This window comes from Agelaius tricolor, unplaced genomic scaffold (genome assembly GCF_023055355.1).
Source record: "Agelaius tricolor isolate 1412-34295 unplaced genomic scaffold, bAgeTri1.0.p SCAF_9, whole genome shotgun sequence".
Lineage (NCBI taxonomy): Eukaryota > Metazoa > Chordata > Aves > Passeriformes > Icteridae > Agelaius > Agelaius tricolor.
Window position 1 is genome coordinate 22717844 of NW_027269269.1, and position 106682 is coordinate 22824525.

The following is a 106682-nucleotide window of genomic DNA, read 5'->3' on the forward strand; positions in this document are numbered from 1 at the left end:
TGAAAAACCACACAGCAGAAAGCATCACGAAGAACTTCTCTCTCAGTTTGTGCCCCTCTGCACTCCATTTCCCTCTCAGAGGATGCTGCCTCCAGTCTGTTGTGTAAAGCATGCACAGAAATGGGTCAGGGGGATAAAATACAGAAGTATTTTAAGTACTTTAAAATATACTTCAAAACACAAGTATATGTGTGATGCTTCAGTAGTTTTTCTGAGGCATGCATCTATTCCCCAACTTATTTAATCAACCCTGCCAATAAATAGGCCTAATGAGGTCACCATTCCTATATTTTATTTATTTGAGGAACAGGCATCAGTAAAGAATGTGGTTTTAGTTTGGAAGTGTCTCTCTGTTCTTCTCAGTTTCAGTTGTTTAACAGTAGAAACCTGGCATGGATTGCATTTCACCTAACTCATATAACACAGCTACCTCCACATGGGCTGGTTGCCATCAACTCTGGTGCTGTTCGTGACTTATTTTGGATAATTTTTTTCTTGCTTAGACTACAAAGGGAGCCCAAACTATCAGGGCTGAAGAAATCTGAGTTCTTCACTCCTCGGCCTAGTGTGTGACAGACTCCACACCTTCAGCCTGGAGCTCAAGTCGTGATTTTTGCTGCCCAGGGCAAAAGAATTTGGCAGGAACAGAAACAGGCCATGGTTTTTTGAGTCAGCATCTTCACATACTGGACAAACCCTTCTTCTAATACTGGCACTCAATTCTTTTGTTTGGGCACAAAGACATTTTCTTCTCCTGGGTAGTCTCTCCCTTTGCAACTGCTGATACATAACACTGCAATAATCTCTTCTGTTTCCTTTTCACTGTCTCATTCCCAGATGCTTATATCATGCATTAAACCTCTGTTTTTAAAGACCATTTCATGTGCTACCATTTATTTACACTCCTTAAGTTCTCTTGTAGAATAGGTTTGTGTGTTTTGCACTGTTTTTGGTACTTTTCTTACTCCTCTTTTCAGTAAAAACCTCTTGAAAGTTTTGCTTGTCCAACAGCTTTGCTGATAACTCTGGGATTTTATAAATCGAACTCCCATACCCTCAGTAAAGACTCACATATCATGTCTAGAGCTGCGTGTCTGTGGCATATTCTTTAATGCTTTCCTGCACCTGTTAGATTCTCATGAGAAAAATGAATTTTTCATATGATGCATTCTTCTGGTGGATACAATAGGTTTCAGTTTGTGCAATGATCCTATCAATTTCTGTGCAGCTGTGAGCAAGATCAAGATGTAACTGAAGATATACAGGACATTTGCAACAACGACAATAAAAATAAGAATGATTTTTCAATTAAGATTTTTCAATTAAGAATATTTGCAAGCAAAAAATTCTTGGCACTGTTCAGCACCTCTGTTGTTCTTCCAAATATACAATGGAAAAAAATCCTATTGAAAATGGTACAAGGATCCCACAAAACAAAAAGCTCAATTCAGGATTCAATTTCATGCTGTCTGGCCTCATTAGCTGTGCTCCGTATGTTGTCCTCATCAGATACTGGGCAGGTACATTTCATGGGAAAACAAAAGTCCCTTGTATCTGCACTTTAAATGATTTTTATTTTTAGACGGCTTTAAGGAACAGAAATGAGACTCTACTGTTAAAATGTGCAATCCAGATCTCTGTCCGAGACCTTCTGGCATTTCTGTGCTCTAGCAGGTAAAGGTGCAGCCACCAAGCTGATGGAAGCTGCAGAGGTTCTTCTCCAAGACTCCTGACTGCCTGAGAAGATGCAGAGGGAGAGGAGAAGGGGGCAGAGTTTTTATTTATTGCATCCCAGTATACTTTCTGCATCACTGCTTGCTCCCAAAGCAGTGAGTTCAGCTGCATGTGGCAAGTCTGGATTTGGAGTCCCACAGAATGGAGATTTCTGTTCATCCAGAGTGCAGGAATATCTGCCAAGGTTTCTCCAATGCTCTGCAAACCAGACTTGCTTCTGGCTGACAGAAACCCCCCTCCTCCTCTCTCATGAGGACATCTCACAGAAAGCCCCTCCAGTCAGACAGTGCAGCAGCAGCACAGGAGCATTTTGCCATCTGTTGTGCTTTGCCAGCTGAGCTGCTCAGACTGTTTCTGGGAACAGGTGCCTTTTGCCAGCCCTATCTGCTGCTTCCATCCTCAGCTTGCCTTGGCAGGATGATGAGCAGAGAGGTACAGACCTGCTGAGACCTCTTCTTCTCCCCTCGAGGACCACAAGTGCGTGCACTCCTGACACCCTCCAGGTGTGGACCACATGGTCCCAGCCCACGCGTTTCATCTTCGGTGGCCCCAGTCTCATCTTCCTGAAGAAATACAGCTATTTTCAAAAGAGAGGGGACTCCTCCTATGGAACTGGCCCAATATTCATCAGTCAGAAGATGGGGATTTTCAAAATAGGTATATAGACAAGCTAACCTCACCATTTTGCCCCATTCAGGGATGTGAATCCTCTTTGCTCCTTTCTGTCACCTTCTGTTTACTTCTGTTCCATCTCCTTGGTCCCTTAAATTTATGCAAGGATGATTTAAAATCATGCCAGAGGGCCATGAAATGAATTTTCTCATGCAGCAGATTTCAGGATTTTTAGCAATGACATCAGAGGCCATCTGGAAAGGCCAGCAGCAGCCACATATCATCCCAGAACACACACATACCCAACACCTCCTTCCCATGTGGAAAAACGCAATCAAGTCCTCCTGGCTCAATGGAGCTGTAAATGTCCTTTAAATCTGTCACTTTAATGTCCTCCTTGGAAGATGCAGAATGAGGACGTAGGGTTTTTTTTCCTTATGGCTCTTTATATTATAAACCAGAGGAATTCAAAGTACTCCATGGGTTTTTACAGGAGTTCTTTGAAATTATTGTGTTCTGGCAGGAGTAGCAATAAAGTTTTGAACTGTGTTTCCTTCTGACATTCAGGAGAGTCAGAAGTCAACCTGGCTGTGAGCAGCTGAGACAAGATAAATCTTTCGTGGCAGTAGACTAGCAAAGCCAGGCATGCTCTGTAGGGAAGGCTTTATTCTCTCAAAGCACGTGTAGGAAAGGTGTAAAAATCAGATTTTCCATCCCAGGGCAGAACTTCATGCTGGGAGGACAGGACTACAGTGCCCGCTGCCTGTGGAATATTGTCAAATCTGTAAAAAAACTAACTGCACAATTGTAGAGTGGTTAGCCATCCTCACAATCACATAATACCTCCAAAAGTGTGTCAGCAAAACCAGGGGTAGTCAAACACAGCATTGCTGTACCCCAGGGCACCAGCATTTTAAGCACCTTTCCTGACCACTGGAACTACAATGGTTTACTATACTGAGTTGAACAGAAAACTGCATGGAATGAGGAGAACAGCACAATGGAACAAATAGCAAACATAACACATGGAACAACCATGGAAAGCAAGCACAACATGGAAATCATCAAATCAGAAAGGTGCTGTAATGGGAAAACCAGGTATTTTGATGTTGACAACTTCAGACAAGCATTCTTTTCAGTTCAATTATTGCCTCCATACATAAGGAAGTTACACAACATTCATTTTTGTATTTTTTGCACTTTAATACTTTTTCCTCCATTGGATATTTATTTTTCAGTCCAGATTTTTCTTTCTTTTTCCTTTAATTTCTTTTTCCTCTACAGTTCATTTTAGCATAATGGCATGCTTGACTGGTGTACCTGGCAGACATGAAACATTCCAGGTCTGTATTTATGAAAGCAATAGATGAACTGGTTTTCCTGCTCAATAGTTTCCTTGCATTTTATTTAATTCCTGAGAATGCAGTAAAAGACATAACCAGCTTTTGCATTTTGATTTTCATAGATTTTTCTTTTGTAAACCTTTTTGCCTAATAATTTCTCACTCCTTCTTTTCTTGGTTTGATCTGCAGTCAGTTCCATCGTCTTCTCTTCCAAGTCTGCAGTAACCATCATATGACTTTTCTTGTTCTTGTTTCTTGCTCTGATTTTGTTTTCTTATTCATCCTGAATTTGAGTTTCATCCTCTTACTTGATAGCCCAACAAAAGACTTGGACCTAAAGGACCCTGAACACAATGTCCCAACTTGAAAAACATGTCACAGAAGGTGCTCAGAAGATCTGATCCCAAACATTCATGTGGTGTTTTCTGTAAATGAGTAACTCTTTGATTTGCTTCTGATTACTGTACTCATTTTCCTTTAAATAGTTTTGCATCTCAGCCACTGCAGCCTCCCTTCTGCATCCATTAGAATTCTATTACTGTGGTTTTTACTCAGCTATTGCAATTTTCCTTTCTTTTTTTTTTTTTTTTTTTTTTTTTTTTTTTTTTTTTTTTTTTTTTTTTTTTTTTTGTGGTCAGTCGCTGTTTCACTTTTGTCTGAGCAGAAAAAGAGGTTTTGTGCTGACAATGTTGATTAATCAGTATGGCCACATGTTGAGCTAATTTTAGAGGGAAAAAACCCCTAAGTTTTGAAACAGTTTATACATGGAAAATGTATATACGAAAGCATTGTAACTCTAATAAATATTAAGGTGACTATTCCTAAAAGCAAATAATTATTCAGTGCAAAGGACTGATGAAATTAAAATAATTTTGAAATTTTCCTCAGCCCTTATAAAACTTTGGTTCTGGTTGTTTTTAAATTGTTCTGGTAAAGCAGACTGGAAAATGAAGGAATGTATACAGACCATGTAATTATCTGTGAAAAGGGAGAACAGTGAGACTGCTATTTCCACAGACTGATTTCTTAAGAAACCTTCCTTAGAAGAAATTGGAAATGAGTTTTCAGGACTCAGTCAACTTAAAAATTACTAGCAAACACAATGAAGATTCCAGAATGCAAAACATATTTAGGCAAGTAGCCCCATAAACGCTAGACAGAAAGGGCAAGCAATACTTTTAGACTTTTTTAAAACATAGTTAATCTCCAATTCAAGTGAGATTTTAATGTTTACAGGGGAATTACATCTAGGTTTGGCTATTGCAGGTCCACCAAAACTGTGGAACACTTTGATTTGCATGTGCTGCCGTGACCTCTGTCATTGTTAAATTGGACTGGTACATCAAGGGGAATGGTTTGGAAGCAGCCAGACAATTACAACTTCTCCACACAGACTTTTTCCTCAAGGATGTTGTATGGTCCTTTTCTTGTAATACCTCTCATTCTGTTAATCCAAAAGTTCAGCTATGGGTTGTGTGTCAGCATCAAGTGCAGAACACCTGGAGGACAGCAGCATACTTTCAGTCTTTCTTACATACAACATCCAAGAAGGGATTAGGAGATCCCCAACAGAGCAGAAGTGCTGGTAATCTTCTTCTACCTCTTCTATTTCGTTGCATGATTCCCTAGGTGCTAGTGAGAGTATAAGCCCTCAGGAGGAGAATAAGTGAGCAGGGGAAGGCATAAACTATAATGTGCAAAATTTTTGTTTTTATCATGGAAAACAATGGGAAAATTCTTATTGTGAAAGTCCTCCTATGGGAAATGAATGTAATAACAAGAAGTGTGATCTGTAGGGCAGAAGTTTCAGTGCAATCTGAAAAACTCCAATTATTTAAATCACTGCAAGCTGATGGGTCTGTCAAAGGGTTTAGAAGGAAAGAAAATATAAAATTTCACAGATATTTCCAAGAATGCAGAGATTATTCAGAAGTATAGCAATTGTTTGTGGAGCCGAGAAATCCTCTTCTATGTTAATTTGTTCAGCTTTTGAAAGGGGATGAGAAAGAGCTGGGGAATTGGAGATTACTCCCCTATCTCTGTACTAAAGAGAGATAAAGACTTTCTCCTTAGAAGCAGATAAGAGCACTCCTCCTTTATTTATTTTCCTTAGGGAAAGGTGAGTTCCAGTAAGCAGGACATCTTTTGCAGCATTCCCATAATATTTGAGCATGTCAGCATCACCTTTTCAGCACCTTGATTCCTACTGCAGTGCTTCAGTGAAAATGATCCCTAGGTATGCCAGGATAAATGACAACTTTTTGCATCATAGGCAAGAACAAACCACAATCAGATTTTGACAGCAAAAAGCTCTGTTCTCTGTTACACATATCTTCACAACATCATATACCTTCAAAACACAGATTGCAGAAGACAATTCCTGGCTGCCTTTTCATCTATTTCACTTCTCCAGACAGGACTTCCACAGATGCTTATAAAGGGTCTACAGACTGTCCATATTTCTTTAGTGGTGTTGCAGGAACCAATTCATATCCAGAGACATGGTGAGCTATCAAACCTTGTGCAGTGTCAAATAAGGGAGCAAAGATGCAACCTCCACACTAGCATTACCTAACTTGCTCTTTAATGCTTAATTAATGATGTTTAGTCACATAACCTAAACTGCCATTTCAGAGAGTGTTGAGGGGTTTTAAAACCTTGATGCTGTTATCAATGATCCATTGAGAATGCAATTTTTGATATTAATTTTTTTTGTTATTCCAAGTACTAAAGTTGTTCATGGAAGTATATAAAGGAAATAAATGTAACTATGCACCACAGCCTTTTCAAATAAAAATTCTTTCAGTAAAAAGTAAATATATAAATAAAAATCACTTATTAATACCAATGGCCTTTAAAGCAACTGTGCTGAATTATGCAGGAAATCCAAAAGGGTGCCTGGGCACTGTGTGCCAGAATGTTTTCACAGGGTGTATTACATGACAGAAGGACAACCAACTGAAATTCATCAAATATTTCTTGTTGAAGACTGGAATTTACAAAAAACAAATATTTTGGTATGACTCACAGGATGTTATTTCACAACTACACACACACATCTTCATACCAAAACTTACTTTTGTACAGTTATTGAGAATAATTGCTAAGGGAGAGACAAAAGTGGTCTTTACACTCTGTAACTACTGGTTTCTGCCATTGTCCTGCTCTTATTTTTGTCATCAGTTTTGGCATCCTAGATCAATTTGTGTCCCTAAGCCCGATTAAACACTAACACTTCTCTGCAAGACTTGTATTTCTCATCTATACCCTTCTGCAAACCTTTCTTCCCATTTGCGCTATGACAAGTGGTACCCATAGGTAGAGAAGAGAAATACCAGGTACAGCCACCTGCCCACTCCAGTCATGTACCAGTCACCAGATTGATGCTGCTGCCTCATACCTTTCTCTTCTGAGCTCAGAGAAGGTCCCTACAAGAGCTGTTTCTTGGTCCTGGAGATTTGTGACTTTACATGGTTTTTTTGCCCCAACACAGAGTGGAAGCAGAGAAAAGGCCTTAAACTCAAAATCTGTGGTAACGTTAAGATGCTCAAGTGAATAAACGAAAGAATTTCCGCAAAAAGGAGTGCAAGTGGTTTTATTCCAGCTTTGGGGGTATCTCTGAACACCCTGAACAGTAGAGCTGACGTTTATTTCCTAGTGTCTGCACACAAAAACAAATTGATAGCGGAAAAAAGACATTCTTCAAAAAATCAACTCCTTTGCAACTTAATAGGACTCTGATCACCCATGTAAAATGAGTCACGTTTTATTGCAATCTTCTCTAACCCTGACCTCCTCCACTCAGACACACCTCACGGAAAGAGAGGTGGAAGCACAATTTCAAGGGCAAGAGGCAGGTAATAATATTAAATGGCCACGGTGGGACTGCAGCAATGGATTGAGCAGATTGGATTTGCCCAGTGCACCAAAATGCCCATTCAGTCCTCACTTCTTTACAGGCTGCCTTTCCAGTCCCTCTGTGCTATATTTCATGGTCAAATTCAGGTGATGACATGGACAATTTAGTGTCTGAGTTCTTTCTAACCCAGGACATGGTGTTGTAATTACACGCTCCAGCGCAGGCCTGCATTCCGAGATAACAAACAACCTTGTAAAAGAGGGGGAAAAAAATCCTTTAATAGAGTGCAGTTCCCTTCTCCACGGGCTGAGCGACCTGAACAGCAAAGGAAATTCCTCTGCATCACTGTGTACCTGGAAGCACCGAACGGAATGAGCCCAAGTCACGCCAGAAATTATTCACCAGGAGCTAATGGCTACTAAAAGCATGGTTTCCCTCCTTTGTCCAAAGTGCTTTGCTGCAGGCTTGATGCAAATGCAGTTTTCATAAGCAGCCCTTTCCCAGATACATTCCCTCTGACAACACTACTTCAGTCTCTGGTCTTGCTCGAAACACTCCTCATTGAGCATCAGAGGCTCCTTCCATAAAGCAGTTTTCACGCAGGCAAATTAGCTCCCAGCACGCACTCAATAAATCTACACCCAAATCATCTCAATTTCCATGCTTTGGCCTCAAGACAGTCATAAAGGCCTGCAGGTTAAGACTGCAAAATACTGTGGGATGCAAATTACAGGAAAAAGTACCTGTGTATCAGAAGGCAGAAGAAACAGGAATGTGGAAGATCACACACAGTTTTTTAAAAAGATATAATTAATGGAGGCTTGATAGGGGCAAGATGAGTCTTGTAGGTAGCAATATAATTACATGACTACTTGGAAAATTTGCCAAAATTTTAAAGCCAGGATCAGCTTTAACATTCACTAAAAATGTGAGAGTTGTTGCCAGGTGTATTTGTTAAAAAACCTTAAAGTTAGCACTGCCTCAGCCACAGGTTAGGTCTCTTTTTGGGTCCTTCACCTCTTAGTCTTTTGTCCAAGCAAGAAACAACAAAACATTTCCACTTCTGGACTGGGTTGTTGAAGTTTGTCTTTCTGCCATTTGCCTTTTGTATTTTTTAATTTGAGGCTCTTCTTACTTCCCTTTTTTATTTTTTTTCTTATTGTCTACTTATAAGTATGAATCCATTCACAGCAAACATCCCAAAAATCAAGAGACAGTGTTCATGTATGGAGAAGACATTTCCTTTTCCCTTATACTTTTCCAAGCTCTGTCATGAACAGATGTTATTTTTCTTCAGGCCAACTGGAACAACCGTTCAAAGAAGTATGAACCTTATTTTTCATCTCAGCATGGTGTTAATTCAGGATTGATCTATACATAGGCTGGAACTAAAAAAAGACCAGTCCTATAAATCATACCTGCAGTTCAAGTGTGTAGACGAATATTTTGGTGGCTCATCCACATATTAACCTGATTTTGTTAGTAAATCATGACCAGAATAGGTAACAGACAAATCCCTACTTTAGCCCTAGTGTTTCTGGTGCAAATCTGATGGAGATTTGTTTAACAGAGAAAAGCCACTCTGAATGAAAAAAACACAACATTGTCACACCAACATTCACTGGTAAGCTCAGATTTAACCCAAGTTGCCATTTTGCTTCCAGTTTGGATGCACTGATGCCCCTCTAATACCTGAAGATAACAGTTTTGATGTCACTAAAATTAACCTTTTCATTCCTGCTCCCAGGCCCCCATTATTGATTTACTGTGCATCTCTCCATTGCCACGTATAAACAAGCACAGGAACACACAATGCCTTACATATCTCCTTGTGTTTCTCCACAAAGAGTTAAACTCACCAGAACTCTGGGGTCTTCTGGGGTAGGTCCTCAGGTATCACCCCAAGCTGGAAAGGTTGTTCTGGTGCTTGAAAAGTTTCACCTTCCTGGAGCCACGTCTTCTCCCCAGGCAGCTCCCAGAGAGAAACAAAGACCTCGGATGTTTCTCACACTCTGCCCATAAACCTGTCTCCCTTTCTGCTGTACAGAAAGTGATGGGAGAGGAAGAATGTATTTGGCGTGCAGGGAAGATAAAGGTAGTTGTGGGCAGAGACTGAAGAAGGAAAAAAAAGGGAGTGATTGTTCACCAGAAGATCTGAAATAAGGCAACAGAGCAGCTGGACTGCTCAGTTGAGGGAGAGGATGAGAGAAGCAGAGACCAGACAAGAAGGAAAGTAGTTTGGGAATGCACGGCCCACAGGAAGATGAGGGTGAGGATGAAAAGAAAATTAATTTCCAGGTGAAGAAAGAGTAGAGAGGGAATGAAGATGAAGTAGGGGAAGAATTAAACTTGTGATGGCAAAATGCTGGCTCTAGCAGAGAACTGGCACTGCACCAGTGGTGATTAATTACAGTGCCTTTTTTTCATCACAGGCTTGTTCCTTTTGGAATACAACAATAGATGGTTTCATTATATGCAGACTCTGAGAACAAATTTTTAAAAAATGTTCTTGCACATTACTGCAAATATGGCTTCAGCACTCTGTGCAAGACTTGCTGTGTTTTATGGGTGCTGAGCCTCAAAATCTGACTTTATACATGGCAGGATATTTTTTAAAGGCCAGCAGAGTGAAACCACTAGTGATGTAAACAACAATGTTTACAATATTTATTATGTGATTGAGCACGTTGCATAAACACACCCAAGCTCTGTGCACAAGCAATCACTGACATATTTACACCATGGCTCTGGAGCCCAAATGCAAATGTGTACAATAAAGCAGCAGACTGAGACTTTCAGGCGCGAGGGAACAATCAAGTGCCGCGTGATGAAACATAATTGGAAGCCATTACATCTTCTGGATTCTGAAAGCAGATTTTTTAAAGACTATTTTAGAGCTAAATGCTGCTTTAAAAAACATCATAAAAATTTGTTTTCAAATGAAAGAGGGGGGAAAAAAGGATCCCTCCCTTTTGAAATGACAGATGTTCCTAGGAGCTGCACTTCACTATAGAAGTTTCCAGTGACAGCAAATAATATTGTATTGGCAATGTCTTAGTGGCAGGCTGCATTGCACCTACAGAACTGCTATCTGATGGTGATTTCACAGGGGGAATGAGCATCTCTTATGCCAAGCCATTATCTTAAGCCTATGATAACAAAACTGAAATGACTGAATACAAAATGCATGCAGTAGGGATAAAGTTAAAGAATTCAGCTGGATGATGACCTTGCAATTCAGCTAGCAGAGGATTTAGATAAATGTGACTGTTTTTTCATTTGTTTCAATGAGATCATTGATATAAGATTTGTAACACAGCTACACACATGCACAGAGTGCCACAGCAATATACATATAGCTACCAGATGCTGAAATAAAAAATGTACCAGTGATGTTGCCTAGCTTCAAGAGCCAGCTGAAGGTTAAGATGTGTCTACAGACCAGGAGTGAAGCAGGTATTTATGTATCAAAGGTTTTCAGCATTGTTATCGATGCTCATGAGATATGATTAATACAAAAAATTGATTTGATACCAGCTTGTGGCATTACCTGTTACATTGTACAAAGAAGCATTGGGGATGAACAAGAATTAAAAAAAGGGAGTCATGATAGTAAGACTTTAACCAAAGTTCCAAAGTTGTGTTAATTCATGTCGTAGTTGAGAAAGTCACAAAATAAAGCAACACTCCATTTTCAGAAGGCTTCAAACCCATTTTTATTATAGCATGCATGCTTTTTATACATTCTTACAAAACTCCTAAGTTTAAACTTTACTCATTGGTCACAAGAGACAAACTAAGTGCTTATTAGAATGGGCAGTTGCAGGTTTCTCTTAATTTATCCTTCTTTCTTTCTTGGCTTCTATGTCAATGACCTTGGTAGAAAATTCTTTCAGGGGTAAACATGGATCCTCTTATCAAACTTCTCTCTGGCTCACAGAAGTCACTGTAAAACCTCTTCCACAGATTCACATAGGATGACTCCTCACTTAGGGTGAAGAGGATGGGTACCATCTTCACCTAGGACCATTTATGTGAAGATGCTCCTGCAAAAAAAAGGCACTTTACAAGTAAGGTCATTGATTTGCAACAGCAAGCAACACCTTTGCTAGGGGTTTGAAGAAAACAAGCCCGTTTCTGCATGAGGAAGTAAATAAGGGACACAGATCCAAGAAAAACAAAAAACAATTATTGTCAAGATCTATCCTTATCTTCCTTCTTCCATAGACTCTTTTTGCTCATTTTCAGACTTTGTGTCCTTTGATTATCCAGCTAAATAATCTGAAGCAAAAGAAAGAGAAAGAAGTTCCTGGCCTTCTTCTTTCTCTGTACTGAAAACTTCCTCATCTTGATGCAACCACAGGAGTCTATTTTTCACTGGCCTGGCCTCCCCAAACTTCTCCCCACTGAAAAACAACATCACTAAAGATAAGTTTCAGGTCCATAGTTTTGGCCACTAACCAGTGACATGCAGCTCGAGTCTTGTGAAGGGCTCTCCCACTCCTGCCAAATGTTCTCCATTTCAGCTGTGGGTCTGTGACATGCAGGCTAATCCCAAATCATGAGCCTCCCTCCATCAAGTAACTCATTTTTAATCCCTCATGACTCTCACAGACACTGTGAATCTCCCACACCCAGCATCAATTTCTTGGCTGTAAGAAAAGCCAGCATCAGCCTCCCCCTAACATGCCCATGCTGAGGGAGTAATGCAGCCTGTGCAACAATTTAAGGGTCTGTTTGCCCAGCTTAAAGGACAGAAAAAAGTCAAGTACAGGAAGCCTATTACAAGAAGTAATTGCTATAAAGCTGTGGCCACCAAGAGACCCCACTCTTTTTCCTTGATACATTCCCAAATTTCCCCAATGCCTGCTAGTTCCTAAAATGCAAGATGACCTCTTAGATGCACTCAAACTCTCCTTCTCTGACTTTGCAACTTTTTCAGCTAATTTTAAAATAAATGCCCTTAGCATATTTTTCTAGATTCATCAGTATTTATTACCCCATAGGAAGTTCTGTCAGATAGAGATTCATTACTCCCTTGTCCCAGGGGCAAAAAATTCCCTGAAATACAAAACGAAAACACCCCCAGTAAAAATTCTCTCTCAAGAAACCTTTCTTCAGTGAATGTGGTCAGGGGAAGCAGATAGAGAGTAGCCCAACAGCAATATCAACAGGCCCTTCTGCAATTTTAGAAGGCCACTTTCTTGAATAGAAAGTGGGAAGTGTTGGTGGGTGGAGTGACCTCGCTCTGCTCAGGACTGACAGGGCATGAGTCTTATGAGGAGCAGCTGAGGGAAATGGGGGTGTTCAGCCTGGAGAGAAGGAGGCTCAAGGGAGACCTTAGTGCTCTCTACAGCTCCCTGAAAGAAGGTTGCTGCAGCAAAGTGGGTGCTGGTCTCTTCTCCCAAGTAACCAGGGATAGGACAAGAGGAAATATCCTCAAGTTGTACCAGGGGAGGTTTAGGCTGGATATTAGGAAAAATTTCTTCATATAAAGGGTTGTCAGGCACTGGAACAGGCTTCCCAGGGAAGTGGTTCAGTTGCCATCCCTGAAAGATGTAGATGTGGCCACTGGGGACATGGTTTACTGGTGGACTTGGCACTGCTAGGTTGGACTTGATGGTCTCAAAGGTCTCTTCCAGCCTGAATTCTGTGATTCTCTAATTAGTGCATTAAGGATTCTGACCAAATATATCTTGATAAATTAAGGTGAATAACTTTTTAAATGAAGTCTCTGGAGGAACTCCTCAATAATGAGCTGTAGTCCCCAGGCTGCAGTTTTTGTACTTCCCACACAAAGCATCCATGAATTATTGCAGAACCAGCACACAACTCCAGTAATAATAATAACAATGATGTATGGTCTCTTGTGTGTTGGTCTGAAAGAGGCTTGGGACTCTTTAACAGTGGCTTGTGGAAGCCAGATACTGCCAGTTGAGGGGAAAGATGATCCCTGCCATGCCAAGACACCACCAAGATGAACAGAGAATATTTCTGTACAATTTTTGTTGGGTTTTTTTTCCTTTTTAAAAAAAATATTATCTGAGCTGAACTCTTCCTTTGCCTGCAAGAAGATCTGTCAGCTTCCTTCAGTTTTCTGAGGCTTTAATGAACCTGATGTTTTGTGGGTACCTTAACTGGATCTCTGGCCTGGTGTACTACACAGCTCTTAATGTTGATGTGTAACCACCATGAAACATCTGGGCTGCAAAGCAACAGTCTCTGCTCTCACCAGATAAGGAATTGCCCTGCATTAAGATGAATGTTATTCCTTTCATTTTCTCTCACTGACTTCTCTAAGAAATTTCCCTGCCCCTTCTCCTGCATCTCTTCTTCTCTGCAGTGTTTAAAGGCAAGAGACTAACCCTGACTTACCTCCACTCCTGTCATGGACCAACCTTTCTGTGGATCCACACCTCCCTTCATCTGCAGTCCCACTCATGTGGGATCCCTACTCACCCTTTGTCTGAAAAAGGACACACATCCTTCATCTGAACTTCTCACCAAAAGGGCTGCAGGCCAAGGCACCACCCCACACAGGGATAGGCAGGTAACACTGCACGTTGTCATTGCTTTTTTGACACAGAAATCCTAAGCAATATTTATTTTTTGCTTGGATTCTCTCTCGGCACATTTTGCTCTGCATAACTTTACTATATGTATTTTTAATTCATTTTCATACAACAAAATAGATCAATTTTTTTTCTCTTTTGCACAACATGATGAAACTTTCCCTAGGAAAGGAAAGACTGTGTTCTGAAGAGACATTTATTCTACACTTTGGCTTCCCCTTGAGGAACTTTTTAACATGGATCACTTTTTTCCTTTCTTTTTTTTCCTTTCCTTTCCTTTCTTTATTTTCTCATTACAATTTGCATATTTGTTTTGTAATTCTGCTTTGTGGGCTGCTTTGCTTATTTAAGGGTGATTCCATAATTTAACTTAGATTCTCCTTACTTCCCCTTAGCTGCCTTGTTTATAGCACATGTGTTTCTCATAAAAAACCATACTGGCAGTGCTTTGTTAGGGTTGGTTCTAGCTGGTTCCTGTGTGTTGGGAAATGAAAAAAATAAAGGTGAAGAACCAGGCTTGTGGTGGAAGAAGGTATGGTGTTTGGAGAAGCATTTTCCCACCATCCTCACTGCTATGCAGTTACCCTGGCATTCTGCCAGCAGTTTTTGTGTCCAAATTTGTCAAATAGTCAAATTTTGCATCCAAGTTTGAAAACCTGGCCAGCCTGCTAGGGGCGGTCAGGAAGATGGAGGTGTGGTGGGGAGGGCCAGCCTCTTCCATTAGTTTCTGCCACCAGCCATGCCAGATGAAAGACCCCGGTGTTCAGGACACAGTTTGATGTATCTGCAGGGAGAACTGAAATTCAAGCAGAGGAAGACACTTCCAGAGGCAGCCAGGCACAGGTCTGCAGACTGGAAACAGAAAACAGGTGTCAGATGATATTGATTCCTTGATGTCCCTCTCTCGCCTGTGCATTCTCCCCATCTGAGCTCCATTCACATTAGGACGGGGCTGTGTAATCTGTCTTCCATATGTTCTGAGGGGAAACTGTCTCTTCAATGGCAAAACCATATCAATTGTTCCCTGCCAGACCCCTCCCCGTGGCCTGTGATGAATGGCCCCAGCATGCAGCCTGCTCTGGGAGAGATGCACTTTGCTCACTGGAGATTGCAGCCTTTCCCCAAACCTTTCAGCAAGGTTTAACAAGTTCATATTTCTTAACCAGACCTTGCTTGCAGAACTCTGTCAGAAGTGGATAAATCAGGCTGGAGAGTTACAATGAGGCATTATCTTGTCACGTGGGCTAAGTTCCTGGTAGATACTTGGGATCCTGACTATCACTCCCACTGCAATCCATAGCGGAGGGCTAGTAACTGCTTTTGGACCCTGGACCTTAGGGGCCAAAGTAGATTTTTATGCATATTAGGATATTGCTGTTGCATTTTTATGCTATCTATTATCTTCAACGTTGCAGTGTGATGCCATTCCCTGTTTCACCTATCCCAACCCCCCAGGTGTGCCAACCTCTCCTTTCCCCTCCCCCTTTGCCCTCCTGCTGAGATCTGTCCATCAATCTTAACATTCCAGCAGGGTCGTGGTGTGGTTGGCAGAAGTTCAAAAGATGCCCCTCAGGTCCGGGCTCATTGGCCTGTCCAAGTGTCTTTATCCCTTGAGCCTTCCCCTCCTCACACCTGGTTGGCCCTCACCTGTCCCTTCCCTCTCCCTGTCCCCAGGCTTAAAAGGAGACGGGACCATGCGGTCTGGATTCTGTTGGGAGCTGTTACCACATTCAGAGGTCTGTCATCCTGGAATAAAACTCTGGATTAAAACTCTTCGATAGAATCCTCTTCTTTTCTCTTCACCGTCGCCTGAACCTTTTCCACCAGAGGTAAACTGAGTTCCTACTTTGCCTGGATTTGTTCTGAGTGCCCAGCTGCAGCATCCAGCCAGCCAAAGGTATCTCTGAGGTGAAAACACCACAGCTGCAGCCTTTGGTCCAGCAGCAAGGGCCAGATGAGGCCAGGCACGTCCCACCCAGAAATGTTGGGATTAATATTCCATACTTCAATATCAATTCAGTGGTTGGGGAGTGGTCCCATGCTTTAGGGGGCAGGAAACTACTTTTACTCATCAATATTTCTAGTGAAATAACTATGTGCTTTTATCACTCTATTTTTGATTGATAATGTTACTCAGTTTTCTACTTAAAAATATGGCTTTAAAGATGAATGATGTGAGGTTCCACAGTTTAGATCCTACAAAAAGTTCAGCAAAATCAGAAATCTTGTACTTTGTGGAACTCTAGACACCAGTTGCCACAAGAACAGGAAAATGGTATGTCAGGTCCCAGCTGCTGAGCAGCATCCCCAGCAGAGAGGAGCCAGACCACATTGTGCTCATTGTCTGAATGTCTACAGCATTACCTGACCCAAAGATGGTGTGACTGACCCTAATCCACAGTGAAGACAAGGTTTGTGAAAGTCAGAGTGAACATGGGGTGCACAGTGTGGCACAGTGAGGGACAGAAGGATCAAGTGCTCCTTTCCACAAGAGAATCATGACCTTGCATCTTCTAACAAGCAGTCCTTCTTCTCTACCTGTGTTACTTTCCCTTGTTGTTCTCCTCACCTCACCAAAACCATTTTTTCTTCTATTACTCCTTGTTTTAATGTTTTGCCATGTTCACTCACTGCATCTGAGAGTTTTTCACCTGCTGCTGACTGCCCATGTCCCATCATAGGACTGTCTGCCCCCTCTCATCAGAACCCTTGTGGGATCAGAACTTTAAATAAACCAGGTGAAGGAGTTGCATCAGGAAAGGCTCACAGAAATGCAGATCCAGAATCCAGGGAAACTATTTAGCAGCCCAGCTGCCTCATTACTCTCTTAAAGCAGTGCAGGCAGGCTTAAGGCAGAAAAAGCTGAGGTGGGTGCTCTGTGCTCAGCTCCATCACTGTGACATGAAGCTGCAGCTGCCAACAGGAGCATCTGAAGGTCTCTGCTCTCAGCATTTATGTGGCCAGGTGCAAATATTCTAAAGGAAGGCAGTGGGGGGCAAAAGGAGTAGGTCCATTGTTGCTGCAGGTCATTAACACCTCCTGGAGCTGTGCACATACTCCAGGTCATCTAACTTGGGTCTGGCTGGGCTGCACAACCCTCCCATTCCTCCCAGCTCCAGATCATCCCATGGTCCATGTGCAGAGTGTGTAACATACAAGAAATTTGGCATGCCCATCTACCCACTCCTTAGGGAACAAGGGGCGCTGACTATACACATAAAATTATTAGTTTTAAACTAGGGAAGTAGGGAGAAAAGATAGGGGGTTGGTTGATTTTCTTCTTTTTAAGTAGGAATGCTGAACCTGTCGGATTCACTGTACCTCTGAGGCCAACAGTTTGTTGCTGTTCAGAAAGGGATTAGGGATTTATATGGATAATGAGAGCATATACAGTTTTATTGGACAGACTCGGCAAAAATGCTTTGAGACAAGATCTAAGTCCTTCTCATGTTTCAGGGCATAAGCTAAACATTAAGTGATAGAGGCTGGAAAGAAAAATTCTGCATTCAGTAATCACCTACTTCATCACTCCTTTCTGCCTCCTCTGATACAGCAGGCACCAAAAAGAGACGCGTGAACCTCAGATCGCTGGTCCCTCCCAGTCCATATCAGGGCTGTTTCTAAGGTAGCACAGAATCAAGGAACTTGAGTTTTCACACAGAAGCACATATGCCCCTATCCACCCAAACAGGGGGAAGCAAGTATTCATCCCTACCCAGGCACAAATGCAGGTCTCTTGAGAAATAGGCACAGCATTTCCCCATTTTTTTACAGCAGGATGTTGCTCAGTTTGTGGCACGTTAATTACTATTTATGGGGCTGCTATAAAAATTAGTTACCTTTTTATAACAAAAGGCCCACAGCCAATATTTTATAGACAACACACGAAGAAGTTTGGAATTGATGATTTACAGATCAGGAAATAACACTTAATCAGCTTCCCTACCTTCCCAAGCACGACTGTGCAGTTTTACACCACCTTGCTGTTTTCAACTCATTATTTATTGATGTTGATTGCTTGACATTTCACGACAGGATATGCTTGTTCTGAGAGGTGCACTCTGGGATTTATCCCGACGTGGCAGAGAGGTGTGGGTTATATTATTTTGCCCGCAAGTCAGCTGTATCATGTGTCCCAGCACACAGAGTGGTCCCTAGCGTTTATGTCACACAACATAAAACCTACTTTCACGGAGGGTGACCGCCTTCCCTGCACCACACACGAAGGGAGCCCAAGAATGCGAAGCAAATACCTCATTTACACCATCCCCACGGCATGGAACACACTGCCAAAACACCACTCCTGCTCACCACCACAGACTTCTGTAACATCTTTCATCGGGTGGTCTGAAAGCTCTTTACCCCCATGAATCAATTAACTGCACACCGTCACCGTGATGTGGAAAGACAGGGGATAGCTGTAGGTAATTTATAGATAAGTAAATGGAGGCACTTCTTATGATCATATTCCATCCTAAGTGCTACAAATCACAGCCAGTTGATTAATGTCTGCAAACCCCTCGGAGTGCCTTGTGCTGTGTGCATCACTGATGAAACACTGCTAGAGCAGCCTGTGCCAGTGTGGAGCGAGGGAGAGTCTGACCTGCTGCCAGCAGCAGCAGCAGCAGGACAAGGTGAGAAACCTGCTCAGTGTCACACCTGATGGCTCTGTGGAGCTGTCAATTACAGCGTGCAGCAGGGAGGATGCATTGCCAGGGTTCTGCCCTCACCACTTTGCAACCTTCCCTTGCTGCAGGAGACGTGGAAGAAGAAGGATCAAATAAAAGTCTACAGTCACCAACACTGCAGCCTGCCACCTGCATGGAACACGGGGCTACGGTGTGACCATCCACACCCAGAGCACAGTGCTCCTAGCAGGGGCAATTTTACCTTGGGAGCTTCCAAACCACAGCTATCGCCATCTCTTGGGGAACAGAAATTGTAAAAGCAGGCATGTAGCCCAAGTTAAATCAAAATAAAAACAAAAAGGTGCTCCTACTGGTTCTAGACTCTAGTGCAGACTTGCATTAGGTTTTGAAACCACATGCTGTCCACTGAAAAGAGTGTGATTACTCTTGAAATAGGCACAGCTTTAAATTCATACACACTGACATACAAAAGATGGGACCACCATCCTCCACAAGAGGATGCTTTCACTCATTCCTTTTCCTGGAATTAATTTTTGAGGTAACAAAATTTCATGGCAAGCCAAAAGGTAAAGATCCCAAGCATAGCTTATTGATGTACTTTGCTAGCTATGTTTTTGAAAAGGAAGTTGTTCAAATTTGTAAAATTTTGCTTCAGTGACTTTTTACTGATTGGGTTAGGAGATTTTTTTTTCTATTCCCTTCTTTTCTTTATATTTTATTTGAAATTATACACAAAACTATGTAGTATTTGTTGACAAGCATTGCTTTAAGATAAATGAGTCAGCACACATTTTTATCAGACGTATATGAAACATATTCCAGCAGTATTTATGCTACAGCTGGCTAAACTGGAAAAAAAGCATCTGCAAACATGTCAGCAAGCCCCCCTCCTTTGATGCAGTCCCACAGTCTGCTGAACCTTTCCAGTCGTTTTCCATCATCCAGTAGTACAGCAACTTTTCGTTTCTTTAAGTGCTTAACCCAGGGCACACACATGCACAGGCATTTGTTACAGATTCAGTTTGAAAGTACTTAGCACCTATTTAAACTCCACATGCTTGCATGAAGTAATTGCTCAGAGTTCATCTTGAAACGGAGACAATATGGACAAAGCAAACAAAATATATCATATTCCACAAATCCATGAATGTGCCTAAGCTCAAACAGAACACAAAAGAGAAAACCTTTAGGAGTTTTAAGTCATGAAGACAAAATGTGTGGCCCACCGAGTTTGGATTTTTTGAGAGCTTTGCAGTGAATGACATCCTGACTTTTAACAAATGTCATTTGTTGTTAATGTAATTTCTTAATGTAATTTCTTTAGGAAAGATTTTCAGTGACACTGAGGTGAGAGCACAAGCCCAAAAACCTAGCAAGGCTTTATGAGTGTACAGAAAAATAAAGCTAATGAGAAATTTAAATTAGCAATTAATATATCTGTAACATTGAGCAGACAAGAGGAGTTGGGTTACAAGCCTTCATGAGGAATGATAAACCAGTGTGTTACACAGAGGCATGGAAAGTTTCTGGTATCCCCACTGCAAAAGACCCCTGGAAAACCTAAGAGCATCCACATGGTATTTTTACTGATACAATGAATCTGTCTGAACTCACCAACATTACAGAAATTGAGAGCAGCAATTCAAAGGTATTCCAATAAATAAGGTCTTCCAATATCTTGGAATCTGTCTATCAATATGCCTTACTGGAGAAAGCTATAGCAAATGTAGTTTTTTATCAAAATAAAGAGGTAATTCAACCCACAGAAAACTGAAGAGCATTTCAACATCAAATCCGTTCTCGTGCTTACCACAAGACAGAGTAACAGACTCACAGAATCATCAAGATTGGAAGAGACCATGAAAGTTATCTAGTCCAACCCAGCACCACCATAATCACCTCTAAACCATATCCCCAAATGCCACATCCAGACACCTCTTAAACACTCCCAGAGGTGGTGACTCCACTACCTCCCTGGGCAACACACTCCAATTCCTACCCACTCTTTCAGTGAATTTTTTTTCCTAGTATTTAATCTGAACCTCCCTTGGCACCACTTAAGCTATTTTCTCTCACCCTTTCACTTGAGACATGGTGGGAGACCTCAAGATTTGTGGTTTTATTAGTACATATATCTAAAGATAGGAAGAGATAGAGACTCCCAGCATTGTTCCTGGTAATTTCCAGTGACTATCTTTATTATCAAAACATGTCTCTATTTTCAGTTTGGATTTGTCTGGCATTATCTTTCTGTCATCAGTACTAATTAAGCCTTCCTATGATGAAGGAAAACCCCTACGGCATTTATTGTTTGTTTTCTTTCCACGGAAATATTTCCACAGTGTATCACACTCACCTCTGACTTGTCTATTCAACAGAGGAGAGCAATGGGCTCTCAAAATTTTTCCACTTTTTCTATAGCTGAAGTATCCATTGCACCCAGACAATTATTACAACTCTCCTCTGCTTTCTTGGCAATTTTGAAAATATTTAAAATTAGGGAAGCTGGAATTGAATGAATTATCCTCAACCCATTTTCACCAGTGCTGCTTATGGGGCAGAAGTCTCTGTTCTTCCACACCCTTCCACATCCACCTAATGGTTGTGCCAGCTTTGTCTGCCATCTGAACCAGGTGAAGAGATGGAGAGGTCATGTCTTGAAGATGGAACTTCACATTTGAGCTATGTCTGGATGGGATGGAGTTAACTTCCTTCACAGCAGCAGGGAGCCAGTGAGTGGCTGTGGGATCACTTGTGCGGGATCCATCCATGGCAATATCTGATAATACATTTTGTGATGAAAATAAATAATAAACACTTGTTCTGGAATGCTATTGAAATGAAATTGCTGGCTGTGTGAAACCTTCAATGCTTATCCCAAGTCTCCATAACAGTGTGCTGATAAACTCTATTGTGTCACTCATGTTAATTGCATTGATTGGACCACTGAAGAGTTTCTTGCATAACTGATCTATACACTTTGAATATTCCCTGCTAAATTTGAGCTTTGTCCCTGACAGGGAGTAATTAATCATTCCAGGGCTTCAAACAGTGTATATCTGGGAGAAGATGTCTGATATTAATTAACCCAGCAAATGAAAAAATCCAGTGAATGTAACTTGAATTTAAGCTAGGGAGAGCATACAATGTTTAACCTTTGGAATGAGCAGAAGACTCTCGGATCCCAAAGTCTTGAGGTTACTGCTGTGTTTCTTTTAAAAATGTATGACATGGATTAGAGGTGATCCATGGAGCACCTGAACGATACAACCTGCTCAGAGACTGCCTTGGATGGTCCTGTCTCCTGAGTATGGGGTAAACTGCTGGTAGCTGCTTCCTCTAGATGAGTATGCCAGAACGATCCCTCCATCATGTAGAGGGCACCCTGAACCTCATGACACAGACTTCTGTCTCACTGAGAGGCTGATGTGGGAGAATCCAGTGGGATTCATGGAAGTTACCTCGGAAAAAACCTGAATCATTTCCTCTTGAGGTAGAAATCTCTTTCCAGCCTGCATCTTTATTAGGAGACATTTAAACTCAAGAAACAGGGAATGAGAATGAAAGGGATGTATGAGATGGACAGCTGAACTATAGGAAATGTTACACCTAAAAGGCCTGCCCAGCCCAGCTCTGTATGATTCCCTACTCCTGGAATAATGTTTGTGATTTCTTTGTTCAGAAAATGATAGGCATCTTTGGCCTAGTTGAGGCACAAGTTATACAGCTCAGTGCAGAAGTTAGGGCTGACATTCTCTGGCTAGTGCTGTGTAGGGTTATGTTTAGGACTGGTTTGAAAACTGATGAATTAACGGAAGGAAGACTAAAAGAAGATACACATCCAGCTTCATTCTGCTGCAGTGACAAGATGGCACTAGTAATCCCAATAAGGCTTCAAACACTGTAGGGAGAAAGTGTCATGGCTACAGGTGACTTACATGGGCACAAGTAAAAGCAAGGGGTACATTATGGCAAATGAAAGATATTTCCCATCCTGCCATGAAGGTGTGTCAGGTAGTGATCTATACCTCTATTGGTAGGTACCATAGGGGGGTACCACTGCTGTGATCTTACTAACTGGCAAAAGACTGGAAATCCCCTGAGAACCTTCTCCTTAGACTGCTGCCATCAGGACTCTTGCCCTATGTAAGTCTCTCCTCCCTGCTGCCTGCCATGGTGGCAGGAATACCCTTTCCCTGAGACCATGCTCAGTTTGCTCCCAGCCGGTGAGTGGGGTCCCTCTTCAGTCACCCTTGCACATGTGCACTTCATTGTACTAAAGCTATGTAACAGTGCTGGCTTGATTTATGAGGGCTGCATTTCTTCCAGTGATCCCTGCTGGTACAGGACTCACTACTTCCCTTTTATGTGTCTGTGTCAGAGGGCAACTGGCAACCAGCTGTTGGAAACTGATGTAAAAAAAACCCCAACACAACAAAACCTTTTATTATCATCGTGATATTATTTCAAGTCCCAGTACCTGCCTGTAGTCTCTGTAAGAAGGGCAATGGAGACTCTGGCTGCAGGCTGATTTTATCACTGCTGTGAAGAAATTAAAATTATATCATTGAATTTCCAATTAGGACAAGTGACTGGGGTTGGAGAACCAAAACACATCCCCACTACAAAGTAACACTGATTCAGACTGAGTGTGTTTTCTTAGTAGTCTTTATACTCAGAGATCATATGATATACATATTTCCTCCTCCTAGGTGTCTGTTAATAAGAGGATATCAAAAGCTCAGTAACAATAATTATAATAATAGCATCTTTTTGTTAAGGCAATCTCCTCTCATATATCAAATCCAGTCGATATATTGTGCTGTTGTACATTGTACAGATACAGCAAGGCTGGAGAGAGAAGGGTGCTGCTCCACAAACATTCTGCCTTCTTCCCTTGCCAGGCAAACACAAGGGTCCTGACACTCCTTAGCTGGCTCTGCTCTCTTTGTGTGCACCCACCCCGGGGGTGACTTCCCAATTCAAAGAGTCTCAAATTCTAGCTGTGTCAGGATTACTGGGGTGACTGGCCCAGGATGCACAATGAGACATCAGCAAATGGCCCAGGCATTACAGGAATGTATTGGAGAGAAGTGGCAAAAATGATCAGTTTGAATGTTGTGGCCTTGTATGAATTGTGCAGAAATGTGTATTTACAAAGTCACACATGGTATTTGCAGAACACTCTTCAGTCTACTTTGCAAAGTGAAAAGCATTTGTAATTGCAGCATCCATGCTCTTGAACATGTCAGTCCTTCCCCCAAGACCTGCTGAACTTCAAGGACAGAATCAAGAAAATCTGAGGGAAGTTAAATGGCTCTGAGATAAGTTCCTTAAAATTTTATGTAAATGGACAGCTGAATAATGGAGAAAGGGACATATGAGTGTTTTCAGTGATTGAATGGCATAGGAAGGAGCTGGGAATATTGTGGTCAGTTGGAGAGAATAGGGGAAGGTTGAGAAGAAGCCAGGAGCACTGGAGGTACTGCCAAGGGAGTTGGCTTTGGGCAACAGCAGGATAAGAGAAGAACTGTAGGAATGTAGGATACAAATCCATAGAAAACCAGACTTGTGGAGTTGGATGGCTTGTGGATCTAACTAGAATTCTGAAAAATTACTTTCCTAAAAAATTTTTTTAAATCTACTTTATCTGATGCTCTGATACTCTTTGCCTCTCAGTGATGTGCACCAACTCTCAGTACATGCACAATTGCTCTCATGAGGTGCTGTGTCACTGTAGCACAAGTGAGATAAAACAAACAGGACAACAGAAGTGACAGGATCAAATTGAGATGTGCTGGTAGGAGTCACCTGGGTTCCTGGCAGATACAGGGAGAGCAGGCAGATCTCACAAGTTCCTTTAGACCCAGCGAGGTAAATCATGCTGGAGCTGGACAAACACGCTGTTGTCTTTCTCCTGCTGTTATCATCCCCACACAGGGAAGGTGTTCCAAGCCAAAGAGAAAGCCAAGCTCCTTCATGCAGCCCAGCACCCTGTGCCTCCCAAGCTGTTCCTGTCCCTCTCCCGTCACCTCCTCCTGCCTCTGCACATGCCAGGTGACAGCCTGTCTCAGGAAGGTATTTATTTTTGCGTTATTGGTTAGCTTTGTTTTACCTCCTAAGTAAACCTTCCAGTATTTATAGCCTCGCCTCCGCACTTGTAGTATATATTAGCCTTTTATGCCTTCTCTGTCACCTGTTGAAATGAGAACTCAGGGTCTTCGGGCCTCTGCGGCCCTTCCCTTACATTAACTTAAATCACACCAGATGTGGGCCCTTACTGCAGAGGAAGACTAATTGATTTCGCCAGTCACAATATGCCTATTGTTTTTTAACACAAATAAACACTGTGGTGTGGGGGGCTTGGGGTTGATTTTTTTTTTGTTGTTTTTCCTTTTTTTTTTTCCCTTTGCCACAAGTGCCAAAGGTTATTCAATTAAAGGACTCCAGAAAGTGTGACTAATAATCCATGGGCAGGGTATTTCTACAGTAAAAAAAAAAAAAAGAAAAAAGAAAAAAAAAAAATCTCCACGCTACCCTGAGAACAGCAGCCTCACCAGGGCTGGCCATAACTGTGATGGATGGCTGGTGTGTGTAAGACGTTATTATTTGTTATGTGAGTGGGGGGACATGGCAGGCACATTGGGCAGTACACCTGCTGGGCTCCAAGAAGCAAGAACAGCTGTGTGCATTGATTTAGACGCTTGCTACTTGGGGCTCCAGGAACGAATCAAGCGACAGCTCATAAAAAGAGAGGGTTTTATGATTTTTTCCCCCTTCTTTCTGCAAACAAACGGCCACATCATATGTTTTCCTAACGCTGCTATAACTCAAAATTAAATCCCAGCCCAAGGTGTCAGGCTGGTACCATGTCAGAATTGTAACGGCTTATTTTAAAGGTCATTATGGATGTACCAGCGAAACACTGGGGGTTTCTGCACAAAGGTGCCATTTCGTTTTGCTGGAGCTCAGGCACTTAAGGGCAATTAGCTCCACTGTTAAAAAATGAGCTGAGAGTGTTTTAACTGGTGATTTTATGCTAATAACAACTACTAATTCATATTGTTAAAAAAGAAAGTGCAGGCTGCCAAAGCAGTGTACTGTATGGCCCCAAAGCTTCCCCTTGTCCCGGGTCCTGCCCCCAGCAGAAGGTGTGAGACACGCTGAGGTGCGTGTCACAGGGCCAGCAAACCTCTGCCAGAGCACGGGAGACCAAAGCCTGAGCACACACCCAGCAGCAGGGACACCCAGGACCCTTTTCTCCATCCTGCACCCCTGCACACCTCTGTGGCACTACAGAGCTGTAGTTACTCCTGGATTCTATCACTCAGCACCAGGAAAATGCCACTGTTCTTCCAGAGCATCCTGCAAGGCTGCAGCCTAGGCTTTGCTAGTCCCTGCTCACAGGCTCTTGCCCACCAGAGTGCCTGAGAGAGCACAACAGCTGTGCCCACAGGGACATATCTGCAGTCCCATGAGCAGCCATGGGCAGGTGGGGTGCCACCAAAAAGATCTCACCTGCTGCCTTTGGAGGAGCCAGCTCCAAGAGCTTCTCTCTTGGCTGAGTTGGCACTGCTTGGAAGCAAAGATGAGACCTCACCATAAAAGGTGCACCTGAACTGAGCACACACAGCTCTGACACACAGAGAAAAAAGATGTCTCCTATGAGCACTCTGTACACAGGTGCTGCTCAGGACAAAAGCCTACTTTAAATGCTGCCCTAACATCCATTCCTCCAAGTGGGTACAGAGGAAGTCATCAGAGAAGAGCAGCTCCTGCTCCTTGCCCTTTAGATCTTCCTTTTCCCTCCTTAAATCTCTTGCTGTTACAAAAGATCCCAGCCCTAAAATCACAGATTTTACTCACTGCATTATGCTTGTGATAAAGAATTAACATTTGGCCACTTGTGCAAAAGCACGTACAACAAATAGGCATAAACACTTAAACAAGAGTCTTGTCTTGTTTGAGTCTTATAGGAAGACAAGACCACTTGGCTGGGTTATCCAAGAAAATGCAATTGGTTTTGCTTTTCTTAAAGAGGAAAGGAGATGATCAGCTTTCAGAATTGGTAGAAAGTTGATCTATTTCTACTAACTGACAAACAATATGGTGCAAAGCCATAAAAATTATAAAAATGAAATTCATCTGAACATTGTAATATTATCTGGTCTCTTAGACTTTCAGACTTGCTTTTCACTTATAAGAATAACAACAGTGAAAAAGAAAAAAAGGTCTTTGCAAACATGAATTTGCACTAGGGGAGCTATTCTTTTCTGGCCTGCTTCTCAGCATAACAGCCAGTATACAGAAAATTTCAAAAAGAATAAGAATAAAATAGAAAGCACTCTAACAAATGGAAAATCTTATCACTTTCAGAATGAGATTCTGAAAACAAAACCATTATATCCCTTCCTTCCATGGACAAGGATGTGTAAGCTACAGCTGACATAGAGCAGCAAAAAGCTTCAGAGACCTTTGCAAGCAGCAGAGAAACCTTTTCTTCTCCTCCTTATTTCAGCTTGACACAGTCTTAGCTCTTTTAGCTGTATTTCTTCCACAGTCAACAGACATCCTTGGGAGCCCTGGCTCTTCTCTGTGTCTTCTCTATATCTTCTCCATCCTGACAGCAGACAGATCTCCCCTTACCTTTTGCTGAAAGCATAACATATTGAGCTGTTCACAGATACACCAAAAAAAAAAAAAAATCTGGGAGAAAACTTCAGTTTGACATATTAAAGGTTGAATTAAATAAATTCTGAGTCCACAGAGTGGATGGAGAAAATTCTTGCCTGTGAGGCCTGAGCTGAGGTCCATCTAGCTCTCAGGCTAGCTGATTTTGTAGCTAGTTGCTGGCAGGAGCAACAGGATATGCAGTTTTGAGGTAAGACACAAACCCAGCCACTACCTGAGGTCCTCAGGACACACCATCATTGAATTAAGGATGCTAATGAGTACATCCCTTACAGCCCTGTTAGTCCATTTTATGGACTCACTATCCACAAATTTGCCTAAGTCCTGAATTCTGTCTGTCCCTACAACCTCCTGCGGCAACACATGCCAGAAGTTTGCATTCATTGTGTTAAAAAATTGTGTATTTCCATTTGTTTTAAAACTCTGTGCTACCACTTTCATCATATGCAGCTTTCAGAGTAACAGTTCTCAACTCCCTTTATCTGCCACTGGTATGATTTAGTGGAGTGCTGGATAAGGGAAAATACCACAACAACTTTCATGGAAATACAAAAAATATGTCAGGTTACCTTTTAAGACCCGAATTCAAACAAAGGTCAAGAGTCAGGGGATGGCAGGGGATGGCATGGCATGGCACGGCATGGCAATGGTGTCATTTGGTAAGGAGTGGAACTCAACATAACAAACCCATGCATTTGACTGAAGGTAAAACCTTGGAGGGACATTGAGCCACAAGAGAAGATGATACGTATCTTAATCTTTGGGACTCAGAAATCTCTTTTTCCTTCAAACAGAACAATAGTCACTGTACCATGGCACAACGCATCGCTTGCTGTGTTGTAAATAACCAAAACCACTGTGGAGCAAAACCTCAACTGGCTAAAAATGCCATTATTTCACTGTCCTCAATAATATAAAACACTTTCCAACATTTTTTTTTAAATAAAATAAAGAAAGAAACAAAAAAAATTTAATGTTCAAAGACTGCTGTGACCTTGTGAATCTGAGTGTCTTCTCACAGACTCAACAGCTGTAATTCCAATTCCCCTAACAATAGAAATTAGAATAAATTATGAAATCGTTGCCTCAGCCTCTTTTATAATTTATAGACTTCTTTTTGTCTAACTTTTTATGTATAAAAATGCTAAGATGATAATTTTTTCCTGTTTTTTTCCTGAAAAGTTCCTCCAGATAGAGAGTACTTGTGAAATGTAATCAGCTCACAGAGTCCTTATTTCTTCTGATGTTCTATGGAAACAAAGAGCTGGGGGGGAGATACTTAGAAGCATTATAGAAAATATTTTTAATGTTTGTTAAATGAATATTCTTATGCAGCTGAGGTTATCTGCTGGAACAGAATCCCACTTCTCAAATTTATACATTGAAATTCTGAATATGCATTGCCTTTTAGATATCTCCGATTTTTAAGGTTGTGATAAATCCTGGTGAAGAAATGGAATTAAAGCAGCAAAGGAAAACAAGGCTACTCAAGCAACTAAAAAAAATGTAAACACATGTGAAGCATCTTTTCTTCCTTTACCAAGATGAAGCAAGGCACAAAAGGTAAAAAGCTGCTATCTTAGACATAAGCCAAGTCCCGAACTTACCCATTACTGAAACAATGAAACTGTCATTTCCTATATGATTTTGTACAAGAGATAAACCTACAGGCTTCTGTTAAGTGGAAGAGGACTTACAGAAGATACATACAACAGCCACAATGTAAATTTTATACTGTGCATAAATAAAAAATACAGTATACATGTTAAACAAAACAGGTACTACCTGCATCTCCTGAAGGACATGCTTCTCTATTGTTAGAAGCTCTAGGTGGTATATAGTGAAACAACATAGCCCTTTTAAACAGCATGAGGAAGACAATGAAAATCCTCAGTCCTACAGGAGTAAAGTTAGAACATGAGATGGCATCAGTGGTAAAATTTGTCTGAGAATTGGGCTTAATATTTTAATTTTAGCAAATAGCTCTGTAAAATCTTCAATAGCCTCACTTTTTTCTAGGGCTAAACATTTTCAAGCAATAGGAACAAAATTCTTCATAATTTCTTTAATTGTCTGCTATGAAGCAATTACTTCATTCATGAGCAATTTTTGCCCAGACCTAGGCAGGAGAAGTGTTTTATTTCTAATTTGAGAGTGGATGTTTCCAGTAACCCTAATGTGTTTATTCTTTGCTTCATGAAGACCATGTTATCCTCTCAGCTTCTGATATCTTCTTCTGACACTCTTCAAACAGTTCAAGGTTTCTTGGGAGTTCCCCAATTATGTGCTGAACACAGCCTGTCTCTTTATAGAATGCAAATTCTGATAGGATTGTATACCACAGGAGAATTTTTTTGTTTTAAAAATAATAAATGAATAAAAAATGAATAAAAACAAAACAGTTACCTCCTTCCCTTTTCAGGGTTTTGCATAGGGGCAGGCTGCCAAGGCTTGACATGTTCCAGATGGATACACGGAACGGCAGTGGTGCCTTGTTCTGTGGTCAGACCTCAACACAGAAGGGTAGGAAACAATGGGGAAAGAGTAGAATATTTCAGGCAAAGTGTCCTAGTTTTGGAAAGGGCCACAGGCTTTTTGTTCATTTGCAAGCACTTTCTCACATTACGAGCTGACGGGTTTCTACTGAAGCCCTTGTCAGTCAATCTCTCTGTGTATTTCTCCCTGGTGCTCCGTTAAAGCCAAATAAAACCTATTTGCCTCTGCTTTCCCTCCTTGTTGATGTATGTAGAGTTATCAGCTTCTTGCAGGTGTCTGCTTCTTGCATTTGTAATGACAGTTTAACAAAAAAATCAACCAAACTCGAGGCAACAGAAAAGCTTTCACAAGAGGGGTCAAAAGGGTTTCCTCTTCTGCTAAAGGTCTGCTACATTATTAGCAGTGCCGTGATAGAGATATTTACCTGTTGGTTGCTTTTCAATTGATTCAACATGTGGCTACAGGGAGGTTGGAGTCCTTAGATTAAACCCACTTGAAGTTAAAATCCTGGGATAACTCCAGGGGGGGAAAAAGAAAAGAGAGTGCTCATCCTGCTTTGGCTCCATTGTGACTTTTTGCTCTGTTTGGCTCCATTGTGAATTTTCACTCTGTTTTTAAGTTTTGCCTCAATTAGAAGAAAACAAGCAAACAACAAATAGAGAACAACAATCTCGAACAATTAGGGTTTTGACATCTAAGGAAGGCAATGTTGGATGAGGTCATCTCATCACAGCCCATAAAGCTATCTCTTCCTCCCTTTGTAATACCCATGTTCCAGTCCAAGTTCCTCCTTAGTTTTTTTGTGGCTAAAGTGAACTAAACATCCCAAGCAAAATGTGTGTCTGATTTATTGGTTGTCTGGGAGAATTAATGCTACAAATGCAATAATGTCTAATTTCAATTCAATAGGAAAAGCAAAGTCCAAAAGAACAGACCTCCCCATGAAAGAATTAAGGAACAGATTCAAGGTTTGTAAAGCCAGATGGGAGCAGCCTGCACGTTGATCCTGACCTCTAGGAGAGCACAGGCCAGACCACTACTTCCCTGAATTACTTCCTTTTGGAAGTAAGGCACATATCTTCAAGAGAAACAGTCAATCTTTATTTTTCAAATTGCCAGTGATAGAGAACCTTGTATAGCCACCACATCTATTCCTTTGGTGATTAGGTGCTCCTCTCTGGTAAAAACATGTGTGTTTTATTTTTGATCCGAAGTTACCATATTTGTATTCCAGACACTGGATGCTCTGATGTCTTTATCAAATAGATAAAAAGCCCCAAACCCAAACAAAACAAAAAAAGTTCTCAATGTGGAGAGATATGGACAGTCATCTTCATAAAATTCTTCAAGAAATTGAGCTCTTTTATGGTCTTCTGCTCTGGTGCAAGTTTTCCAACCTTTTAACCATCCTCTAGATTATCCTATAAGACTTTTTCTGCTATTCAATGCCCCCAGCTTGGATTGTGGACACCAGGGAATATAGATGTTATAGCTGCATTGTGACTAAATACCATACCTATATTCTATTTTCTTATTTTTAGTTCACCTCTGGAATCTGTGGACTGCGTACCCACTGTGGTTCCAACTACCATCCAGAGTACACATTAAGTATATTCTGTCTGTATGGCTTTGTTCTTTTTTTTTTCCTTTTCAGAAGATTGCCTTTACTTCCTAATATGTTGCTAGCATCTGTTTCACCAGGCAATCTGGTCTGCATCACTATTTTATCTTCCTGCCTTTTTTTTTTCTCCTGACTTTTTTTTCCCTCCCACTCCATAATATTTGTGTCATATCCAGTCTTTGTCAGTGGTTAGTGCATTTTTTTTCTTGGACATTGATACTAATTCTAAATAGTTTAATTCTGAAAACTGAACCATGCAGGGCTCCAGATAAAACTCAGTTATTTAACAAAGAGTCCAGATTTATAGTATTTCCAATTTACCATTTGATTTTTAAAATACTTAACATAAGTTGCATTCATTTTTTATTATGCTAGTTTCTGAACAAAAACATATAGTGACACCAAATGAAATTCCATATCGAAGGTTATTTTATTGACATACTGAGCTCTATGCATTATATTTAGAACCTCATCTCCCTTATATCCAAGGCTGCTTGGCAAAGATCTATTTTATATAAACCCACTTTGAACATACTAATTTTTGATTCCAGAAGCTTTGTCTCAGCCTCCACTATTTAACCTATCAGTTTTAGCAGGCATCTGCTTATTTCAGTCATACTACTTTCCCTTTTATAAGCAAATGTTGTCAGAAAGCTTTTCCACAGATATGTACATATTTTACATTTTTAAAGATTGCCAGAATTTACAGCCCTGTTTTCAAAGTCCAAAATTTTCCCTTTCATCTTTAAGGCTTTTTACTGTGGTCCTTTGGCCAAGGAGGGGTTTTTGCATAATTTTCATCTTTCATGCAGAGCACAAACTTCAACAGTCTGGAACATCTGCATTGGCGCGTAAGGAGCAGCATATCTGGTGAGTGCAGTGACCAGAGACACAACCACCCCCCTCCTCTTTTCTGCACAGTGCATTTCACAAATATGCATGAAAAGCAGAGCCTAGGAAAAAAAAAAGAACAAGTAGAAATATGGGAAGACAGCAACCAGCAAAGTGTCCAACCACATCTTTAGCCATCCTCCCCCTCAGAAGTGCAACAAGCAAGGGAGGCAATACTGACAGCTTTGTGAATGGAGCAAAGTTACAAATTTTGATGAAGCTGTGTGACCTGTGTGTATTCCACCATGGATACATGATAGACAGACTTTATTGGAGCTGCACACACTGCTTTTGTGCCAAGTGTCTTACCTCCAACATCCCTGCTTTGTCCTCAGGGTACCAAAGAACAAATGTCCACTGTGGTCAGGAATTTTAAAAGAATTGGCTAAGGAGTTTTCTGATCCACTGACATAGCTTCTAAATAAATCTCAGGCTCCTGAGGATGTTGCACAGGAAAAAAAAGGCTATCTCATGCCAGTAATTATAAATGATCAACAGGAAGGCTCAGGAAACTATAATCCCCATGAAACTTGGCTTAGTAGCCCAGGGTCTGGGCAGGTGGAAAAGAAAGATTGGAAGAGATACTCATAGAGAGAGATAAGAAGATGTACATTTCCCAGTGGAACATCTAACATCTCCCTGCAGTATTTTGTTTTCTCTTTGACTGAAAAGTGGAAAATATCCTTAGCTAATCATTTCTGGAAGAAATGGGAGACTCAGAGCTCAACATGTGGAGAAACCCTTTGGTTCCAACAGTCTACTTTTCATGTGCATGTCTGAGGCTGCCAGACGCATGCTTCCTTCACAATAAAGTATTTCATCTGACCGCTGTCTTCCTTTTCTTTTTCTTCCCTTGAGACTGGGCGGTGGACGGAACGCTTCATTACAGAGAGGGGAGGTTTTGTTTGTCTTGCACTTTTTATTTACTCCAATCTGTTGTGTATAATAAGGGCTCTTATTCAGCTTGCTCTGGAGAGTATTTACCAGATATCAAATATCACAGTTAATTTGATATGGGACTTTAATCTTAAAACACCTGCTTTGACCCTGTTTTGCTAAACTGTAACAGGCATTAGTCTCGCTGCAGAAGTGTATATTTTTGGAAGCCACAAGAAAAACGTCAGTTTTCATGTTACGAAACATATGGATTTCCCGAATTGTATATATGCTTGTTCTAAAAAGATACTATTTTTGTGCCTTCATAACTGAAGAACATCTGAACTTTTCCAGTTGAAACTTCCCAGGTGTTTACTTCATGCTGTTCTCATGTTGCAAATAAACAAGTTAAAATAATGGAAGCATAATCCATTTAACACACTTCTGCGCACATCCATATTCCAAAACCTCTTTAAGAAGAAGAGACTCCAGACTTCTGGGGCTATTAACCTCCATGTCATCAAAGACAATTCATTCCAACATTCAGACCTTGCATAGCAGGGATGAAAATATGGGGAGATACATTACGAAATCAGCATAGTTTGGGAGTTTTTGCTGCTGCCTTTTGGTTGAGGCTGGGCCCACTGCTGTTCTAAGCAGACTGTGACACTTCTTGGCATAGAGTTTCAGACTGATTGATGGAAAGCTGATAGCTAGTAAGTCTCACAGATTTAATCATGAATCATGGGATTGGTTTTGTTCAGCAATTTCTCTCTAGCATGAATGGTGGGAAAATTTAAGCACTAATAGTTCAAAATGAAAAAGTTTTTAATACCCCTTGTGTTTGCCTATAAGTTTTCAATAAATATTTAAACTGCACCAGGATAATCAGTGCATTAAGCTTCACTCCAGTGATCCATCTGTTTCATCTTTCCGTCTATGGCAGCAGTCAATATACAGGCTTATTAGGCAAAACTTGCCAAATAGATAAAAAACAACTTTTTTTTTAACCATTTTTTTTCCTATATATGTTGATCAGGAAATGAGCTGACCTGTTCAAAGTACAAAGTACATGCCTATTATCAGCTTTGATTTAATTATACTTAATGTAATTATATTTTACATTTGGCACACAGTTTTACCTATGTTGCCTGGCATCATAGTTGTTAAGCACTAAGCAATGCCTGTGATGGAACTAACTGCACTGATAAATTCATTTTTTTGTTATGTGGATTAAAAGGACTGACAGCTACTAATAAGGATGTCAGATGATTTCTTCTGTCATGCACAGCTTTTTCCCAGCATTGACTACTTCTCATTCACTGAGAATTCAATGGAGAGAAAAGTCTCCATTGTACCAGGTTTGTTGGTAGGACCTGGACCCCAAGGGGGACCCATGCTGGAACATTCTGTGCCTGAAGAGACTGCACCCTGTGGAAAGCACCCATGCTGGAGCACTTCTTGAGGAAGGACTAACACTGGAGAAGTTTGTGGAAGACTGTCTCCCATGACTGGAGCAGGGGGACGTGAGGTGTGAGGAGTCGTCCCCCTGAGGAGGAAGGACCAGCAGAGAATGTGTGATGGACTGACCTGCCCACAGAGGCTGAGAACTCCCCAAGTTGTGGCTGCTCCAACCCTCAAAGTGTTCAGGATGTGGCTCTGAGCAGTCTGGTGTAATGGAAGGTGTTCCAGCCCATGACAGTTGGGTTGGAACTAAATGATCTTTAAGGTCCCTTTCAACTCCCACCACTCTATGATTCTTTAACCTCAATCCCTTCTCCCCATTTTCCTGAGCTGCTTTTAGGGAGGAGATGGACAAAACCAGAAGTAAAATGAAATCTGGGAAGAAGGAAGATGCAGGGAGAAGGTGTTTTTAAGATTTTGTTTTATTTCTTGATGTTCTACTCTTGATTTGATTAGTAGTAAACTAAACTAACTTCCCTAAATGAAGTATGTTTTCCCTGTGATGGTAACTGCTGGGTGGTGTCTCCCTGTCCTTATCTCAGTCCATGAACCTTCCATTGTATTTTCTCTCTCCCATCTGGCTGAAGAGGGAGTGACATAGTGGCTTTGGGGGGAATCCAATGTCCAGCTGGGGTCAACCTATCCCCCCACCCCATGGAATCACCTAATGCCTGGGGTCAGAGGGGACTTCAAGGTCATCTAGTTCCAACCCCCTTGTCATGGCAGGGACACCAGTCCTCTACCCATCTTTGTGGCTCCCCTCTGGACTCGCTCCAGCTGGTCCCTGTCTTTCCTGAGCTGAGGCCCACAGAGCTGGATACTGATTATCCAGCTGGGTTATCACAAGTGCCAGGCAGAGAGGCAGAATCACCCACCTCAATCTGCTGGCCACTCTGTGTTTGATGCAGCCCAGGACACCTGGGTTTTCATCCATGGTGTTCTCAGGGTGGCTGTTGGAGGGTAGCACCTGGATGTGATGCAGCAGATGTGTGGAACTTTCCCATGGGGTGGGAAGTGCATTTTGCCATGATGTTGTAAGGAGGCTGAGGCTGCAGCTTCCACCAGGGAGGGGCTCCTTCTGAGGCAGCTGGAACAACCACCCCTTCACAGGCAAAGCCTTTTGTCCCAGTGGAAGCTAAATGTGATGAAAATCTGCCAGAAATTACCCACATGAAGACTATAAATAATTGGGGAAAAAAAAGTGGAAATGGCAGGAATGTAAAAATCTGGCATCTCCCTTCGTGATTTGCAAAGCAACACCCGGAGTCCAGCTGATAACACAAAGAAGATCCTTAGATTTAGCTTGCCAGAAACAGAGGCAGGAACCAGCAACCTGAATTATGTGAAGTCCATCAGGTGCTGGCACTGGTAAAAAGAAGGGAAATTTCAAATTAATAGGGTGAAATGGGAAGGCTTCCTCAGAGCACATGTACAAAATTTCATTATTGTTAAACTAGGGAGCCAAGCACAGCTTTTCATTTTCATCTCCCTGCAAGATTGATTTGACTCGTATATAGTGAGGGACTTCAGTCTTTTGTAGCCACCTGGAGCAGGGGACCAGCAAAGGCCAAGGTATTTCCCTATCCAGGTGGCCCTCATAAATATCTTGGTGGAATTTATTTTCTTTCATTTTCTTTGGCATTTCTTGGGCACTGCTTGATTAAGGGGTGGTGTGTAGGAACTGATATGCCCAGAGATAGACAGCCACATCTGCTAACCATTTGGATTAATTATTACACCTGTACCATAAAACACATGTTAATAAAGGGTTGGTGAACAGGTTCAGGTTGCAGTTTTAAAAAGGCCCAAAGAAAGCACAATGCTAGTCACATACAAGAGTGAGCCAAACCTTTTGCTGATAAGATGCTGCAGGTTCCAACCACATCCAAGGAAGAGGCAACATCAGATACACATGAAAAATAAATCACACTCAGGAGGAAAGTGAATATCCTGGCAAGCTATGCCTTTGTAGTCTATTGGCTAGAAGGTGAGCGACAGTACACATTCTTTCTTCCCTTCTTTCTTTGCTGTTAAATGTAGAAGGAAAAAAATCATTAATCACTCTGCAGGATACAGCACTTAAATGGGTAAAGTTGCTGAAGGGGTCTGGTTAGCATCAGCCGATTTTTCATTTCCTTTCAGTGGGGACAGTGTGGTGCTCTGGAATCCCTGGAGCTCAGGAGCATGAATGCAGGTATTGAATTTTCAGGAGGAGACAATTAAGACCAAGCACGTGAGATACAATCATATTTAGATTAATTCAGATACCTCAGCTGAAGACCTAAACCCTCTGCCTTCTTCCTTCTTTGGGAGGCATATTTGGGAGGGCTTTACTGGGCTGGCATTAATCATTAATCATATGAGCCTTGTGTCAGTTATGATGGAACACAATGGAGCTCTGTGTTTATTATTTCTTCCCCTGAAAAGGTTTACCATATTATTTCTGCCTGTGGAAAATCACTTTCCTGAACGATCACTGCAAATATCTTTTGCCTGTTTTTTACAGCTCTTTATTCTGAGATGGACTGAAGTCAGAATGGAGTGAATGTGGGCCCTGAGCCTGGTGCCAATTCTTTGTTATTTTCCAGATATCTCCTTATCCAAACTAGCTTCCATTGTGATCTGCAGATGAGCTGAAGAAAGAGCATAGGACTGTTGTGAGGACACCTCAGTGTGATCTGACTTGCAATCCTTCTCACTCTGGGCTTCATCTGTGACTGATGCTGGTGTCTTTGATGGGTAGTGATAACCAACACTGCAAAAGATGGGTAGTGATAACCAACACTGCAAATACCACTAACAAAGGGGGATGCTCTGATGTCCAGGACCACTGGGCAACAGTGCGTGGTTAAGGAAATCTTTCCAAAAAGAGGAGGCCAGAATATGCACCTGTCCCATAAACCTGTTCAAATGAGATTTCACTGACAAACCCAAGAGTTCATACATTCTGTCCTGACCTGTGGCAAATGCTCCAGCTGAACATTTCCCAAGCTGAGTTTGACACTGTGACATTGGCAAAAGATGCATAACTCAACCAAAAAAATCTTTCCATTGGGGAAAGACAGCTTCAAAAGGAGGATGGGTCTTTCATGTTATCACAACTCCATCTCCAGACTCTACTAGAATGCCTGCAGCAAGGACAGTTTGTAAGAAGCAATAAGCCTACCTTTGGGAAGATCCTGGAAAGACAGTCTGGCCATCCAAAGTGAAGGATGCTCTTTCAAAGAGATTTTTCATGAATCAGGACAAGAAGAATAAGTTAAATGTCTACCTCATCTGTCCGAAGAAATATTTGTATAGAAATATGGCAATCTACAGGGCAAAGGAGTATAGAAATGTGAAATATACCAGGATATTATTTCAAGAGATAAAAGATAGCCCATGATAAGTCTGATAAGGCTATTTATCTTTAGATATATGTTTCAATGTCTGAGGTTTACTTTCTCCTGCAGCCTCAATTTAAAATTTTGTGGTCTTTACCTGTATATGCATATACTTCAACACTTTGGAAGATTGAAGTTAAAATCAGCATTTCATTTTCTTTATTTTCAAATCATACTTCTGCAGTCTTTTTTCATATTACCAGTAATATATAAAAATGTGCACTTTTGTGCCTACTGAGATCATTTGAGCTGTGTCCAGGTAATAGGTGCCAGTTGTAGTATATGAATTGTAGTGGATAGAAACTACTGGTATATCAACAACATTCATTTTTCTGTACTGGAATAATCCTTGGAATGCATTCATTTCAAGCTATTGTTGTTTAGATTTACTATCCAGCTCCACCTTCTGGTAAACTTGAATTAAATCTAACTTTAAGTTTCTCTCTACTTGCAAATACTGAAAGAAAATTATTTCCTTTGTAACTGTGCTAGTGATCAACACTTAGCATAGATAAAATTATACTGACCTGTATTAACCTTGCCAGTCACTGAATTTGTACCCCATTGCCTTTTTCAGGGATGTAATGAAATGAATAACATGAAATAAAAGCACTTTCAGAGTAAGCTTTAAAGCTTAAGGGAGATAATCTGCATTCTCAAGTCTTCAAATTTCTGATTTGAGACATTTCTTCATGAATAGGTCCCAGGCTCCAAAATTACAGAATTGCTTCCTCAGACTGGAACTGCCACAGTTCTTTTAATCTTAGCTGCTTTTGAAAAAGAATGTACAAATATGTCTAATGAGATATCCATCCATTCTCAAAGAGTTTCTCAAAAAAGATAAGCACGAATGTTTATACTCAAAACTGAACATGAATTTTAAATTGCTCATTTATCCCTTTTGTTCTTATCCCTTTTGTAAAATAAATAATCAGACAGTTAGATGCACATAAAAGGGACATCCCATACTACTGATTTATGAAGCACATAGGAGAGATGCATTCCTGTCTTGGACAGGGCATGGGGATGCTATGAATTTCAAAACCAGTTATTTAATTAATCCATTTATCCAGGCTCCTATCTATGGTGTTCAGGTTTTCATGCACACATCTTGCCTGTGCATTTGCAGTTTCTTCTGAATCCTCACCTTTTTTACTTGTATACTTATAGTATATACACTGTATCTCTACTAATAAACTAACTAGGGCTCAAGGGTTACTCAACAATCACCTGTAATGTTAAATTTTGGTACACACACTGAAACAGCTTCCCCAAACTGGCTAGACTCTCATGGAGAAAGCCAAGGCACAGCCTAATGAGAATTTCCCTCAGGCATTTTGGGCAGTGGTAGGCATACCACTCCCCTTCACTGCTCATTTTATTTTTAAGGATTGACATTGTCTATGGCTCTCATTTTCTGTTCCTGAGAACACAGAAGACTGACAGCCTGGTTCGTCTTGTGACTGGGCAGAAGGTGCATCAAGACATACAGCCCTGGTATACACCTTGTACAAACCAAACTGAAACTATGCAGTTTATTTCCACTTACTTCCCATGACCAGATCAGCTCTGTGTCTGACTGTGCCCTGCAATGTGCTAAGAAAGGTCTCTTCATTATACTAGTGTAGAGATTGTAAGCTTTTCGACATGCAGAAGGCTGAGGACAGGGTGCATTTTAATTTTTCTCTTGAGCCAAATCCCTATCTTCTTCCTGTGTTTCTACTCAAAGAGTGTTCAGCTGCACTACAGCTAATGGAGATTTGCCTGAGTAAGAACTTAACATTTGTCCTCTTACTGAAAAAAACCATCCCATTGTTTCTTGCTTGTGTTACCATAGGGCATAAGATGTCTGTTTTTCAACCAAAGTCCCATAGGTCTGAGGACAAAAGGAAAACACAGTTCCGCCCTTCAAAGTGATCATAAGGCAAAACACAATGGGAACTACAGACAGATGAATGAGCACACAGACACAGAGAGACAGCGCTGGTCAGTGTGATGTGCTGCAACCTAACCATTGTCACCATGGGCATCGCTGGAAGGAAAACAATTGGAAAGAGAACTGAGCCAAGAGAGACATTTTATTGGCAGAGGAATTTGCGTCTCAGCACTTGGTGACAGTCCAGCCAGAACAAAATCCGGAACTGTCGCAACGTTGAGTGAGAAGGGGCATGGAGCCCCTGCTGGGGACATTCTCCTGGCGGGCTGGCCCTCACGGGACTTGCACAACCTTCCAGTTGCAGCGAGCTGGCACATGCCAGCAACCACAAAAACACTTCCGTCACAGTTTTTCCAGCCAGTGAAGCCTGAAAGAGAGTGGTGGAACAGATTTTGTCTCCTATTACAGGGAACGCCTCCAGGAATGAGAGGCAAAAAAGGAGAAAATGTGGTCATTAGATGTGAAAATGTAACATACAGGCTCTATGGTGTGGCACCATAGTCTGGCCAAAGAGCCAATAGCTTCCAAGTGAATGAGAGATGATGGGTAGTGGAGGAATTGACTGCAGACAGCTAGAAAGGATAGACCAGTTCCAACCCCAGGCAGCTCCACAGCCTGGGGCAAAGTGGCTGGGAAGCTGCCCAGAGGAAAAGGACCTGGGGGTGCTGGTGACAGCAGCTGAACGTGAGCCAGCTGTGCCCAGGCAGCTGAGAAGGCCAATGGCACTTGGCCTGGATTAGCCATAGTGTGGCCAGGAGGACCAGGGCAGGGATTTTCCCCCTGTACTCTGCACTGGTGAGGTCACACCTGGAGTGCTGGGTCCAGTTCTGGAGCCTCATTGCAAAAGCATTGAGAGACTGGAGCAAATCTAGAGAAGGACAATGAAAATGGTGAAAGATCTGGAGCACAAGACCTGTGAAGAGAGGCTGAGGGATCTGGGGTTTAGCCTGGAGAAAAGAAGGCTTGGGGGGACCTTAATGCACACCACAACTCCCTTAAAGGAGGTTGTAGCCAGGTGGGAGTTGGGCTCTGATTCCAGCAACCAGTGACAAGAGAAGGAAATGGCTTGAAGCCGCACTAGGAAAGATTCACGTTGGACATCACAAGGAATTTCTACAGAAATGATTGTAAAGCAGTGGAACAGGCTACCCAGGGAGGTAGTGAAATCATCATCCCTGAAACTGTTCAAGAAATGACTGGATGAAGCACTTAGTGCTGTGGCTTAGTTGATATGGTGGTGATTGGTCAGAAGTTGGACTCAATTATCTTGGAAGTCCTTTCCAACCTTAATGATACTATGATTTAATGCAGGAGGTGCAGAAGAAGGAGGGGAAGGTTACAAACAAAAAGTGATATGATCACGGGGCAGTCTGTGAACACAGAAAAGCAAACTGACAGAACTGGAATGAGTTTATGTGTGTACATGGAAGCTCAAATCCCCATTGCACTGTGCAAAGTGTGTGCGTGGTCTGAACCGGATTCATGAGCGACAGGCTCTGCCCAGGTGGACTCTGAGCGACCAGCAGAATGGTGATGCTCTCCCAAAGAATTGGAAAGTGAGTTTTAGTGAGAACTTGAATTCAAGGTATTAATTAACTGTACATAAAGTGTAGCTGACACACACGAGATTTAAAATTGGAAGGGAGAGTGATTTTTCTCTAGCAGTGCCATGAATTGCTGACATGGAGTGATTTGTGTGGAGACACTCAATGGATTTGTGCCTTTGCCTGACTAGAAATTTGAGGGATTTTTACATTGAAAGAGGTGTCAAAAAGGATCACACTCATAAGGAAACTTGAGTCTGACCGGGCTCCGGCCAGCGGAAAGAAAAGTTACCTCTGAATTCAATTATCTGCAGGATATCTCTGTCCTAGGGTGTCAAAAAGACTGCAGAATGGTCAGCCAACACCACCACCAGACTGAAATGGCTGGGACATTTCCTCTGCTTTGACAGCTCCTCTTTCCCTTAAGTGGAAGGAGACCGACCCAAAAATACCATGAAAGATGATGAAAAGGAAACTGCTTGGCTACAGTTTCTCCTTGCCTTTCCCTGCTTTTTGCAGTCTCTTCCTCTGACTTTTCTTTTTTAAGAATTTCAGTCCTGGCAAGCAATACTAAGAGGTTCCAGACAGACAGGGATGTGTCAGACATACAGGTGAATCAGAAAATCAGGGTTGCACCTCCTATGGTTGCTGGCACATGTTTGCTTTAGAAATCTAGGTGGAGACCAGAGTTTTCTTTTTTAGTTATCAATGTTCTTCTTTTCTCACAAAAAAAAAAAAAAATTAGATGTCCTCTTCAAAGGATTCCCTGTTTACCTCGTTTTAATCTACCTCCCTTTGGAGGTCAGTAGGAGAGCTGTTTTGCTGATGCACAAATTTATTCTCATTGGTAATTCAGGGCCTTGATTTTTGGCCTATAATGACAACAGGTACCAGTCTAGAAAGTACTTCATCTTGCTTTTTATTGCCAGTAGAGTTCAAATGTCTTACATGCTATGTGGAGACCCATTACACTTAACAATTTTTAACTCTTTTCTGAAGCCTAAATGGAAGTTTCCACGCATCTAATGAGTAACAGGATACAAAAATTATAACTGTAATTAAAAAACACAACTTGTAGTCTTTCACAGTATTCTAAGTTTCTTTGTGTTTAGATACTCAGTTCAAAATTGTACATGCTAGACCTCTTAGTGGTTAGAGAAAACAGTGGGGAGTTACTAGTCTGGAGCCAGAGGGTGTCCGATTTTCATTGGAAGCTGGAATATCCAAGGCAGGAGTTGGAGAAGCCAAAAGTCCTTCAGAACAATTTTTCTGTTTTGCAAAATAAACAAAGGAGGATTCAAATGAAAGCAAAGCTGGGACAGATTCCCATAGGAACACACAGCATATTCTGGCAGAATCCTGGGGCTCTTTTCTGCTCTGATTTATATCAGCAGGATAAACACACTTTATTATTTACCAGCTGCCAAGGACCAGCAGAACCTACAGGAAAAATATGATTCAGTAATCTACAATACATCTATTTCTTGGTTACCTTGTCATTTCCCCAGCTCTGTGCACTCATGATCTCTGCGCATATGATCTGACTGACTTCTCCAGTAGGAAAAATGAGATCCTGTACAAAGTCCTGCCTCCTGGCACTCTTCGGTCCTTCTGCAACAAACAGATTTTACAGCAGCTGAGATATGGTCCCTATAGAGCAGATAGCTACACCAATGCCTTACACCACTGATCATGTGTTGTATAAGGACAAACTGTACAACTGTGATATAAATCATCACATATGATAGAGTTACACCAGAGTAACTGCATCTACAGCCATAGAATGCTCCACCAATTTAACTGTACTGAAATAATCAAATCAATGCCAACCTCACATTCAGGCATGTTCTTAGAAATCCAAACCTTAAGCAGGAAGTTGCCTATTTCCTTAAACTCTGATCCAGATTCAGGGGAAGATCTCCCCTCCAGTTACATGTCTGCCTTGTCACCCATCACAAATGGCCAGCTACGATCCCCAGGGCAGCTGGGGGGAACTGTTGTTCTTCAGGATATTTTTCAGATTACAAATGCATCTGGATCAGCACAAAGTCCCATTCCTTCTCCCCTTATTCACTTTCCTCCAGTGTCTTCAGCTGCATGGCAAGCTATTAGGAGCTGAGAGTTGATCAGACTCTGCTCATCTTGCATGACAGCAAGACTGTACTGCACTGAAGCCTCTGGGCAATCTCTTAACAACATCTGATTTCACTCTCTTCTCCACCTACGCCAGTGCTCTTTGCATACAGGGAAGGTACACTGTACAACACAATTATGTGTATCCTGTAAAGAAAAAACTCATAATGGACTCCTTTTTTAAAAAGAGAACTGGTTTTACTATTTACATGTTACTTCATCCACTTGTAATTTTTTCTGGAGATTAGAATACACCATTCTTGGCTGTTTAAAGCAATTCTTGAAGTAGCATATTTGTTAAAGTTCTTTCTGCCAGACACTTTAAGCTATACAATGCGCTGCTGCCAATAGGTAACTTCCTACAAATAAAAGCTAATTGCAATGTCATAGACATCAAACACCAGAATAGACTCAAGGTCTTCTATTCTCAGCTCATCATTTTACTCCTCACACCCAGGAAATTCCAAAATATTGTCCCGAAAGGAATCTCTAGAGGTCATCTTCTCCATTCCCTTGCCTCACAAAGTATCAACTCCACCTACACCATCCCCAGTAGCTATTTTTCTCCCTGTGCAGACACAGCAGCGAAAAGGAATGCCACCTTAATTTCCTCTGGGGCCAAGAGAGTTGGAGATGGTCAACACTGGAAGGTGTTCAGCATATCAGTGAATGGAGAAAGACCTTACTCAAAAGCAGAATTTTCCATGCAAAACACAGGAGATCAGAGATTTAGGCAGCTTCATGCTATGACCAGGTCAGTCTGTCTAGCTGCTACTGAAAGACATTCATCTCCTGGCTCCTAGTTCCCTTTCCTGACGCTCCAGTCCAACACCTTGTCACCTACTCCTGTCTTGGTCCTTACCTGATCCCACTGAAGGCTGATTCACACAACTAGCCCAGCTGTAACATCAGTATTCTGGTGTTTAAACACTGTGGAATCAAACTAGCTCAAGAGAGGTGTAAAAGCAACAGAGGAGCACAGAAATGGGAAAATGTTTATGGTGTGGAGGAGGAAGCAGGCCCCCACAAACACCTTTCCTGACTACTGTATCTTAGGTTTAGTTGTAGCCTAGAATGGCACCATCAGCCTGCTCTGGGCTCTTTTAAGTAAAAAGCCTATGCTGTCACTGCTGCAAAAACAGCTGCCCCATTGCCAGCTGCAAAGTCCACTCCCCATCCCACCCCTCCTTGCGCTACTCTGTGTGTCTGTGTGCCCTCACAAGCAGCCAGGCAAAGGAACCAGGGCTAATAGTTGATGGGATATGAGGAAAAAGACAAGGCATCTCCTGTTCTGTAGGGATGAAGCAGGGCTGGCTCAATGCCTGCCTGTAAAGCGAGTGTAGAAACCGTGCCCCAGGCCTGCTTGAAGGACATCTGCAGCAGAGCTGTGCTCTGTCTCACCTCCCAGGACAGCCATCAACCTTTGTGGGCACTGCCACAATTAGCTAGCTTCCTTTCCAATGAACACTACTTGTGCCTTTTTTGCCCCATCATTAATATGCATCTTTTAGCATTTTTAATATGAGATTTTAATGAGAAGCGTCAGGAAAATGTTTTGTTAGCCAGCACCTGGGGGAAAAATCCATCTATTTTATCTTCAGTATGGCACTGATTGCTCTCATCACCTATGGCTGATGTTCTAGTTAACTACTCAAATGTGCTGGCCAAGCAGCACTTCATGATTTATTTAAAAATTCACCTAAAAAGAGGCAAAGAATGGAGGGAAAAAAAGCTAGAAGTTGATATATTAAAGTCATAATTGCCTGCCATGGTTGGGGATTTCATGGGAGGTATTTTTGGAGGCAAACTGATCAGAAATCAGGAGTTCACTGGTACTTTGTTATTTCCATGTTAAGGGAATGGCATTGGGAGGGTTGACATAGAATAATGCCAGTCCCCTGCTGCTCACCTGTCTTACACAGCAAATACACCAACTGTACATTCATTATGTTTTTTTAGCACTCCCATTGCCTCTGCCTTCAGTAAGGTGCTGTGGCATCCTACAGCCACAGTACAACAGCATTTGTCCAAGATGTGATCTCTCTCAACACCAATTGCTGCTGTTGGTGTTGCTGTTTTTATCATCTGCAGGCTAATTTTGCAACAAGACCAGAGCTATCTCCCATGATGGCTCCAACCTACATTATGTACTCTAGCACCATCACCTGCTTATGCTCCAGGAAAGTTTTACATCTTATGCCTCTTCAATAACATCTTGGTACCTGCAGTGACTTTTCATCCACTGGTATCTCATCTGTAAACCACAGAGCCCCACAGGAGCTTCAGGCAGTGGGACGTGGGGGAAGGGTGAGCAGCTGCAAACCTTTACCGTAGCAGAAACTGAACTCCCTGGCCATTTCTGTTCACAGCCTGTGATATGAAAAAGCTTGGTGCAAACAAAAACATGGCAGAGGAATGCTATGCTCACAGAAAAACACATTTTTCTCGGCTTCTGTGAAGGCGCCGTGGCCTGGAAGACAAAACGCTACTGCTGAGTGAAGACTGCCTGCCTGAGCCACAGTCTAACCAAGCACTCTGCTTGGACTTGGATTTTCCTCGAACCACAACCCTGCATGAATTCTAAATTACCCAGAGAAAGGAAAGGCAGAAATGAGGTGTTTGTGGTGAAACAGTCTCCACTTAAATAGAACCGAAGCGACAAGGAGTTTTCTGCAGGCCTGGTGAAGAGACGCCTCACGGGGCAAGGATGGGGAGGTTGGGGTGACCTGGGAAGCAGGCTGGGCAGGATGCTCAGAGGAGCAGGAGGGACATCTGCTAACAGTCAGTGCTGCTGTCAGTGCCTGGGAGATGGGGAGATGAGCCATGGCCCCCAGCTAGAGCAGATTTGGCTGTGACACCTCCCAGGCCCTGGTCAGGCCTGCGGGAGGGTGTCCTTGGTACTGTCCCATGGGACAATTCATTGTCAACCCCCTCGACCTGCAGGCAGGAGTTCTGCCAGCCCAACAAACAAAACCTTCACTGACTAAGTACACAGAAACAGTAGTCTCTGCTGGAAATTACTTTCTGCAGTCCTGGGGCCTCTCTCAAAAGCCAAGTCAGCATTTTTCCCCGTCCGGGTACCAGAACTACAGTTCAAATTGCACTGTCACTCGTTGAAGGTGTCTAACAGAACTCTTCGCTATTGGGAAATTAATTTTGTTGCAGTGGAATTGTTTTACAAGTCTGTGACAATTTCATGGAAGTTTTGCTTCAGAGATAAAGCTGGAGAAGATAAATATCCTACACTATTAAAAGACCAGATTCCCCTGAACAAAGCCTTGGGGTGTGACCTTGAATCTACTTCTTGTAAAGTTTTTCTTTGCAGTGTCTATGTCAATATTTTTTAAAGATTGTGTCAAAATGAAATGCTTTTATCTATCAGAAATCAGCATTTCCTAGCATATTATTTCACAGGAATATCTATATTTCATAGGCAGAGCAGTGAGTCTTAATTTCTACATTAAAAAGTGAAACAGATACTGCATTTTCCACATGTCCCAAAACTATTATCTGTGTGAGCCAAAACTCTATTTTCTCATACTTTTTACTAGGGCAAGTGTGTAATTCTCTGCAGGAATACACTTAGTGGAAGCAGTAATTCAGGAGTACAGCAATCTTCCTAGGGAAGGTGTCTGAATCTCCCCTAATGTTTGACCTTCCTGTAGCCTGCAAAAACGCTAATGACTCTAATGCCTCTCACACTCTGTGCCTAATGACAGCCACTTCTCTTGCCAATTAGATGAGATTAGGGGAGAGCTGTCTTGTGCATACTGTACATGACAGCCTATTCCTAGAGCCGTATATTGCCTCTAAATTGGCTAATGCTGAATTCAGGATGGAAATGGAAAGCTATTTGTGGGAGGCTTGTCCTGAGTCCCCAGCAGGGTGTGAGAATTTGTACTTAGTGCTGATGGTATGGTTATGCTGCATTGCTGATGGATGTAAAAGAGAGCTGCCAAATAGAGACTCCAGAACCATTTCCTAAATAGCAGCGATAAAAATTACTGTTAGAGACCAAATCTGCACTGTTTTCTTATTTTCTAGGCAACTTTGAGCTGCCTAGGGAAGCAAGGACATTATTTGCCCTCAGAGTACCATTATGTGAGTTTTTGTACACTAAGCTTTTTCATACCCACCTCACAAGAAGGAAGACTGAAAGGGAAAACCTGGCAGGAGATTGAGAAAGAAGAAAGTGGAGAAAGAAGAAAAACAGTGGAGCAGGCTCCCCAGGAGCGGATAATGCGAGAGCGCCGTCGCGTCAGACCACATCGGATCGCTGAGCGCTCAGAGGTGTCTTATGAGCCAATGAAAAAAACCTGTCCTAGAGTAACCAAACCCAATTCTCATGCATTCCATTCCCTTTCTGGAGTCTAGGTGGGTACTGCTTTTAAAACACAAATTTTGGAATAATATATCATCTTCTGGTTTGCCTTATCTATTTTAAAAATGACGTTAAATTCTTGTCAGTCAGAAATTTCTATTAAAACTTTGTGTTGCACAAAAAATAATTCTTTTTTAGCAGCAGAATTTTCTTTAAAAGCATTTTTTTCCTGCTGTCTGACCAAATGTTTCAAACCAAAAAATTTCAAACCCTTGGAATATGAGTTACAACAGAGTGGATTGTATTTAAAATGTTGTTGGTATTTATGCTGTTCAAGTTTTCTTCTTTTCTTGATGTGTATTTTTTCTTCAAAATTTCTTTTTTTTAAATTCTTCACAGCACTGGAAAATTTACAAGAAAGAAATCTACAATTTAACTGCTCTTTTTCAAATCTGATGAAGTTGCATGTTAGCAGTTTCAATTTCAATAATTTTCCTCCTCAAACCAGTTTTTCTAATTTTACATAATCCTAAAAAGTCATATGAATCAAAATTAGAAACTAAAAAGTGAAATAAAAGCATTGACATTCTAAATGTTGTTTGCTTTCAGTGACCTAAATTAAAAACAGCAAAAAAATTGTTTTTGGGAGAAATAGAAGGAGGTGTACAAACATTAAAAACTGTAAAACATCCTGCTTTTATTCACTTGAAGGTGAAGCAATTTTGTATTTGCGGCTTTTATGTGAAATACTTTTGCTGTTTGTGTAGGGGCTTTAAGCCATGCATGTGTTTTAGCAGTAAAAGAACCAAACCAAAACAAAAAAAGGTATATTCAAAGCTACTCTCATTTTCTCGAGCATGAGTGGAAATTATCCTTCCTGGTGCCTGGAGTAGATACACTTTTTTATTGTACAAACAGAAAATACATCTACCCTCCACAAGCACTCGCTTTAGTAAGAGAGTTTTTTTAAAAGAGGAATGTACATAAAAATGTTCAAAGTGTATAAGAATTAAATCTCCTTCAGTTTATTTTCACATATGCTGAGTGCCAAAGTCACATCACAGACAAATCACATTTTAAAACAAAAAGAATGTATATCTGTTAGCACATTCTTATTTGTAATTTTTTTATTTACACACTTTATAACAGATTTCTGTGCTTGGCAATCCAATCTAGGTTTAACTTGCACCCTCCAGAAACTATATTTGTTTACAGTTTGTCCCCCTTGTTGGTCACAAGGAAGAATTTGTTTGCAAGCAATTTTTATCTATCCCCTATCAATCCCCTCTGCCCTCCTGTTGCAATTCAGTTATATCCTATCAGAAGGTTCTGACTGATATTCCCAACGTTGGACTCCTCTACTGGGGAAAATCTCGGGCTCTATATTCTTTCTTCTTTATCTTCAGCTAAATAAAAATTAAAATTATTTCTAAGAAAGATTGCAAGATATATTTGTCTCCTTTAACTTCTTAATTCTGGTTTATACTATTATGTTAAGATCAAGAACATGTTGATTACAATCTCAAGATTATAGAGAGTGTGATACAATAAATAAACTAAAGAATACTAATCCCTTCATCCTTCACATTTTTGCCATCTTTACTAAATTTCATGCTTATCATCCTGCAACATGAAGCCATTATTGAGAACTTTTTTTTCCTCATACTCTTTTTCTTGTATCCATACTCAAGTCTTTGCCTATTTCCTGTTTTTTCTCTTTCCAGCTATTAGGCTGAAAATGTTGTACAGGATCTTCACGTAGAGACAGCTTTTGCCATCTATAGCTGGGACTCTCTAGACACTTCCTTGTTAAGTTTTATTGGTGTGTTGGTTTAGAGGAATAACTTCAGTTGATATTTCTAGCTGTGTAGAACTGGAAATTCATGTCACAACCACAGTAACAATCTTCATATTAATAATTAATTAAGCAACCTGCTTCTATTTTATCCCCAAAGCTCCCAGGAGTATTTTTCACAGTGTAATGCTCAGATTTGTTTCCTGTGGTATACTGAACCAGAAATAAACATGACCTGCCATCACAATATCTCTTGTTTATCTCTTGTGCCGTGATTTATGGAGCAATGGGAAATGAAGGTTGAAGAAATCAATATTTCTTTTGGAGGACTGCTTTGCCTCCCCACCCCACAGCTGTGAGATCCTGGGGAAAGTCACACAGCAGATCAGATGCTGGTTCATCTGCAGCCAGTAACAGAATATTTTGGGCAAGTGTATATCCCACCAGGTCAGCTGCTAATATTTCACTCTTGCTTTTCAGCGAGCAGGCAGGCATGAGATACTCTGACTAAGACCCAACTTGCACATTCCCACTAAAGCTTAATTTGGCCACATTGCAACATCTGTGTTGTGCTGAGTCCAGTATCTCTCTGTGCTACAAGGGTCAAACTCATCTATCATCACAGGCAGCAGTTTGGAAGATGGTAACTGCTGCTGCCTCCATTCCAAACTTACTGACAAAAAGAAAAGAAGAAAAGGACTAATTCATACTTTAAAAGGTGTTCAGTAGATGAGGCTACCCTTCTAGGCAGAATCAGGCCAAGTTTCTCCCCAGATATTTCTCCCACACAAGAGGTGCATGCCCTTGAAATTTAATAAAGAGAGCAAATGACACTCCATAATTTTCGTCCCAAGCACTGACTGAAAGGTGACATTACACAATAAGAGTAAATCTCCTGCTCCGCTTATACCAGCCAAGAACCCAGAGACATTTCTGCCATAACTCCCAAACCAAAATAGCAATTGGTGAAATACAACCTGCATGCTGTTGTTAAAAACAAGTGTGAGTATTGTAGTTAATGCTTGGCAGCAAGCCGAGGAGCCAAAGTTCACCAGAGGGGCCCCGCTGGGGATTCCTGGAGGCACTGCATAAATCTTTGCTCCACTCCCTGTCACTAACACGCTGGGAGTGTATGGGAGCACCCTGAAAAATATGCCCCAGGCTCCCAGCAGCAAACACCAAGCACACGTCACGGCCCAGAATACATGGATAGATACATGTCCCCTGTGTGCGTGCATGCACAGAGGGGCAAGGGGCAGCTCTTCACTTGATGCAACAGATAATCAGTTCTTCCTTCAATGCAATAGGAAATCTTGAGCAGATGATTGTTCACCAGTTGTGAGGACTCCTTTGGCTCTTACAGGGGTTTTATGTCTGATAATCGTGACCTGATCCTTTCAGTCCTCACTGGCTCAGCAACCACCACCAGTCTTCCTCAGTAATTTGGTTTCTGACTCAATAGCTCAGAGTCACATCTTCTAGGGAATCATTCAGTCTTATTTTAAAGATTCCAAGGAATGTAGAATTTACCTTCTCTATCCCAAAGCCTAATGCATCCACTTAAAGCAACCTTATTGAAAAGCTGTACTTTATATTAGATTTGAATGGTTTGGCAGTCAAATCTTGTTATACCTTTGTCTGCTGGACCAAAGAGCCCTGTAATATCAGGTATCTCCTCTTCACATAAGCAATTATAGAACATGATTAAATTGTTTCTTAAGCTCTTTTACAAGTGAAACAAACAGATCCCCTCTAATCTCTCATAGTAAGCATGTTTTCCAGGCCACAATCCATCCTGGCAGGAATCAAGAGGCAGCTGAAGTCAGAGGACCTACACCCGTCCTCGTCTCCTTAGAATCTGATCCCTAAAATGCTAATGTGAATATTTACAAACTAGAAAGTGCTTAGGTGTGTAACTAAACACATTCTCCTTTCATACCTTTTATTCAGTTCACAGAAAGCATTCACTGTGTTGACCGCAAGCACTCCCATTATATATAGAATATTCATACACCTATTCAAACACACAGACTACCTGTAAATGCAAAACTAAGCAAAATTCAGAATATTTATCCAACAGAAAATTCTAACATCTCACCTTCTTATTTCATCCCAGCTTAAAACCTGAAATGTTAACACTTGTCAGAGAGAAAATGGCATTTCTACACAACATTAGAGAACACCGTGTTTTCATATTCTTCAGTGCAGACATATCAGATCGCAGTTTCCCAAAGGAAAGCACTTCCATGTGGATCAATGCTGTTATGATTCTGCATTCCATCATCATGGTAAATTGCCTAGCAGGTTGGTAGCCTAATGAACATGCTCAATGCTCTTTGAAGCCCTGCTCCCTCTCCTCAGCTGGCTCATGCCTTTGGGGCCAGGGAGGAACAGGGCAGCAAGAAACCTGTAGGGCACTGTGTGAAATGGGGACTTTCTGGGAGCTTAGCTCTGGGAAAAGGTTATCAGGCTAAGTTATCACACGGGCATTTAGCCTCATGCTGTACCAAGCTGCTCTGAAATATTTTGGGTAAGCAGAACATGGCAGAATTGTCTGATCCAGGCTGAAGGATGAGTGAAGTATTTCATACTTACAGTGTGCCCTGCAGAAACTCCTGCTGGCTGCTTTTCACACAGAAAAATATGGGCACAGACATTGCAGAAATGTCTGCATGCATTTTGCACGTAGAAACAGAACTGCCATGTAAACTCCAACATAAACACAAATCACAAGCAAACACACATTCTGAGCACATACAGTCAGCATTGCCAAAAAACAGATGGCCAGCCCAAATACATGCCCAAAATGCCCCCACCATTAGAGGAGATGAATCTTAGGAGAGGATGACTTCCTTGCTTAGAAACGCTCTCTCTACTTACTACGAAGTACTTAAATGTCTGATTTAGACTAGAAGCTAAACCTAATATGGCTAAAATTACACATTATACCCACCAACATGAGGCAAAAACACATAAACATTTAGCTAACCTATGGATGCATGCAAACACAAAGCATGAGTATATGGTACTGTTATTACAAGCACATACCCAGTTTTTAACTCTGCGAACAGAAACAGAAACTCTTTTTGTCAGCTCCCAAAATTTAATGCAGGTCCTGCTTATCTTCTTCATGCCTCTTCTTAAACTGATCACTGCAGAATCAGAAATCTACTTTTACAATGAAAACGTTGCTTTTCTGTCATCAAAGCTGTAAAGATCACATTGAAAACATGAATCCGACAGGCTAAGAAAAAAAAGAGGAAAGTGGTCAAAAGAAACCAAAATCTATCAGTTTCTCAAAACTTATGAGTTACTTACTCAGTCTTGCTCTGTTATTTTTAACACTGTTGGCAGCACTGCAACAAGCCCATGAACATTAAAAGCACATTCACAAGGAAAACCTAAAAACATAAATACAAGTAGATATTACTGGCACGGACTCAACATATGTGTGCATATCTTACCACCGCTGTGCAAATGTAGATGTACAAACTCTACGGATGAGGGCCCATTCTGCAGAAGTATGGATGTGTAACACCTGCAAATACTCAACAGGCATCCTGCACAACAGTCACACCACCACAATTATGCACACACAAACCCTGCAAACCCACGCGCCTACAATTTTGGAAGCACAAAACAGTCTGACTTTCTGAGTAGAAGCAACGAAAATATTTTCATTTGTAATTGATACTTTGAAAGTAAATGAAAAATTTGTTTGGGTTCAAATTAAAATGTCAATTTTTTGGCTAGAAAAATAAATGAAACGCTTTTACGTCAAAATAACAATTTAAAATGACAGATATGCTTCAGTTTCAATTTAAATTGTTGTTTTGTTTTGAAAAAAAAATATTTAAAGCAGAATGAAAACAAAAATGAGCATTGTATTTTAACAGGCCAACCCAAGACAAAAATACAGTTTGGAGAAAATGAAAACCGACTGGAGAATCTGTAATGAAAATTTTTTCATTCAGGTTTTCTCTTGGGAACCTTTATTTTTTAGACAGTGGTAACACACACGTACAACTCACTTCTTATTCTTCATACACATGTGATCCATAAGAATACTTCATAAGGGCACACTCCGAGCCCTTTACACACACAGAGAGGCACTCATGGGCACTTTGCGTTTGTGCTTCTGACATGTGTGTGAGCATCAAACACACCTTAGCCTGCACTGGACACACACATGTGGTCTCTGTTAAGAAACCCAAGAAATAAAGCCAATTTTAGATCAAGTGAGCTGTGGTCCCCTGGCTCAGGTTCTACTGCAGGTGATTCTATAAACAAAGTTTAGTGCCAACGTGAAAGAACAAATATGCTATAAATAGTTCATGACTTCCAAAAGGCCTTGTCTCTTTCCAGTCCTTCTAAACCAAACCAGCAGATGGGCTGAGAGCACTTCAAACCCTCTCCTTGAAATAAAATGCTGGAAATAAAGAATAACAGCATGAAGGCAGTAAAACAAAATAGGAAAAGGAGGGGGGGGGGGCAGCAGGGGCAGGGGGAGAAAGGCTTTAATTTATTGGGGAGAGCGCTGGGAATGTAAAAAGAGTGGGAGGGGAAGGAAGAAAGGGGACATCTCCCTGCCTGATTGCAATTGTCATTAAGTTGCAGCAGGGGTGTTAAGTTGCAGCGTGGGTGCAAGCGCACGCGGCCCACCTCCAACCCAAACCTCCTCGGCATCTGATTCTTCCCCACCCTGAGTGATTTAATGCCCCGGCCCATGCGGTTTATTTACTGCCTTTTGCTCCATTTAATGGAACCCAGGGGCCTTCACACCAGCACGGGTCAGTGCCGAAGCATTTGTTACCTGTGCCAGGCAGCACACCAGAGGCAGGGGAGAGGGGGGGAATCGGCCACTCAAGCACAAAAAGCAACAGTTGGAGCCTGTGCAGGGGGAATGTGCTTCAGTGTGCATTCTGATTAGTTTTATGAAGCAGGCGGTTGCTCTAACATCTGGAGGGAGTTTGCAAGGAACTGAGACAACACGGGCCTGATGCAGCCGACTCCGCACATAATGGGTTTTTACACCCAGCCAGAGGTGTTAGGAGAACTTGAGAAAATCCCCGAATTCTCTGGAGCAGATTAAGTGCCCTAAACACAGTTAAGGAGGCAATTGGTTTAACTATAACCTTTAGAGCTGCCGAATGTCAAATAACAACAATTACCATGCATTTAAGAGAAAGGACTAGAGAATACTGAGATATTTACCTACACAACAAACTGGGGATTGCAGCAATAAACAAGGTGACACAAATTACTTATAGGTTCTTAAAAATAAGATCTAGTGAGATTAAACAAAACTGGAATCACATGTAATACAATGTTTCCATGTGCTGGCTGAAAAATCAGTCTTCAGTGACAGTGGAAAAGTCTCCACAGAAATGAAGCGGCAATGATAGTGTGATAGTGGATCTCCAGGAGAGGTCACTGTGTTATGACAACATCTAAAAAATTAAGTACACACACAGCAGACAGTGCTTGAAGGAAAAAGAACAGTCGGGCTGGGAGCACATAACTCAGGAACAGAAACAAGTTGGTATCATTTGCCATGCAGTGAGCAAATAAAACTGTAAGTACCAAAGATATGTTGAAGAGCTGTGGTCAGTGTACAAACATGGAATTCATGCAAAAAGAAAAAAGGAAAAAGAAAAGGAAACACGCTGTATCATTCTGAGTACTGCAGTAAAGAAGAAATGTGCTATGTGCTGCTGTTTTTATTTTTTTCCCCAAAGGAATCCATGCAAACTACTTTGCTATTTGTTAATGGCTATATAGACTTCTGGCAGCTAAATGGACTGTCAGACATTACAACAGTAGCAATCAGAGACTAAGAAAAGAGGTATTTCAGCAGGCATGGCATACCCAAAAAACAAAATAGTTTGGTTTTCTTTCACAAGTTGTCCATGAAAATTATTATCTCCATCAAATCAAATGGGGACACTGTTAAAATTATTAAATTCTTTCAAAGTTGCAGAAATTACTCACTAATCTATTCAAGAGAAAATAAGTGTCCCAGAGGTGCAATATCTGAACAAAAAGTGTCCCAGATTAAACTGCTCTCTGGGGAGAAATTTCATCCTGGGAAAAAAAAATCCCAGGTGTCAAACAGACAAAATTTTATTCAGAAATATAAGAGTGGATGGTCTTTTTCCCTGGAAGCACAGATAAAACTCAAACACACAATCAAAACAAGAGCAGAAGAAAAAAGCCCATTGCATTTGTCAGTGCAACATGAGAGAAATTTTGCCACTTTTTTTCTGTATGTCAGCCAAAATAGGTTTTATGGGACTATTACCCAATGTTATATATGTGAACAGATTATCCTCTTTGTGTTTTATTTTATTCCAAGTAATTTTGCCAAAAAAAAAAAAAACCAAACAAAAAAAAAACCCAAAAAACCAAAAAAAACCAAAAAAACAAAAAAAAAAAAAAAAAAAAAACAAAAAACAAACAAAAAAAAACCCACCAAAAAAACCCCACCCAAACATGATCTGTAGCAGGACTATTTCTATAAAAATTGCACTCTAAATCTAGATGACAATAATGAGTGTTTGAGTCTTATGTGGGCATGACTGAATAAAATCTAAATATTGCAGTATTTTATCATGATATCATGCTGAATCAAAGCACATAGCAGAAGTGTAGATAATGCCAGTCAAATACTTTGAGAAGATCAAGAATGACATTGGAGTTGCTGGATAAAGGCAGATATTGGAGATTTAAGAAGGCTTAAAATATACATGGCTTCTTCAAGAATAGACATCTGAGAATGGGATTCTAAATCAGCATTTCATGTCCAGCAGAAAAAGCATAAAGTCCTATTTTGATAATTGGACAAACACTTGTTCCCCGATATAATTCAGTGGTAAAAACTGAAGGGTTTAAATGATAAAAATCAAGTGCGTCTGTGAGCTGCTGCTAGACAGTGGATGAGACTATGAAGAGGAATGATCTTTGGGGGTTGGTCTTTAGGTTCCTTTTAACTAGATGATCTTTAAGGTTCCTTTTAACTCAAACCATTCTGTGATTCTATAATGTTAAAACTATCACTTTTACTGTCTCAAACTTGCCTGGGATTATAGGACACACAATGCTTCTCAGGCAAGTGTCACGCATAAAATCAGTTTATTCTTTGCTATCAGGCTGAAAGCAAGATGAGGAAGAAAACAGCAAAACTCTAAGCCATGTCCCATAAACTATAAAGCTCTAAACCATAGCATGTGTATGGTTCTATCACCAAGCATTTGGAAAGTTTCAAAAGGAATAAAATCTGCAAAATCAGATTGGTAGCTAGGAAGAGTTGACAGCTTACTAGGATAAAATTTTCCAGTTCATCAAGGCCTCAGCTTTAGACTGCAACAGTACAAAGCCGCCATAGTTGAAGAAAGTGAACAATAGGGAATAAAGATTGCTAGTAGGTAATCTGGCCCTGTAGTCATCTGAAAAATAAAAGAAATGTAATTATAGTGCCTTTCCTGTAAGAAATTTTCATAAAGAAAAGAATATGCACTGAAAAATGCAACTGTAAAAAATTTGAAATTGGACAAGGACAAGATGTTTAATAGTGAATGAAGTAGGGAGTTCATTTATATCACAGGCTTGATTGTAGGGTTAGATGTCTTTTGTAGGGTGCCACACCAGAGCTGGTTTTACCAAGTGAAATGATTTCCACTAAAGGCCATTTTGAACTTTATCAAATGGAAGGGGAGCTGATTGTAAAACAGAAGGCTTCAATTGCTTCAGAGAGAAAATCTGAAAGAGGGATCAGAGATTACAGAGAATTGCCAGGAAATATTTGATAAGCAGCAGACCTAAGGAACTGCTATGTGTCCATTTTCGAAATCCCTTTCTTTCCTGCTGTGCAAAAACAAGAGCATTACTTGGCTATGTGTGAACCACAGAATCTGAAACATCTGGTGGGCGGTTAGACAAAAGGAAGGACAAAGAAGGAAGCATTTATGTATTCTTGTTCCCTCAACAAAATGGATATTTTTCTGCAATGTGTGCTCCATAAGCTCTGGGTATGCTGCAGTATGGGGAAAAGGGGCTAGATTCTGTCTAAATGTCTCTGCTGAGGACAGCTTCAGCAGAGTAAGGGGCCTTGCATATTTCTGGCAACAGAATGAATAAAATAAAGGTGTCATAGAGAAATATGATTGGCTTGGATTCATGGGTTTGTAGCAAAGACAAGAGAGATGAAAACCTGGGAGAAAGCAGGTACCAGGAAATGTCCATTAAAGCTGTTTCCAATTTGCTTGAAATGGGAAATACCCGTGCAAGGAAAGTCCACACCAGTCAGAGCTCCTTGGATCATGGGTCTCCACAGGCATTCAGCCTGCCCTGCAGCTGGGGATCCCAGAGGGACACTTGGGCTTCTGTGGGATGCATGAGGGTTTTGAATGTGTTCCCATGGTAAAATAGAACAGTTAAGGCTGCCATAAGAGTATGAGGGAGCACCAGGTAAATGATTTTTAAGTGCTTCCCTGGGTTTCCTTTTCCCAGGCCCCATTACCCCGTTTTGGTAAAAATTAGGTGATTTGTTTCCTCCTCCTTCACCCCAGAGATCATCCTCCTGTGAGAAATTATGAGACTTGATACCCCATTTTTGACCTTTTGGAACCATTCATTGGTCCTGCTAATCAAAGGGGTGGCAGTAGGTAGTAGTGAGGAGCAGAGGAAAGGAAATGGGCTTTAAGTGGTGCGGTTTGACCCTTGAGGACTCTTGCAGAGAGAAAACTCACAGGAGAGAGCCTCCTCTCTTAATTTCTCTTGCACCACCTTTCCTGTGGCTCTGTTGCATCAGGACTCTGCTTGTCACTCATTCACCTCTAAGAAAAATCCTGAAGCACAGCAGGAGAGATTTGGAGGTGGTCACCAGCACAGCAGGAGCAGCTGACAGATCAGTCAGCACAGAGCAGTAGGAAGGATTAACACTTTTTGAGAGCAATAGGGAAGGATGTTCACCTTGTGCTGAGTTGAGAATGGCACACAAGCCTCTTCAACAGAAACTTTCCTGCAGGGGTGGGAACAAAGATTCAAACAAAAACAAATTATTTCTGCAACTGTGATTACAAGCTATGAACAAAGTACAAAGAGAAAGGGACAGCAGCTTCTGTCTGGACAGAAATGTTTAGCTTCCATGTTTCTGGGTGTGGGCTCAAAGTGGGCTTTTTTCACATCCCCTAAAAACTGGACCAGTAGCTCATTTTTGCCACTAATACATATTTGCCTTGGGTCTTTTTCTGATGACAATGTGGCACTAGGCAAACCAGGGAGAGAAATTATTCCCTGAACACTAGGTTGGACCACTGCTTGCAAACATCTGTCCTGCTTCACGGCTGAGGTGGAGACCTGGGATAGCTGTGTCACCAGCTGCTCCTGCCAGTTTATGTACCATGTCATTGAACCCTGCTTGGAACAAGTCTAATTGACATGCTGCTTAAAACAGTGGTAGCAGCAGATTTCCCCCCATTTGCGCAGGGCTTTAGGGACAGCAGGAGTGCTCGTCCAACACAGGTGTCTTGAAACTCTCCCAGTGTCACAGCTTGGTGCTAGAATGGGGAGCTGTAAGCCCATTGTTCAGGGGCCTTTCCAGCTAGGGGTAACGGGTCAATTATTTGTCCTACAGCCAGTGGGGCACAGCGGAAGAGATGACAGTAGACCCTCATGTCCCATGAAGTGGCTGTGGGCTTGACATAAGACATCTGTTTAGCAAAGGCAGCACTTAAAATACTTGGGCATAAAGAGTGAAAGGACAAGTAGTTTCTACCTAGGCTATAGAACATTAGTTTTTATTTGATTTTGTCCACAGCCACCTTGTTGAAGTGCTCTTTTTAGCAGCTCAAAGAAAACAATTCAACATATCTTCACTATTAAGAATTTTGAATCAGCGCCTCTGGGTATTCCCAGGAAGGAATTTTAGCAAGTATGATAAACAAGAACTTGTATGTATGATATGCCTAAGGTTTAAAATAAAGCAATAAAACCCCCAAATCTCTCTGACAAGACATTTTCAGTTGAACACACTACTACTTTATAAACATTGTAGACTGAGCTATACATAAACTAGAATTTGGGGGGCATAAGATTTTACTTTTTCTTTTTACAGACTTCATTTAAGCTGTGTTACCATAATGTTTCCCATATTTTAGGAAGCCCATGAAGAGACTCAGATGCTGTCTACACAATAGTATAAGAACATGAGAGCAGGATGAGGAATTACAGAATACATTCTTTCTCAGCTTTTGTGAATCAAAAGCATCTTGAACACGTGGCATGGCCATTGAAGGAACCAAAACCATACAGGGGACAGCTCTTGTAGTTGATTATACAATAAATTAATGGATGAACCAGAATTTGAGTCTAACATTCTTGCTTCCTCATGCCTTTCCCTATGTCATTAGCCAAGGCAATTCAGCAGGAAGGAAGTCTATAGGATTAAGTGTTCATCAGTAAATATAGAAATCAATTTGCACTGGGTTTGGGGGGGGGGGGGGGGGGGGTTGGAGATTAAACACTGATAGACCAGACCCACACACAGCACGTGGAATCTGGATGTGACGCACTGCCATGATGACAAATTTCTATCAAAGATGGTTTAGTGGATCAGCCCAAACAGAATTTCACTGTAGCATTGAAAACCACATTAGTTATTTTCCTCACACCATATCTCAGAATCAGGTGAGTGCTCTAGATGTGATGAAAATTTGCAAGAATAGCTCAAAAGTGGGAACATTCTTTATTCCCTGCTCCACTAAATGGTTGGTGCTTTCTTCCAAAATATGGCCTATGCAAAGGGTTACATCTGAACAGTTACGTCAATGGAACTGGAAAAACTTAAACTTGGGCAAAAATAAATATGTATCTGTCAATTTGTTTATTGTGATACTTCATAGATGTTAACACCAGAGGACTGTTACCACTGAATCTGATGTAATGCAAATCACATCCTCACTCAAAGATTTGTTTCCTTACTTATGTAATATCCTTTATTGAAATGGGCAAAAAATTCTCATTTCCATGACCTGGAGAAGGCTTTCATGATGAATTGCTCAGCAGCCTGGGACTGGTCTGGAAAGCAACTTTAAAATAGACATTCATTCTGAATTTGAAGTTTCCAATCCATTACAAATTCAGCTTTTTGAAAGCTTGATTAATAAGCTGATTAATTATACTGACGGTTGAGAAGCTGTACGTTTTATTCAAATTTGCATCTTTCTAGCTTCAGTTTCCAGATGCCACATTTTACTGTACCACCATCAGCTAGATTAAAGGGTCTCAAAATTACATAAATCCCTGCCTCTTGTAGGCTTCTACTGACAATTATTTATTTACCCATTAATGGTTTCAATCATGGGCTAAAAAAAGTAAGCTCTTTTAATCTCTCATTTTAAGGCATGTTTTCCAGAATTCTTTTTTTCTGATTTTCATACCTTCTTCAATATTCCAACATTATTTTGTGAACCAACACCAAAATTAAGCATAGCACCGAGTACGAAGTAACCTTTGGAGTAACCTACACAGAGGTTTCATCACCACCTCAGAACAAAATCATTTGAAATGCTTCTGTTTTTTCTTCTTGGCTCCTTGTCTGTAGTCCCCTTGAATAATCAGAGCATCTATACTAATTTTCAAAACACAGACTTAGTCATTCAGAGGATTCAGGCTGTGATGTTTCTTTAAATGTTTACTAGAAGAAAACACCTTATTCTAAACTTGATTTAACATTAAGTATTGGTCAGTAATCTTACAAAAAAGAGACAAAGGATGTTACAATTAATGCTAAAAGTGAATGGAGCTAATAACAACATGAAGATTACACAAACATATATTGAACTTAGACATTCTTACATTGCAATACATAGATTTTTGAGGAATTGCTCCCATTTAAAAATGACTGATTCTACTTTAGAGATATGTGGATATACAGCTTAGAAAAAATACAGGAGATTGTTTTGTCAAAAGTGTGAATAAGCCTTTTTGAAAATAAGAAACATGTAGAGAAATGGTTGAATAGTCACATGTGTGCAGTACAAATTCAAGAAACAGGCAGACACAAATGTGAGGTTTTATGTGATTACACATTGCATAGTCTCTGCTACTGTCAAATGATATTTGCGCTGCCTTAAAGAGACTCAAAAACATATAATACCGAGAAACAGTAAATTTTTCAGAATAAAGAGGAGAAAATAAAACAGTAACCAAGAAAAAACTTTTCACTTCAGAATGCCTCATCTCTTTTGCCTCAAGAATAAAAAAATCCTTTTACAGACTCACAGCAGCTCTCTCCAAGCAAGCTACAGGGCGCTTATTTATAACATTCATATTTGTATAAGGCAGTCTGTCCAGTGAAATATTTAAAAAAATAAAAAAAGAAGCAGCATATATAAATCTTCTTTGCACATATTTAAATCTGCAATCATTCCCTTTAGTGATGTTTTTCTGTAATTAGGAAGTTTGAGAAACTTTTATAGGCAAATCTAACTGATTTCTTTTTCATTAATTAGGTTACTTCAGGAAAGAAGTGTTTTAGGAACCATCCTGATTGTTAGAGAACGATCATTTGGAAGAGGTATGTACTGAGACACACTGTGTCTGACTTACAGTCTCAGTTCAAAAAGCACCACTGAGATCAGCCAGGAAAGTACATGTGCACAGATAGGCAAAGCAGAATAATTCTGTTTAAAATAATAAATTCTAGTAAACCTGGGGAGAAAATACAGATGTCATGTGAGTCTGCAAGTGAACTTTCAGTGAATCATTAGATGGTACTAATTTGTTGAAGTCAGGAGTCAATGAAGACAGTGAAGTCATGGGAGCATTGTGCTCCAATGGTTACATCATTGATTACTTCATTTTAATGTCCATGAACCAAAACTATCAGGCTGTCTCAGCATTCATGCAGGACTCTTTATGGAGTAATCAATAGCCAGTGCCAAGGATGCCACTGGCCTTTAGATCTGTTCTTTACTAACTTTTACCTGTCACTCATAATTTCCTACATATTTTTTCCAAACAGTGACAGGAACATAAAGATGAGAGGAATTTAAATCCCCTAAAAGTAGGCTGTTGAACAAGCCAGGAAAAAGAGGATTCAGCTTCTAATAGATAACAGTTCCTTAGATATGCTTCCATCTCAAAACACCCTTTGTACAAAGAACAAACGTGCTGATGATGTGGTAAGTCATTTGGCCCAAAAGAGGAAATTACATTCAAGTCCAAAATATTGAATCACTTGGATATGGTTTTCATACTGAAAAGAAGAAAGTTGTTTTTTTTTTTTTCTGCAATTGGCACAAAAAAAGTTTTAGAAAGGCCTGTCCGTGCCAGTTTTTGTAAACAGCTGTGCCAGGTCACCCTCTGAGGGTGAGGAGGGCACTTTGGGGTAGGAAAGAGGAGAAGGCACACACCAGTATGAGGTTACCAGTGCAAGCATGGCCTTTATCCAACTCCATTATGTCAGCCCAGGAGTCCTGATGTTAAGGATTAGTTCTGCTTTTTATGACCTTCTGAGTTTCTAATATCACATCTGACAAAAATCACAAGATGTTACCAGGTCTCTCAGCTCTAGCTGGTATTGATCTACATGAAGGTTCCTGGTACATGTCAGTGAAGACAAAGTCCCACACAGAAACCAGTTGTGAACATGAGATGCTTCCACTTACAGTAAAATGTTAACATTTATAGTGAAACACCTACACTTTTCAGGACCTGCATGGGCCAGGATTTCTTACAGTTGAGGGAAGAACACTTACTAGAGTGTATCTCAAACTACAGCTACAGGAATAGCTGTGACATGTCACCCTCTGTGACAATTCCCTACCCATTGCAACACCTCTAAAGAAGGGGAGAATGCAGGAGGTTGTTTTATTTCTTTTCTGTGGCCCACTGTATTTCCTGTAGCAAGTTCACTTCTCTCTCTTGAAATAGCATTCACAAACTTTTTATGAAATAAGCTGTATGAAGTATGCTCTTTCATTGTGGGGAAAAATTCTTTCCAGCTTGTCACATTGTCATATGATAGAACAGATGTCCTACAGCCATTACTTCATACAAATCATCAGAGCAATGCTAAGCTTCTTTGAGGCTTTTCTATATGTGGATGCTACCTATATGTAAAAAAACCAAAAACCCACTAAGTCTAGGATGGCTGATAAGTCATTTGTTTGATTTATAGACTAAAAGAGGAATGTCCAGAACTGCACATTGGCCACTGTTGTGTTATTAAATATTTTTTCTGGTCATTCTGAGCTAATCTGCTGACACACTGCCAGGAAAACAACATGCTATGCTCCCGGATTGCTTGGGGTTAGGATAACTGATGACATCAGATGGATTTGTAGCAAACTTGAGTTTGAAACTTTGTGATGCATGAGTGATTCTTAGAGAAATTATCAGTCCTCACAGATCAATGCAAAAGACACAAATTAAACAAATGCTTAGGTCGTGGGGGTGACAAGAAGGCAGCCTAAAAAATGGCAGGGAGATTTGACAGAGTAGCAGGAGGATGTGCTGTTGGCAGCCAGTACTGCCACTCACATATTTGACTGCATGACACTTCTTGTGTGGTGGATTCCAGTGGATGTGATTATCATCACCACCACAGGAGAATGATATTGTTAACTGGCTGTTACCAAAGGCAGTGTGTGTCCATGAACTTTTGCCTTCCCAGGAAGCCCTCTTTTCCACAATGTGCTCAGAGAACCAGCAGCAGTCAATCTTCTTGTCATGTGGAAAGAGTTGGCAGAGAGTGCCCTGATGAATTACAAACTCCAAATTGCACATGATTTGAAACAGCTCATGATTTAAAATTGTAAGAGGTTTCTCAGATTTAGGGACAATATGGCTATTGATTGAAAAATATTATTTTGTGCTGATTGTGATGCACATCATAAGTAGGAGAGAAACTTCTATGAGCACAATGTAGGAAGCCCAAACCACTTATCAGAAACTCAGATAATAACAAAATTGTCAATACTTGCCCAAACCTTGAGGTAAACTCCTGGTTTTACTAGTGCAGTGCTTCCTCACCTACCCACACCTGCTTTCCCCTTTTCAACAACATTCTACCGCCTGACCTGGAAGATTATGTCCACCTTCCACCATCTATAAGAAGTGAGGCCCAAGCAGCTGTACCTTCTTAATAATCACATTCTGATCAGTCCCTGAGCACCCTTTTTTTTGTGCACTGAAAGAAGCAAAAAAAGCAAATTCACAATTAAGTCAGCAAAGTCAACATTGCAACACACTTCCAAAAAAGGTTGAGATAAGCTTGGGCAGGCAACTTTAATCCCATGATTTCTTAACTTTTGTATACATAACTCCTTATAATTTTTAATCTTTTAATCTTTTTAAGCAATTGGGCATACAGAGGCGTATCAAGTATGAACTCCAAAAGAGGCAGCCATATGGCCACTTCTCCTGCCAGGATTAACCAGCAGCAGAAGGGGAGAGATGTGGTCCCTGCCTGCAGCTCCAGCTGTGGCCAGTACACTCAGTGAATAACCCACTCAAATGACACAGCTCCTGAACCTCTGCCTCTCAGCCCAGCCTAAACCAAGCTTGCATGTGGCTACATGCTGAAAACTCACTCAGTAATAAAATTGTGTCTATTGTGACTCCTGCACACACCTGCAGGATTACTTTTCAGATTGTCCCATTCAAGTCTCAGTATTTCTCTGTATCTCATAAGAAAGGCAAGCATAAGCTTGGCCTGCCTATCATACATGTGTTAATACTGGCTGCACTCAGAGCACAAGGGTGCAGCCTGCGTGCATCCATCACATCCTGAGTCATACCCAGGGCTATAAAATGCTGCTTGAGAAAATGGTAGTTCTCTGCTTTTTGAAGGATGGGCTTTAGTTTAGAGAGACAGACAGAGCCCTAGGCGTGCATTCTGGGCATTTCCTGCTGGACTATGCAGCTGGAAAGATCAGTCACATTATAAGCCTAACCAACTTGACAGAGCCCCTTTAACTAAATCTGCAAATGAAGGAAGCCCCTGGTGGGAAGGAAGGGCCACTGTGGCTTAATTAAGTGTTAATGAAAACCTGGACCTTTCCAATACTAGCACAGAACAACTTAAAGTAATGCAACCAGTTGAGGGTCATTCTTGGGAAAAAAGTAGGCTTGAAGCCACCTTTGCAGAAATTATACTTCTCTTCCTTTTAGTGATTCTGGTGTGCCCATAAAGCCTCCAAAATATGAGATGTAAGGTACAATTTTAGCCAACCATTGCAAATTACCCTCTTATCCTACCCTGCTGTTCCCCTCTCTCCACATCAATGTCCTAGCCATGCTTACAGAGTTTTCAAACCTAGAAATTATCTTCTCCTGTAAAATATATTGTAAAGTGCAGAAGTCACTTGAAGTCTACCATCTGAATCCCTTTTAACGTTGCCTTGAGGGATGGCCTCAATTCAGCCAGCAAATTTCTAGATACCAAGCAATGGTTAGATGTGGTGAGGCCCTCAGTTACAAAGGTTATGCCTGCCAGTCAGGTACTGACCTCTGAGAGACTGAGAGATCAGTTTCTCTGTCTTTCCACAGTAATCAAGTGACCAGCAGCATTCACTGATCTACTGTGGCAAAAGAAATGAGGAAGGAAAATAAACCAGTGGTGATACTAACTTCTATGCTGCTGACAAAGGTTTGCTACAGGCATAAGATGAACATGTCCATGGATGTTCAGCCACCAGCAGTAATTTTCTCATGAGCTAGCTCTTCATTAATATTCTCCAAATTTTCCACACTGTGGATCAATCAGGGGAGTAGAATTGGAAAAGTCCATTGTTTTAATAGTCTGTTAGACTATTAAAGAAGGCATATTCCTTTTGCTATATTCAGCAATTCTGTACTACTTTCAAATGCATCACTGTTTCAAATGACTCAAGAACTGGCTTTCACCATCTCTTGTAGATGGAGTTCCACAGCTAATAAATGTCACTGTTGTTTTTTTTTTCCTGTTAGTAGACCACCTATGTTTAGGTTTCTTCATTCTTATCTCATTAGTCAAACCGCAATACTTTACCCTCTTTGGTGTTTGATGCTGGAATTACCTGTGGATCGCTCACACAGATTTATAGAGTCTAGAAGGAAACTCTGTGATGATTTAGTTTGACTTCTATATAACATAGAAAAAAAAATGTCAAGCAATTGCTCCATCCCAGCCATTAATTTTTGGCAGAATCAAAGCATAACTTTTAAAAAGACAATGAGTCCCCATTAAGAAACTTCAAATGGCAAAGAATTTATGATGTCCCTGGGTAAAGCGCTACAACAGATCATTATTCTTACAGTTGCAATTTTAATTCTGAATTTTAGTGACCTGAACGCTGAGTCACCAACACTTGCTAAAACTTTTGCCATTAAAGAATTCTCTATTTTCAACTCTGCTTGAGTAACACACTAGTTTTCATTTAGTTTATGCCAATTGTGAGTTTTATGCTGTCTGACTATGGTGTTGCAGTTGTCAGAGAAACAGAGAAACAGGTCTCCAGATTACTCAGAACTACCCAGCAAATGTCACTCATGACTGACAGGAATGTTCTCCCCACACCTTACAAGATCAGTTTTTGTGCCCACTGTCTTTCCAGCCTCCCGTCTTTCCATCAAAATGACCAAAAGAAAGAAAATTTATTTTGAATGAGTAATCATTACCAATTTTTCTATTCTACCTTTGTGACACTTTTCATTCAGAAGATCCAAATTATCTGTCCCAAGGAACACAATTAGATGCAGAGTTCATTTTCATGAAGAGAGGGAGCTGGAAGGGAAGGGTCTGATGAATTTATGTCCAGGTTCAGAAAGGAGGAGAGGGCAACCCTTTTCCCCAGAATACTGCTGTTACTGAGTTAAATTGTTTTTTATAGAAACTTTCATGTGCCTTTTTCAGACTAACACCAACTCTGAGTAAATAAGATCCTGACTTTTAAGGATTCTTCCCAAAAGCCTTTCAACATGCAGAACAGAAGGGAAATTTTCCTAAGCACCCAAAACACTTTGACAATAGAAATAATAATAATCTTTCACTGTGGTTTACATATTTGGCCTTGTTGGACTTACATTTCTGTACCAGCATAAACTGAGGCTTGACTTTATTTTTACCTATGAGTTATTGCCTCAGCTGTTGATACAGTCACACTTCATGCTTATCTTGGTATAGATTATCTTCCTCTAGTAAGGAACTAGGCTACACCAATGGAAAGAGGTGTGGATTGTCTCACCACAGATGCCTCCCCAGAACATCACCTGCAGTCTGTTTGGGCCTGGATCAAACATGCATTAATGGCAGAATCACCTCCTCTACCCATCCTGTCCAACTATTAGCACTCTACCTTCCACAGGAGAAGATGGATACAAGTGAGAGACTGGGTGCAATGTTTAACTAAAGCAACAGGACAATCATCTCTAAGTAAGGGGATTGCATAATAAATCTACTCTTCACAAAGACAATTGGTCAAAGTATAGAGATTGCTTGTAGCACACCTCCTAGGCTGATTCAACCTCTGTTTTAAGATAAAGTCAGGAGAATATCAATGCAAAATCACAGAATTCACACCAGAAAGCCACGAGGCCATTCTGAGCTCCCCCATCTCCTACAGAGAATTTTGTTAGATTTCATTGAGTGACCTTGCTGCCCTTTGGCACTGTACGCAGTGACTGGTTTGACTAAGACATACCAGCCAAGAAAGGTCTAGTACAAAAGATTACTTGCAAAGGGAGCAGAAGGTTTTCTGATACCACAGTAGTATGATATCTGACTAAAACTGAGACAAGAGAGGGAAAATGCTCCAGTATGGGTCAACAGGACCCTTTTCTGTAGTGCAACACTTCCAGCATCAGGTTGTATCAGGAGCTGTGTACAGCTACTGACTGCAGCAGCTGCCATCTCCCTTGGACACGAGGCAAAATCCAAACAAGGAGCCACCTCAGTTCTACAGAGATAAGAATTAATGAGTTAGCATTCCATGATGGTACATATCAGACAACAGAAACAGCATGTAAGACCTACAGAAAATCTCATCTGGTAGCTGGACTGACTGAAACAAGGCCTAGATTCTTTGCTGCAAGGTGATGTCTACTCTGCACTGTTTCAGGATTTCTGCAGGTCTTAAAGAGCTATTTAAGTGAAATAAAAATAAATTTTCATAAATAAATAGTTTATTGACCAAACTTGCCAAGGCTGCATCTCCCCAAACCTCAGGGGAAGAATTGGCTGTACTGAATCAGCTGCACTAAGAAAAGTCCCTCTCTTCATGCCTTCAACACCTACAAATCTTCCAGGGCCTCCTGGGCTGCCCACAAGCTGACAGCATTTCTGCAACTAAAATATACTGGCCTACAGTCAATTTCACAAAAGGAAAGTGGAGGATTTCTTTACAGCTTACAGGAAAGAAGACTGGATTAGAGGTTTGGGGAAAGATAGAGTAGTAGATACAGAGTAGAAGCAGTGTAGCAGAAGAGAGATTGGGTGGATTTGCAAAAAGATGTCCTGTGTTGCCCTGTGCTAATAAAGCCTCTGATTTGGCCTTATTATCACGCAGAGCAATATAGCCCGGGGGCCCGATCCCCAGAGAGACGGGGTACCCAAGGACTAAGCTAGCTCAGGCCGGTAGCCACGGGCCCAACTCCATAGCAAGCTTGGTAGCTGTCAGCTCTTATAGTGATTGCAAACTCCTAGGATTTCAGCTCTTGCTTGCTAGGTAAGTTTGCCCTTGGCTCGAGGCTGCAGCAGACGGCAGAGAGAGGAGAAGGAGAGGCACTGGCTGGTTCCACAGAGATGGCTTTACTGGGGAAGTCTGCGAAGGGTCCCAGCAACAGCTCTTCTTCTCTCGAATGGGGTACAGTATGCCCTTTTTATAGAGTTGGATAGAATCCAAACTTAACCAATGGTAAGGGTTTAGGGGTATCCATAATTGACCAATAGTAAGGATTAAAGTAACATGGCCTTATAAGGTTACAGAGATAGGTTATGGGGTGGAGGTCAGGGAAACAGGAATTTTCTTTTGCTGTTTCAGCATTCCTATTGTTCATATTCTCCATGGTGCTTTTCCCAAATTTATGGGGTTTACTACACTGTGCCTAGAATTAGTTGAGCTTTGGCAGGTGACAAAAATACAAGTCTTTCCACCAAACAAGAAAAGGATTTTTTTAGCGTTTTTTTTTTTTTTTGGTGTTAAACACCTTGTTAATTTTTCAGCGATTAACAGCCGTTTAGCACATGGAGAGTGTGGTGGGCAATTTATGTAGAGGAATGAATTAAGGCTAAGAATGCACACTAAGATGAAAATCAAAGCTGTCTGTTTTATTGGAAAGGCATCTGCAAATGAGAAGGGAGGAAATTGGTATCTCATTAAAAGTGGGAAAGAGAGCAACAGCAAGGGGGGGAACTGAAATCTCATTAAAGTAACAGGAGAGTCTGTCCTAATTATACCTTTCCAATTGCTAACAAGAGGATATTTGTTAGAGGCTCAGAGTGTTTTTCCTCCAACCAAAACAAACTATATTAATGGCATTATCCTGCCTCCTTGGTGCAGTAGCGGCGATGGAATCTTTTGCAAAATAAACACTTCAGGACTGAGGATCAGCAAAGCTAATGCAAGCAAGAGAAGGTCAATTACTTTTTCTCTTAATGACTAGTTGGAGTTTTGTGGCCTGACCTCTACCCCACTGCATGTGAAGTGGCAGGTGGGGCTTAAAAATTGGCAGCTCATCTTAGTAATGAACAAGTCCACAGGGCAGCAGAGGCACCCCTGCCCTGAACCACAAAGCTAAGAGCTCCTTTCAGCCTCACCAGGTGCCTGTCTCTGTGCTGGAAAACAGTGACACTCATCACTCACCTCTGAACTCAAAGATAAGGCATCCTGTCTGTGACATTTCATCCTGGTTCTTCCACTGGCTGATTCAATTGCTTTGCAAATATAGCCTTGCCTCCACTTGCTTCTGTGTAGACTGAAAGTAAAAACACTTTAATCCATTGTTTCAAGACCGCAGTGGATATGAGATGAAAATACAAAGTTCTACCACACTGTAGGAGGAAACCTAGAACCTGCTACCACCTCTGGACAAACTGCAATTGAGCTTGGTTAAATGCTCTAGAATTTGGCCCTCAAACAGGTCTGGTTTGCAAAACCCATTACAGGTAACAGGGCTGAGCTGCATCACTATGTTCAGAAAAATTCCATGCATCTGCTGTGGATACCATGGAATGCGCTGGTCAAAGTCGACAAGTCTGTCTTGCCCACACAAATGCAGTGTGGACTTTTGTCAGACAACCTTCTTTCCAAGTTCCTTTCTTCTCTTCTCCACTTCTTTTCTTTTTCACAAGTGATTCCTCTGATAATCCTGCATGCTGGTATTACCAGAAACACACAAGTGTGTCTAAAACCTTGACGACAGTAATTAATGTATTCCATCAGCACCCATGTCTCACAGCCAGCTGTTTTGTTGTGAAACCTGCCAAGCCCTAGAGGCTGAAGACTGTGCCCCTGCTTTCACTCCATACAAAGTCTGGTGTGACTTTCACTTAAAGATTAGAGGCTTTATTCAATCCATCAGCACAGGGCAGGGGTTACAATGCTCTCAGCAAAACCTGATCTGATAGAAAGCACTCTGCTCAAGGAGAAGCACCTATCAGTAGAGTAGCTGCAGGTGGAGAAATGAGACAGAAGGAGGGGAGGCCTTTTAGGGAGAGAAATACCACTTCTGTTCTGCTTAGTTATCACAGCATACAATAGGATGCCTGAGGAAGAAAAATCTTGGCTGTCAGAGTAGGTAGATAAGATAGGAGCCATTCTTGCAGGGACCACCAGACTGTGCATCTGGGATTCTGTTCCAAGCTTTGTCTAAGAAACCTTCTAAGAAACCTGTTTTGTACTGTCAAAAACAGGTATGGAAAACTCCATTCTTTGCAGCACACAAAATAGGAAAAGAGTGTTTTTATACAACACATATATTGCCAAGCTGCAAGTAGAAAAGGAGCTTCTGATCATCTAGAAAGCAAGCCACTTGTTTGTCCAAAACATAGAGGAAGCAGAAATGGAAAATCTCCTTTGCACTTCTTGATTAATAAGCTTATGAATCACTAAGATTACTCCTGTCCTTCTCTGATTCACAGCAGAAATATGCATGCAAATTAGTTTTCCACTACTATTGTCTCAGTAAAGGCAAAAAACCTCAGGTTAAATTTCAGGACTTGAATTTTGCCTTTAAAACAGGTAGGTTTATTCCCTTTCTCAAATCAGTAGTATCAAGGCAGCAGAATCAAAGCATTCTCCACCAGGAACTTTAAACTTCAAATGTGGCAGACAGGAATGTTCCATAAAGTCCTTGTTTGCTTTGTACCCGTTACCCAGCCAAGCCTACCTGCAGGTTCTCAGTCTGTGTTGGGTGCCTTAGGAGTCCTTCAAAGCTACCACTTATTCCCTCCCCAAGCTGCACTGCAGGCTGCAGCTGTCATTCCTGGTTCCTGCACTCCAAGTCCTTTGTTTGCAGTACACTTTTCGTATCTTTTTCCTCCCCTTTTCCACAGTAAGTCTATGTGCTTTATTTCCAACTTCATAACTCCACTCTTAATTCTGTCTCGTTCATGAATCAGAAAGATTCTGTTTGATACACTCTGACCTATGGGGTGGATGAAGAAGCCTGTCTGTCACTGTATGTAGACCCTCAACACCTGAAGTGGTTGGCACAACTCAGCCTCCCAGTTCAGGGCAGCACCATGCTGTGAAATGCTGCAAACAGCAAATGCATTATATCCTCATGTGTTTATGTGCTTTGCTATCCTGTTGTCTTCTTCAAAATATCCTGGACTATCTATATTTAGGAGCTTTGCTTTTTATCTCCCTGGTGGTTTTTGTTTTTGCTTAAATTTCCAGGACTCTTTTACCAGACCTCAGGTCTTCTTATTCTCTTTTGCATAACACATGGCAAAGTTAAATTACTTTCATAAAGTCATGGCAGGAGAAAGGGAAAGCAATCACTTTACAATTTCTAGAAGAAAACCGAGCTTGATGCTTCGCTGGAAAACAATATTTTTCATGGACTTTACAAAGTTTTCCAGATTCCAATCCCAAGGCATGGCCATGTTGACCAAAGAGGGTGCACCCCGTTTGATCCACGACACTTTGGCAGAAAAAGCACAAATCAGCCTTTACCAATCATCACTGTAGGTGGCAAATACCTTCAGTAACTAGGTGTGGTATTTAAGTATAGGTAAAGACTCCCTCCTGTGGAGCTTATGAACTCTGCAAAACCCTATCAGAATTTGAGGCTGCTCTGCAGTGGAAGTGGAAACTATTAAACAACATTTGGGACAGCCATTAGCTTTGGAGGCAAATCCCTAAAAAGATGCAGGCAGACAGTTTGAGTCAGTAGGTGAGAAAAAAAAGATTCAGCTGTTGCCAAATCAGTGGGCAGCTACAGCAAGGTGGCTGTGCATCACTAAACCACTTTCAAAACAAATAATGATGGCTGTGATGTTGTCTCCACATGCCTGATCTCACACTCTTTGCACTTTTGATGTCATGAGAGGTGTAGGGCCAGGGGCAGCTGGGGGCATTGGTGGCTGGAAGGGGAACTTCTGCCATGTGTTCATGCTTACAACAACTGCTTAGACATTCACAAACACTGTCTCATTCAACAGATATGAAGAGCAAAGAGGGCACTGATGAAAGACTCTGTGGATGAAAACTGGGGGTCTGGATGAAGTCTGAGCTCAAGTTTTCACACTTAAAAGATTCTCAGGTATCTCAATGAGTGTGCTGATCCTGCTCCAGCACAGCCCACATGGCTCAGTGCTCACCATGCACCAAGTCCCTCCCTCTGGCATTGCCAAGAGACTCGAGTTGTCCCATGGTAAGAAGGGTTTGAGGGACTTGATCAGTTTTTGAGAAGAAACATGGAATGGCCACAAAGGACTAGATAGTGGTTGAGGGGAGAAGCTTTTGAAATAGCCATGGCTGGAAGTAAGGCAGGACAAGACTGTGGGAAGCCTCAAGGGGTGCTCAGTTGAGGATAGTTCATGACCTATAGCATGTGCATTTCAGCAGCCCAAAGGAACCAGCTTCTCTAAATCCTGACCCACAGCTGACCACTGAGGCTCTCCAGAGGCAAAGGAGACCTCTGTGCATTACTTTTCTCCCAGAGGACTTGCACTCAGCTCTACCATACGCTTCCCACAATGCCAAAAATAATGTAATCAAGGTCCCTCTGTTCAGTCCATAGCCAAAGAAATCCCTGTTTGTTTTGAACAACTCTGCCCCTGATGATAAGGATTGTTTGAACACCTTTATTTTTCTTTCACTTGTGCTGTATTTAACGGCTGGTAGATGGTGTGTTCCCCTGTATCTGTGCACAGCCTCACTTCTACAGGTCAAACTCCTGAGCACAGCTTGAAGGACTGCAATCCTGCATTTAGAGGAGTCTGAGCTTGAAAGCAAAATGTGTTGGGTACACCAACAGCCCTGCAGCAGAGTAGGTGCCTCTTGTACAATGTGTGCAGCTCTGTGAAAGGAGAAGGATGCTTTTACTGCTTTCTTCAGCTACCTTCTTCATATAGACAATTATGAGCAGCCAGAGGACAGAAGGGCATCCAGTTGGTAGAAGGCTAAGTTTTAAAACATAATAATTGCTTTTGCTGCAGAGAATTGTTTTAGTGTGATTTAAGATTAACTTATATTTCAAAGTGCCTTCATTTTATTGTATTTTTTTTTTTTTTAGTATTCCTTGATTAAAAAGCATCTAAACACATCATGTGATGGGAAACCTTTTTCACTAGCATAACTAAGAAACATACAATGAAATTGCGGTCAAACTTTCCAAAACATTTTACCTCCAGAGCTAAGACCACGCACTGAAATGGGAGATTATAATAAAAGTCCAGACATAACCTTGATGATAGCTTCTGTTGTTTTGAAAGCTATAATATAGGGTAACTACTTGTACCAGCCCAGCAAATGGAGTATTTCTTTTGTCCCTGACATATACAAAAGATTCCTTTGGGCTAGGAAAACATCTTTGGGTTCTGAATCACCAAAAGAAATGAAAAAAAAGGGGAATAAAATTACAAGAGAAAAAGACTTATTGACTCCATCTAGTTCAATGAGCTACCAAAATAGCAAGAAAATTCTGCCAAACCTCTAACACCACAAGGTTCATTCATTCCCTGATCTGATCTGGTGTTTTTCATTCCACACTGGATAGAAAATTTCACTAACCCCTCCTGGAGCTGCACAAATTGTTGTGCATTGTCTGCTCTTTCTCTGCTGGGAACACCTCTAGTTATAGAAAAATAAGAGCAACAAGGAATACTTGGGGGAGGGAAAGAAAGAGAAAAGAATGGTTATGTGGAAAAGCCCAAAGACAGGAGAAGCTGAAGGGATGTACAAAATGAGAAGGAAAACACAGGGGAAGGAGAAGAGGGGAAGGTGATGAGAGGAACAGAGGTGGCCCTCAGAATGAAAAGGAGATTATGAAGAGGTATTTTATTTTCCCATCCATCTGTTAGAAGCAGAGAAAGCCATATAACAGCACTTCTCATTTCATTGTGCATTTGGTGGAATTCTCCCATCTGGTTTGACATGCCAGCTGAATCTACAATCCACCCTGAAGCCTCTACAAATATGTCAATCAAAATGACCTGCTGGGAAAGCTGTGAGAAGGCACTCTTTTGTGTTATCCTCACATGCATGTTAGACCCACACAGAAACCCTGCTGTATCTTAGTTTCAATCACAGGACATTGGAAAGCTCCTGCAGATGTTATTTTTGCCATGCAAGTAAAGGAATATTGTGATGTGACTAAACCATGAAAGATGAGGAAAAGCCATGAAATGGAGTCTGGTGTGTGAGCTAGCAGAGGGGGATCAGTCACACATGGGAGGCTCTGACACAGGAAAAGCTCAGCACTCTTACATGACTCATCCTGGAACCACGGAGACAACCAGCTTTGCAAATACTGCTAGAGACCCGATGATGAAATTGCTGCAGCCAACCCAGATGTTCCTATAAAGAAGCCCTTCAAGAAACTCCTGGAGCATCAGTGATGGCCAAAGAAAACTTCCCCATTATACCACAGAGCAATTTAAACAAGTTTTACTATCCAGCTGCAGGAACTATCTCAGTGTTATGATCTTTCTTTCGTGTGTTTCAGATGTTCTTGGACCCACAAAGTCAGTTCCCTGATTCAATAACAGGTCTAAATCCTTCACCTCACAGGAAGTTTGAGGAATAGCTTCATTGTATTGCAATTTAAGTTTAGATTTAGTTCAATTCTGAGGAAGCTTCCAGACATATGAGACCTGCTTGGTCTGTCATTGCCAAGCTGGCATTTATCCAGATGCTCAGTTGTATTTGCCTGTCCTAGAGCTGTCTCTTACCAGTGCTCACAGTATGTGCAAAAGGTAAATGATAGTTGTTCATGTTTGCATATCACTATTCAAAGGACAAATACCTAGTCTGCCAGCTGGTACTGCACATACCATGAAACTTTAAGCTATAGAAAAGTAATTTGAGGAGTCTGCCCAGTAAAATATCAGATTTTTTTTCTCACCTCATGACCAAACTTTCAAAGGAGAGCCTGAATAAAAACCCTCTGTTTTCTCAAGATCATTTCATGCTGCTAGCTTTTCATCTTCATATGTTTCCTCCACATTTCTATTCTCATCAGACATAGTGGGAGAGACTCTTATTTTATTTTTTCCAAGCAAATAATGCAATTAATTGTAATCCCACGTTGTAAGTTGACTTCAAGAGAAATTCTGAGAATTTCTGAGAAATTCTGTCATTTCAGTGAAAAAGACAAAGTCGGTACTTTCACATTTCTTGTGTACACAGTTATACAAGTGAAACCAGAATTATCTTGTGAGCATGCTGAGAAGGAAGGACTGCAGTGGGATACCCATCATGTTAGGAAGCAGTGATGTAGATAGTGGTAGGGTGGGGACTAACAAACATACAACTAATACATAATAAAGAGGCACTATTTGTTACTTCCATGGACAGGTAGACTCTGGAACATGGTTTTCTTTACATCCTTCATACCAACTTAGAGAAAAGCATAAATGCCCTGTAGCCTTGCTCCCACCTCCTGATTCTGAATATCGGATGTTGATGACTTCTCATTAGTATTGTACTCCTGGCACCCAGCCTTCTGCAAAAACAAACTGGCACACAGCTCCATTTAGGGTTCTTCTGTGATAAGAGGCACATTATTTCAGAATAGCCAAAACCTTATCAGAGGATGTCTTAGGAAATATTGCCACTATTTCCTCCTGACAGGTAGTCACAACTTAAATAAATGTGTCTGGGTGGAAAATTGATACAGCAATGATCACTCATACATGACCCCTGATAGAATCCTTGGATGCTTCACTGATTAATTCATTTCAGCTTTAACCACTGGCACTGCTGAAGTTAGTGAAGTTTTCAATTGGCCTGCAATTGGATCTTAATCATCCATCTCAAAGGTATGGGGAGACAGTTTGAGCCAACCTGATGACTCACTGTCATGCTAAGCAGGTCACACTTGTCCAGAAGGGTTGCGTAAGGCTGGGGGAAGGGAGGGAGTTCTCCAGAATGATGCTAAACTGATCTGTGCTGATCTCAATCAAGCCTCTGTCCAGCAGTAAATCAGATCCTGTGACACAAGTAATTGAAATAGAAATCTGGTGTCTTTGTGAGCTGAAGACTGTTTCTTTCTTTAGATGGTAGACTGGTAAGATGATGCTTCATGTAAACTGTAGTATAAACAGTTTTAGTAAGGCCTACTGTATCAAACAGATTTTCTGTTCATAGTGAGAACACTGAAAGTACCACTGGAATTGATTTTGTTGTCAGGTTCTGATAATAGGACTGCCATCTCTCTCATGCATCTTCTGAGAAAACCAAGAACCTCTGATTTAGAAGAAATTGGAAAAAGTTCACTAGGGTCCAGTTTGTGCTTTCTGTATTTATATTGGAGGTTTGAGCATTGGTAAATAGGTTTTTAAAATCTGAATAAATTAAACAGCCTCTTGACTTTTTCTCCTAGAGAATGTTTCATCCCTTCAGGAGACTTCTTGCTACCTTGCTTCACAAAATTCCACTCTCCAGTCCCTATCACATAACCAAGGCAAAGTTTTAAATAGGGGAAGCATGGGGCCAGCTACACAGCCTCATATGGGAGAGCTGCTCTCTGTTTTCTCCTTTCCTGACATAAGATCAGATGCACAGAGTCCATGTGCCAAAAATGCCACCACCCCACATCATGTGAGGGGCACGTATGCAGTGGCATAATGGGGAATAACATTCAGTCATGTGCTCATCTCCCTCTCTGTCACTTGATGGAAGGAAGGGTTGTGGGGACTTGGAAAAGTTGACAGCAACAAAAAACTAACTGAAAAATTATTCCAGTCTGCAGAACACTCCCTCTTCAGCCACCTCCAAAAACAGTTTCAAGTGACACTTCTTTCGACTAATGGGCAGCTGGGAGGCTGTCCTAGCAGAGAATGCCTTGGCTGTGTCTTCTGTTTTCATCATCACATGGCTGAACGACACCAAGGTCACAGACTTTGTGAAGAAGCTTTTAACCCACAGGAAATTCTGGTTACATACAGAGGGGAACAGGCGATCATTTCATCCATACAGGCTGGTGAGCCATGATGTCTGATTTCCCCTGTGCTCAGGGTGTGTACTCCAAAGATGTGCAGAATGTGAATAAGGCTATAGGAAATTAGAATAAACATCTTCTTTACTATCTGCTCCTCCACATGTCCACCATGCTTTTTTGATACACTCTTCTCTAATAGAAACATAGCAGAATATTCTTTTTATATTTTAAAATATTTAAAAAATACAATCAAAGCGTTTCTCCCCATGAAGCAACCATTTGTCTTCCAGCAGCAGCTTCTTCCACTTTTGTCTCCACTGTTCAGGATCACTTCCTTCACCCCTGTGTAATATATAGTAGGGATAATTCATGCTATTAATGTATGGTATAAAATACTGTGAAATCCAAACCATGTCTTTTGACTACCCTGGCCAGGAGCAGCTGTCTTATTTAGATTCAAATAGTTCCCAACGCTTTAACGTAAGAATAGAAGCTTCCAGCGATGATCGATGATTGCTGGTTTCCCAAAAGTGATTATCACCCTGCCGATTGCATCTATCAAGATAGTCAGCGGTCATCACCCTGATACATCTGAATACACGGCTTCTCCTCCGGAGCCCATTGACAATGAAGGCACACCTGGACAAGGCTTTTGTCCACCTCTGCACGTGGAAAGAAACAGCGATGCGATGCGTGCGAAGAGACACAAAGAAAATTCGGTCATTTTTGCCTCGGGCAGAATAAACTGTATAAAACCTCACTGTGTGAAGCCACGAGCATGAACGGGGGAGACTCTGATACTCGGAGGTCAGATCCGTGTTCACCCGGCACCGATCCCGGGCTCGACGCTGTCTCTTTGGCTGTGGTGGTTTCGAAGACCAAACTTCGGTGTTGCAGAAAAATTAATAAATCTTTGCTAATTTTTTTATAATTTTGGCTCACGATTTGATCATTTATAACACCTGCATCCTCTGAGACATCTCCAGTACTCTCTATGGTATGCTTCCTTGGATCCACATCCCTTCTGTGTAAGAAAAGATGGTATCTTCATTTTGGTTTTTTTGGGGACAATTACAGGTCCTATCTGAACAAGGTGCAAGGAGCTGCCTATGCAGTGAGTATGCCTCATGCTATAATAATGGGGAGAGTACGTGCAACTTGTTTCAGTTACTATCCTTCCTCTGCCTCCTCTCTTTGTCTCCATCATAATTTTATTTGGAAGAGGATTATTTTGTGTTCTTTGTATCACATTTAGCATGAAGAGATCTTCATCCCATCACAAAGGCCTCTGAGGTTATAAGCACAATTATGACAGTGATACATATAGAATGAAATCTACCATGCCATTCCTGCTACTTCACAGGTTCCCAGACAAGCAATGGGAGAAGTTTGGGAGCCTCTGTTTTAGTAAAAGATGATGTAAGGATGATTGTTCCTTCAAGGCTTTTTTATCTACAACTTTAGGCACCTCAGTTCAGTACATTCTTGAATTGTTTAAACTCTTTGGATTTTCTGTTCTGTTTGCTTCTTTGAGGTGTCTGCTCTGTCAGTCAAGTTCCCTGTGAATTACCTTCCTCTTCATGTCACAGTGCTTCCCTTCTAACAAAAACTGACCATAGGTGCAGGCTGCAATGCAGCTACTACGCTCTATTCAGAGCTGGGACCAAGGGGCATCAGGCAAGGAACTCCCTAGAGAGCTTTGGCTTTAGTGGGGAGAATTCAGTGTATCATGGGTTGATGTTTCACAGGATGAACCATATGAGTTCAAAACAACGCCATCAGTTTCAGGGGATTAGCTTGGGCAAGATATTAAATAAATATATAAACATTCACTATTTCTGAATCACTTTTTTTTAAGGAGAAATTTTGGTTTGTTTTTTTTTTTTTTTTTAAGAGAATATCCAAAGTAGGGCCACAAAAATGGAGAAGAGCTTTGAGAGGAAGCCTTGTGAGGAGCAGCTGAGGTCACTGGGTCTGTTCAGCCTGAAGGAGACTGAGGGGAGAGCTCACTGCAGTCTGCAACTTCCTTGAGAGGGGAAAAGGAGAGGCAGGGACTGATCTCTTTGTGGTGACCAATGACTGGATCCAAGGGAATGGCCTGAGTTGTGTCAGTTTAGATTGGATATTAGGAAAAGGTTCTTTCACCCAGAGGGTGGTTGGGCACTGGAACAGGTTCCCCAGGGAAGTGGTCACAGCACCCAGCCTGACAGAGCTCAAGAACCATCTGTACAATGATCTCAGGCACCATGGTGTGACTCTTGGGGTCTCCTGTGCAAGGCAAGGAGTTGGACTCAATTATCCTTGTGGGTCTCTTCCAATTCAGGATATTCTGTGATCCTATGATTTGTGTTTTGATTTGGGAACAGAAATGAATGTTGAAATATTAGAATTTCTAGAATGTCATGTCATGTAAATAAATTGTGTCCTGTTTCAGTTCCTTCTGATGGGAACTGTTCACTAGTAACCAATGAGAAGCTCTGCTGAATTTTGCTGAAATGGGAGGACAGACATTATGTCTGTTCCTACCACCCATCACAAAGTGACTTTGTAACTTTTGGGCCAAGTTGAAATGCCAGTGTGTGAGCTGCAGCATCTAAGCACAGAGGTACTTCCTATCCTTGCACTTCTGCTAAAACAGGTGATGCCTCCAGAAAAGGACCAAAGCAGAAATGCCAGGGGAAAGTAGTTCCTTTGGCCATCTCAGCACATGAAGTTCCTGCGCTTGCTGTACTGCTGAACTTGCATTCCAGGAGACACATATGATCCCCTCACATGAAAGCTATTGCCAAAATATTTCCGTGGTTGGCCTTTGGTTTTGCAACACAGATTTCTTCGCCCTCTCCTCACCTGGTAGTGTGTGAGTTTTTGTTCCCTGACATCTGGCAGAACTCTGTGATATGTAAGTGTGATTGAGCACTAATAAAAGAGGAATTTAGGCTTGAGTTTGTGTGGGCATTCCAGTATTTAGCTTTTAATTTCTGCACCAATGTTTGGAATGAGCTAAAAATGCTTCCAATATGAAAACAAAATATACTTGACAATTTTTTATTAATTCACTGAGAATAAGAGTATCCTTTCTATATTTATAAGCTATCATGACTTGCTGAAGTGGCACTGTTAATGATAATGATAATTATCTGCATATAAGATTAACTGAGCAGTCAGAGTTTATTTCAGTGCTGAATCACTTTTCTATAGGCCACCTTGTGAACCATGTTTCTTTTCCTTAGCTGATTATTCTTCTCAATATATTTTACTGTGGTTTTTTACAAATAAAGTAAAAAAACTCCTTGATTTGAACACTCACATATCAGCTGATCAGTCAAAATGACTAAAACCAAAAATGAGATCATATGTTCCAAGAAGTTTTATATTTTATAATTTATTTCCATTATATTTTTTAAAAATGTAATTTTTGAAAGTATTTATAAGGATAACTTTTGGGGGATAAAAACTAAAATGGGCTACTTCAATCTCATAAGCCATTTGCTATTAATATTTTTGAAGCAGCAATCAGTCCTGTGAGAACTGTAGAGTGTATTGAGAGACCTTAAAGGACAGTTTGACAGAAAAGCAAAATAATGTTTCTTTCCTACTGGGACCTTTAGCCACAAGCTGAGCCCAAAGTAGTGTCAATAAGCTGATCTTCGAGCTGGATTGAAACTTCAGACTTCTGTAAGTCCACCATTTGAATATTAATGAAATAACAAAAACAAATAATGAAACTAAAACTGGTGTTGTTCCTGCACCAGGCAATACTTGCAATTAGTGAAAAAAGGGAGCATTTTAATTATATGAAGATCTTCTGCATTATGAATTTCAGCCTTTGATATAATCTGTGTCTAAGGACAGCACTGGAAAAATTCCCTCTCTGTTTCAATGTCTGATTGAAGTGAATTCTCAAAACACTGTCTTTTGTGAGTTCCATTAGAGGCTGAGATTCCCAAAGAAACAATTGTGTCCAGCACTCAAAGGCCTGTGCTCCAGAGAACATGTCTTTGAACAAAGCAAGGTACATGCAGATACTGAGATACGGAGATCCCTCTCGTGAGTGTTTCCCACCAAGGTGGGAAGATAATCTAGATGCTGTTTCACCTGGAAATGCCACCAGCACTTGAACAGCACAAGTTTCTCAAGAAAGGGCATCAGTATTCTGAGGAACCCCATGAATGAAAGAGAACAGCACATTACTATAAACTTTACTTAATAGCATGAGTATTTAAACCTCTATTTTTTCTGCAGTAAAACTGTTATTATCTGAACTCTCCATCTTGATTCCAAATATCTGGATTTTATCAAACTCACTCATTTTTGAGAAATTACAAAATAACGAAATCCATTTAGAAGGAGACAAGGAATATAATCCTTCAGGAAAGTTATAGTTCCCTTTAAAAACCTGGAATGAGGCACCGATCTCCAGTGCCAGATTGCAACAATGGCAAAGGAAAAAGTCATCAAGGAAAATGCTGACTTCATATCACACCTGATGGTAACAAACCCAGCTGCAGTTTCAAGCAGGGGAACAGTACTTCTCCCTCATCACTTTAAAGTCTGATCTGTTTTAAAGGTCCTGCTAAATTTGACAGTTTAAAGGGACATTAAATGGAATTGCTCCTTGTACCTTGTGTTATGCTTTAGCTCTGGAAGGAAAAACTCGGCAGTTTTGCTGAAGTGGTGCCAGGAGTGCGGCAATGTGCGCTATGCGTGATCATCCATTTGGGACAGGAGCAGGATGGTCACTTGCACAGACCTTTTATAGCCATCTGAAGATCAAATGACCTGCTGTGGTTCTAATCAGGGCTCAGCTCGGCAGGAACTGCCAAAAGGAAAAGGCCAAAGGAGAGAGAGAATTCAAAGCTCACATCATAACAGCAATCAAGTGGGGCCATAGTTACAGGCAAACCACAGAAATGAACAGGGTAAAAGAATTATCCAGCTATCACAGGCACATTAATGCTGGTCGCATTCCAAAGCACTCATTACAGCACTCCAGTGTGGCTCTCTGTACAGCTGGTCAAATAATGCTCATCAAATAAATGATTTGACAAATTTTGCAGAGTTTCAAAAATAAATTATCCAAAAAATGTGCTTTTTAAATTATTCCCACAGCTGTAGTCTTGCAAGTCTAGAAATATGTTCAAACTCTCCTCTTTCCCTGAGCTTTCTCGCTCTCTTCATTTTCTTAATTCATGCTCCCCAGTTGTACCTTCTGAGCAGCCCTGTTAAAATCTCTGGGTGCACATTGCAGCCTTTCTAAGAAACATGGCCCAGTTCTCCTGTGCACCCCTAAATTTTAATAATAAATCAGCATGTCAGTGCACATGACAAAGCCCAGAACCACACCAGTTTCTCCCAGACAATTTAGGCATCCAGTGGCACTTCACCAGCACTCCACTGCAGTTAAGGGCACCATGTTGGTTTACACTGTGTGAGGATCTGCTCCATCATCACCATGACTCAGGGCAAGGCACATTTTAGAAAGGGTCCTGCTTACTTGCCTGCCTGAGTGTGGTTCTCTGTTGTCTGCTACACTGGGATTTGTTAGTAAGTACAATTCTGCAAATTTGTATTTTCCCATGAAAATCTCATTTAAATAAACAACTGAAAACCAGAGCATATATTTATTGACTGTAATGGATTAAAAAAAATAAAATTACTGGAGCCAGGAAAATGGATTTTTATACATAACAATGCATTCTGAGTGCTTGTCCCAAAGAAGTATGAAAGACCAGTTCAGCAATTTTTTTCTAGTTTTTCTGCGTGGCTTCAAATGATAACTGTGTTAATACAGCCAAGGTGGTACAGTCATCCCTGAATGCTAGACCCAGCTGTTGATTCAGTTCTCCACAGCTCTTGTTTGAAGGCCTTTCAGGCAAGAAACATGTAGGCCAAAGTTTTTCTTTTTTTCACTAGCATAAGGAACAAAGACAAAACAACAGAAAGAGAATTTATTCAACAGAATTAATTTTCCTAGTCCTGCTGGACCAACTCGTTCAACAGTATAAGCATACATTTAATCAACAAAAATAAGTCAGTGTAGAAACTATTCAAAACTGTGCAGATAAAATTATTACTTTTTTTATTTTGTTGGCAGATTTGAAGACCATTTGCAAGAGGTCCCAGATACCTGGCAGATCAGGTCCTGTTCCTGCTTCTGGCCAAAGCTCCCTCCTCCTGAACAGTGAGATTATTGGTCGATAGAGGGAGGCTTCTGACCACGGGAAGCAGGAGCCTGGCCAGGACCCAGGTCAGGCTGCAGAATTTTTCTGTCTGATGAAAAGTGAATGTTCAGTCTTGCCACTTTTAGAAACAAATGCAGTACATATATATTTGGAAAGGCATGGGGTTTTTTTGTTTATTTGAGGGGGTGGTTGTTTTGTTGCTGTTTTTAAGTAATAATACTTTTTGTGGTGCATTCATTTAGAAAATCAAGCCAAACTTAACATTTCCTCACAGGAAAGGGAGAGCATAATGTTTTTTATCACTTACTCACTACAGTCATGATAACAAGGGATGTACAAACATCATGGTTATTAGCAGAATTATATAATATCACATTTAGAAGGAAATTATCACTTCACTGCTGTCCACTAAAAATATATATCCAATACATGTGAAACACAGGAATACAAGCCTCTCAAAATTTCTCATATATTTTTGACTATTTATTTTTCTAAGCTTGACAAAGTTCTTGTGGCTAAAAGATGACAATGGAGAGACGTGCACTATTTCTTTAAATCCGGAGCAGGAAAAAGTCACCTGCAATAGTCAGCCTAGAGAGTAACTTTGGAGATAGATCAATTTTCCTTAATCTAATAAAGTTGAGAGGCAGCAGGAGGGTGCTTGTACTGATTCATATCATTCTGGTAGTTCAAACCCTTCACAAATACTCTTATCAAAATGAGTGTTAAGCAATGTTGCAGTTTCACTGGGAAATTAAGTTGTAGATTGCTCTTACGATTAGGACAGGAAGAGTAGTGTGTGCCAAAGGAAGCTGTGTTGGTGATTTTAAGTACATGACCAGTTTCTATTTGCTAGGATCTGGACAAAGATGTGCCACCAGTTTGCTCCATAAAAGCAATTAAAATGTGTATCTAAAATGGTACCATGATGTCAAAAGCAGAAGCAAAAAAAAAAAAAAACAAAAAAAAAAAAAAAAAAAAAAACCAAAACATTTTGACCTTTCTAATTCTGTATGTATTGATGTACTGCAAAAGTTCTTAAAAATCTCACACATTTTACATTTCTTTCTCTTTCCTCAGTTGTGTATTTTTTCACCTTTATAGAAATGGATTTAAAAGCCACTTTTATTACCCCAGAAGGAGCTTTCAATTGTATCAGAATATTTAGTCTTTAAAACATGAGAGAGGGAGGGAAAAGGAAAAAAAGATCTAGGAGTGAGAGAGGCCAGAAAGCACCAGACTGTTATTTTACAGATGCAGGATAACCATCTATTTCTATTTTTATAGGCCAGTCCTGAAACACAAAGGACATGCTTCCATCTTATGAGTTTGCAGATTGGGACTGTCAGACTTGAAGATTCAAAGGCTGCAGCCCTTTTGGATGGCTCTCTCATCTTACTGTCCACATACACAAACCAGTTGTACAAGGGATAATTAAGCCTGGGCTTGAGTGTAGCTGTCATGAAACCTCAGGAGTAGGTTCCGAGAAGCTGAGGGATGATGGAGCTGGGCCTGTTCTGTGGCCTCCATGCAGCATCCTGCAATGTTTGTGGTGCTTCTCAGCTAAGTCACTGCAGGTATAACAGCTGCTGCTGCAGCTTCATGGGTGAGGAAAGCTGGGAATAGCTTCCCTTTCCTAAGTCACCTACACAAGTCCTAAGGGAAACTCAGAGAACAGGGCTGAAAACACACTTATTTGGGGCAATAAAGGAGTCAACAGGAAAACAAGGCAAAAAAAATGTTGAAGACAAATGTTGAAGACAAACAAAGCAGACTAGGTATAAGCAAGATGCTAGAGATGTTGTTAGGGAAGCAGACCCCACCAAGATTCTAAAAGGGCTGAGAGAGAAGTGAGGAAGAAACTAAATAAAGAGGAAGCAACTTAAAGACCTATCAGAAGGCAGGGTGTCACAGAAAATGTGCTGTAAGAATGTCTGAGTGGGTGCATAAGAATATTGGACCAACATTGAAGAGGATGAAAGTGAAAAGAAATATAAGTTCAAAACATCACTAGAGGAACCAGGGATGTCATTCAACATAAGGACTGGGCATCAATGAAGGAGAAAGAGGTAGACAGATAAAAAATTCAGAGAAAGAAATTAGAGAGATTAGAGACAGAGCAAGAAGGAGATTCATCAACAACACTCATCCAGGATCCTTAGTGCAGCAGCTGAGTCAGGCTTTTCATAAGGGGAAATCCTTGGTCTCAGTGGCAGGGAGTAGAACCATAAAAAGATCACAAGGTCTAAACAAGCATTTTAACAATCAAGCAGGGATTTGAGAGGAAGCAAACAGAGAAGAGGGAAGAGGCATAAAGCAGGACAGACTAAGCCAAGGAGAAGGAGAGGCTGTAGGGAGAGCTTGGTATTTAGAATCTGCATATTTCTTCCTTAAAGTGATGAGGCAATTTATTTTGGAGAGGTTTATGCTGCGTGGAGGGCAAAGGGGCTGTAGACAATCTGTCTCATGCAAGTTACAATTGAGCCATTGGTGTCAGGTGGCACAGGAAGAGTTAACTTGAAGTCCCACCAAGTGGCAGTACAGCTGCTGAAATGCATCTGTCAACAGAACTATTACTGTCATCAGATCAGCACAATGTCCTTGACCCTGGAGGTCAACTGCAAGGCATTAGCTGCTACACAGACAGAGCTGTCATGCTCCTGTGGGAACCCAAAGGTTACAAGACCAATTGGACCAGCCCCAAAAGCAAAACCATCCTTCCTCATCCAATAGAGGTGCAGGTGGAGCGGTGTGACAGAGTTCCTCCAGTGCCCTTTCCCTTTGGAAACCTAGATTTAAACATTCCCTTTCAAACAGGCAAGGAGAGGGACTCTGCTTATTGCCTTTCATAGTCCCCATTTTTGCACTTCACTAAACCATTGTGTGGTTTGTTGGGTGCAAAGCCTGCACTAGACATTGAATGGCTGAAGGCTGGAACGGGGTGGAAAGTAGATTTCTCAGGGGAAATGGCAGGAGTGAGGAGTGGAGAGGTTTGGGGAAAATAAATAGCATGGGATGGAGGTTTTAGGACTGCAAGAGTGAAGAGTTGCAGGACAGGACTAAGATGTCTGTGTTTTCAACCATAAGGAGTTGAACACAGGGGTTAAAAACTCCTTTTTTAAGTAACTGGTGGCAATCACATTGACTTCAGCAATGTTTTATATTATTTGTTTACAGTAAAATCTACTGTAGACTACTGTAAATCTACTGTAAAGTTTTACTGAGTGAAATCTCAGTTCAAGTTCTTGGCTGTCATAGAGGCAGAGGGCTCTTAATGTCACATTTCTCTGAAGGGATGTGAAGTCTTAAAGCTAAGATTTCATTAGTGAACAATTTCATTAAATCTCCTCCGCTGATATATATAGACACATAATCCAGTGCTGTTCAATTTTCAAGCCTGGCAATTTCAATGCAGCTTAACTGAAATATTATCTAAATTGCATTTTTAAACAGGTGATTGGCAGTGAAATGGCAGCAATTCCCTCAATAGTAGAATATGGCAGCATGTAAGGGAGATGAGAAAAGGCAGAGGAAGGAGAGAATGAGGACAGAAAAGGTCAAAGGGAAAAGGAAAATAATCAGCTTTTTTTTTTTTAAATTTGGTAAAGTGATTGTAAACTGTTAGTCTCAGAGCACATTTTTCAGTTTGTGCAGGTGCCTCTCCTCATGCTCTTCCAGCTTACCTCCCCCCAAGTGTGTTTTTTTCTTTTGAGACAGCCCCCACTAGCAAGACATATATGTGTTACTTAAACCAGGCACAGCCTCCCACTATGTGCCAAGCAGGGAGAGGGCTCTGCCCTTTTGTTCATCTTCAGGTTCTGCAAATCCTGAAGCACTCGCGAAGTCAGCTCAGCCCTCACAGCAGGTGGAAGCTCCCAGCCCGCAGCAGCTGTGAACAGACTTGATCTTCAGGTTTTCACACACAGTCCTCAACCTCCCCTGCCCAAGCTTTCTTTCCCTGCTTTTTTTTTTTTTTTTTTTTAATGCAGAAAGCAGTAACCCTTTGGCCCAGCTAGCCCCCCGCTATCAGATTCCAACAGAGGAATTCTGGGCATGAAGCTTCACAGAGCAAACAGGTCTCCCGCCTTCTCTAAATGTCTCCCTCTCCCTCTCTCCCTCCCTCTCTGTTGCTGGGAATCCACCCTTACCCAGTGCACCAGGGATGATATTTTTGAATTGTGTTTATTTGTTGGCACCCTGGTGTGAAAGCGTTTCCCATCAACTCCATATTAATCTTGTCAGCAGTTTGTGAACATTTTCCTCTCTGCCCTAAGCAGTCCATGACTTTTGGGTTTCTTGCTCTCTTCCATTCCCACTTCTCATTGTATTTAAAGAGAAAATAATCTTCCTGGTTTTTGTTAAAGTGACTTCAATCATGTCAAAATAGTAAGACAGGGATTGTTTTAGCCTTAGGAAAAGTGAAGTTAGAAAAGTTCTAAATTGGCTTTTAGAAAAACATAGATGGGGATGCAGGTACCTGGTCTTTGCATGTTCAGATGATCATTAAAAATCCTCAGTCATTTGTGCTTGTACTCATTGCAACCTATGCTAGGTTTTCCTTATCTTGAAAACTCCAGGGTCACTGCAAACACAAAAAAGTGTATAACTTGAAAATTTTGAGTCCATTACCTATATTCATTGATACAGCCTTTTGTTCATTATACCCATCAATACATTCATACTTCTTTTACTTGATTACCCAAACAAGCCTGGGCATTTTTTGCAATCCCAGATTCATGATCCCTATTTCTTGGGTGCATTGTGATTTTTATTTCAGTGTTATTTTGAAGAACTGAATTGAGAATATTTGCACTGAACAGTATTCCTCAGGAAAAGGCACTACTAAAATTTCTCTTACTGATGATACAATATTGGGAAAGGATGGGAACATTGCATATTGGGAATTATAAAAAAGGTAACTGAGAGCACCCATCACACAGGGACATATCCATCTCCCCTACCCCCATCAGAGAGGAAGGTGGTCTCCCCACCTCACTGGAAGACTGGAACTAGCAGAAACCCTGTACCTGTTATGCTCGAGAAGATTCAGATGTCCAGATGGGTCCTGGAGCCATTACCAGAACACCCAGCTATATCTAGGATGGGTAGTGCCAGCTTGAAATAAGCTCTGGCTGATTAAAAGTGGAACTGCTTGCTTATACATCACCCCAGGCTGTATTTACCATCTTATTTTCCTTGCTAAATAGCCCAGCCAAATGCAGAGCTTCAGACCTTCTGGTTCCTCTATGGTAAGAGACCCATGTATTTGGAAAACTCAGCACATGCAGTCTCATCCTTCCAGATCTAAAACACAGATGGGCATAATTCAGAGAGGCCTCTGAACTATGCCCATCTGTGAGCTAACTAAAAGTCTTCTGTAGCTGTTTGGCATTCATATGATGGTAGTAACTCTCAGCCTTTCCACCTGCATTAGAGTGTGACCTTTGTGGGGACTCAGCCACTGTGCCATTACAATTCATGCTTTCATTACTTCACAAGCAGATCACTGTTATGTACCAGGGAGGGGCTGATACTTGAAGTAAATTCCATACAGATGGGAGTGGGAAGTATTATTTGCCTTCTAAAGGAGCATCTCCCTGAGATAATGTGTCCCTACAGCCCTAGGATTTGTACCACATGCCTATTAGGCTCCAACTTTCTCTTTTTGACCCAAAATAGGTAGAACCAATATGCATAAAACATCCCCTCTTCCCAGGATCCTGTCCTCACTGAAGCTAGGGATGGCTGACAAATCCAGACCCAGAATCTCCATATCAATCATATCATATCATATCATATCATATCATAATCATAATCATATCATAATCATATCAGAATCATATCAATCATACAATATCTTTTCTTCTTTGTGGTGTCCAAAATTCCCCAGATCTGTCAGCCTTTTTGATACACCATATAAATTGTTTATATGACCAGTGTTTCAGGAAAAGGATCGGCTATAGAATAGAAGGCAAAGAATAAGCTTTTATCTATGTGAAGGAAAGTGGATAGTGGTTTGAATTTATTGTGTTGGGTTATCTGAGCAAGAATACTTTGTGATGCTGGCTGACAGATGTTTTGTAAGAATTTGATAAGTACCTTATCAATGCTGTATTCAGAATTCTATTGTTAAAAAGCATTTCACAGTAGGCAAACAGATTATGATCCCAAACAGAGAGGCCAATGACTTGACTGCAAAATTAGCAACCTGCTTCCTGTGGACTGAAAGTCACTCTGATTTTCTCTTTGACAGCCAGGTTTTTCTACCACACTGTGGAGCTGTCTGCTTCAAGGTAGTTTCTGCCTCCCTTCAAATACCAAGAGAAAGATTGTGCTAAGCACTGAAAAGTGCAGCAAGGTGAGTAATCTTGTACTGGTTAAAGATTAGAAATGCAACAGGCAGAGGGCATGTGACCCTTTAGATGCTTTAAATTCAACTAATTCCATAACTCAGCCTCCTCCTGCAAGATTTCATTAGCAAGGAAGATTTAATTTGCTTCCTGTCTGAATACTCATCTCCTTGTTCTGCTAACAGAGCTACATATTTCCATTCTGAGTTCTGATAGCACCTCTGCTACCAAATTTACATCAGATGCAAGTGTGCCACTTTGTTTTTTATGTCAGCATCACCCTGGCTGGGACTAATGTGGCTTTGTGTGCCACAGGGCTGCAGCTTTTTCTTTTATTTCTGCCAATGAGTCCTGCATAAAAGGTTTTGCCAAAGTCTAAAAACGTGCAAAACTGATGACATAATTGTGGGAGAGTCTACAGAATATGAAGCAGGATTAGGATACTATCAACAAATCAGAATTTAAGTATTGTTCCACTGGGCAAGGAGTGTTTTCAATTAATTTGTAATTAAATAAGGGAAGCAATTTAGTGAACTCAGAGAGATATTCCAGCAAACGGTTTATCTCATCAGTCTGAACCACACATTCCTCCAGAACAGGATCATTGTTTAGATCTTGGGCATGTTATATGATCTGACCTATAGGAGTAATTCAATAAAACATCAATATTTTCCTTCTATTAACCCTCAGTGTCATGCTGAATGGAGAGAGCTGCCTCTGCCTCCCTTCACAGTCCCCATTAGATCTGTACCCACTCTAACTGGTTGGACAGGTGTTATCACTAAGCAGCCTGGGGCTTTCAAACCAGACACATTCTCCAGCCAATTTGCAGCAGCACTGATGTGTGGAGGAATGGAGATGAAGCAACGGAGGGACAAACAGAGGACAGAGAAGGATGAAGGGGAAACACACACTGCTTTCACAGTGGAAAACATAGTGTCAGTGAAGAGATTTCCAACTGACAAGATTTGCTATTTTTCTCTCAAAATATTCTTTATAAAATCCTTTTTCAATTAGACCCAGAAGTATAAGGTAGTTTAAGAGGACCTGAGAAAAGATGAGCAATTCCAGATGGAGTTCTATGCATTAATATATTCAGGCAGGCAGAGCAGGGATTTGTTGATTGTTTAAAGGGCTTAGTGCAACAGCTGGGCACATTTTGTGTATGACCAAAAGTAAGAGACACAAGTGAATGCTGATGTCCAGACATCTGGCCTTATAGCTATTGTTCTTGGCTTTTTCTCTTTTTTTTCATAGCCAGAATTATTCCATTAAGTAGACTGAGGGGGGAATGAAAATTATTACATGAGAGAGGAGCCAATATAAGAGATTTAGGAGATAATTAAAAGGCAGAGTAAGAAAGAAAAACAAAATGAGGTGCAAAGTGAGCATAAGGAGATACAGCAGGAGACGAAACAGGTACAGAACTGAAGAATAAAAATGTTGGGGACAGGGAATTAGAGAAAGGATTGAATGAAGTAGTAGGAGACAACACGGGCAGAGGAGTAAAAAGAGGACCATAATAACCATATGCTGTTAAAGACTTATTGAAAACTGCTGCTAAAGAAATGAAGACATAGACACATTTGGGATAGATTTTTTTCCCTTTTCAGGTCTCCACTCACTTTTCCTTCTCCTCTCCCTCTCTGTTCCTAGCCTTCCCTGCCTGGTCATGGTCATATTCATGGTAAGACACTTGTTCAGAAAATTAACTTAAAAAAAAAAAAAAAGAAAGAAAAGAAAAAATAATTTATAGGCATTTTTTTCTCATATTGATCATATTCTGAGATATATATTTTTTTAAGTTGTAATAGTATTAATGTTCAAAGGAAAATATAGTCCTATCAGAAAGAATGGCTTTTGAGTCAGGACTGTTCCTCATTTTCTCATTGTGAAAACTATCAAAGCTTGGCCAAGTTCAAAGGTCACATTTTTATATGGGCAGGTCAGAGCTGTGCATGTGAAGTCACTGAGGATTTTGTGCATTCCCTGCATGCATAACAAGTCAAGTAAGTTGCTTCTTATAGTTAATAGTTGCTCCTGTAGTTAATTGTGGTAGGACAGACTCCCCTCAGGACTGTGATGATCTGCTACTGGCAATCAGAGAAAATGGTGGAGAAGACCTACTGAGTGGAAACAGATGTGGAGGGGAGAGGGAAGAGGGAAGGAATAAAACCTAGCTGATACTGAGCAGGAAATTGATGGAATACTCAGGACAGGAATCTGAGTAAAAGGGAAGGCCACATTCAGAAGAGTAGAGGAGGAGGCATCTGAAAAGAAAAGACTTGGGGAGAAGGATGGAGTCACAAGCTATTTGGAAACCTGTCAGATGAAGAGGTGTGGCAGGAGAGAGATTAATTCTAGAAAGAGTTGTGTGCAAGGTAAAAGAGTTGGTCTACATAGAGCCCGAGGCTGGAGAGGGAGCAGAGCATACAGAAGACAGAAAAAAGAGTGAACACCAAGGGAGATTGAAGATTCTGAGAAGCTGGAGTGGGACAGAGCAACAGAGAGTGAGAAACACAGGTAGGGAGAAATTACTGTAAACTCAGCATGGAAGAGAAACACTGATCAGTGAACTACTCAATGCTAGTGACACAAATCAGAGAAAGGGGTCAGAGACAAGCTGAGCCAAGAACCTGGGGCAGGCATGGGGGAGAAGGGATTGAACTTCAATATATACCTATGAACAGGAAAAAGGAAGAACTGCAGCAAGGTTCAGGGAACCAAGATGGAACACAAGGATCACAGCATGTTTGGAGATGGCAGAGGGGATCCACTGTGATCACAGTCCCCATGGGAGCAAAGTCTGCATCTCACCATTCCTCTGCTGCCACACATTCTCTCCAAAATCCAATAGTTTGGGGTAGTACAAATTGTATGACCTCATCTCTTTTTCATGCTCCTTCACCACCACATAGCAAACCTCTGCTGTTACCAGTTGTTTCATTAGCTCAAGTGGGGCTTCAGAAAGTGACCTTAAGTTATCAGTTGTTAAGGATGTCAGTGTGATCCTACATAACTGGTTTATTTTTCCTTGAGCTCACCTTTCCTCTTTGAGGCCTAGGAACATAATTCAGAAAAATATTTTAAGACAATACTATTGAACTGTTAAGGTCAAAGACTCTTAAGTTGTTAAAAATAAGCACAGCATTGTGAGGTATGTATCAGGTCAAAAGTATGAGGTTATGCTACTGTATGAATTTAACCCTGTTTTTCATACAGTTTATCCTGTCATGTTGTATTAATTTCTATTTTGTATCTAACAGTGAACTCAATCTCCAGCTTGATTTTTAGTACGCTGAGACACAGTGTTCAAAATACCTAGAAATGGTTCCAAACAAAAAATATTTGTCTGCATCCTTCTTCAGCTACACACCTTGCAAAGAAAATTACTATGACAGGAAACATAACTTCCAGAGGTCCTCTCTTTCTTTAGAAAGTTCTCCTTTCCTACTCCAGCAGCTGTAGTTCATCCTGCCCCTCTAAAGCTCCTTGAGGTAGGTCCCTTTAAGCTATGGAGTGGCCTTGGTAATTTAAAGTTAAATACTGCTTGAAAAATCAGATCATATTTTCCCATTTCCATTTAGCGATGGGTCCTCATCTAAGTGTGACTCAAGTTTCTCTGCCCACTCCTGAAACAATTGTGTGCTGTTATGTCTTATTTAACTCAGAAATCTGAAAAGAGATTGCTTTCCTCCTGGAGAGACCAGGCAGGACTGGGTTACAAAACAACACAAACCTATGGGCACATAAGAATTGACTTGGTTGTGGTGCTGTGGTTTTGTATTTACAGTCTGCCCAACTACAAGCATGGAACACAGCCACAGACTTGGCTTGTTCATCTTTGTTTTGGTTGCACCAACACCTATAAATGAAACAAAAAACCCAGAAAAGGATTTCTGATCTTAACCACTGCTGAGCCTTTGCCCAGCTGTACAACTTCTGGCTTTCCCTCATATAATTATGGAAGGACCAGAAGCTCAATCCTCATATTTGAACCTTCCCCTCTGCAGAAGGGAAAACAGTAGTTCTTATGAGAAGCCAAACAATACAGATGATAGGGCCACAAGAAGCCATTGTGATCATCTGCTCCAGTCTCCTGCATAAGGCATAGGGCTTCCTTCAATTATCTTATCTTTGAGTTATAGTGTCTATTACAGGATAATAAAACATTCAGTTTTGCCTGTTCCACATTAAATACATGCTGCCTTGTTTCCAGTCTGAACCAGTCTTGAGTTTTACCCACTGCAGAATATCAGGAGTTTGTTAGCTGCACTGAAGAGGTCTACAGTGAAGAGACCTGGTCCTCAGTTTGCCTTACCTGTCACACTTGAATGACAGGATAACTCCACTGAATGGTGTCATCTCAGTAGTGCGGCTCCAAAAAAACCATGGACTTGAACACCAGTCATCAATGACCCCCTGGCTCCTTACAGAGCATTACAGAGCATTGCTGAGAGAGACCATTCCTTTCAAAGCCCATGGGGATTCATAGCAGGAAAGACGCTATGACTTTCAAAACACTGAAAATTGTTTATAATTGATGTGGTCACTTATAAATAGCTCCCACTTGATGTCATGTGGCCAGCTTAATTAAGTAGTGCAGAGCATGTGCGGTCACTCACCTCAGATAGAAAAATCTGTATTGGGCCTTCACCCTAATGTGAATTTCCTGACCTGACAGATGGGGATTGAGTGTCTGTTTATGCCAAGAGGAGTTTGCTAACATTATTCCTCTAATTACTAATTATACCAGTGAAAGGGGCTTTACGGCCAGAGTCCTGGATACGTGAAACTTGATCATCAGAGATTTGCAGGAAAGATGGAAGATTGATGGGTGACATCAAACAGCTGACAAGGAGGCCAAGGCAGCCAGACGGACAGCAGCTGCTCCAAGGGGCTTTGGGGGGTGGGAGGGGGCAGCTGCTCAGGGGGGACAGGGGTCTGTGGGGGAGCAGCACTAAGGAGAACAAGCCATTTTAAAATTTTGCACCCCCCTGTCATTTCAGATATGAATGGGTCTAATCTCCTTGGGCTTGAAGCTGCCTGGGAGAGTGCGTCCCCCAACAGGTGCTAAGGCAAGGGCAGAGCAGCGGGGCTGAAGGCAGTCGCTGCTGCAGAGGGGCACCAGCTTCAGCTGCAGCACAGGGCTCCATAGGACACTGTGAAAAGTGGATCGAAGAGGAGGTGGAGGATGTAAAACAGCTCCTCTGGGCCTCAGGTTTTTCAGATCCAAGCCTGAATCTCAGTGTGTCTATTCCCTGAGGCCCCAGGAAACCTGTCCCAGTCAGCTACAGAGTGAGGCCAAGGACACTGTGAAAAGCTCCCTTGCACGGCAGTTTCCTTCTCTGAAAGAGACAGAGCTTGCATAATATCATCAAGCTGCATCAACACCTCTTTAAGGGACCAGACCTAAATCATCCTGGTGGTCTGTGTCTCAAAGGTGGCATCAGCATGTCGCCTGATTTTATGAAAGATATTTGGGCAGGGCTGGTCTGTGCTTCCTCTGCCCTGCCAGCATCTGGTGGGCTGGTGACTGGTACTGCACCACAGGGCTTGTACAAGTTCAGCCTCCAGGGATCCTGCCATAGTGTACTTTATGTGGTCTGCAAACTACTGGTTTTCTTAGCATTCTTGGGAATCACAGGGATCGGCTGCCAGAGCTTCCCCTACATGCTGTGTTGCCTAAACTTCAGCTTTCCCCAGCTGCAGCCACCCTGCCTGTGGAGACTCTGTGAAGACATGGAGACTCCCACCCCAACAGGATCCTTCTGCTGGAGGAGTTAAACCACCATCTTGAATGATATTCCCTGAGTGGACACATAAGTCCTCGTGCTCGCACAGCTACTCCTGTCCCCACCATGAAGAGGATTAATTATCATAGCCCACATCACTACATTAGCAAGCCAAAGCCCATATCCTGCCCAAACCCTCTACTGTACAAACCAAGCAGAGGGACCACTGGAAACACATAAACTGGGAGTCTACTGAGAAGCTGAGAGAAAACAGCTTTCACTGCCCTGGAGAAGTGGGCATCTGGCTGATTTGTATAATGTTAATTAAAAATCTATCCTTGAAAAGGGACAAGTGCTTGGTTTTGCATTCCACAAATATGAAGGAAGTATGGAAAAAAACAGTGAACTCTCCTTATGAAAATTGGGTTTTGTACAATGTAACAGAACACAGTAGCATTAGCATAGGGATGAGTAGATCTGTGATATTAGAAACTTTTCCACTAGTACAGTAAGCTGAATTTCAAAGTGGTATCATACACAGTGTACATCAAAACATAAATAAACTCTACTGCCATCTAGCCAATAATCGAGGTCTCTACCATAAGATCTGTCTCAGGTAACAAGTCAACCTTTCACAAGATTTGTTAGAATATTTTCATAATTTGGAGCATTTTCCAAAGGTCTAGGTCATGAGTGTGAGTCTGAAACAAGCAAATGGTAAGATAGGAAATACTGTAGTTTCATGATTCAGCATGTACACAGATCCCACTGTTTCTGCTCCAGGTGAAATGCAGAGGTTAACTCTGTAACATGTATACCTGTTCCTGAAGGATGGTATCCCTACTGATGTTTGCTTTCCTATGTTTGTACTTTTCATAGATACAAAGTACTGAGCATATGTTAGCTTAGAGAACAGTCTTGCTCTTCCACTGCTATCAACAATCTCTCCTGAGTTTTGCAGCTCCAGCTTTACAAATGCATACTGAACCACACTGAAAATATGGGTATTTAACATTACAACTAGCTTTGCTTTGTCTTGTTCTTTCTTTCTTAAATGTATGTTTTAGACATACTATGGTACAAAAGTGTCTTATGCACTTAGAAAAAAACACTCAAAAAACACCACCTCAGATTCTCATACATAACTCAGAAAGCAGCTGGGCAAAATATGTCAAATTTGATCTTTATCAGGCTGATAAGCTAGTCTTTTAAAAAGTCTGATGCAAGTGAGTTCCAGGGCTTCCCATCTAGGTTAGGAGCCTTTTAAAATGCGATTAAAATATTCTATTTCCCCACTGACTTGAGGAAAATAATGGATTAAAGTGTGTGCATAATGTTTCTTCCTTTCAACAATTCTTTAAATTCTAAATAGATAAGTGAAGGTTTAGATACCAGCATGGGAGGATGGGCAAATGAATGGGTTAAGGCAGGTGAAGACATCTCAGTTTAAAAAGACATTGAACACATAGCATTGTCTCAAATGGTAATATTGCCATGCCTCCTCACTTGTTGCGTATTTGCATTAAGAGAATTTGAATTATTTTCTTCCAGCTTCAAATGCCTGCCTTTAGTGTATTCTCACACTTCACCATACTTCAAGCTGTACAGACTGCTTTGTTTGTGTGTTGGAGCAGTGATGCAGTGGCTCCCAGGGTTCTGAGCCCTGTCACTCCTTTGTTTTCTCCATTTGCCTTCGCATCACTTCTATAGATAAAATCAGGATCAGGAATATACCCATTCTTTCAGAAGATCACTCTGTTCCTGGCTAGTTGATGAAATATCAATGATGATCAAACGAAACCTCGACGAATGCCTCCCAAAGGCTAAGCTGCATCATCAATAGTCCTTTATCTTGAACACTTGGGGGAAAAAATTGGTTTATGGCACTGTGAAGCCTTCAACCATTTTTACATGTTCTGAAAAGCAAAAAAGGACAGTGCTTTCTACAGGGCACTCCACTGTTCTTGGCAGGAAAGATCTCCAAGTCTCTGATTTGAACAGGATCCCAGTACATGTAGTGAATCAACTGACTAACATTTCCTTAAAATCTATTAGAACCACTGGATGAGAAGTGCTGAAAATCATACCTACTGCATGTTCATAATCCACTCATTCTGGGCAGAAAAGAAGAGTAATCCTCCTCCGTCTGCCCTGTTTTTTCCCTATCAGACAGCACTCTGATCAGAGGCAAGGATACCTCCGGTGATCCAGGGCATGTGGGCAAAGATGAGCAAGGCAGGTACAAGAGCTCAGGTCGCTCAAGGTGTCTGGGGAGCTCAGTGCCTACAGATCTGGGCTTCAGCCTCTTGTTCAAAGCATCTAGAATTACCTGAACTCTGATGGCAAGGTCTGAATGAGGTAAGTGCTGAGCTTTAGTAGTCAATAATTTCCTTACTTCAGAACTGATAGCTTTTCCCACAGCGAACTTAGTGCCCCCAAACAACCAACAGAGATATATTTGCTCCAGCTTGGAATCTCAAGTACTGAGCTCCAGAAAGTAACACAAAGTGCTGATTGTGCCTTTTGTGCAAAAGCTGTTATGATCTCCAAAGTATGATTCCATCACCTCTGAAACGAAAACCACTCTAGGAGTGATTCATTTTCAGAGTAGTCTTTTATTCCACCCAAACTCTCACACTTTTTGGTGGCAAAGTTCTGTCTTTGTAGTGTTGTCTAAACAACATTACACTAGAAGACTTTCAATTTCAGTTAATTAACCTTCTGTTCTGAAAGTCAATATTTGCTGTTACAAAATAAAAAAAAAATTAAAAGATCAATTAAATCTTGCAAATGTTAGCTGTTTGTCTAAATGAAAACCAGACAAGCTGCAGCTCATTGATCCACACTGGTAGTAATGGTACTCAAGGTTTACTAGTGAGGGTTTGCAGTAAAAATAACTAATTTGTCAGTGTTTTCTTTAAATTATTATTGTTTAGTCATCAGAGGATTTTGTGGGATGACAAAGAAAAGCAAAGATAATTCAAGGCAAGTGAAAAAATATGTTTTCACCAAAAAAAGCTTTCTATTGGCATGTAACTTATATTTTAGAGAAAACTAAGAAGTCTGCTTTCTTTCATTTTGCTCACAGTCCTCATTTGACATACCCAATGACTAACACAATGACATTACAACATTTACATAATCCAAGCCTAAGTGTGCAGTTGAGAATTAGACTTTAGACGCTGTAGCTAGTACATTGGGCCAAACTGCTGAGCTCAACTGTTTATCTCAAATCTAGCCACATTATTTTCAAATGCTGACTACTACCTCTCTTAAAAATCACTGGATACAAAAGTAAATACTAAGGATGCATGATCTGAAAGCACTGGCACAAGCAAGTCAATGCATCTGGAGCATGGCCAGATGTTAGTTATGCACTACCTTTTCCATTAATGTCCCTCCATATCTTGCATCCCTGCCACAGTAAATGTTTTGCTTTGTCTGAAGTAATGAGATGGAGAGAGATGGAAAAAAGCCTGCTTTTTCATTTTGACTAATCTTAATGTGAGTTAAGGAATTTGACTGATGGGAATTAGTGCTAACACAGTTTGTTAACTAAGAAAAGTGTTAATTAGAAATGCTTTTGAACTCAATCTCTGCAATGATATAATATAAAAATTTGCCACATTTCATTTGTTTAAAGCTTACTGAATCCATATGAATGGCTGGTCATGGCAGAAGCTATCCAAAGTTGATGATAAAGCATTACCAAATCTTTCTAACTTTTATTTATTATACAGCATCTGTCAGTAATAAGTGGAGATTTTACATTAAAGCAAGTGTTACCATCTCATAGAGATGAAAATACTGTTTCTCTTTCCTAAAATTATTTAATTTGATTTTTAAATAAATAGTTCTCTGAGAATTAAATCACTCTGACAGAGCCTTGGTTTTGCAGTGATTTGCAGAAAAAGAGACACCATAAATTATTTCAACTTCCCATATTGTTAAGACTTGCTAAAATCTTGCACAAAGGATACATATGTGGACTTTGGTGGGGCAGAAAACTGTTCTTTTTCGTGGTTATTTCACATAACTGCATAGTGTCCTTCCAAAGAACCTGAAGAATGCTACTCCCTTACAGATAATTCCACAAAGGTAAGCCACATTTCATAGTACTTCCAACTCTCATTGTCTTGGTAGGATGGTGCAAGATGAGGCCCTGGCAGGCAGAGACTGCCAATAGCCTGCTCATCTCCATCACCTGGTTCTCACCATACTTTTCCTAGTAACAGGGGCTACAACAGTTGCAGATGGCACTGTACAGGCTCAGGGCTACATCCTGATGCCCTTAGGAGTAAGCAAAATCTGGAATTACACAGACTTTCTACAGGAGGGCTCACAAATTTTAGGCTTTGAACTACCCTGCAACAGCCCTACCAGCTATTGCAGAAGCCAGCCTTTCCATGTTCTTTTATTTCATTTAATTGCCTGGGAAATGGAGGTAGTGGGGTGCCCAGTAAAGAACAAGAGAGGAGGCATTCCAGCACAGCTGATGAGGAAGAAGACCACACCTGCACAAATATGTTAATTGGAGCACTGTGCTTGGAGTTCACAGGATGGGGTTCTTGGCGGGTGTAGCTCAGATCACATGGACCAGCTGTGTCTAGAAGCAAGGACTGGCAGAAGAGAAGTGCTGGTGAAAGATGAGCTCCTGCTGGGCAATACTGGATTTGATTCTTTATGGTCCCACAGTGTGCAGTCCAGCTTGAAATCTGGAGATGCAGGATAAGAAAAGCTGGTGAAATAGGATTGAGGCAGGTGGGGAAGAGAGAAGCACAGGATGGCTTCTAGTCTGCAGTTTGGAGACAGTAGCTGTCCTTCAGGGTTATGAAAGAGTAAAGGATTTAGTGGGTGACACTGTGAGGCACGATAGTGTTTTGTGATATAGCCCTTGGACCGGGAAGTTTAGTCATGGCTGTTCTATAAAGCACATTTCAGGCACTGAAATGACTGAGAGCCAAAATGGAGCAGGAAATAGTCATTACTCCATGTGCTTCTTTCCAAAATGTACTCACTGAACCAGATCTACTGGGGGGTGTATATGCTTAGGAAAATGGTTTAGAAAGAAAAATAAAGTCAAAGCAACAGTTTCAGCATAGTCTATAATGTGGCAATTTAGTTATTCTGCCATTAGACATCACCTTAAGAAAATCCAGCTAAAAACTAAAAGTTCACTGAATGAGACTACCAAGGCCAAAGAAGTTTAGCCCTAGCCATTAAGTTACTCCAATTCTAGTACAGCTTACACTTATTTTTAAAAGTAATATCTTGTTTTAAAAAAAAATAAACACACATCTTTCCACCTCTTTTCATCAATATTTTTATTGCAAACTCTGGCATACAGCTCAAGTCTGTTTACCCTCTATGGTGCTAATGTTTGTTTTTAATGGATTAGAAACCTTTTTTTTTTGCACCAGTAATGGCATAATATTTCAAATCCTACTTATTTAGACTTTGCTTTGTTTGGCTGTTGAGAAATGTTAGCAGTTAGTGCTCAGCACTACTGTGCAAGTCACCCTTTCTGGATGGTGGTAGAAGTAAGGACTATCTACTGAAGCAGATCTCCATGAAAGACTTTCTAACCTTAGGGAAACTACTCCTTTTGTGCCAAAAGAAAGCATGCAATGATGCAGGATTTGAAAATGCTGGAGAATTGAGTGGAGAAGGGGAGTGTGGCTTTCTGGAAGACTGGGAGAATGTTTTCTTTGGATTTCTTCCTTTAGGGAGAAATATAACTTCTGATCTGTTTTGGAAAGGATCAGGAATAAAACCTGAGATACCTGAATCTGGATTTTTTTTTGCTGGCTGATAGCACTGATCTACTTCCAAAATCCAGTTACCTAGAGACAGTAGAACTACAATACCAAATGCAGGAATCTTTCTTTAAAGAGACTGTTGCACAGCATCCAGCTGGAATTTGGAAGTCATTTTACCGACAGATGATAATGGATTTCATTCTGAGCTTTGCCAGGAATCCTTATGCCATTTGCTACAGAGAGGAAAAAACATTCTCCTTGCATATGCATGCATGTGGGAGAGCAGACTAAGAAAGCATCTTTTCCAAAATTAAATACAGGGCCTTGCAAGTTTTGAGATTTTTTCCTGGTAAAACAAAGCTGGTACAGACTTTTAAATGTAAACATATTTATATACAGAAAGCTTGATATGTTCTGTATGTTATAGTGGTGATAAACAACAGAGGCTACAAACACTTATAACTCAGCGTGGCTGGAAACATTTGAGTGAAGAGAAAAAAACACTGACTGGCCAGGCACCCACTAAATGCAAGAGCTGGAGGGAGAAATGAATATCTACAACTTGCTTTGCTTTTGGCATGTTATTGGATGGACCAGTTAAATAGGTAAGGCCCAGAGTGTGCAGAGAGTGGCCCAGCACTGGAGGGCAGGCCCTGCCATGTGGTGGATGGAGTTGTCTGAATTGCATTGTCTTTACAATCCAGCTGTTCCCTTTCTCTCTAACCATCCTTGCAAGTTCTCACAGCTCAGCAAACATCTAGCAACCCTTATTTTATCAGGAAGGCCCATTACAGTCTGGGAAGGAGAGGTTGTTTTATTATCTCATGATTAGAACTCAGCCTAATGAAGAAGTTACTGATCTTTGGCACTAGAAAAGTAAGAGCACCATGTCATATTCAGAAGGGGAATGTGTTAATATATTTACACTTGGCTTAACCTTTACCCCTTTCAGGGCACATGCACTTACAATTTACTCATGTAGAAATAACCTTTCTAGATCCTAAAGCCAAAACAGATACTTGGTCCACATCCACAGGGCCAATTCAGCCCATGTGGGAAGCTTTATGCAAATTACATAAACAAATTTAGAGACTAAGAAATAAATTATAAAGAATCATTTGGTGGCCAGAGCAGCAACTGTAGGCAAAGACCTCCTGCATCCAGCTTGGTATGTGAGAGTTCAGGGAGGCTTTGGTAACACATGCTATAGCTGTCAAATCTGTGTAACTTGTGAGACACTTGTGTCCTGGGGGGTTGCAAACTTCAAGCAAAAGCTGTTCCCAGCCCAGATGCTGCAGCGCTATGAAACTGGAAAGGAAAGCAAAATGAGTTTTATGTTCCTCCCTTTCTTCCTTTCTGAGGGGAAAAAGGACTGAACAGTGTTCTCTTGGGGGGGTGGGGGGGTTAAGGGGGAGGAAGTGTGCTTTTTTCTTTTTTCTTAATACCTTTCTTCTTCTTTTAGAAATATAAGGAGGATGAAAGGCTGTTTCCTTAGCAGTGCTGAGGGCCATGTTAGCTCTTCTAGACAACTTTCCTAGCCAGTTTTCTAAAACAGAAACAGCTTTCTGAAGCCATAATTCAGGAAGCCTCCCTGTTTCAGCAACATTTAAATCTTATGAAAGCAGTATAAAGCAATTAAGTGTTTTCTTAAGGACTTAAGCAAAGAGATTCTGCTTACTTCCCAACTAAAGCTGAGAAGGTGATGGTTCTTACTGAAAAGATCATTTTTTCCAAATAATTTTCAAGAATTTAAAATAAGCACATTTTTAAAACAAAACAAGCAGGATTAAAATTAATTCCCCTCTCAGATAATCAGGCTTTAATTAATAAGAATCAAAACCTTTACTGGTTCTTTAGTCAGCCATAGTCTTTCAGAAAATATCAAGTAGAGAAAAACTGACATGTACAACTAGTAATGCCTTTCCACTCCCCACACTTTACTGAAGAACGAGAAAGTGCAAATGTTCTTTAATTTGCCCTAAAAGAAAAGACAACCAATATTCCTTCTCTTCCTGAAGGAGATAAAGAGTATACCTCATTTTTAAACACTGCTTCTATACTACTATGAAAAGTAGTAGTATAGAGTGTGGGCATGCAGACATGTTTTTGTGCCTAGTTACTCCACAGTACACTACAGTACTGGTACTCCAGTATTAACCATGCATGCTTTCTTACCCTGCTGTATAAACTCACAACACACAGGCTTGTTAACCTGTCTCCCAGGGAGAAGTGAGCTACACTTTATTTACACAGAGCATTATTCAGAGTTGCAAGTGTACTGTAAATTCATGTCTTAAGTTACTCCACACATGTATTCACAAGTGGTGTTTTTTAATAAGCCAAAAAATTAAATGATGATCTTGGCATTTTTGGGTTGCCACTCTCCCTGAAAATCTCACCATAAATATTCCTGTCACACACAAAGTCATCACAGATAGTCCCATTAACTCTTGCCCTAGACTAAATTTCACTTCTTGGAAATGTCCAGCGTACATCTAGACATTCCTGTTTTCTCTGAAGGTACCCCAAACTGCATACTGTCTCTCTGAATCTGAAATTTGCCTATTCCTCTAAGACGCTCATCAGTATAGCTGAATTACATTCAGGTTTGCTAATACAAGTTTTGAGATTGCAGCAGCTTCATATTTTAGTTACCAGAAGGAAGCTGCAGTTTTTCAGATGGCTCAGCTGCAAAACATGCAGCTGGATGTTGTGCAGTCCAGACCATTTGGAGGAAACAAAGGCTGTAGTTTCCTAGTATTTCTGATTTTTCTGTCTGTTTCACAATTTAACCAAGAGGGTTTCAGTGATCTGGTTCACAGCTTGGCCTACAGGCATCTTTGGCAGCAAACAGAATGGACAGGGACAAGCAGCCAAACAGGACATGTCTTCAGCTGACTTCACTGATGGATAACCCATTTTATACACTACAACCCTTTTTAATAGAGCATAAATACAATTACTTCCTCTCCTTTGTTTGTGAGAGTGGTGGAGGTAATTTTAAATGAACCAGTATAAAGTCCTAGTGATCAGCAGTCCTACTTCAGTTGGACTTGGTATCTGCCAGAGCAGCCAACAACAAACAAGTTATCAAGATGCATTTACTAATGTGGTAAGCAGAACAAAACCATTTCCTTCAAATAGTCCTCATGCATCAACCCACAGTAGATATAAACAGGCCAGCTAATGGTTCTCACAGCTACTCTGTGTTCTCAGAGCTGTTGGCTGGCTAACATCAGTCTCTCTGGTTTTTAACTTTTCAATGATCTGAGCACACAGATACAGGTATGGGCATACTTAAACACTTATCATTTCCCACCAAATTCACAGTAATGCACATTACAGCCATACCATCGAGATCTGGGTGCACAACCCTCTCCTGTTGCTCCTCCCGAAATTTATATTTATTCCTGAAAACTGAGCCATGAAAAATCTGAAGGGTGGTTCATATTTAGGATATTTAGCAACATTATCTGTGCATTCAACCCCAAACCTCTCTATTGTTCTGCTGCATCAGCTGCTACATCAGATCCTGCCCCATTTCTCTTTTCCATACTCTTGTCAGTGCACCTCTGCAGGCACAGGCTGTGTATCCAAGACTTTAGTGAAGAATAAGGATATGGTGGGAATGTCATGCAGTCTGTTTCTTTGAACAGACTGAAGTTAAGCCTGATTTTTTTTTTTTTTTTTTTTTTTTTTTTTTTTTTTTTTTTTTTTTTTTGTGGACAATAAAAGAAAACCTCAAAAAGAGAAAAAATGGATACCAGCCAAGAGATGGGTTGGGGGAAATGTTAATGGATGTTGGCAAATCTACTGTGCAGCTTTCCCATGTTAACAACTGTATCACTATTTAGAAATGCTGGGAAGATACCTTTCTGCAAATTAAAAAGATGAGAGATTTGCCTGTTTCATCCCCTATGAAGCTAAATTCCTATTCCTTAACTAAAGCTGCATAATGAAAGGTGTTTTATACAGCACACACACCAGGTCAGTATCATCCCAGAATGAAATCCTGACTAAGGCACTAACACACCGCACAGCAGGGTTTTAAGCTCTGACGAAAATAAAATAAAGATTTGGAGGCTCTGAGCAACCCCAGTCGGTATAAGGGGGTGGGGGAAGGGCAGCATGTGGTTTGGGGTA

At 41.0% G+C, this 106682-nt stretch overlaps 1 long non-coding RNA gene across 1 annotated transcript; it reads left to right on the forward strand.

Annotated features, from left to right (window-relative positions):
• The first annotated feature begins 3534 nt into the window (after nucleotides 1–3534).
• On the forward strand, nucleotides 3535–106255 carry LOC139592872 (uncharacterized). Its single transcript, XR_011680135.1, has 2 exons — nucleotides 3535–4319; nucleotides 106208–106255. It is a non-coding gene; the product is annotated as an uncharacterized lncRNA (long non-coding RNA).
• The last annotated feature ends 427 nt before the right edge of the window (nucleotides 106256–106682 follow it).